At 39.5% G+C, this 144,179-nt stretch overlaps 1 protein-coding gene across 1 annotated transcript; it reads left to right on the top strand.

Moving 5' to 3' along the window:
• Positions 1 to 37,545: 37,545 nt before the first annotated feature.
• On the top strand, positions 37,546 to 122,403 carry IFT57 (intraflagellar transport 57). The gene is made up of 11 exons (XM_066347396.1): positions 37,546 to 37,841; positions 40,326 to 40,488; positions 41,743 to 41,861; positions 46,790 to 46,877; positions 57,568 to 57,636; positions 85,250 to 85,372; positions 116,465 to 116,536; positions 117,349 to 117,480; positions 119,426 to 119,488; positions 121,192 to 121,258; positions 122,208 to 122,403. Exons 1-11 carry the CDS (start codon positions 37,630 to 37,632, stop codon positions 122,384 to 122,386), a joined length of 1,287 nt encoding a protein of 428 aa, XP_066203493.1. The 5' UTR covers positions 37,546 to 37,629; the 3' UTR covers positions 122,387 to 122,403.
• Positions 122,404 to 144,179: the final 21,776 nt, after the last annotated feature.

Below are 144,179 nucleotides of genomic sequence, written 5' to 3'. Positions count from 1 at the left end.
CTAAATATTAGATCTGAAACAATAAATTACATAGAAGAAAACATAAGTACTAAACTTATGGACCTTCACCATAGAGAGCATTTCATGAATTTGATCCCAAAGTCAAGGGAAATAAAGGCAAAAATAAATGAATGGGACTATAGCAAACTAAAAAGCCTCTGCATTGCAAAAGAAACAAACAACAAAACAAAAGTGCAGCCAAGCAAATGGGAGATGATATTTGCAAACAACAGCTCCAATAAGGAGTTAATATCCAAAATATATAAATAACTCACAAAGTTCAGCAACAACCAACCAAACAATCCAATAAAAGAATGGGAAGAGGACCTGAACAGACACTTCTCTCAAGATGACATAGAAATCACCAATAGATATTTAAAAAAATACTTATCTTTACTAGCTGTTAGAAAAATGCAAATCAAAACTTCAATGAGATACCAGTTTACACCTGTTAGATTGGCTAGTATCAACAAGACAGGTAATAACAAGTGTTGGAGAGGCTGTGGAGAAAAAGAAACCCTCATTCACTGTTGGTGGGAATGTAAACTAGTACAACCATTATAAAAGAAAGTATGGTGGTCCCTCAAAAAATTAAGAATAGAACTACCATATGACCCAGCGATCCCTCTACTGGGTATATACCCACAAAACTCAAAAACATTGGTACATAAAGACACATGCAGCCCCAGGTTCATTAAAGTATTGTTCATGGTGGCCAAGACATGGAAACAACCAAAAAGCCCTTCAATAGATGATTGGATAAAGAAAATGTGGTACATATATGCTATGGAATACTACTCAGGCATAAGAAATGATGACATCAGATCATTTACAACAACATGGATGGATCTTGATAACATTATACTGAGTGAAATAAGTAAATCAGAAAAAACTAAGAACTGTATGATTCCATACATAGTTGGGACACAAAATTGAGACTCATTGACATGGACAAGAGTGTGGTGGTTATGGGGGGGAGGGGAGGGGCAAAAAGAAAACCAGATAGAAGGTGACAGAAGACAATTTGACTTCGGGTGATTTGTATACAACATAATCAAATGTCAGAATAACCTGGAGATGTTTTCTCTGAATCTATGTACTCAAATTGATCAATGTCACCCCATTAAAATTAATTTTATAGCCCTGGCCGGTTGGCACAGTGGTAGATCATCGGCCTGGTGTGCAGGAGTCCCAGGTTAGATTCCCAGCCAGGGTACACAGGAGAAGCGCCCATCTGCTTCTCCACCCCTCCCCCTCTCCTTCGTCTCTGTCTCTCTCTTCCCCTCCCACAGCCAGGGCTCCATTGGATGGCCCGGGCGCTGAGGATGGCTCTGTGGCCTCTGCCTCAGGCGCTAGAGTGGCTTTGGTTGCAACAGAGCGACGCCCCAGATGGGCAGAGCATCGCCCCCTGGTGGGCATGCTGGGTGGATCCCAGTCAGGTGCATGTGGGAGTCTGTCTGCTTCCCAGTTTCCACCTTCAGAAAAATACAAAAAATAAATAAATTTAATTTTCAAAATAAAATTTTTTAAAAAGTGAAGGGGTTATCAGGGGGAGGGGATTGTGGGAGAGTGGGGTGGGGGAGGGGCATAAAGAGGGACGAGTACGCAGTAACAAAGAGTTATTTGACTTTGGGTGATGGGTACAAAACACAACCAGCAGCTCAAATGCTATAGAGATGTTTACCTGAAAGCTATATACTCATCTTGGTCAATATCACCCCTATAAATTTAATTTTTTATATAAAAAGAGAAAAAAGAAAGAAAGATACCCTGAGACATTCAAGATCCTTTGAGCACCAATAAGTGTCAGTGACCACAGTGGTACCATTTTACAGTCTTTAAACAGCTCTATGCTAATGAATGTTTAAAAGATTGTTCTAGAATAGGGGAGTAGGGGCTCAACTTGTAAGGTTTGCTGATTTCTATGATGCAGATGTTCCCATCACAGTTGATTTTAAGCTATCACTGATTTAACAAACACATAGCTAAACTCCTGAAAATTTAATAATTGGCCTTAGTGAGCTGGTAGGAGCAGGCTCCAATACACTCAGTGCTGGGATTACACAGGTTTGCACCGGTTTGGCAGAACCAATACCTAATTTTTTGTAGAGTTCGGTGAACTGGTTGTTAAAATGGCACTTGTAATCAGGGTTCTCTCTAAGGTGGGCACCTGGGCAGCCACCCAGTATGGAAATCACAAATTTACATTCCTTACTCTTTTTAAACGTTCTTCTGTACAATAGCGTATTCTAAGCGCTCATAATAATGTTCATTCCATCCATAGGTGAAAAAAATTGCAAGTGAAGATGCCAATCAAGAAGCAATATGGAAATATCTTAAATAACAGTTTTATTGTTTCTTGTCAGGTATTATTTAATATTTTTTCATTAATATTTTAAAACTCTTATAATCTAGTTTTGTCTACCTCTTTTATTGTTCTTATTTAAGTATTAAATGCATGAAATGATAAACTACTTTTCAGTATATTGGCTTTTTATACTTAAAATGGTCATTAGGGCAGAGAACTGGTTGTTAAATTATTTGAATCCCATCCCTGAGTAAGTACTCTGCCTTTGAACTCCAGAGTTAAAGCACAAGACCCACTAACTCAAATACATATCTTGCCAAAGCTGTTATATAAAGTAAACACTGAAAAGTTTTCTGTCCATAGCCTCTAAAAAATTAACTCATTTATTAAATCTTCAATCTGAGCAAAAAAGAATTACTATCATTTTTCAATTTGAAATCTTCACACAAAACAGATCCCACTATTTAATGGGGGTCCTGCTAAAGATAGACCTGATTCAAAAGGCTAAATCTTTGGTAGTCTATTGTGTTCCTAGTTAGGAGATAGTCTTATGACTTGGACAGAAGACCTTAGATCAGATTAGAAGACACAGTGTTCTTCGACCCACCGTTTCACAAAAGCTTTCTATTTCCTGCAAAACATTGACATCTTTCACCTAATGTACATGCTTGCCTATTCAACTTCATGAATATTTCAATCGGTTCTATTTCCAACCTCTAACATTCTCCTTGTTCCTCTTTTTAGCAGATAACTGCTTTTCAACAAAGGTTTTATAAAAATCAGACTTAAAAATATCAATAGTGCTCTTGGCACATGGTATATGCTTACGTATTAGTTTCCTTTTCTTCTTCGTTCCCATGTCCTAACTCAGTTTTGTGGACTAATAAACAACAACAAACCAGGAGCAAAATTAGGTTCTGACCTAGCTTTCTTCTTTCCTAATAGTCAGTTTACTCCTGAAGGACATTTTTTTTGTATCCATCTTTGCAGTATCTAACATTAATCATTTCAATTCAGCTTTAAAACTCCCACTTCATGAAACACATGATGTTCTCTCCAGCCATCAAGAAATCATTACTGAATCAATTTGTCCAGACTTCACTCTATAGGCTCTAATAGCTACAACTTACAAAACTCCTCATGAGAGGGCAGATACCATAGATTTGGTTGAGGTTCTCAAGGCAGGATCTGTAGCCTCGGGTACATCCCGGAAACACAGGAGCATTTTTGCTTGTCTGATGATTGACGACAGAGACTGGCATCTTAGGCATTTAGTGGTTAGGATCCAGAGATGTTAAATATTCTAAAACACACAGGACAATCTCACAAAGGAAGTGTCTTCCTGAACAATTTTTCAATATCCCAAGGTGCCAGACTCTCTACAAGTATGAATTAATAATACTTTAGGAGATGAGATACTGAAAAGATTTATATATGTTTCTCCAAAAAGTCAACGTAATTTAAGAGAGGCGTGCTATAGAGAGAAAAACTCAAATGGGATAAAGACTGTTTTAGAACTACCGCACTAAATAATTTACTTTATCTCGACTTTCTCTGCACTCAGTGCTGTACGGCACGTTCAAGAGCATCTTAGTTAAAGAGGGTTTCAGCGCAGAAGTGCAATGACAGTGCTGCAAATATACGAGGCAGACTGCAGCTATATAATAGTTTGGGGACTCTTTTTAAGATACTTGATGCCAAATATTACTAAATTAGAAGAACATATGGGGACCTCACTACATTTCATTATAAAAATGTTTTTTTTAATTTCATATTCTTATCATCTTACATTATTTTTATAGTACAAGGATTAAAAGTTATGTTGCGAACATAGCCTTATAATTATTTGGGGGTTGCTTGTTCTCAGTTCTTACTATAATATCATCTCTAATGGTTCATTACATAATTTCTCTATAGCTTATTGTTTTATGTTTTTTATTCAATCCTTCCTATAGTTACTATTGTTTATTGAAGAATATAGCCTCCCGGGCCTTTTTAGCCTAGACAGAACATATGCCCCAACATGTAATGGAATTTCAAAATAGGAGGAGATGTGACACTTTGTCACTATTATATCCTATGTCATAATATAGAAAGTGTTAACACCATACTTATAATGTTGAGTTCCTTTGCAGGAATCACCTATCCCCCATTGTTTTTACTTCAATAATCTATCATTTATTTTGGCATATTATCCCTACTTCAACTGAGGTTGTTCCCTCTCATTATATACAGATAAGCTCTCTGTCTCTAATACACAAGAATAATACTAGATTTTATTCTAGTGTTCATATCACTGTTTTAATTTCAGCATATGTCTTTATGGAATGACTCTGATCTTCTCACTTACTTATTCAAGACACTTCTAATACTTAACTATTTCTTTGTCTTTTAATGCTGTATAACTGAACATTTTACATGCCCGAATGTGTCGTTTATTTTAAATTTTTAAATGTTCTTTATATAACAGGGAATTATATTGATTTTTAAAAACAATAACCAGAGGGAAATGGTGTGGGAGTACGTGGAGGTGGGCACAGGGGGTGCAGTGAGGACAGAAAGAGACTTTGCTTGGGGCCGTGGGTGCATGATACAGAACGAAGATGATGTTTTGATGAGTTGTACACTTGAAACCTGTACAGTTTTATGAACCAATGTCACCCCAATAAATTCAATTAAAAAAAATTAGTTCAGTTATATTACTGATTAATTTCATTTTTAGCATAGAAAAGAAGACATTGCAAACATTTGTTGTAAGAGTAGATTGGATCTGATAATGCTAAGAATCGTGAATTTAAGGGAATGTTTACATAAACACGGGCTCTCCTGGATCTTGCAGCAAAGTCCTTAGCAGTGAGGCCACTCTTCATTCTATGAGGAAGAGGCAAAGTCAGTGGTTGTTAGACTCTTTGAACAGTATCATTCCTTTAATTAATTTCCCTGAATTGCAAAATAACCTGTCTTCTAGTATATTTTTAAAATATAAAAATATTTTTAAAATATTTTTTGGCCCTGGCCAGTTGGCTCAATGGTAGAGCGTCGGCCTGGCATGCGGAAGTCCCAGGTTCGATTCCCGGCCAGGGCACACAGGAGAGGCACCCGTCTGCTTCTCCTCCCCTTCCTCTCTTCCTCTCTGTCTCTCTCTTCCCCTCCCACAGCCGAGGCTCCATTGGAGCAAAAGATGGCCCGGACGCTGGGGATGGCTCCTTGGCCTCTGCCCCAGGTGCTAGAGTGGCTCTGGTCGCGACAGAGCGACGCCCTGGATGGGCAGAGCATCGCCCCCTGGTGGGCGTGCCGGGTGGATCCTGGTCAGGCACATGCGGGAGCCTGTCTGACTGCCTCCCCGTTTCCAGCTTCAGAACAATACACACACACACACAAATATATATATATATATATATATATATATATATATATATATTTTTTTTTAAATATAATAGATGCTATACATCTATTATAATGGTTAAAGTTTTAAAAACTGACAAAACTCCTGTGAAGACACAGAGCAACAAGAATTCTCAAATCATTGCTGATGAGAATGCAACAAGGTGCAGCCACTTTACAAGACAGTTTGGAAGTTTCTGAGCATAGAATCCAGCAAGCAAACACCTAGATATTTAGTCAACTATTTAAAAATGAATGTCCACACAAAATTGTACTCATAAATGTATATTGTACCTTTATTCATAGCTACAAAAAAAAAAAAAAAACAACCCTGAAAATCCCCAAGGTGTCCTTAAATAAGTGAATGGATAAACAAGCTGTGTACATTAACAATGAAATATTAGTTATAAAAAAAGAAATGAGCTATCAAACCAAAAAAAGACATGGATTAATCATGAATGCATATTGCAAAGTGAAAGAGGCCAGTCTGACAAGACTATATATTGTATGATTCCAATTATATGCTGCTGTTCTGAAAAAGACACAACTTGACACTCCATAAATGGATCAGTGGTTGCCAGAGTGGAGGGAGAAGAGGGAAGGTTGCATAGGTGAAGTACATACATCCTGTATACAATGTAATTGCAGAAACATGAAATTATGTATTTGTTAAAACCCATAGAACTCTAACGCACAAACAGTAAACCTTAATCTGTGTAAATTTTCTAAAAATCACTTGGAAGGTCCAGGGATTCCAGGGTGGAATGCAAACTGTGACAGAACAATCTAATTGTACTAAAAATGTGTGAAACTTCACTGAAGGGTGTAGAGGCAAAGGTGCTCATTTAAATAACTCTGGAAATGAGTCGAGAGGATCTCTAACACTAAGGTATAAGAAGCTGTACATAAGAATTGTACTCTAATTGATAAAGTTGTTTCTCACGGGGGTGCTGCCAAGACAAGCTCAACCCTAGGTGTGCGCGAAAAGAAGGTGCAGCAGGACTTAAGAAAAACACATACACAAGACACAACACACAGAAAAGATGGGTACAAGGGACTCCCAGCCTCTAGGACTGAGAGCCCAGATCACTGCAGCCTCATCATATTTATTGACCTCTTTGCTCATTAAGCAAATTAGCAGAGCCTGGGTTCAGGTGCAGAGAAGGGTAATTAACTAATATCTTTCAGGTATGTAGTCTAATTCCAAACCATTTTCCCACAGGGTACAGATGAACAATTCTGATACCACTATGCACATGTACTGGGACTGAACAATTAGGTAAATAGATGGCCAGTGATCGATGCCAGATTTCCCCCTGTTGGCAATTTACAGACGAGCAAAGGGAGGAAACTAAAATAACCCATATGTTAATGGTTACGGTTGGAGACATCACTATAAATCAGGGGTCCCAAACTACGGCCCGCGGGCCGCATGTGGCCCCCTGAGGCCATTTATCCGGCCCCCGCCACACTTCCAGAAGGGGCACCACTTTCATTGGTGGTCAGTGAGAGGAGCATATTTCCCATTGAAATACTGGCCAGTTTGTTGATTTAAATTTACTTGTTCTTTATTTTAAATATTGTATTTGTTCCCGTTTTGTGTTTTTACTTTAAAATAAGATATGTGCAGTATGCATAGGGATTTGTTCATAGTTTTTTTTATAGTCCGGCCCTCCAACAATCTGAGGGACAGTGAACTGGCCCCCTGTGTAAAAAGTTTGGGGACCCCTGCTATAAATCCAGGTTAACTTAATCTAGATATAGATGGTTATATATAAAAATATTTGTAGATATGTACATGAACAGTTTAGTACATGGTTTAGTGAAAATGTTTCCTTGCTCTACAGGCTGAGAGGACCTAAACTCAATGTCACCACAGTAACATGTATACCTAGATCCATGCAACTAACATATGACTCAGCAATTACATTCCTGAGCACGTGTCCCATAGAGTGAAAATTTATATGTTTGCACAAAAACCTGAAGAATAATGTTCATAGCTGCTTTATTTTTAATAGTTAAAAATATGTAGGAAGTCCAGATATTCTTAAAAGGGTGAAGAGTTAAACAAATTGTGATATATCTGTACCATAGAATACTACTCAGCAGTAAAAAAGAAATAACTACTGAACTACTCTCCAGAGAATTATGCTGAGTTTTAAGAAACAAATTCTATTTCTGTAACATTCTCGAAATGACAAGTTATATAAACAGAAAATAGTTTAGTACTTGTCAAGGGTTACATGGATGGGGGGAGGTAGATGGAGCTACAAAAGGTCAACATGAGAGGTCCTTATGCTAATGTATCTGACTGTATCTATGTCAATATCCTGATGATGATATTGTATCATACTTTTGCAAAATGTTACTATTGGAATATACTAGGTATAGTGTACAAAGTTTCTCTGTATCATTTCTCACAACTGCATGTGATCCATAATTACCTTCAAATATAAAGTTGAATTTTATAAATCTAATTAAAGGGCTGGGTAATGGAGTGTAGGAATGTGCTATGAAAACTTGCAGAGTTAGGGTAAACATAGACAGTGAAGTGCCCTAGGGCAAAAGCCCTGAGCAGATGAGAGTCCAGGGGCCTCTCTGACCCTGTACTGAATACAGTACAGCTGGAAACAGCAGGATAAGATTCAGCAACAGAAAATTGTTTAGGCTCTCAGGACAGGGATTAGGAGTCAGCATGTTCCTTGCCCTTTACTTCACCCCCTGAAAACTTCTTCTGTCTGCTTCCTTGAGTTATTTGTACTGGCTAATACATATCTGAGTAAGGCGGGGATGGGGCTTCAGTCCTTCGGTCTGCTGACCGGAGCTGTTGCCTGCTCTCGGCACCTTGGAGCATTTCATCTGGTCTCCAAGTAATTCATCGTCACCGCAACAATAAAGAAGTTTTATTGAATATATAAATAATACTGTTAGAAGCTGTTATATTATCCAAGTGGAAAAAACATGACAATGTTCACTTTATAATGGGAAGATTATGAGCTTTGGTCAAATATAGCTCACCTGCATATCAGTTGTGTGACTTAGGACAGTCTGAGCTTTCATGTCCTTATATACAAAATACCAGATTTCTTTCAAGGCTTAAGGAGGTAGTGTCTAAATTGGATGCATAAAACACTATGTACTTAATACCCTTGGCACTGTGCCTAGCATATAGTAAGTACTCAAATGTCAGCTAGCATGAAGGAGGAAGATCAGAACTTTATTTAGCATGCAACTGTTTGCTCTGTCCCTGTATTGCACTTGTTAAGTGATTATTAAACAGATTCTAAAACAACAGGTGAAAGTGATAGATTACCACAGCAAAGCAGTTATCCATTAACAGGAGTACATGTAAGATAAAAACAGTATAATAATTTTTCCTTGTTTTTAAAGTAGTATGTGATTATAGAGACTTTCAAAAATTAATAAACAGATAATGCCATCTTTACAAAATAACTTTTGTTAATACAATGATTAATCTTATTTTTATATGCATATATTTTTAGAATACTGATATGCTGTTTGTACGCAAATTTTCAAACCTATTTTTATTGCATATATTTTCCCATGTCAATATCTTAAAACATCTTTTTTTTAATGCTGCTTAAATTAGAGCCCAATATATAATTGACTAACTATATTAATAATGGACATGTTAGTTGACTCCATTTTTCTGTTGTAGAAATGAATAGAAATATTCTATTTACATAAAACTTTGAGTTGACTATTGGTGTAGAAATGCTTTCTACAGAGGGGATATTGAGAACAATATACTCTAAAATTTTTGCTTTGCCTGATAAATACTTCAGAAAGGTTGAAGCAGGATTTTTAAGAAGCTACTTTTCTGAAAGAAAATATTTGCTTCCCATGAATTAATTTAACTCTGACCAACAAAATAATGCTTTTTGAAGTAGAAGCAATAGAAACTTTGGGAAAAAGTGAAAACACCTCAGAATCTATTTCAACCAAAGAAAAGAGCATCAAGTACATTGTGAAAAGTATGACTGATATTAGGAAGGTTTATTGCAAAGCATTCAGAGCATTCAAATACCAGACAATCTATTATTGTGAAAGATAGCTCAGGCCTGACGGGAGGTTCAAACTGCACTCTGAGTCATTTGGAAGATAATAGAGGAAAGAAAAAGAAAAATATACATAAATTGAACAACTCAGATTATAGTTTCAGAGGACAAGCACATAACCAAAAACAGTAAAAGATTGCATCAGGAAGTCAAAATTAGATTTGCAAAAGAAAGTAATAAAGACAGGATAGAATCTACTGTTTGAAGAATATGATTTTTAAACAAATAATTCAGTTAAAGGAGGCAGAACTGCTTAATTCTGTTTTTTTTTTTCTTCACAAAGGAGAAAATCTTTATGGTAAAGTAGAAGAGTATTAATAGGAAGTTGAAGCCAAGATGGATATAGTGCAGTGAAAAACTGAGGGAGGAAAATTCACATTGCAAAATGTCACAGGGCAGTGTGGTTAATCTGAGAAGTCATATTTTGTGAAAAATAAAGGTAGTTCTGATTTTTTTATCCACAGAAACCTGATTAAAGATAGAAGCAGGATCTTTCCTGAGAGGATTATATAACTACTAGTTGCATTTCAGGTTCAACTGTAGAGATTTTATGTTCAGGCTTCATCAAACTGCAGGAAGTCAGAATGGCTTTGTTGGTGGTGGACGGGCATCTTCGTAACAGCAACATCACTGATGTTCAGTAAACTAGTTTTTTTGTTTGTTTGTTTGTTTGTTTTGTATTTTTCTGAAGCTGGAAACGGGGAGAGACAGTCAGACAGACTCCCGCATGCACCCAACCGGGATCCACCCGGCACGCCCACCAGGGGTGAAGCTCTGCCCACCAGGGGGCGATGCTCTGCCCCTCCGGGGCGTCCCTCTGCCTCGACCAGAGCCACTCCAGCACCTGGGGCAGAGGCCAAGGAGCCATCCCCAGCGCCCGGGCCATCTCTGCTCCAATGGAGCCTTGGCTGCAGGAGGGGAAGAGAGAGACAGAGAGGAAGGGGGGTGGGGGTGGAGAAGCAAATGGGCGCTTCTCCTATGTGCCCTGGCCGGGAATCGAACCCAGGTACCCCGCACGCCAGGCCGATGCTCTACCGCTGAGCCAACCGGCCAGGGAAGTAAACTAGTTTTTAATATTGGAGGATCATGTACACAGTGGTCCCCAACCCCCGGGCCTTGGACCAGTACCGGTCCATGGGCCATTTGGTACTAGTCCTCAGAGAAAGAATAAATAACTTACATTATTTCCGTTTTATTTAAATTTAAGTCTGAACAACATTTTATTTTTAAAAAATGACCAGATAGATTCCCTGTTAACATCCGTCTAAGACTCACTCTTTTTTTTTTTTTTTTTTTTTATATATAATTTTATTTTTTTAATGGGGTGACATCAATAAATCAGGATACATATATTCAAAGATAACAAGTCCAGGTTATCTTGTCGTTCAATTATGTTGCATACCCACCACCCAAAGTCAGATTGTCCTCTGTCACCTTCTATCTTGTTTTCTTTGTGCCCCTCCCCACCCCCTATCCCTCTCCCATTCCCCCCTCCCCCCCGTAACCACCACACTCTTATAAATGTCTCTTAGTTTCACTATTATGTCCCACCTACGTATGGAATAATACAGTTCCTCTTTTTTTCTGATTTACTTATTTCGCTTCGTATCATGTTATCAAGATCCCACCATTTTGCTGTAAATGTTCCAATGTCATCATTTCTTATGGCTGAGTAGTATTCCATAGTGTATATGTGCCACATCTTCTTTATCCAGTCATCTATTGATGGGCTTTTTGGTTGTTTCCATGTCCTGGCCACTGTAAACAATGCTGCAATAAACATGGGGCTGCATGTGTCTTTACGTATCAATGTTTCTGAGTTTTTGGGATATATACCCAGTAGAGGGATTGCTGGGTCATAAGGTAGTTCTATTTTCAGTTTTTTGAGGAACCACCATACTTTCTTCCATAATGGTTGTACTACTTTACATTCCCACCAACAGTGTATGAGGGTTCCTTTTTCTCCACAGCCTCTCCAACATTTGCTGTTATCTGACTTGCTAATAACAGCTAATCGAACAGGTGTGAGGTGGTATCTCATTGCCGTTTTGATTTGCATTTCTCTAATAGCTAAAGAAGATGAGCATCTTTTCATATATCTGTTGGCCATTTGTATTTCTTCCTGGGAGAAGTGTCTATTCATATCCTCTTCCCATTTTTTTATTGGATTGTTTGTTTGTTTGTTGTTGAGTTTTATGAGTTCTTTGTATATTTTGGATATTAGGCCCTTATCTGAGCTGTCGTTTGAAAAAATCATTTCCCATTTAGTTGGCTTTCTGTTTATTTTGTTATCAGTTTCTCTTGCTGAGCAAAAACTTCTTAGTCTGATGTAGTCCCATTCATTAATTTTTGCCTTCACTTCTCTTGCCATTGGAGTCAAATTCATAAAATGCTCTTTAAAACCCAGGTCCCTGAGTTGAGTACCTATGTCTTCTTCTATGTACTTAATTGTTTCAGGTCTTATATTTAGATCTTTGATCCATTTTGAGTTAATTTTTGTACAGGGGGAGAGACTGTAGTCCAGTTTCATTCTTTTGCATGTGGCTTTCCAGTTTTCCCAGCACCATTTATTGAAGAGGCTTTCTTTTCTCCATTGTGTGTTGTTGGCCCCTTTATCAAAAATTATTTGACTATATATATGTGGTTTTATTTCTGGACTTTCTATTCTGTTCCATTGGTCTGAGTGTCTATTTTTCTGCCAATACCATGCTGTTTTGATTGTCGTGGCCCTATAATAGAGTTTGAAGTCAGGTATTGAAATGCCCCCAGCTTCATTCTTTTTCTTTAGGATTGCTTTGGCTATTCAGGGTTTTTTATAGTTCCATATAAATCTGATGATTTTTTGCTCTATTTCTTTAAAAAATGTCATTGGAAGTTTGATGGGAATTGCATTAAATTTGTATATTGCTTTGGGTAATATAGCCATCTTGATTATATTTATTCTTCCTAGCCAAGAACAAGGTATATTCTTCCATCTCATTATATCTTTTTCGATTTCCCTTAACAATGGTTTATAGTTTTCATTATATAAGTCCTTTACATTCTTTGTTATGTTTATTCCTAAGTATTTTATTTTTTTTGTTGCAATCGTGAAGGGGATTATTCTTTTGAGTTCCTTCTCAGTTGTTTCATTGTTGGCATATAGAAAGGCTATTGACTTCTGTATGTTAATTTTGTATCCTGCGACCTTACTGTATTGGCTTATTGTTTCTAGTAGTCTTTTTGTGGATTCTTTGGGGTTTTCGATGTATAGTATCATATCATCTGCAAAAAGTGATACCTTTACTTCTTCTTTTCCGATATGGATGCCTTTTATTTCTTTGTCTTGTCTGATTGCTCTGGCTAGAACCTCTAGTACCACATTAAATAAGAGTGGAGAGAGTGGACAACCCTGTCTTGTTCCTGATTTAAGGGGGAAAGCCTTCAGTTTAGTGCCATTTAATATGATGTTAGCTGATGGTTTATCATATATGGCCTTTATCATGTTGAGATATTTTCCTTCTATACCCATTTTGTTGAGAGTCTTAAACATAAAATTGTGTTGTATTTTATCGAAAGCCTTTTCTGCGTCTTGATAAGATCATGTGGTTTTTGTTCTTTGTTTTGTTGATATGGTGTATTACATTAACCGTTTTACGTATGTTGAACCATCCTTGAGATTCTGGGATGAATCCCACTTGATCATGATGTATTATTTTTTTAATATGTTGTTTTATTCGATTGCTAGTATTTTGTTTAGTATTTTAGCATCTGTATTCATTAGAGATATTGGTCTGTAGTTTTCTTTTTTTGTGCCATCCTTGCCTGGTTTTGGTATGAGGGTTATGTTGGCTTCGTAAAATGTGTTTGGAAGTATTGCTTCTTCTTCAATTTTTTGGAAGACTTTGAGTAGAATAGGAACCAAGTCTTCTTTGAATGTTTGATAAAATTCACTGGTATAGCCGTCAGGGCCTGGACTTTTATTTTTGGGGAGGTTTTTAATGGTTTTTTCTATTTCTTCTCTACTGATAGGTCTGTTTAGGCTTTCTGCTTCTTCTTGACTCAGTCTAGGAAGGTTGTATTGTTCTAGGAATTTATCCATTTCTTCTAGGTTGTTGAATTTAGTGGCATAAAGTTTTTCATAGTATTCTACAATAATTCTTTGTATATCTACGGTGTCCGTGGTGATTTCTCCTCTTTCATTTTGGATTTTGTTTATATGAGTTCTTTCTCTTTTTTCCTTGGTAAGTCTTGCCAAGGGTTTGTCAATTTTGTTGATCTTTTCAAAGAACCAGCTCCTTGTTCTATTAATTTTTTCTATAGTTTTTCTGTTCTCTAATTCATTTATTTCTGCTCTGATTTTTATTATCTCCTTTCTTCGGCTGGTTTTGGGTTGTCTTTGTTCTTCTTTTTCTAGTTCCTTAAGGTGGGAAGTTAAGTGGTTCACTTGGGCTCTCTCTTGTTTGTTCATATATGCCTGAAGTGATATGAACTTCCCTCTTATCACTGCTTTTGCTGCATCCCATAGATTCTGATATGTCGTATTGTCATTTTCATTAGTCTGTATATATCTTTTGATCTCTGCACTTATTTCTTCTTTGACCCATTCATTTTTTAAAAGTATGTTGTTTAGTTTCCACATTTTTGTGGGATTTTTTCCCTCTTTTTTGCAGTTGAATTCTAGTTTCAAGGCTTTATGATCAGAAAATATGCTTGGTACAACTTCAATTTTTCTGAATTTGCTGATGTTGTTTTTGTGGCCCAACATATGGTCAATTCTTGAGAATGATCCTTGTACACTGGAGAAAAATGTATACTCAGTCACTTTGGGATGAAATGTCCTGTAAATGTCTATCATATCCAGGTGCTCTAGTGTTTTGTTTAAGGCCACTATGTCTTTGTTGATTCTCTGTTTGGATGACCGATCTAGAGCCGTCAGCGGTGTATTGAGGTCTCCAAGTATGATTGTATTTTTGTCAGTTTTTGTTTTAAGATCAATAAGTAGCTGTTTTATATATTTTGGTGCTCCTTGGTTTGGTGCATATATATTAAGAATTGTTATGTCTTCTTGATTCAGTGTCCCCTTAGCCATTATGAAATGGCCATTTTTGTCTCTGAGTACTTTTCCTGTCTTGTAGTCAGCATTATCCGATATGAGTATTGCTACACCTGCTTTTTTTTGGATGTTATTTGCTTGGAGTATTGTTTTCCAGCCTTTCACTTTGAATTTGTTTTTATCCTTGCTACTTAGATGAGTTTCCTGTAGGCAGCATACAGTTGGATTTTCTTTTTTAATCCATTCTGCTACTCTGTGCCTTTTTATTGGTGAGTTTAATCTGTTTACATTTAGTGTAATTATTGATACTTGTGAGTTCCCTATTGCCATTTTATATCTTGCTTTCTGTTAGTTTTGTGTCTTGTTTGATCCTTCTCTTTTGTTTTTCTATCTTTTGTTTTTATTTGGTTGTATTCCATACATCTTTCCACTGTTGCTATCTTTTTTATCTCATGTGCTTCTGTGGTGGTTTTTTCAATGGTAGTTACCTTTGAATAATGAAAAGGGTCCCTACCCTGTTCATTGTAGCGAACTATTTTGTGAGTACTTTTGCACTCCATCGTCCTTTGCTACTGTTAATCTCCATCTTCTCCCCCTCTTTCTTTTTGTTGTTGTCACAGTTTAAATTTGGTTTTATTGTGTTCTTCTTGGAGCTTTTACTTGTGGCTCTGTTTTTTTTGTTCTTTGTATCTGATTGGAGAACCCCCTTTAGTAATTCCTGGAGTGGGGGTTTTCTGATGATAAATTCCCTCATCTTTTCTGTATCTGTGAATGTTTTTATTTCTCCTTCATATTTGAAGGATAGCTTTGATGGGTATAGTATTCGTGGCTGAAAGTTCCTCTCTTTCAGGACTTTAAATATTGGGGCTAAGACTCACTCTTGACACTTGTCTGGGTCACGTGATACATTTATCCGTCCCACCCTAAAGGCCAGTCCATGAAAATATTTTCTGACATTAAACCGGTCCGGGGCCCAAAAAAGGTTGGGGACCACTGATGTACACCACACATTCAGGATAACCTCTCATCAAATGTTAGTTTTGGTATCTAAAAGGAGTAATTCTCAGTTAATTACTTTGACTTTATTGCCAGAAACTACCGACATAGAGGTATCACAAAAATACATATATTATTGGTACATATTAAATGATTATGTTCTCTTAAGGCTGCTGTGAGTTCACTTAGTTTCTCAAGCTAAAAGAATCTTCTCTTCAGTTTTGTAGCCTTAGTTGAGGCCAGACACAGGTGCTTCACTTCCCCTTTCTTCATAATTCTTAGAATTGGTCACTAATCAGGATATTGCTACCTAATCAAATCTTTCTGGATTCATGGTACTCTTCGCTATTATTTTCAGCTTTTAATTCAGTGGAGTGTATGTTAAGGCAAAGTTAAAGAGTTCTCTCCCAACCTTGGCCACTTGGCTTATTGCATAAAGCAACAGCCCTACGTATGGACATCCTGGGTTTGATTCCTGGTCAGGGCACACAGGAGAAGCAACCACTTGATTCTCTTCCCCTCCCTCTCCCACATTTATTCTCTTCTCCTCCGGCAGCCAGTGGCTTGATTTGTTTGAGTGTTGACCCCAGGTGCTGAGGTAGCTCATTGATTGGAGCATCAGACTAAAATGGGGGCGGGAAAAAAATCCCAGTCGAGGTGAGTGCAGGACTCTGTCTCATTATCCCCCCTCTTTTTACTTAAAAAAAATAGTTACCTCTCATTTGCACATACATAGTATTTTCTCTTTGGTCAGGCCTTCCTGAAGCAAGACAGGAAGACCAGGAAGAAAGCAGTCCACTTTGCATTACTAAAACCAAAGGAAATACAACAAAGATAAAGGTCTAATCCTACAAATCTTCAAAAGAGATAGGCCCAACTTCAACAACTAGATTCTATATAATTCAAAATAAACCTATTGCTTTATCAAATTAATGATGAAAAGCATGAATTGTCATGAAAGCAGTTTTTCTAGTTTTAATGGATCTTTGTTTTTTCTTTAAAAGTCTGTAAATTTCTTAAGTTATCAAGCTATGCAGATTGTCATAGGCAAAATAAAAGTTATAAGCAAATGGTATCTATGGAGGCACAATAATTAAATAAGAATTTTATATTTACTGATTTGTTCGAGTCGAGTTTCCAATAAGGATTTCATTTGTAATATAGCTTTGTACTGAGTGTTAGCTAGTCCCCGAGCCAATTTATTTTTAAATGTTGGATTTTCTTATCTTCCCAACTCATTTGAGTTTGGAAAAACTGCCTTCCTTCTAAAACCTCTAAATTCTCCAAACAATATCACGACTTAGCTAGCTCTTCATGTATAAATCACACAGAGATTAAACAAACTCAAGGGTAATTTGACACACAGCCATAGCTGTATTTCTTTTCGGTCCCTTTCATCTCCCTCTTGCTTCTTCTGTTATTTTATATTTAACCACTGCTCAGATAGAATTGAAATACTTTAATCTGTTTTATTATCTAATATTTTCATTCACTTTTTGGTAATATTTTCAGAGAGAGATAAGTAGGGAAAGATTAAAAATTTTTTTGAACGTCCTTCGGGACCAAGTGTTGTCATTCTTACTAATTCTTCTGTAGTTTTCTTTTACAGAGGTAAACATTCACTTGAAAAGACTGAGGACATCCTTAAGAAGTCATTAGTTACTTGTTAAGGCCATTTAATTGCTTTTGGATAAGACGTCAGATCCTTAATTCCCAATGTAGAAAGGCCATTTCAGGAGGCAAGTTGCAATTTTATTATTTTGGAATTAGGCATCAAAATGGAGTTGGAAGAATCCTGAAATAGCTCTCTCTAGTTTGTTATTTGGATAAGTCCTGGTTTTCATCAACCCGAATTTAACTGAGATGAGGGATAAAAGAAAACTTAACTCTTTTGTAATGATACAACATTAACCACATGAACTTTTAATTTTACGATCCTACATTGTGACTATTATATATATTTTAGTTTTGCTCCCAAAGTAGATTTCAGGAAGGAGGAGTTATTTGAATACCTACTAGGCACCTATGTGCCAGGTGTAGGGGGGCAAGGAAGACGGAAACTGAAGTAAACAGGCAATTACAGCACAAGTTGAAGAACGTTATGATGAGTATAAATCATCCAGGAAGCTATCAATGACAACAAATTAAGCTGCAGGGTTTCTACAGCCTTCTTTACAGAAACCAACTGACCAATTGTGGTGTTTAAAAAGAAAAAGCCAAATAATTGTTACTCCTCCCATCAAAAGGTGTGTGTGTAGGGAGAGGGGGTTGTTCTCTGCTCACAAGACTGGGTGAACTTATGACTGCTTTGACCTATAAAGATCCAGCAGAGGTTGGATCATAGAAGGTGTTCCCCGTTCTTTAGAACACTTGCACTTGGAGCCCCAGCCCTGTGAGAAGTCTGACTACCCTGAGAATAGTCGTGTGAGGAAGTCAGGCCACAGGGAGAGGTCAGGTGTAGGCATACCAGCCAGCCCTAACCTCACACCATCCCAGTTCAGGTGCCTGTTATGAGTAAATAACCCCTCAGAGAAATCAGCCGCAAACCATGTAGTCAACCCAGTTTTCAAGTCTTCCTATTTAGGCCCTGAACAATGAAGAGCAAAGACAAACCATGCTTGATACAATCTATTTGAGTTCCTGCCCCATAGTATCTACTGTCCATAGAAAATTCAGAGAGCTTAACTTGATAAGAATATTTTTTTTTATATTTTATTTATTGATTTTTAGAGAGAGGGGAGAGAGAGAGAGAAGGGGGAGGAGCAGGAAGCATCAATTCCTATATGTGCCTTGACCAGGCAAGCCCAAGGTTTCGAACCAGCAACCTCAGTGTTCCAGGTCGACGCTTTATCCTACTGCGCCACCACAGGTCAGGCTGATAAGAATATTTTATTGAGCACAAAGCCAACTGTTAGCAAACAAGGTGACTTAAACCAAAATTGGTATGAAGCTCAGGTCTCAGCAGTTACAGCTCAGTTTACTAATCGAGAATGAGAAAGTATAGCTTTCTATTGTGATTGGTTACTAGAAACTTACATTTCTTTTAGGGTAATTATGTTACTGGAAGCAACTTTGGCTGTCTGCTGCAAGGAAAAATCAACATTCATGAGACAAATGCTCGTGAAAAGGAAAGAGGTTTATTGGCAGCCTAAGAATATGAGGGAATTTGTATCTTCAAAAACTAATCTTTTTCTTTTTTTCATGATAGGAAGAGACAGAGAACAGGACAGATAGGGACAGATAGACTGGAAGGGAGAGAGATGAAAATCATCAAGTCTTTGTTGTGGTATCTTAGTTGTTCATTGATTGCTTTCTCATATATGCCTTGACCAAGGGTGGGGGTGGGGCTACAGCAGAGCAAGTGACCCCTTGCTCAAGCCAGCAACTTTGGGCTTCAAGCCAGCGACCTCTGGGCTCAAGCCAACAACCCCTCACTTGAGCTGGTGAGCCGGCGCTCAAGCCGGATGAGCCCACGTGCACTCAATCGGTGATCTCAGGGTTTCCAGCATGGGTCCTCCTAGTCCCAGTCTACTCTCTATTCATTGTGCCACCATCTGGTCAGGCTCAAAAGCCAATCGATATTTTGGTGCAAGCAGGGGTTTTTTATGAGGATGGAGGAGAACAAACAAACAAAAAAATAGAACAAAGAAATTAAAAGGGGGGAGTGAGAATTCTTTGTTGAGGACACTACATACAAGCCAGCACAGTCTGTTCAGATAACTAGCTGAAGGTCAGAAAATTTCCCAGAGCTGGCCTATCTGAAGGTCGGAATTTGCTTCTTTAGTTGTCACAGGAACTGAAGCTAGCAAGCAACTTATAAACTAGTTACTGTTCTCTGAACCAGGTGCTCACACATTCCTGCAGTTAGGTTGTCCTCTTAGCCTTGTCCAAGAATCAAAACTGCAAACCTCAGCATGGTGGGAATAAGGGGTAGGGTGGCCGAGGCAGAGACATGTATCTCCTGCTTATGTTCATTCTTCTTGCTCTGATGCTAACTGTTAATGTGCATCAGCCAGAGGGGAATAGCCTTTCGACTGTAATGAGAAGTTGGCTAGAAGTAAAAGCATAGGATTGATTATATATTTTTGATTTGTTACAGAATATGAAACTTTGGTCACAAAACTGGTAATATGGAATCATGGTTAGAAGAGTAATAAACTGGATTTAACATTTTACAGAAATTCTTGAATAAGCTTATTTGTTAGTACATTTTTATTTAGCTTGATTCTAAGGCTGGTCAGAGGAACATATGTAATACAGCATATCTATTCTTTGAAACAATAACACTGTATGAGCTTACTTATTTGTAGCTAATTGGCTAGGAAACTGTAAGGCCACACTGACATGAAGAAAGCCTAAGTTTTGCTTAATGTCAGAGTCAGAAATCAGGACAGTTTAAATTTTAGGGAAATCAGGACAGTTTAAATTTTGATTATATAACTCTAAGTGTTTAGTCTGGGGGTATATTCAAATATTGTTATCCAATTTGATGTTTCTTTAACAGTACAAACGTAGTAGAATGGTGTCAAGCTGTTAAGTTTGGTTGTATGTTGTTATGCATAAATAAGAAGTAGAATACCGATTAAGCTGTGGTGGCCTTGAGAATGAACGGCAGTGACCAGCGGCTACAACCGCTGCAGTCTGAGAGCCCACTGCCAGGTCTGTGCAGAGGCGACACTTCTGAAGGGCTGCTTCCAGGCAGTGGCTGAGTCCTGGCGGAGCTGCGGGACTCCTTGGACACCCAGTCGTGGTGTGCGGACTTCTCTGATGGCCTTGCTGAGCCTCCCTTCAGTTGTAACCACACTCGGATTTCCTTTAACCTCTTCCTCTCTCGGGTCAGACTTGCCCGTGTGACAGCTCTTCTAGCCTTTTCCACCTCCCTCATCATTCTTTCTCGTACAGGCATTTTATCTAATAAAATCCTTTCATATTTAACCCAGTTTTGGTTTCTTATTCTCAGACATCTCAATCAAACACCAGTGGTACCAAGAGTGGTCCAAAAAACAGGCAGCAAGATGGGGGTTTGGTCCTGCTCACCCACTATCAGGAGGACAGAGGACTCAAGGACTCGGACCTGCTTGATAGGTGGAGCACACACAGGTTCTGGCCAAAGGTAGTGACAAAATTGTTGGACTTCAGTGCCCTCTCACTTCTGTGTTTCTGATGGCTTAGGGGCTTGGTGTGGTCTCTGGAAAACATTTCAGTGAACCCGTGAATACGGTGACATATAGGATTGATCCTGGCATTTGTAAAATATGATGGGAACAATGCTTACAAAGATACGGGAGTTGGAGCCCTGGCTGATAGCTCAGTTGGTTGGCACATTGTCCTGAAATACAAAGGTCACTAGTTCGATCCCAGGTCAGGGCCCATACAGAATTGGATTGATGTTTCTGTCTCTCTGCCTCTTGCTCCCTGCCTCTCTCTAAAAAAATAAAAAAATATAGGTGAGTTGGCTGGTTAGTATTAAGTTGGCTAGCTGTATTGACACCCTACAGAGGGATAATAGGAGATGAGGGTTGAAAAGAAGCAGTTAGAAGCTAAGTATGAGAGCCAGAGAGTGTAGGTAGCAGCTCACAGAGAGGCTTATCTCCTGCTAGGAGGCCACACATAGTTGAGCAGTAGGCTAAAGACTTGATTGTTAAAATCCCAGAGCTCCAAAGACATTTAATTTCTCAGCCAAAGTAGGTCAGTTGTGTGAAGGTCAGGGCCTTGTTGGGAAAAACCTGGAACCTTGAAACAGGCTAGAAAAATATGACCTGGATGCTCTGAGGATGTTGCTTCTATAAACTTCCAGACCCTCCCAACTAAGAACTACATAGTATTTCTGAAGCATCTCCCAGCTCCGCCTGCAGAACTTGTACTCTGACAAGGCAATACATGATTCGCAGATAGGCTACCCCTACAACCTTTCCTGTCTATGCCAGGACGGCAAGTAGTGTTTAATACCAGTTTAATCCAGCTGGAGAAGTGCTGGGCTGTATAAGGAAGGAAAGTGACTATACACCTAAATATCATACAACTGAGCTGGCATATGCCAGCAGAAGTCAGGAAATTACTCCTGGAAGTGGGTGCTGGAAGGGCTTAATCAAGGGCTTAATCAAGAGAAAGACTGTACACCTGAATAATCCAGAATGCATTGACTCGGGGACACTTAATCAAGCCTCAAGACCTAACATCCTAGCGAAGTCCCTAGAGGATAGGTAAACTCACAGCTGGTGCAGCTCTTAGAAGCCCGGGAAACTCTCAATAAAGTAGAAATGTCCACGTTGCCCTAGCAGAAGGCACACAAAGGAATTAAGTAGCTAAGGGAAGTGAGCATGTTGTGTGAATATATAGCATAAGGCCAGAAGTGCCACCATAGGTTCCCAGAGAAGCCCAGCACTGACCAAGGCCATTGGGAGGCACTGGGGAGAGGCGCCCAGCACTCACCAAGGCCATTGGGAGGCACTGGGGAGAGGGGCCCAGCACTCACCAAGGCCATTGGGAGGCTCTGGGGAGAGGGTCCCAGCACTCACCAAGGCCATTGGGAGGCACTGGGGAGAGGAGCCCAGCGCTCACCAAGGCCATTGGGAGGCACTGGGGAGAGGGTCCCAGCGCTCACCAAGGCCATTGGGAGGCACTGGGGAGAGGAGCCCAGCGCTCACCAAGGCCATTGGGAGGCACTGGGGAGAGGGTCCCAGCGCTCACCAAGGCCATTGGGAGGCACTGGGGAGAGGGGCCCAGCACTCACCAAGGCCATTGGGAGGCTCTGGGGAGAGGGGCCCAGCACTCACCAAGGCCATTGGGAGGCACTGGGGAGAGGGGCCCAGCACTCACCAAGGCCATTGGGAGGCACTGGGGAGAGGGGCCCAGCGCTCACCAAGGCCATTGGGAGGCACTGGGGAGAGGGTCCCAGCGCTCACCAAGGCCATTGGGAGGCACTGGGGAGAGGGGCCCAGCACTCACCAAGGCCATTGGGAGGCTCTGGGGAGAGGGTCCCAGCACTCACCAAGGCCATTGGGAGGCACTGGGGAGAGGAGCCCAGCGCTCACCAAGGCCATTGGGAGGCACTGGGGAGAGGGTCCCAGCGCTCACCAAGGCCATTGGGAGGCACTGGGGAGAGGGGCACTGGCACCACTAAAAGGTTCTGTGACGGTCTTCTTCTAAAGGCTAAGGATGTTGATACTAGAAGCAGTCACATAGCTGGATTGGTTAATATCCTCGGAGATGATGGGACTTTGGAGTAATATAGGCCAAATGGCAGCACTTGTCTGGCAGGAGCAAGGAGGCTGTAATTAGCATAATGACTGGCAAGGCTGCTTGACCCACAGGGAGTTGTAAAGATGCTTAATACAGCATGGTGTCCGTAGGGGTGAAACAGACGGGCAGCTAACAAGGGTGGTGTTGCTTAACATCACAACCAAAGAAAGACAAGAATGAAGGAGCAGGATGCTGAGAGTAGCAGTCCAATCACCTGCTCAGGTCCCCAACCAGAACAGATTTTCACATCGGTAGCCCATTCACTAAAGCATGGGCTGGCCCCGGGGGAAGAACTCTGCCACACTATGGCAAGTATATACCATGACAGTGCTGTGTCTGTAGGCACGGTTCAAACCCAACACCTGGCATTGGAGCAACCCCCACTGTCTGTCCCTGGTCTCTATAGTGAGAGCCAATATAATGGCAACAATCAAATAAAAGCCTCTGAAACTATCTCCACCAAGACAGTAAATCAAAAACATTATCATATTCCATGAAGGGGTGTGGTCAGAGGCGGATCTAATGGCAGGCGCACCAGGTGCGAGCCATGGACCCCGATTCCTGAAGGGCTCCGCAAAACCCCAACTTTACACTCTTTCTAATGACACCATTTCGCTTCATATGTGCAATTTTAACATTTATTTATACATAATATTTTTTATTTATTTTAAAATATGGTTAACATGTATTTTTATTTTCTTTGTCTCTCTCTCTCTCTCTTTTTTTAAGGGGCTCAATATTTTCTCCTGCGCCCAGGACCTCAACCGACCTTAATCCACCTCTGGTATGGCAAAGACAAGTACCAGCATTGAGTATCTGAAGGATGCAGCAATGGGGGCTCCTATCATATTTCTATTTAATTTGATAATCTGGGCACTTCTAGAGCCAGGGGGATGCTGGAGAATTACTGTAGACTATCAGAATGTCAGCCAAGATATATCCTAATTGTAGCTACTATACAAGGCAGAGCATGATTGATTGAACAAATTAATATAGCATCAGGTAACACAATATACAGCATTAATCTAGCAAACATATTCTATTCAATCCCAATCAGGAAAGAAGGTCAGAAACAATTTGCAGTCACATGGATGGACAAAAATATTCATTTTAAATTTTCTCTCTGGGCTATGTTCACTCTTCTGTAGCCTAAGGAGATCTGTATCTTCAGGACATCCAACAGAACATCACAACTATCCATCACATCCATGATTTACTGGTGACTGAGCAGAAGCAAGAGGTGGTTAGTATGCCAGAGGCCTTGGTAAGATGCATGTACGCTGAGGGACCCAAGATTTAAATACCAGCCCCTTCAGTGAAGTTTTGAGAATCCAGTAATCAGGAGCATGCTGGGATATGATCCAAAGTCAAAGACATATTAGTATATTTGGCATTCCCTACACACAAAAAAGAAAGCAAAGCATTTGGGAGACCTTCTTGGCTTCTGGAAGCAACATATTCCAAACCTGGGCAAACTCCTCCCTCTCATACACAGGGTGATACAAAGGGTTTTGAGTAGGGCACTTAGACTGTATGGCAGTGTACAATGAGTTCTTGCATCCATTTATTCTTCACCTAGGGTCACTATTGCACCCCAGCCTTTGCAAGCTCCCTTCTTATTTTCCGTCCCAGGCATATAGCCTAATAAAATTCTTGTGTGTTTAATCCCATTTCGGCCTCTGATTCTTGGAAGATTTGGACTAACACAAGTACTTTAGAGAAAGGGCACCTAAAGAATAAGAAAATATTATCCTCTTTAAAAGGAGGCTCTAAAAGGAAGAACCAAATTAACAGACTGATGAGAAGATGGCTATATACGGTAAGAAAAATGAGAGAATGTATGTAGCAGCTCTTATCATTCTACCTGGTCCAGTCTCAACTGCGTGGAAACCAGAACCATTGTCTGGAGTGAGATGAGTTAATTATAGGTGTCATTAGCATGACTTTGGTGGTGATGACTACAAAGCCAGACCAATGTATAAGAGCTAGAAAATGCAATCAGCCATTATTAAAATATCACTAAGAATTATGGCTCAGTGAGACAGGAAGACTGTTAAGCAGATTATTTCAACCAGGTAGTTAAAGATTAATGAAGAAAATTACCACCAGGTAGAGTATTGTAATCTCAAATCACAGTGAAGTAATTTAACTAACTTTACTTAATTTACAGAGACGCTATTGTAAGAGTCAAACTGGAAGCTATTTAAAACCAACTGGCCTGACCTGTGGTGGCACAGCAAATAAAGCATCGACCTGGAATGCTGAGGTCGCTGGTTCAGAACCCTGGGCTTGCCTGGTCAAGGCATATATGGGAGTTGATGCTTCCTACTCCTCTCCCCCTTCTCTCTCTCTCTGCTCTTTAACATGAATAAATAAATTAAATAAATAAAACCAACTTAGTCTGCAAACTATGGACTTAATAGTCTCCTTATTGTGGTGACTATAAAAAGGACCCAACATGTCTGTCTCATGTTAGAGGGAACCATTCTGGTCATAGGTAGTAGCCACCTGGTCTTCCAGGTGATCTCTGATCAAAGATCTCCAGCTGAAAGGATCAGAATATGACATACCAAAATATGCCACTTTGGCATGAGAATTATTTTGAGCTGACGACAGCTGAGAAATAGCACACAGCAAAACAAACCAAAAACCAAACCCAAACAATAACAACAACAAAACAATCCTCTCTTACATTTGTTTAAAATCAGACTTAGACTTCTAATCCCCAGAAACTCTTACTGGCAGAGACAACACTGAAAGCAATCTACATACTATGCCTTACCTGACAGGCATCCCCAAACTACAGGCCGCGGCCCGCATGCGGCCCCCTGAGGCCATTTATCGACCCCGCCGCACTTCCAGAGGGGGCACCTTTTTCATTGGTGGTCAGTGTACTGGTGGCGGCCCTCCAATGGTCTGAGGGACAGTGAACTGGCCCCCTGTGTAAAAAGTTTGGGGACCCCTGCCGGGAAAACCTTACTTTTCATTAGCCTCTCCTATATATTTACCTTGGAAGCCTAAAACCTGTTTACTTTGTCTTGTCACTTCCATACAAATTTATTGTTCTTGATTAAGATGCTATGCTGTTTAAGCCTAAGTTCTAACCACCCCTTTGCCTTACTATGCATCACTGAGTATCCTCCACATTTAATTTCACTGTATCTGTTAATAAACTCTATTTTTCTATTAAGCTGTCTTTTCTCAGTTTAATTGCAGGACCCCAGCCAGAAAATGTAGAATAATAGAGAAAAAGGTTTTTTTCAATTTCAGTGGGTTAGATACTTTATCTTGGTCATTATTTACTGACCCAAGAACCTCATCTTATTTATGATAAAATAATTCCCTTAATAGATGCAGATATACCAGAAAATTAGTAAAATTTATGCGCCAGGGAGCCTCACTTGCATTGTTCTTTCAAAGACTTGCAGCTGATTTTGAATTCAAAATTTTATATTTCTTCTTATTAAAAGGGACTCTCACCCCCAACTGCATAAGCATCAGCTCCCCCGAATCCTGGAGCTGCCCCTGTAGGCTTGTACAGCAGGATAAAAGATCTGGATGTTTTCCCAAAAGGGAGATTCATGTACGAATGTCAAGTAGGCCAATGACGTGTCCATATTTGCATTTTAGAAAGATTACTCTGGGAACAATGTAGACAAAAGTATAAAAGAGGACTAGATCTGCAGGGAAAACTATAAGGAAGCTGTCATTGTATTCCAAGCAAGAATAAAGGCCGTTTTCTTTTTATTTCATAAAAAGACTTGGTGTTTTCTTTGAAAGAGCAAGATCCTCTGGGGCACTTCTAATTTTACTTATAAAATGCTCCCATCTCCCATTTCAGGAGTATTATTCTTTATCCAAGAAGCTGAAGAGATTCAAATCTTTGCAGTGTAACAATCTGTCCTTGCTTCAAAAAGTAAAATCTGGAGTTTTCGTACTCAAAAGGGTTAACTTACTAGCATAAAAAAAGCAAAACTTTCTGTTTTAAAATTGACTATCAGATTGAAAATTGAAACTAGCCTGCCCAGGCGGTGGCGCAGTGGATAGAGCATTGGACTGGGACACAGAGGACCCGGGTTCGAAACCCCAAAGTCAGCAACTTGAGTGCAGGCTCATCTGGTTTGAGCAAGGCTCATCTGGCTTGAGCAAGGCTCACCAGCTTGAGCCCAAGGTTGCTAGTTTAAACAAGAGGTCACTCGGTCTGCTGTAGCCCCCCTGGTCAAGGCACATATGAGAAAACAATCAATAAACAACTAAGGTGCCACAACAAAGAATTGATGCTTCTCATCTCTCTCCCTTCTTGCCTGTCTGTCCCTATCTGTCCCTCTTTCTGTCTCTGTCATAAAAAGAAAATTGAAACTAGAATAGGTTTTCAAAGATCTTTTTAACCAAATAAGAGATTCAAATAGAGTATATGTTATATCCCTGGAATACCTTCCAGGTGTTACAGGTATTATTTGTAATACTCAGTATTACAAATCTTATTCTAAGAGTACATATTTTAACACTAAATAAGTTTAGAGTTCACTGGAGGAACAAATATATGATAATTAAAAATACTGAGCGAATTAGAGAGGTGGGTTGTTCTACCAGAGAATAAATCTCATTTTAAAGCCACACAAACAAAACCAGTTTAATAGGCACAGCAGTAAGTAAACAGAAGTCTGTTAAAAGTCTGAAAATGAGTCAAATAAGTATGAACATTTCACATTAATAGGGAAAGAATGGGCTGGTGGATCGTTAGTCATTTTTCACAGTACTATGGGGTGAAAAGGAAATCATCAATTCCTAGACTGTGGGGGAATAGGAGGGGAGATCTTCCCTTCCTTCTGGGGGTTTAGATAACCACACAGTCTGTCTACCAAAAATTGTCTACTCTTCCCTGGAAAGTTACTCTGAAAAATCTACCCTCTGCCTTGGGGTACTGGGGAGAAGGAAGAAAAGTTTCTACAGAGTTTATGAGTATTCCTCTAAACTCTGAAGCTACAACTTAAAAAAAAAATGTATACTGGGTATGTAGATCAAGCACAAAGACTTTCTGAAAATAATCAATTGTTAGAAAGTAATTAAAAAAGGTTTTTTTAGTTTATGCTTTTGATTTAAGGCTATTTGGAATGAGTTCTTTCTAATTCTAATTTGAATTCTTAGCAGATAGGCCACAAGTATATCTTTTTCAGATTCTAGAAGCATTGAACCATATATATAATAATATCTATGCAGACCCCTTGCTAAAGTTCATAGGCAAAGAGAGTTAGCTTATGCCCCTGCACACTTAAGCAAAAAACTAAAGGGCACCGGGCCCCACATTAGATACAAAGGAGAGGAGCCATCATCTTTGCTCCGAAGCTTGGCTCTCCAGGCAAGAGATCTACCTTAACACTATTGGTTCCCCTACTAATTTCCCCCAAACTAATCCTTTCCACCCTTTCAGAGCCTAGAAGAAAAATGAGACTCAAGACAGAGAAAGTGGCGTAGGCTATGAGCATACAGAAGAGGCACAACCAACTCTGTCATGTGGAGGGGTAGGATAAAAGAAGGCTGGAGAGGCTTCTTCCAAAACACACTCTACTTCTCTAGATCTTAGGTTGAACTCGCCAGTTTACGTGTATTTCCTGCATTAGAACATATTTGAGCACAGACAACAGGCTCACAAGTCTTTGTATCACCAGGCCCGAGCATCATGTCTAACACATTATATGGGCTCAAGAATTTGCTATGCAGAAAAACTAGAAAATACTCTCTATGGTTGTCAAAAGCAAAACACTGATGTCTGGATCTATTACTTTGGGCTTTCACATTCACACTTTCAGAAAAAAAGTGCTCTCATTGTCCAAATCTCACTAAATGCCAACAAAAGCAGAATGGATTCCTTGTTCTATTCATGAAGCAGAATATACAGGTATGAAGTATGAAATCATCTATGTTAAATAGCTAGAAATAACAATAAGACATTTGGATTTAATCATTTTTTTTTAACCATGTAATGGTTTCGGCAACCAGTTTCAAAGCCTCAAGACAAGGTGCCAGTAGCCATTTGAGAAACAGGCCGTCAGAAAGCCTGGCGTACTGCACACTGCGATGCAGGTCTGTATCACGAGAGTCTAGCATCCAGCAGATTTTGCTTCTTTTAGCCTCTAGGAAGCCCCATTAGGAAGCCTTTTCCTTATAACATTTATTGTTTACTTTTGTCTTGAATTTAGTTTTTGCTTTGGGGATAAATGCTGTCCCAGATCGTAAAATAAATTGATTTTTTGTTATCTAGCCCTTTAAAGAGGAAACCTATTTCCATTTCATCTTCAACGTGCTGACAAATAAGATCAATTCTTCTCGTGGAAGAATGATGGAACAGAACTCTTATCAAGAAACTAGACTGAATATTTCAATATTTGCAGTTACTTATCTGCTATTTTCCCATCTGACACTTTGTACTATAACTGATCAATGGGCTAGACTTATACCAACCTTATTATTTTGTTTGAAAAGCTTAGTTTAAGACCATCTTCTTGACTTCAGTACACATTCCACATAAAGAAGTTGAGAAGTGTTGCAATTTAATGTCAACTATTGTAGTAAAAGCTGCTGGTGCCAACCCAGATCCCTTTTTACCAGGCTGATCCACCGATCCCCAGCTGTTATGAGTATTGACTGCTCAGTACTCACAGCTGCTTCCATCTCCAAAACATCACCCTGGGTCAACAGAAGCCACTGCCCCCAGAGATGATGAAGAGAGCCCATAGCCAAGACCGAGTGAGATGGAATATAAAGTCCAGCTTTCTTTGTGGTGACATCGGCGCCCCCTAGAGAACATCTCATGGTGCCCAACACCTAGTTCTGTTGAATTTCCTTCCTAATATGTATTATTTTGCTCACCACTCCAATTGCTAACACCCTAGTAAAAGACCTGACTATTCAAATTGCCTTCTGAATCCATTTTCACCTTACTAAGTCTTTTCTCTACAATACTGTCAGAACACGCTAAGGCGCAAATTCAGTAATCTTCTACCTCCCTCTCCAACACACCCTCCTACTTGAAACCTTTCAATAACCTTCTCCAATCACTTACTAGAGGCAGTAAACAGAACTCAGTTCACACATACACTTTTCTTTTATTCTCTTCCCCCCCCCCCCACCCAAATGAAGCCATGAAGCAAAGCAAAGCCTTGAAATAAGTACAATATAAATCGATGGTATCTTTCTGCCGTGAGAGCCAGACAGCTGAAGCAGTTAACTATATATAACCTTAGTGTAGTCAGAAGACTTCCATGAGTAGAGAATTAGAAAATAAAGTAAATCCAGAAGAATAAGTTATAAAACCACTTCTTTTTCAACTTAGGGGGTTTATTATAGCAAGATAGGATTTCTGTGGGATATGTCCCAATGGTATTTCTGGAAAGAATCTCTTCTACCTCTGGCCCAGGAAGCTCTTTGCACACTGGATGGGAAACTTCACAGGGTCAGGGTGGGAGATGATTGGTTCCCAGTAGGTGACCATAGTTTAATCCTGGAGAATCGCAACACTAAGTACAGTAATGATAAAGTCAAACCTGGTAGTAAGAATTATGTTAAAGAATAATGTGTGCATATTTGATACTTAAGTATCTAATGTTTGAAAATTTGGCTTGTCAGAGAAGCAGACTGTCTTGTGATTCCATTTTATAATATATAATTAACTAATTTAGACTGAGTTGGTTTTACATTGATATCTACATTTATAAACAGCATTTTGAATACATAGTAGGACTTATCCCTTTCTCCTTTCACCTTAAAAGAAAAACTTTTAGACTCAAGAGATTAAACAGTATCTGGAATGGTTTGTCAATTATATTAAAACAAATATGGTAAGTGTATGAACAGTTTAAAACCTCTGTAGGAATTTAACTTGTAAACTACCCCCTCCAAACCTAACAATAACAAACATTTACAAATTGAATAAGATTTTAATATAAAAAGAAAAGTTAAGAACAAGCCATCTCAATTTTGAACTGCAGTGCATTAATAAGTAACTTTAACAACTAAAGTAACTCCTGAAGTAATACTTTCTGTGTAGAAATGTTACCCTCAAGAACATTAGGATCTTACATTGATACACAAATCTAGGTTCAGATCCTTGCAAAAGAATAACACAAGGCAACATTGGACCAAATTCTTGCATAGCAAAAATGTTCCCTCCTTGAGATGGTGCACGAATTTTCTATTTCACTATAATCACTCCACACACACACACACACACACACACACACACACACACACACATCCCTTAGTCACTTCTTTACCTTTACCTTTACATACCTGGTCCTGATAAAGGTATTTGCATTTCAACTCACGCATCTGGAGCAGTGATTCGCAACCAGCAGTGATCATGTCCCCAAGGCACCAGCCGGCAATGTCTGGAGATATTTTGGGTTGTTACAACTATGGATGGGTGCTATGGGCATCGAGGTAGTAAAGGCCAGGAATGCTGTTAAACAGCCTACAATGAGCAGAACAGGCCCTAATCACAAAAAATAATCCAGCCTAAAATGTTAATAGTGCTAAGGCAGAGCAATGCTCAACTAGAAAAGCACATCTAAAATCCTCCAACATTACACAGAGGCCTTGCAATTGACTTACTACCTTTGTGTATCCTGGTGATTAATCCATTGACATTATATGGGTCACAATTAACTTCTGTCTTCATTGTTTATAGAGTCCTCTTTTTACCCAAGTTCTTAAATTTGATGTTTCTCTTTCCTTTAAAATTGTTCTTTATTTCTTTCAAGAAATTCTTTCCTAAACTGAGGTTTAAGATATTCTGTTTTGTTTCCACCTAAACTTACTACCAGTATTTCACATTTATGTTTTCAATTCATCTGGAATTTATGTGCTGGAATTCAGAGATGTAATTCAGTTGCCACATTAATAAACCATAGCTTTAATAGCATTTTTTTGAGTAGTTTATCTTTCTCTATTAATTGGTAACACCAACTTTGTTGTATACTAAATTTTCATAGGAACTTTCACCTGTTTCTATTAATTCCTGTGATGTCATTTTAAGTTATAACTTTATTAGGAAACTTACTATCCAATATCATAATTCCTTCCTCATGCTTCTTTAAATTTACTCTTCTGTATGAATTTCAGTATCAGCCCTCATGGAATTTTAGTTGAAATTGCACCAAATTTATAGGTTAGATAAGATAACTGATTTTTCTTATTCATGAACATTGTATCCCTATTTGGATTTTCCCATGACTTTATGAAAAGTTTAACAGTTTCTCCATAATGATAACAGACTTATTCCTGGGTGCTATATATGGTTTGTTTTTGAGGTTTTTGTTTTTCCAATAACATTAATTTAGATCTCATATAAGGCATACCTGTTGAGATATCTTAAGATCTCTGTCGATTCTCCGTTTTTAATCTTATCACTTACAATAATTTCTTCAGCAATACTTACTCCTAATCTATTGTTTCAGTGTACTGGCTGTGATCTCTAGTTCAGTTTCAAAGAGTGCATGCTTTACAAGGCATTGCCTCCACTTCACATTTAAATTTTTTTTTTTTCTTTCTAGATTTTTGGCAGATTCTTTTGATTGGATTAAGGAAATTTTATTCAATTAGTGGTATTCTAAATTTTTAACATGCCAAATGAATGGTACTAAGCCATTTATAACAAAAAGCAGCATTTATAACAAAAGCCTGCCCAGTATTCTTGGAGGATTTTTAAAAAATATTTTATTTATTGCTTTTTTAGAGAGAGGAGGGAGAGAGAGAGAGAAGGGGGAGAAGCAGGAAGCATCAACTCCCATATGTGCCTTCACCAGGCAAGCCCAAGGTTTCGAACCTGTGACTTCAGTGTTCCAGGTCGACGCTTTATCCCACTGCGCCACCACAGGTCAGGCTCTTGGAGGATTTGTTCTTACATTTGGAGATGTAGTTGGAAAGCCTTCCTCCATTGTTTAACCTGCATCCTTTTCATACCCAGCCTTGCTCAGCATTTTCAGGGAAATCCATTTAGCTTAAATCACCTTTGACTAGGATCCTGTTCACTCTTCAGAGATAAGCCCAATCATAGAAAAATTTTAATGACCTTAAAAATTACCTCCAATTGCCCTGGCTGGTTGGCTCAGTGGTAGAGTTACGGTCTGACTTGTGGAAGTCTCAGGTTTCGATTCCCAGTCAGGGCACACAGAAGAAGTGACCATCTGCTTCTTTACCCCTTCCCCTCTTTCTTCTCTTTCTCTATCTCTCTTCCCCTTCTGCAGCCATAGCTTGATTGGAGCAAATTGGCCCCCAGAGCTAAGCATGGCTCCATAGCCTCTGCCTCAGGCGCTAAGAAGAGCTCAGTTGCTAAGCAGTGGAGCAATGCCCCAGATGGGCAGAGCATGTGGGCATGCCAGGTGGATCCCTGTCAGGGTGCATGCGAGAGTCTGTCTCTCTGTATCCCCTCCTCTCACTGAATTTTAAAAAAAAAGAAAAGAAAAGGAGTATGAACATGTCTCAACATTCTATTCTCAAGCTCTTAACTAGTGCTTTAGTCAATGAATGAGCTAGTCTTGCAAAAATACTAACACAATATACCACCAAAGCTTCCAAATGGCTGAGACAAATAAAAGAGAATTTGAATGTGCATTTTCACACATGTGAAGAAAACTACTTCTATCAGGGAAAAGACCTCATACCCTCCACCTACACCCAGTAAGTGGTCTGCGAAGTAGGAAAAAACCTCTTTAAACTATTGTGGGTTTATAAACAAAAATTAGGGGGGGGGGCTTATAAAAATGAAATGACATTATTATTTTTTTTTCTGTGGGAAAAGCAGTGTTAACAGCTGTTTTTTCCTTTGTATCCTTCATTATTTCTGTGCCACAGCTACTGGGGGACACTTTATATTTTAATCTCTCTTTCCTTCTTCACAGCACTTAAGAGGGAAAGTAATTCTATATACTGCTTTCAAAACAGGCTGCATAATTCTTGTACCTAAAAAAGAAATGGCTAGGTTTTCTGGGGGATTTGATTTTCACCCCTCAGACAAAGTACAGATGTTATTGGAGTGTTTTTCCTTCAGTCAAAAAATGTATGACTATTTCACCCTGGGTGCTGTATGTAACTCTGAAAATGACACAAATCTTATGTAGGCAGCACACCTTGAGTGAATATCTATCTCCCTTTGTGTAATTAATTAACCAGCAAAATCTGACACCTTTTTAAGAATCATGTTAAAAGCCACAGGTTGCTTGTTGATTAATCAAGAACCGCAAAGCATGATTCTGAGCTTTATTATTTTTTTGTGATCCCAAAAAGCTATATATCTATCTTGTACTCTAGTGGGAAAACAGCTGCATTAGGCTTGCTCGCTGGTTTCCTGGCTCAAGCACTTTGCACGATTAGTGCATGAGCACGTGGCAGAAAGCCATGTGTGCATCCCCATGAAAAGCCATGGGTACTTTCCATTCCTTGTGGTGATTCTCCCAGATCGCTCTCCCACCACTGCAAGGTACGGTTCCCTGATTTCCTCAGCTGCCACCATGAGGGGAGGTTTTCCTGATCCTTTGCCCTCCACTGCGAAAAGTGGTTTTCCTTTGCTTATTTGCTCACTTGGCTCTGCAAGCCTCCAACAAACGAGAATGACCCAAAGTTTTCCACTCCGCAGTCCCCTGAATTCAGTGTGAACCAGCCTGGCCTTGGCCACTGGCATTACATATCTGAAAGTTATACAGGCATACCACAATATCCCTCACCCACACATGTGGCCAAGAAACACTGTTCTAAGGAGGCAAGAAAACCAATTCAGCAATGAAGTGGCGTCAAATCCTCACCTTTATTAAAGCAGCTGGTTTAATGACTTGTAGTAGGCAACCAATTTAAAAATAATTCTCAATGACCTTCCCCTTTGGGTTGTTTTCTATACAAACCAGTTATTTTATGTATTTCCTTTTTGATAAAAAGGTATCGCTGTGATACCTTTGTTAGTATCAAAAACAAGATCGGTCTAGACTGATGTTGAAATGAAAAGTGCTTATTTTCCCCCTTTTCTAACAAAAACAAAAAGATACTATAGATGAAGCAGCGACAGAAGAGATCCTATATCGCTTTCCTTTAAAGAATCCAGAGCCAAGATCCTTGAGGGGAGATTGCGGCAGGCAGTTAGATAAAAGCAGAGCAAGGAGAATGAGCCAGGTATAGAAGGCTACCAGGCCAGAAAGCCCCAGGTACCTAGCAATAGGCAAACTGTGAAAACAAGGTCCTTGCCCACAGGATAATCTTTCATTCCCTAGCTAGCCTATCGCTGGTCATACAGTTTGGAACCCCTGACCTTTCATATTGCTGGTAATTTGGTTTGGACCCTCCCCTGACCTTTCCTCCCCTGGCATGTTGCTAGTTATATGGTAGACCCCCTTAAGGGTGGAACAAGGGGCAGAACAGCCTCAAAGGAACCCCACACAAGCCCTTGTATGATCACTCCCTTAAGCAGTAACCCCTAGGGATAATTTCTAGTCCTCAGTTGTGTTTCAGCTCCAGGCCCCAAAAAGCAGCAAAACCAGACAGAGGATGCCAGTGCTGACCTCAGGACCAGCCATGATGACTAATGACCCCCTTCCCTGGTGCCGAATAACCAGTGAACACAAAACCCCCCAAAAAACACACCTGGAGAGCTGATGAATATTCTATTAAGATCCTCCCCTATTGGGGACCCCAAGCCAACAGGGTCTTTGCGGTTTGGATTTTTGGGGGACAGAGGTGTGGGGGACTGGCAGTAAGCTGACAGTCTGCCCAACCCCCACCTCACTTGCTCGGTTAAGTTGCTAAAGGCTAAGTTTTTCTCCACACCTCCATGTCAGCTGTGATGCTGAACTGTTTCTACTGTCCACCCTCCATGTCCCTTGGAGAGACTGCAGGCAGTTTTCTTTTTATTCTTTGTTTTGTGAAGTTAAGATGTCATGTATGGTGGGGGTTTTCTGCACTTGGGAGAATTCTTGGGTTGTCTTGGAAATGTGATCAGAGATATCACTGATTTGTTAATGACTCTCTCTGTCCTATAAATAAAGCTGGATTGGGGGTGGAGAGCTCTTTCTGTCTTGCCATCAGCTGGCAGAGGCATCTGATCCCATCCTATTTCTCTTTAATTTTATTTCTTCATTCTGCATCGTTCTCCCTCAGGACCTGGAATTACTAGCAGTGCTGGTTCGCGGCACTCCCCACCCTTTAAAGCACTTAGGCTCAAGGACCCAGTGTACTCTCTCTCCGGAGCACACCTCACCTCATACCTTCCCAGTCTCCCTTCCTCTTCCCCCAGGTACATTACCTTTACCCTTCTCTCTCCTAAGCATCAAGGGTCCTACTTTTTTTAACTTCTTTTCTGAGCCCATTTCTTCTACATTTGTGAGTTTCTAAATGAATTCTCTTATAGTTTGGGGGGGAAAAGGTGACTCTTCTCTATTCCCTAGTAGGGGCAATAAGAGATCAGAGATTGTTCAAAAATTATATTACAAACACAAACACATGCTCAATTTCTTGCTGTATGTGTTTGTCTTCCAAGAAACCTCCATGCAACTACCACTTCCCTCATTTTTTATGTAGCTGTTAGGAAAACTTCTTGATACACAAGACTTCTTTAAGAACTGTAAAGCTGTGGTTTTGCCCCCTTTCTTGTATTTTCTCGGTTAATAGCCACAGAGTACAGTAATAATACTGACTTTAGCCTGACAGCTAATTTCTTTCAAGAAATTTATTTTGATTTTTAACAAGGAATGCTAAAACTTTATATTATATGCAATGAGCCTGAAACAGATTAGGAGCAGCAGATGGATATGAGTTTAGAATTCTTGATTATGAGGTAGAACAAATCCTTCCCAATGCCTCCTTTTTGCTCATCCTCTGCCATTCTTCCCTCCCTCTCCCCCACCCAACAACCCTTTTCCTAGCGCTGGAGTAATAGCAGGGAATAGTAATTCTAGTCTTATAATACACTGTTAAATCAAACACAACATTCCCTAATGAAAGTCTAAGTTTAAGGGGACAAAAAAGAAAGATCCTTCCTTTGAAAAGTTGCTGAGAGGTAAAGGAAAACCTCATAATATCGACTATCTTAACAACTGTGAAAACTTTCAATTTTGAGAAGGAAAAAAGGAAACCAGTGAGCTAGCGTAGCCTTCAATGCAACGCTTGCTTGTTCCTTTTTCTTTAATCTTTTAAACTGCTACCAGATGACTCATGCCCACTGAGCTCTCCTTGGTAACCACCAGGTCTAATCCACCTCAAAACAGCCAAAGACAGGCGGAATGCACTGCAGACACTCCCCCGGACCCTCCCTTCGATTTAAAGCAGCAGCGGGAGGAGTTACGGTCCAGCCTGCAGAGCTGGAGCCCCGCCCCGTGGGCGTGGCTGCCTCCCAGGCACTTCCTCCCTAGAGGCAGAGGAAGGGGCGGGTCCTATGACGCAATACACAAAGCCAGCCCTGGTTGGAGGAAATTTAGAAAATCGGGGCGGGGAAGGAGGAGGAGTCTAGTTTCCCTGGTGACGGGTCGCCCGGCGGTCCCCTGGTAACCGGTTGCCGCAGTCCTGGCTGGAGTAGCGGACGTTAGGCTCTTTCTGGCCGTTGGGCGATGGCGGACACCGGGGCAGCGGTCTCGCCGGCGGGTTTGGAGGATGGGGTGTCTCGGTCCCGAGGCGAAGGGGCAGGAGAGGCGGTCGTAGAGCGGGGGCCCGGCGCGGCCTACCACATGTTCGTGGTGATGGAGGACCTGGTGGAGAAGCTGAAGTTGCTGTGCTATGAGGAGGAATTCCTCCGGAAGAACAACCTGAAGCCCCCGTCCAGGTGGGTGCCCTGGTCCCCGGAGCCTGGGTGCTGGCGAGGCCCAGGGAAGATGCCTTCCGCCGGCCTTTCGGGGAACGCCGAGTGCGGGTCAGCAAGCGCTTGCCTCCCTCTTCCTTTCCAGGAAAGGGCACTTGGCCCCAGACTTGGCGACGGAGGGCCGCCGCGGAGCTCCCGGGGATTTGTCCTCGGGGATTTGAATAGAGAGAGAAAAGTGTTGGAACAGGAGAAAGGATCGGAAGACAGCTTGCCTTGTCTTTAAAAGCACAAACGCACCTCCACAAATCAAACTTTTTTTTATGATTACAAAAGTAATAAAATACCTATTGTAGATAACTAAACACACACACACACACAAGAAAATATGTAGAAAAATACTAAATCACCCATAATTTCATCCCCACAGATGAATGCCGTTATCATTTTAGAACTGTCTCCAGTTTTTTTTTCCACTGCGAGAACCTGCCCCTCCAGCTGGTCACCGTGGCTACAGGTCCTTGTTGAGCACTTCCTGTGCAGTTAGTAAAATTGTTGCCTACTTGTCACGGTTTAAAGAACTTTGGCCTTTTCAGTAACAGTCCTCTCGGAAACTGAGAATTGGGAAAGATAAATGAAATGACAACTACCGGAATTGTCTTATCGTAGAACCTAAATACTGCCCTTCTGGTGGGGAAAAACGCATCATATTCTGAAGCCGGTGCCTTTGGTTGCTGAGAACAAAGCTAGCACTTTCTCCACCAATCAGTGTAGCTTAGTTGATAGATCAAGTAAGTTTTATAGCTTTTCCTTCACATTAATACATGCTTATATTTGTTTACTTTAGTGTATAAGAGATAATTTAGGTTAAGAATCTGTACTACTTTCTCTCTATGGCTCAGTTTCCCTCCACACTTTTGATCTCATTCCTGCTCTCTTTCAGTAACTTGAATTATAAGGTATGTAAGCTTTATGTTAACTGTGCATATTGCAAAGTCAGTCCATAATAGGAGAAAAGTTAGAAGAAAAGTAGTGTTGCTTGATCAACATTTTCTGTGTTAAAGAATGGGTTTTTCCCCAAGTATCTTTTTCAGACTAACAGAAAATAGCCTTGAGGTTCTATTGATATATCCTCTGTACTGTTTCTTCAGGAGTTCAGTAGGGTACTTTGAATCATGGATCTTGAGTTATGGATTTGCATGGATATATCTTAGTTTAATGGTTCTCAAAGTGGGGTCGTGAGGCCAGCAACATCAAAGTTGCCTGGGAACTTACTAGAAATGCAATCCCACAGGTCGCTTCCTGGGTCTACTGTATCAAAAGTTCTAGACGTGGGGCCTGGAAGTCTGTATTTTAACAAGTTTTCCAAGTGATTCTGATGCATGCTAATGTTTCAGAAACACGATCATAGGTCTGTCTACAGAATGTGTCAGAATCCATTCCTCTTTCCTGGAGTTATCAATCAATAAGGGAAAGTTGAGTTGTTACCAGTAGGTATTTCAAGAGGGTTGTAAACATATCTGCAGGAACTTCATAGCCTTTATTTCTTCCTTGCTTTCTGTTATCTTCCAAGCTATTTATACTTATCCTGCAGGGAAAAAAATTGGAAACATGAAGCAGACTGCTGATTTTAATGAAAAATAGCTGTAATAACTAAATACAATTATAAACATAATAGTAATAGCTACACATTAACGAAGCAAAATAAGATCTTTAATCAAACTGAATTGAATGTTGTTGGCTAGTAAATTTTATTCCTGGCATGTTTAGGTATATTAATCTTCATAGACTGTTTTTAGTAAGCTAGGTGAGTTAGCAAAAAAAATCAACAAATATTTGTGATTTGTTAGACTGGGGATGTGATTTTCAGTGTTTCTTAATCCTGGCCATACCTTAGATCTATCTAGAAAGGTTTTAAAATATACCATTACTGGGGCTTCACTTCCAGAAGTTTTGATTTAATTCTTGAGGAAAGAACTGTTTGGTCAGGTACCAATAGTTTGATGAGTTCTTCAGGTAATTCAAATATGCAGCCAAGACGAGAACAATAATTTAATGTAGCTGATAGACTAGAAACAGTAAATAAAGATACCAATAACATTGTAAAAAAATGTAAAAGTGCATAATGAATAATAATTAAGGTATTTGTTTTGAAATTTTGAGATTCTTTTGATTGTAAATTACCATTTCCAGGAAGTACTCTCCTATTAATTATTCCTGAAACATAAATTATTTTGGCAAAAGTTCTGTATGCTCAGCTTTTTAACATGTCCTGCGTTTTCCGAGTGTAAGGATCTAATATTTTTTATACAGTAGTTATTGTCCTAATCCTGTCTATTAAAAACTTGGAACGTGAGTGCTGAGGATTATTAAACATTTCAAAGAGTGAATTAACAATGTCTTTTGATTTTAAAACTATTTGAAAAAAAAGTTTTTTGGCAATTCTGGACTTACCTCTTTTAGTTACTATAGACTTTGCAATATTTCACTCTCCGCTCTTGTTTTGAACAGACACTATTTTGCACTGCCTACCAACCCTGGTGAACAGTTCTACATGTTTTGCACTCTTGCTGCTTGGTTGATTAACAAAGCAGGACGCCCTTTTGAGCAGCCTCAAGAATATGATGACCCTAGTGCAATAATATCTAACATACTATCTGAGCTTCGATCATTTGTAAGTGTAAACAACTCTCTTCTTTCTGCATGTGTTCAAGTTATGAATTTTAATATTATTAATTTAACAACATAAATGCTAGCCTTTTAGACGGATTCTCTGTGAATATCTATCTACCTAGCCATATAATATGTACATATACATACACAGATACATATATAAAATTACATCTGGATTTATTTTCAGTTAAAACCTCAAAATGATTGACATTGTAACATTAATGCCACTTCTAAAATTCCTCAGTGTAAAACCTTTATAGCCCAGAGGAATATTTTTCTTAATCTTGATATGTCTCAGAAGTAAATTTGTGGATACTTAGTTCTCCTTAAAAATGATTAAAAAGGCCCTGGCCGGTTGGCTCAGTGGTAGAGCATCGGCCTGGCGTGCAGAAGTCCCGGGTTTGATTCCTGGCCAGGGCACACAGGAGAGACGCCCATCTGCTTCTCCACTCTCCCCCTCTCCTTCCTCTCTGTCTCTCTCCTCCCCTCCCGCAGCCGAGGCTCCATTGGAGCAAAGATGGCCCGGGCGCTGGGGATGGCTCCTTGGCCTCCGCCCCAGGCGCTAGAGTGGCTCTGGTCGCGGCAGAGCGACGCCCGGGAGGGGCAGAGCATCGCCCCCTGGTGGGCAGAGCGTAGCCCCTGGTGGGCGTGCCGGGCGCATGCGGGAGTCTGTCTGACTGTCTCTCCCCGTTTCCAGCTTCAGAAAAATACAAAAAAAAAAAAATTATTAAAAAAAATCTAGGAAGCTGAAACAATGTTTTGAAAGAGAACTTTTATTTAATAGGCCATTACCAGTTTTACTTTTCATTTCCGATTTTTCCTGAATACTTTTTATTTCTGATTTTTTCTGGGGATAGGCAATAAGAATTTTCGACACACGTTATGTATTTTTGACAGATGAATTACTCTGTCCTTCTTATGGGATTTGATGATATGACACCAAGCTAGTAGTTTTGTTGAATTTTACCCTAACAATATCGATGATTTGTTCTGCTGTCACGAGGTGTTATTGCCTTTTAACTTGATACTTTTGACAGTAAAATGTCTTCATTTTCCTGTAGTTTTTTTATGCATCAGTGAATTTAAAAGAAAACTAAATAGATGGATTTTTAAGAAGCAATGTAATTACAGTTATTTTAAATCATATTTGAAAAATAGAGAAGTAATAAATTTATTCAGCAGTACTTGGCTTAAAATATTTTGACATTTTATATATAAGTAACAAATAATACCCTGTTTATCTTTTGCATTTCAGGGGAGAACTGCAGATTTTCCTCCTTCAAAATTAAAGTCGGGTTATGGAGAGCATGTATGCTATGTTCTTGACTGTTTAGCTGAAGAGGCATTAAAATATATTGGTTTCACCTGGAAAAGGTAAAAATTACCCAACCTGGCAGTAGTAGTTTTATATATATAGCTTTTTCTTTCAAGGGTACAGAGCTGTTTAATTAAACAGATAAAAAGTATTTTCTCTTGACTGTTTTTTAAACTGAAAATGCCACAGATGATTAGAAAAGTCAGTCAAGTATAGACCAGGCATGGCCAACATATGGCCCATAGGCCAGATGCGGCCTGCATAATGAGTTTATGTGGCCCGCGATTAAATTTTTAGGCCTGACCTGTGGTGGCGCAGTGGATAAAGCGTCGACCTGGAATGCTGAGGTCACTGGTTCAAAACCCTGGGCTTGCCTGGTCAAGGCACATATGGGAGTTGATGCTTCCTGCTCCTCCCCCTTTCTCTCTCTATCTCTCCCTCTCTCTCTCTCTCTCTCCCCCCCCCTCTCTCTCTAATAAAAGTAAATAAATAAAATCTAAAAAAGTAAATAAATAAAAAAATTTTAAAAAAAATCTCAGCTACTCAGAAGTGGAAGCGTCGTTGATTATTGGAAGTCAAGATATTTAAGAAGACAGTGATATGCGGAAAAGAATTCTGCGTGTGACTAATCTAGGGTTAACTTCCAATAATTGGTCGAATGGATTTGCGATACTTCTTTATTTTTTAAAACAATTTCATTATAAAGATTTACAACTTTTGTACTTGTCTGTATTTGATATGAACTGTTTGACGTTCAGCAGCGATGTGAAACCCACATTCTTTTAGGCGGAGTTTGCCAGTGCGCACCCAAGGTCAAACAACTCATTATTTTTGTGATCAAGTGTGCTGAATTAAGTAGCACTGTAGCACAGACAATAGCTGCACTTGATAACTGAAAACGTGTCCAGGCTGTTTGTAAAACAAAATAATTGTTTTATTTGTGATAATAACCCCTTCAAGCTCATTCTATTAATTAAATATTGTTTCAATTGATTACAATACAGTTTGGATATTTATACGGTATATAATTATATTTTTATTAAAATATATTTTCATTAAAATAATGTATATTAAAATTTTTTTCACTCACACTTATTCATAAACAAATTACATAATAAAATTTTGTTTACTTCAATGAATTATTTCTGTATTTAACATTTTTTAATTTTAATAGTTTGTCCGGCCCGTGAAAAAAGTTTTCTTTCTAATCTGGCCTGGGAGCAAAACCTGTTGGCCACGCCTGGTATAGACACAATGGAATGTCTGGTGTCTTCAAAGCCAGTTCTGATATTATTGCATCCTTTTGCAGTTCATATATATAATTTTTAAAGGTTTAACTATAACTGTTTATCCTTGTCCGTTTAGGAAAATTTTTAAAAGTCTCTGTGTATATTTCTACATGCAAACATGGTGTACACAAGCAGGTAATTGATAGCTGCAGGTCTAAGGGAAATTAGTATATTAGTTTAAATAGGTTTTTTTTTCCTTTGCTTAAAGCAACTGGGCAAAAATAATGCCAAAGAAGCCAATGGACACCCCTTCGACATTGTTCAGTGCTCTTTCTCTGACCCGACAGTGCTTTGTTTATATTTGTATTACTGTATTTATCACATGGCATTAAAGCCATTTGTTTATAGGTCTGGCATCCTTGCTAGAAATGATGAGAGCTGCATGTATTCTCTATGGCCGTTAGCATACACCTGGTATATTAAAGATGCTTAATTAATGGATGAAGGGATCAATTATTCAGAAGCTGTTAATTTAAGTAGGTTATAATTAGAAAATGTAAATTTGGTCCTTTGAAGATTTAGATTATTGATAGGCTAAGGGATTGTGGAATGCATTATTCAGGTAAGACATGAGTAAGCACTGATATTGATTAGAACTGATTTCTGTGGAAAGGTGTGTACATTGTTTCCTGTTAGTAGTGTAATTACATTCTCTCAGCTAGATTGTCTACTCCCCACTAATAGGTACTGTTCAGAACTTACTCAACTTCGGTTATCATCTGGTTGAATCACGTGAAATTATACTGTTATTCATTTATTTTTGAGCTAAAAAATGGCAATTTAAATGCTTCAACCCCAAATATTACCACTTAGTGCAATATAAAGAATGATTCACATTAGTTCTTCAATTAGATTCCAAGACGTGATAAGTTATGCTGCTTTGTTTCACATTTTTTAAAAATTATTAAATCTATTGTCTAGTGTATTTTAATTTAACAGAAACTATTGGTTTCTCAACCACAATTAAATTTTGTACTTCCTTTGCTTCTGGACATATGCTATTCTTGGACATGGCCATGTATTGTGATTTGGATAATTCATAATATATATATATATATGGTCTACCGGAAAGTTCTGTTTGTTTCTATCACAAGTTTCACACATAAGCACATGTTTATTTGGCGCATGTGTGCCTCTCTATTTTTATCACTTAATGTGTACATACTGACATAGCAAATTAACTAAAACAAAGTTGATTCACGTTAGTCTTATGTGTGAAGTGATAGTGTACCCATGGCTACTGATAAAGTTTATTTATGCCACTGTAATTTTTACGAATTTCAACAAGGAAGAAATGCTGTAGAAGCATGTCTGTTGCATCCACCGTATTCCCTGGACTTAGCACCCTCCGACTATCACTTGCTTATGTCCTTACAAAATTTTTTGAAGGGCAAAAAATTCAAAAATGAAGAAGATATCAAACCAGCACTAGTTCAATTTTTCGCATCAAAAGATAAAACATTTTTCAAAAATGGGATATACAAATTGCCCTCACGTTGGCAAGAAATCATTAATAATAATAGCAATTATATTATTTAATAAAGTTTATTGACGATAAGAAAAATTTGTATTTTGTTTTATTCCAAAAACGGACAGAACTTTCTGGTAGACCTTTTATATATATGAATATATGAAAGAAAAAGGGGGTAAATATTAAAATAGGCAGTAGAGAATATATCTGCTATGTGATTTGCAAAGTACATAGAAGTTACATATTTATAGATGATTATTATATATATCTAAATATGCCCAAATCCTAGAACAGTGCTTATACACTATATCTTATTCTAAGTAATTAAAAAATAGGAAATTTATTCTTTAAGAAGATTGATTTGGTTTGCAATAGTTGCCTTTCTTAATATTAAATGGTCATTTTTATATTTTATTAACATGTTCAGATATGATTTTTTTTTTTTTTGTATTTTTCTGAAGCTACAAACGGGGAGAGACAGTCAGACAGACTCCTACATGCGCCTGACCGGGATCCACCCGGCACGCCCACCAGGGGCGATGCTCTGCCCACCAGGGGGCGATGCTCTGCCCCTCCGGGCCGTCGCTCTGTCGCGACCAGAGCCACTCTAGCGCCTGGGGCAGAGGCCAAGGAGCCATCCCCAGCGCCCAGGCCATCTTTGCTCCAATGGAGCCTTGGCTGCGGGAGGGGAAGAGAGAGAAAGAGAGGAAGGAGAGGGGGAGGGGTGGAGAAGCAGATGGGTGCTTCTCCTGTGTGCCCTGGCCGGGAATCAAACCCGGGACTTCTGCACGCCAGGCCGACGCTCTACCACTGAGCCAACCGGCCAAGACCAGATATGAATTTTTAAAACAGTCTCCAGAAATGAACCCAAACGCTTCTGGATATTGTTAATATGGGAAATACATATTGTTAATCTTGATGGTGAAATGATTTTTTAATACTTAATGTTAGGACCACTAATTTGATTTTGGAAATCTAATTTGGATTAAAGCTGGAGCTCTTCTTATTACTTCTATAGAAATACATTTCTGGCCTGACCTCTTGGTGGCGCAGTGGATAAAGCACTGACCTGGAACACTGGGGTTGCTGGTTTGAAACCCTGGGCTTGCCTGGTCAAGGCACATATGGGAGTTGATGTTTCCTGCTCCACCTCTTCTCTCTCTCTATTTCTTACTTTCTCTGTCTTTCTCTCTCTCCTTTTTAAAATGAATAAATTAAAAAAATTTCAGATTCATCAAAGATGTAAATGTGAAAAAATGAAACTGTAATATTACTAAAAGGCCAGAGGGGTGTATGAGATGTGCTGTGTGGCGTTAAAGCTAGGATCTGTGCACGACAAGTTTGCAAAGTCAGTGTAATAAGAATTGTTAGTTCTGATTAACCAAGATTTTATTTGCAACAAACTAGAAAAATACTTTTAACACAGGTTAGGCCATGCATTCATTTTCTTAATATACAAAAGGTCAAAGGACATAAATAGGCATTTTCCTGATAAAGAAACACAGATAACCAATTAAAACATGAAACAGTATTAAACCACTTCTATGTGAAAGAAATACAGTTAAAGCAAGAATGAGATATTTTCACTTAAATGATTGGCAAGGATTTAAGTTTGTTTATCATATTGGTGAATACCTTGAAATAGAGCCACTGTTGTTTGAAGTATAACTTTATAGAAGTCAGTTTTGGCAATGTCTAGCAAAACAATAAAATGTACAAAGTTGTTGACCTAGCCATTCTATTTGCACAAATTTGTTCTAATAGTATGTACATAATGATAAATATACAGTGATGACCTTTGAAATATTGTCTAGTAAATAAATGAGAAATAACCGCAATGTTCAGCCATAGATTGCTAATTAAATTAATATTATGATACTGCTGTTAAATGGAATACATACAAGTGATAGAGGAAGAGATATGTATAGGTACTTAAATGTAGTATATTAGTAAGTGAGGAAAGTACGTTGAATAACAGTGTACATGGCATAGCCTATTTGTGTAAATTTTTTTCCTTATAAATTTGTAGATAAACAATAATTCTTTACACAGAAAGTTTCAGGAAGAAGACCTCAAACATTTAACAGTTATTATGGAAGAGGGGTGGAAAAGGACAAAAATCTATTGTAAAGAAGATCCTTAATAATCACAGTGTATATATATGCCTTTTTGTCCTGCTTAATTTTTATTTTCATCTCTCATCTCATATTAAGCTTTGTTATTTTAGACCAACATACCTAGTGGAAGAATTAGAAGAAGAAATTATTCCAGAAGATGATGCAGAATTAACGTTAAAAATGGATGAAGAATTTGTGGTATGAGTGTTATTGAACTTACTGTTCATTTTCACATTGCAATTCTTCTCCTTTTAATTCTCCTAGCCTTCCATTTTCTGGAATATATTTTATTTTTCTAGAGACAGAAAGCTGTTAGAGTACCATGTACAGTTTGGTTAAGTTAATGCTCATGTTCTCTAATGATTGAGGTCTAGATTTTAGCAGAGGTTCTGACAGGCAGTAGTAGATGTGGTGGTTCGTGAAAGAGTTAACCACCCTGATGTTGTATGAAGATTATAGACCCAATGATTATAGACTCTTTAATTTTAATTTCGCCTCAGGGTGGTTAACTCTTTTGCAGACCAGCAGTGGTCCACAGAGCAGTGGTTGAAAAACACTGCAGTAGACCACTAGTTATATAAACAAACATTTTATTAACAACTACTCATGATCTTAAATAGGTCATAAATAATAAACTATTTAGAACCAAATAATAGAATTTTAGAATTAATACATTGTGTTTCCTAAGAACACCATTTATTTCTCAGGAGCTCAATTATGCTTCTAAAATAAAGATAAATAGGAATTCTAGAATTCTACAATTTTCAATGCAAGAACTTTAAAAAATACTTGTAAATACCAGTATCATTTAAATTGTTTGGCAGCATCTTGGCTTTTCTGTTCTCTGTCCATAGTGTGAAGCTGTAAAACAGATTAGACTAGTAAAATGGTAGAAACAGAGCTCTTTCACAAACCCAGAGATGGATTAACCCTGGTGTGTTAGGAAATATAGATATGATCTGAAATGAAAATGGCAGTGTATTTTACTTTCATAACTCAGTAAAATTTTCCAGGTGATTTTTAAAATTAATATATAATAAGTATAGTCTATATTTCCATTTAAATAATTTATTCAGCTAACAGGTGATATAAAGATATCAATCACTGCATTGTTTTATTGCAAATGCTGAAAATAACCATTAAAGAACTTAGGCTATATCCAAATAGTGGAATATGATGTATCCATTAAAAGTTGCTTTTTAAGACTTGTTTGTAAGAAATACAAACTTAGAGTTATAAGATAAGTTGCAAGGATATAATGTACAGCATAGGGAATATAGTTAATGTGATGACAGGTGGTGATTTCTAGACTTATGGTGACTACTTCCTAAAGTATATATAATATATGTTGAATCACCAAGTTATACACCTGAAACTAATATAATATTGTATGTCAACTATAATTAAAAATTAATGTAAAAAAAATCTACCTTGCTTCCCCCAAAATATATACCAGTATGTACATGTAGTCAAATTACTGGATTTTAAAGTCACGTGAAATGAAATATTTTTTCTCTGTATGGCTATGCCGCAAATATATGTATATGTATTGTATTTTTCGCTCCATAAGACGCACCTGACCATAAGACACACCTAGGGTTTTAAGGAGAAAAATAAGAAAAAAAATATTCTGAACCAAATGGTATATTAAAATAGTTAATAAAATGCCATATTTTTCGCTCTATAAGATGCACAGGCATTTTTTCCTCCACTTTTGGGAGGAAAAAAAGTGCATCTTATGGAGTGAAAAATACGGTATATGTATATATACATATATATATATAAATATATACACACATACATGTATGTGTGATGTATAGATATATACATGTGTGTGTATATATATATTTTTAAATAAACTGCAGTTTAATTGAAAAATGTTTACAAAGAAATGCTAGTGGCATGGACATGATAATATACTGTATACATAAACTCAGCTATGTAAAATATGCAAAAAAATATTAATGTGTTAACATTAGTTATATATGAGTAGCAGAATTGTAATTATTTTCTATTCTGTGCTTTGTATTTTCAAAATACTTAATATGTTTTATAGAAGTAAAAAGACCGTTATAAAACTAATCAATTTAGAAGGATCTTTTTTAACATGATACATTTTAAAGGTAAAAATATATTCATTCATTCTACGTGTGTTTATTGAGCACCTGTTATGTAGTAGGCACTGAGTAAGACCCTAGTGGTAGAGCAGGGTGCTCCAACATTGGGTGCATAAATGTTTACAGTGGTTATATCCTCTTGTTGGATTGTTCCCTTTATCATTATATAGTGTCCTTCTTTGTCTCTTTGGTTTGTTTTAAAGTCTATTTTGTCAAATATAAGTATTGCTACCCCAGCTTTTATTTCCATTTGCTTGAAATATCGCTTTTATTCCTTTACTTTTAGTCTTTTGTTCTGAGGTGGGTCTCTTATAGACAGCATATATATGGGTTTGCTTTCTTATCCATTCAGCCACTCTATGTCTTTTGATTGGAGCATTTAAGCCGTTTAGATTTAAAGTGGTTATTGATAGGTACTCATTTATTGCCATTTTACTCTTTTAACTATGTACCTCTTTTCTTCCCTCCTTCTTAAAGCAGGCCCTTTAACATTTCTTGTAATACTATTCGTGGTAACAGACTCCTTTAGCTTTTTTTTTTTTTTGTCTGGGTATCTCTTTATTTCTCCTTCAATTTTAAATGATAGCCTGGCTGGGTAAAATAGTCTTGGTTGTAGGTCTTGACTATTCCTCACTTTGAATTATTTCCTGCCAATCACTTCTAGCCTGAAATGTTTCTCTTGAAAAATCAGCTGACAGTCTTATAGGAGCTTCCTTGAAGGTAACTTGCTGCTTTTAGGATTGTCTCTTTATCTTTAACCTTTACCAATTTAAATATGATGGATATTAGTGTGGACCTCTTTGGGTTTTTCTTGTTTGGAACTTTGTACACTTCCTAGACTTTTGTGTCTTTTTCCTTCACCAGGTTGGGAAAATTTTCAGTGTTATTTCTTCATCTAGGCTCTCAATCCCTTGCTCTCTCTCTTCTTCTGATACCCCTATGATACAGATGTTGTTACTCTCTGTGTTGCCCCAAATGTTCCTTAAATTGTTCCCTTTTTAATTCTTTTTGCTATTCTGATAGTATGTTTTTTTTTCTACCTTGTTTTCCAAATCACTGATTCTGTCCTCTGCTTCATCCAGCCTACTTTTTATTTCTCACAGTGTATTCTTGATGTCAGATATAGTATTCTTCATTTCTGAGTGGTCCTTTTCTTTATGGTTTCTATGTCCTTTTTCATGCTGCTTTCTTTACTAAGTTCCTTGAGCATTCTTATCACCATTACATTGAACTCTTTGTGTGATAAATTGTTTATCTCCATTTCATTTAGCTCTTTTTTTTGGATATTTATTCTGTTCTGTCATTTGGGACTTATTTCTTTGTCTCCCCATTATGGCTGCCTCTTTGTGTTTGTCTGTATGTTTGTATTAGATAGATCTACTATGACTCTCAGTCGTCATGGAGTGATCTTATGTAGTAGGTATATTTTTGGACCCTATGGCATTGTCTCCTTGATCACCTGAGCCAAGTGCTCCAGGAATGACCCATGTGGGTTATGTGGGCCCTCCTGTTATAATTGTGTCTTGATTGCTATTAGCCCATTTGTGCATGGGATCAGTCCTCAGGCTCTCTGTGTGGCTCAGCCACATGTTAGGACACAAAAAAAATATCAATAAATTAAGATTGAAATCATATCAAGCATCTTCTCTTGACCATAATGGCATGAAACTAGAAATCAATCACAAGAAAAAAATTTGAAAACACATGAAGACATGGAGGCTAAATAACATGTTACTAAACAATGAATGGGTTAACAATGAGATCAAGGAAAAAAATTCAAAAAATACCTTGAAACAAATCAAAATGAGAACACATCAACCGAATATCTATGGTATACAGTGAAAGCAGTCCTAAGATGGAAATTCATAGCATTACAGCTGTACTTCAAGAAACAAGAAAAATCTCAAATAAACAACCTTACTTTACACTTACAGGAACTAGAAAAAGAACAACAAACAAAGCCCGAAGTGAATAGAAGGAAGGAAATAATAAAGAGCAGAAAAAAACAAAATAGAACCTAAAAAAAGTACAAAAGGTCAATTAAACAAAGAGCTGGTTCTTTGAAAAGATAAACAAGATCAAACCTCTGACTAGACTCATTAAGAAAAAAGAGGACCAAAATAAATAATATTAGAAATGAAAGAGAAGATGTAACAATTGACATCACAGTAATACAAAGGAATGTAAGAAAATACTGTGAAGAAATATATGCCAAAAAATTAGTCTACAGCAGTGGTCCCCAACCTTTTTAGGGCCATAGACTGGTTTAATGTCAGAAAATATTTTCACAGACCAGCCTTTAGGGTGGGACAGATAAATGTATCACGTGACTGAGACAAGCGTCAAGAGTGAGTCTTAGACGGATGTAACAGAGGTAATCTGGTCATTTAAAAAAAATAAAACGTTGTTCAGACTGAAATATAAATAAAACGGAAATAATGTGAGTTATTTATTCTTTCTCTGCGGACTGGTACCAAATGGCCCACAGACCAGTACCAGTCCGTGGCCCGGGGGTTGGGAACCACTGGTCTACAGAAACTAGATAAGTCTCTAGAAATATACAATCTTCCAAAACTGAATCAGGAAGAATAAAAAAAAAACCTGAACACATAGATTACAACCAGTAAAATTGAAGCAGTAATCAAAACCTCTCAACAAACAAAAGTCCGGGATCAGATGGCTTAGTAGGTGAATTTTACCAAACATTCAAAGGAGAACTACCCTGTTTCCCCCAAAATAAGGTCTCCCCTGAAAAGAAGACCTAGTTTGTCTTTAGGAGCAAAAATTAATATAAGATACTGTCTTATTTTCGGGGAAACAGGGTAGATTGTTGTACATGGAAATAGAGTCACGAGAAATTCTTGATGGAATTCAGAGTTTGGCTGGTTATGCTGATATTTGTGATGATATGGCTACAGTATATTAATAAGTGTTGATATTGTTCAACAATAAATGTGAATTCTTGTTCATGGAAAAATAAGACATCCCCTGAAAATAAGACCTAGTGCGTCTTTAGGAGCAAAAATTAATATAAGACATGTCTTATTTTTGGAGAAAAATGGTATCACCAATTCTCAGACTTTTCCCAAAAATTCAAGAGGAGGGAAGAATTGCAAGCTCATTTTACAAGGCCAGGATTATCTTAATTGGAAAACTAGGTAAAGATGCTACAAAGAAAGAAGATTATAACCTGACCTGTGGTGGCACAGTGGATAAAGCATCAACCTGGAACGTTGGGGTCACTTTTGAAACCCTGGGCTTGCGTGGTCAAGGCACATGTGGGAGTTGATGCTTCCTGTTCCTCTCCCCACCCTTCTCTCTCTCCCTTGCCACTTCTCTAAAATGAATAAATAAAAAAATTTTAAAAAACACCCCAAAAGGTTATAGACCTATATCCCTGATGAACATAGATGCTAAAATCCTTAACAAACATTAGCAAACCAGGTATAACAATATATCAAAAAGATCATACACCATTATCAAGTAGGATTTATTTCAGAGATACAAGGCTGGTAGAATATCCACAAATCAGTTTACATGATACGCCACATAAAATGAGAGATAAAAATCATATGATCATATCAATAGATGCAGAAAAAGCATTTGATGAAATCTGGCATGTATTTGTGATAAAAACTCACCAGTGCAAGTAGAGGGAACATACTTCAATGTAATAAAGACCTTAGGTGACAAACCCACAGAGCCAACATCATATTTAATGGGCAAAACCTACAAGCATTTTTCTTAAGATAAGAAACAAGAGAGGGATGTCTGCTATCACCCCTCTTATTCAACATAGTACTAGAAGTTCTAGTCACAGCAGTCAGACAAGAAGAGAAAAGGCATCCAGATTGGAAAAGAAGAACTGAAGCTATCGTTCTTTGCAGATGACATGATGCTGTATATAGAGAACCCTATAGATTCCACCAAAAAAAAACCTACTAGAACTGGTAAATAAATTCAGTAAAGTGGCAGTATATAATATAAATAGCCAGAAGTCAGTTGAATTTTTGTTTTTAAACTTAGAGGTGCGGAGGCATGGAGGCAGAGAGACAGACTCCCGCATGTGCTCTGACTAGAATCCAGCCACCTAGCTCCCTAGAGGGTGTTGCTCTGCCCATCTGGGACCACTGCTCCATTGCTTGGCAACCAAGCTATTTCAGTGTCTGGGGCAAGGCCATGGAGCCATCCTCAGCGCCCAGGACCAACTTGCTCCAACCAATCGAGTCATGGCTGCAGAAGGGAGAGGTGTGAGAGGGTTAGAGAAGCACACAGTCACTTTTCCTGTGTGCCCTCACTGGAATTCAAACCTAGGATTTCCATATGTTGGACCGACTCTCTACTGCTAAGCCAACTAGCCAGGGCTATCAGTTGCATTTTTATACACCAATAATGAACTCTCAGGAAAACTAAGAAAACAACTCATTCACAGTTGCTTCAAAAAGAATAAAATACCGAGCAATAAATTTAACCAGGTATGTAAAAGTCTTGTATTCAACAAATTATAAGGCACTGGAGAAAGAAACTGAAGAAGATACAGATAAGTGGCAACATACCATGTACATGAATAGGAAGAATTAACATAAAATGTCCATACTACCCAAAGTAATGTTTACATTCAGCATGACTCCCCTCAAGATACAATTGCGTATTTCACAGAACTATAACAAATATTCCAGAATTTCTTATGGAACCAGAAAAGACCTTGAATAGTGACAGCAATCTTGAGAAAGAACAACAAAGTTGGAGGAATCACGCTACCTGATATCAAATTACTAAAGGTCCATAGTAATCAAAGCAGCACGAGATTCTCATAAAAACAAACGTGTAGGTAATGGGACAGGATAGAGACCCTGGAAATAAACCCACACCTTATAGTCAATTAATATTTGACAGAAGAGGCAAGAACATACAATGCAGTAAAGATAGTCTATTCAATGAATGGTGTTGGGAAAATTAGACAGATACATGCAAAAAAAAAAAAATGCAACTGGACCACCTTGTTACACCATATACAAGAATAAACTCAAAATGGATTAAAAACTCAAGTTTTAGACATGAAACCATAAAATTGTAGGAAAAAAAATAGGCAGTAAAACCTCAGACATTTTTCATAGCAATATTTTTTCTGATATATTATCTTGGGCAAGGGAAATGAAAAAATAAATTGTACTACATCAACCAAAAGATTTTTGCACAGTAAAGGAAACCAACAAAATGAAAAGACAACCCACTGAATGGGCGAACATATTCGCTGATACATCTGGTAAATGCTTAATATCCAAAATTTAAAGGAACTTATAAAACTTAACACCAAAAAAAACAAAATAATCCAATTAAGAAATGGGCAAAAGACCTGAATAGACATTCTTCAGAGAAGATATAGATATGGCCAGTACACATATGAAAAGGTGCTGGGTGTCACTGATCATCAGAGAAATGCAAATTAAAACCACAATGAGATATCAACTCACACCTGTCAGAATGGTTACCCTCAATAAATCAACATACAAGTGTTGGCAAGGATGTTGAAAAAAGAATTCTCATGCACTGCTGGTGGGAATGCAGACTGGTACAGCCACTGTGGAAAACAGTATGGAGTTACCTCAAAAACCTAGAAATGGAATTGCTTTATGATTCAGGAATTCCATTTCTCAGAATGTATCAAAAAGAAACCCAAAACACCAATTTGAAAAAGTATATGCACCCTCTATGTTCATTGCAGCAGTATTTTAAAAATAACCAGGATTTGCAAGTATCCATCAATAGATGATTGCAAGAAAAGCTGAGGTCCATTTACATAGTGGAATACTACTCAGCTGTAAAAAGAAGGAAATTTTGGCCCTGGCAAGTTGGCTCAGTGGTAGTGTTGGCCTGGCGTGCAGGAGTCCCGGGTTCGATTCCCGGCCAGGGCACACAGGAGAAGCGCCCATCTGCTTCTCCACCCCTCCCCCTCTCCTTCCTCTCTGTCTCTCTCTTCCCCTCCCACAGCCAAGGCTCCATTGGAGCAAAGTTGGCCCGGGCGCTGGGGATGGCTCTGTGGCCTCTGCCTCAGGCGCTAGAATGGCTCTGGTTGCAACAGAGCAATGCCCAGATGGGCAGAGCATCTCCCCCTGGTGGGCATGCCTGGTGGATCCTGGTCGGGCGCATGTGGGAGTCTGTCTGACTGCCTCCCCGTTTCCAACTTCAGAAAAATACAAAAAAAAAAAAAAAAGAAGAAGGAAATTTTACCTTTTGCAACAGCAAAGGTCTTTGGGGTCAGTGCTCTAATCAACTGAGCTTCCTGGCCAGGGCTTTCATAACTATTTACTAGTTACTAGTCTATTGACAAATGCCTGGACCTATCCATTTAGCTTTAAAGACATAACTTGAAACTGCTAATTTGGAAAAAGTATGTAAAAGCATACTTGTCAGAAAGATAACCCTATATGGCCCTATGAGGGCAGATACAATTTTGTGCTTTTTTTTTTTGTATCCTGTTTATTGTGCAGTGCCTGATGTATAGTAGGTATTCATTAATTATTTGACCACAAAATCATCTGTCACCACATTGCTGTGTAACTTTCAGAAATTATAGCTATTTTTCCCCCCTGAGAAACCTTTAAGGTTCCAAGCAGCATTGTTAGGTGGGTAAATTAGAGAAACAAACTAGAAAGCAGCCTCATCACACATTTCTTCCCAACTATGAGTTAATGACCTGTTGTCATAAGACCAAACTCAAGGCCTTCCTAAAGTGATTGCCTTTGAAGTTGTTAGTTCCCTTAGTAAAATCTGTTGAAGTGTTGTTTTTTTCATTCCCCTTCTTCTTTACTGTCATCAGCAGGCATCCCCAAACTATGGCCCGCGGGCCACATGCAGCCTCCTGAGGCCTTTTATCCGGCCCCCGCCGCACTTCCAGAAGGGGCACCTCTTTCATTGGTGGTCAGTGAGAGGAGCACTGTATGTGGCGGCCCTCCAATGGTCTGAGGGACAGTGAATTGGCCCCCTGTGTAAAAAGTTTGGGGACCCCTGTAAGGGGTCCTCTTATCTCTCCCATTCCTAAGGAGAAGTGGATTAGTGCTAAAAAGCCTTTGGATGGTTAGATATTACTTCATTTTCTTGCCAGAGTTTGTGGAGTGACTCAAGATGGATGATTAAGATCATTTCTGACAGAATGAAGTTCTATTACACAGGGGTCCCCAGACTTTTTACACAAGGGGCCAGTGCACTGTCCCTCAGACCGTTGGAGGGCCGCCACCTACAGTGCTCCAGTACACTGACCACCAATGAAAGAGGTGCCCCTTCCTGAAGTGCGATGGAGCCGGATAAATGGCCTCAGGGGGCCGCAATTTGGGGACGCCTGATAGGAACTAGAAAACTCAGGTTTAGACTGGCTAAATCATGATAGGACACATTGATAACTATTAAAGAAAATGTATTGGTCACGACAGAATCTTCTCACCTGCGGTATGTAATCATATCCTTAGTTATTGGCAGTAAGATACAATAATTAAGAGAGTGCATATTAGGCAAAGAAGTGATAGGAAATTGTTGAGTGCCCTCTAAATTACTAAGATTAGAATCCTCAATTTATTTTAAAGCTGTTTTCTCTGTTTATATTTGAATTCTTTTTGAATGCTCTCAGTAATGTTCAGTAACTTAGGTACTTTTTCTAGTACCTACCTACTATTAAAGCTTTTTACCTGTTAGTGTTCAATCCGGTACAATTCAGCAAGTATTGATTGATTATCTATGTAAATAGCATTGATTAGGTTATTGCAAAAGCATTATAAACTTGCCTCTTCTCCCATGGGCATTGAGTCATTGGCATTTCAATAATTTACTCTCCTTGTTAAGTGCCGCAAACACAGAAGAGACTGAGCTACTTTTAAAGGTGCGCTTCAGTGTGTACGCTTAGGATTTAAGATGTAAAGAGATCAGTTTTTATCTACACCTCTATGCCCTTCCTAAAAAAGTAAACATCATGAGTGTATAGAAACTGCATTTCTATTATTTTATATTTTATTAAAATCTTTCTAGTTCACCAAAAATTAACAGTTTCACATCTTAGTTTAGTGGCCCGACCCCCAGAGACTCTCAGTAGATCTAGGATGGAGCTTTAGAATATGCATTCTTACAAGCTCCCAGGTCATGCTGATGCTGCTGGTCTCAGAACCACCTTTTGAGAATCTACTGTCTTACATAACTTTTAAATTCTTGAAGGTGAGGATTGTCTTTGAAATCTACCACTGCTACTCTTGTACACCTCTACATGTGGAATGTCCACCAAACAACACCCACTTTTTTTCTTTACAAGACTTGGGGATATTCTTGTTTAATTTGTTTCACCCACTATATCACTTGTCACTATAAAGACATTTGAAGAGAGAGGGAAGCTAATGTTTTGTCCTACGAGGTCATAGAACCTGATCACACTCCATATTTCCTATATATTAGGGAAGGGATTACCATATTTCCCAATGTATAATACACTTTCGTGTATAAGACACACCTTAATTTTGGGGCCCAAAATTTGAAACAAAATGTATTACATAAAGCACTAGTTGTTCCACTCGGTCGTGCTTTTTTGTTGTTGTTGTTTCCCATGTGGGCCCTGACTGGGAATCGAACCTGCAACCTTGTTGTTTTAGGACGACGCTCTTAACTGACTGAGCTAACCCAGCAGGGCCTGTATTAGTCTATGTAGAATATGTATGTGAGAGATGGAAATACATTTTTAAATGATAAAGTTTTATAGTTAGTAACTTTTAAAATTCTTTTGTTTTCCTAAGGAGGAAGAGACAGACAATGAAGAAAACTTTGCTGATCTCAATGCTCTAAAAGCCCAGACTTATCACTTGGTAAGTAGCATGGTATTTACACAGGGCTTACAAGCAGTTAGTACACTTTTCCTGCTGGAAATTGAAAGAAGTAGAAACCATTGTTGGTCATTGTTTAGTGCATCATTTGAAAAGTTGTCCTCAAAATTGTTTCCTTTATATAAAATGCAATAACAAATATAAAAATTTGGAGGTGCAAGGCCCTGGCCGGTTGGCTCAGTGGTAGAGTGTCGGCCTGGCGTGCAGGAGTCCCGGGTTCGATTCCCGGCCAGGGCACACAGGAGAAGCGCCCATCTGCTTCTCCACCCCTCCCCCTCTCCTTCCTCTCTATCTCTCTCTTCCCCTCCTGCATCGAGGCTCCATTGGAGCCAAGTTGGCCCAGGCGCTGGGGATGGCTCTGTGGCCTCTGCCTCAGGTGCTAGAATGGCTCTGGTTGCAACGGAGCGGCACCCCAGATGGGCAGAGCATCGCCCCCTGGCGGGCATGCCGGGTAGATCCCGGTCGGGCATATGCAGGAGTCTGACTGCCTCCCCTTCTTAAGTTTCCAACTTAAGAAAAATACAAAAAAAAAAAATTTGGAGATGCAAGGAAGGCAGGCAGCTGCAATGCAGTGCTTCTCCGTAAACCGAACGTAATCATTTGCCTTATGTTATTTTTTTTTTATTATGGAAATACATATATTATGTGATTTCAAGGTTTTTTTCTTAATAATGGGCCAGTATTGAAGTGTTGAATGGTCTTAATCGTAGGAAAGTAGCAATTAAATGATAATTAAATTCAGTGTTAAGTCTCTGAGATAAAATGGATTATATTAAGATTGGTATATAGATAGTCAGACAATCCTATAAGTCAGAGTTTGCTTTGTTCAATTAGGAAAGAAGTCCAGTCCATAACAGAGAACCTGCTGCATGAGCTGTTTCACAAGTTACGGGGTTTTTGTATTTTCCTCTATGTATGTTATATTTCAATAAGGTGACACCTACTGCATGCTCAAAAAAGTACATATGGAAAGTAATATTCTCATTTGTCCTTTATATCTTTTTTTTTTTTTTTTTTTGTCTAAACTTTACAAACAAGTTTGGGTCTAGTTTTCGGTTAGTTTCATAAGGACTTCCTTGGCCACCCCACCCGAAGATGATTTCTCATTTCTCATTTACTGCCTTGGAATTATTAGTCAGCATTAGTTATTATTCATGATATGTGTGTGTTTTCTGCCCAACTTGAGATGTAATTTAACCTAATGATGTAATTAACTTGACTGAGCCTGTGAGTTGACTCTAATACTTTTAATGTTTACTAGGTGTCTGATCTTACACAGATTTCCAAACTTCATGTGCCTATCATTCTCATCTGTAAAATAAGGATAAAAATATTACCTCTTTCATAGATTTTTTAAAGATTAATGGAGCTACTATGTGTAAAGTATTTATTACCATGTCTGGCCCATAGAAAGTGCTTGATAAATGTTGGCATAAGCCAAAACCTCATCTTTCCCCCAATTCCCTCTCTCTGATAATAGGGATAACTATCATTTTTTAATGTTCTCCATGGTGTATGTAACACAGAAGATACTGAATGAATAATTTTTAAGTGAATGAATGTAGTTTTTATTGCTCAATTAAAAATTATATCAGAATAATATGTTAACATTTAAATCTAAACAAACTCCAGTTGTAACAATACATTTGCAGATCACTTTAGAGTATTCAAAGTACTTTAAAACACATTTTAATGACCTTGTGAAGTAATTGAATAGATGTTGTTATCTCCACTTTACAGATACAAAATCTGAAATTTATAACCTTAGGTTCTTTTAAAAATTTATAACCTTAGTTAATCTTTTAAAAAGCTAATAAATTACAGAAGCTAAATTTGAACTCAGTTTCTTCAACCTCTCGAATCTGTTATTTTTTTCTTTTTTTTTTTTTTTTTTTTTTTTTTTTTTTTTTTTTTCTTTTCCATTTTTCTGAAGCTGGAAACAGGGAGACAGTCAGACAGACTCCCGCATGCGCCCGACCGGGATCCACCCGGCACGCCCACCAGGGGCGACGCTCTGCCCACCAGGGGGCGATGCTCTGCCCATCCTGGGCGTCGCCATATTGCGACCAGAGCCACTCTAGCGCCTGAGGCAGAGGCCACAGAGCCATCCCCAGCGCCCGGGCTATCTTTGCTCCAATGGAGCCTCGGCTGCGGGAGGGGAAGAGAGAGACAGAGAGGAAAGCGCGGCGGAGGGGTGGAGAAGCAAATGGGCGCTTCTCCTATGTGCCCTGGCCGGAAATCGAACCCGGGTCCTCCGCACACTAGGCCGACGCTCTACCACTGAGCCAACCGGCCAGGGCCTGTTATTTTTTTCTTTACCTCATAACTAGAGTTCAACAGGGTAGGTATGGTTTGATTCCTGGCTTAAGCAAGTACTTAGTGGTGCTTGGTTTTCCTGGGCATGGGTTGAAAATGATGACAGTAAAGTTCTCCTAGAGTGGAGATGCATACGCAGTTATTCTCAGAAAGAAACTGTCATTTGTGTTATTCTTGTACTGATGTTGTGATTAGAGGCTTGTAAAAGCTACCTGGGATTCCCTGTGGACCAAGTAGTTTGGATTATTGGGAGCAAGGTAATTTAATTTGCCTCTACCACTACTCTTAAGTCCCTATTGGTCCTGATTTCAATTTTTCACCTCAATTAAGCTATAACCCCCTACTTGTGCCATTGTAAATTATCTAAGTATTAGATCCTTCGGATAAATATTATATGGTATTATACCCTTTCAAACTAAGACTATGTATGGTTACATTTTCACAAGAGGAAGAAGTCTGAACAGCTGGTGTTTGTGAATGGTCAACCATAAAGTACTAATGAAACAGAAAACTCCTTCGTATTTTAAAAATCTGGCAAGTTTATGATGTTGTATGATGGTGCCCATAGAGCCATCTGCCTGAGACAGCTGTATCTGACCGTAGCTTGTGATGGTTCAGGCTCCTCTTTCTCCAAGACAGAATTACTGTATAGGTTAATTACACAGATCTAAGACTTTATGTTTCATGCAGCAGGTGGACTCGCAATGCAGAAGAAATACTATTTTAGAAAAAGTTGAATGTGATGAATTCTTCACTAGGACAGGAATGAAGTGTACTGTGTAGGAAATTAGTAGGACATATTAAATGTGTATGTGACTGCCAGCTCAGCTGTGTAGATCACAACAATCCCTCTCCACATGTGGTTTGGAAACAATAGATGCTTCTCCGGTTATCCTTTATTTTTTATCTCCTCACCTTGCTTCGTAGACCCTGACGTTATATTAATTTCTGATTTGTTTCTTGTCTACATGAACCACTGGAATGCAAGCGCCTGCAGAGCGGCAGCTTTTCTCACCTGGGCCTGGTGTGTAGAAGGGACTCAACACTGAACAATATTGAATGAGTTCATATATGCATGAACACTGTTCCATATTTAGAATTTTACAGGCACGGTGCAGTTTAATCTTCATGGAGAAAAGAGTCTCTCAACAATACTGTAATTGCATCTGTGTACCATGTAGGATAATGCAGGAAAAGTCTACACCTCTTCTTTTGTTAAAGTGAAGTCTGTACCCTGAAAAGTATACTCTTAGTATCCTGATAATTTCAGAGAATGGGTATATACAAGCATTTTCCTGAGATTTGTGTTAACTGGAGCAAGGAGAATGTAAATGAAAAAGATGTATGTTGCAGATTGTGTTCTCTGGACGTGGACACCGAATCAGAGTTTGGGGCGCAATATGTTTACTGTGAAGGAACGCGGGACTGGGCTGAGGGAGAAGTCGAGCTGCAGCTCAGGCCTGACACAGCCTTGGCCGACCTTGTGAGGACTCTGGAGGGAGTGGTGCCTGCTTGGCCCATTGGCTGGAGGCAGGCTGCTGGGGGGGGGGGGGGGAGGCCAGAGCCCCAGGTGACTGCAGCTGAGGCGGAGCCTGAGGGAGCTGACAGCAAGCAGGGAGCTCTTTGCTGGCTGCCTTCCCCACAGCTGAGCAAGTCTTTCCTTGAAAGACGACCTGGTGGTCCATTGTCCTGACTGCCTCAACATATTTGAAGCTGGAAGGTGCTTATGTGAGGAATTTGTAAGGAGACAGTGTGTGGCCGTTGACTAAACTTTGCAATGTCTGCCTAGTTGGATCTCGACACAGCAGTAATATTTCACGAACGTTGAAAACTGTTCTGAGAAAATATTGTAGTTCTTCTTATCGAAGATAAATACTTATAGTGGTGAAATTGGTTTGCTTGGGAAGCAAGTGTTTTCAGAACACTTGTTTACTTTAAAGTTTGAAAATTACAGGGTGGGGCAAAAGTAGGTTTACAGTTGTTTGAATGGAAAATAATACAATAAGAATAAATTAGAATACAAGAATAAACTGTTTTGCATACCCACAATTGTAAACCTACTTTTGCACCACCCTGTATATTTAAAGCCGTTCTTATTGTGTGGTCTTCCTGTCTAATTCTCTTATCTCAGTTACGGTTTTGCCAAATAAAATTTTCAAGAAGATAACTCCTACAATTAGTGAGAGATTGCTTTACCTTCCAAAATTTTATTTGCAGGTTAGTTATTTGAGTTTTGATAGAGCGTTTCTTAGAAGGAAAAATAAATGGATGAATATTAGGCTTTAAAGCTAGCCCACAAAGTTTTACATTTTCTCTGTTTCTCTGATTTTTGAGTATTTTTGAAACTGAAATTCCGCTGGCGCCTCCCTCAGAGTGACCATGGGGCAGGACCCCCGTGCTGTATTAAAGCTCCTACCTGTGGGCAGGGCCTGTGATGCTCAGGGTCAGTAGAGTGTTCAGAGATGGAAGGCGTAGGAGCAGAGAGGGGAGGCTCTGGGGGCGAGGTGTTAGGGGGTGGTCTGGTCCTTGCTCTCTCTAACTTGAGCATCTCTAGTGAAATTGCCTGCATGTTCGTGGTAGCGACGCTGTGAGTGTGAGTGGTCTTGGTCGCTGCCCTCCGTTCTGCAGCTCAGTGGAAGCGCAGCAGCAATGTTCTGGCAGCATAGCAGTCATTCTCCTCCCCCCGTGGAAGATGGCAGGGGAGCTGCGCTCTCTGAATTCTATTTTTAAATGCCCATCACTTCGTTTCAAAACATTTTTTTAAACATGCCATAGATACCATTCTTCCTTGAGATGCTAAATTTGAGGTTTTAGAAACCAACTCCTGAGTTAGACAGTATAAAACCAACTATCTCAAAGGGTTTAAACACAATTGGTTTTTAATTACTTAGCAAAAAATTCATTGTACCAAGAATGAGAGAATTTTTAGCTTAAAAAGCAAAAGCTGTAGGGAAGTAAAAGTCTAGGCTTAGAATAAAAAGTGTCATGACAAGTCTGCAGTATTATCATCATAAAGGGGAAGGAGATGGATCTACTTCAGTTACTATCTTAATACTTTACATTTCCTTCATTTCACATATTAGTTATAATTCTCAACAAAAACTGTCCTTTCTGAATAATACAGGGGAAAAATACCATTTTACAATATAACTTGTCCCATAAGTTACTACAGGTTTATATTCCTGCTTGAGGAAAATGACTTTTCTTCTCATTTCCTAAAACATTGGAATGTTAGTCCTACTATTTGTGCTGTGACTGTGAGAAGTCTATTACTTCACAGGAGAAACAGTAAAAACGCTACATTTAAGTGTAATGGAGCACAATGTGACTGAGTAAATGCTTTCATTTTTCTGGTAACTAATCAGCACCGCACCATCAGGTGAATAGGAAATATAGGTTAGAGAAAAAAGCTGTACTCCTCCCTGCTCAGGGGAGGCTCAAATGACACTTCTTGCTGGGTGTAAAAGAGCGTTTTTTCTTGATCTTTAGTGTAGTTTTTGAACCTATACTGAAAATGAGAAAGATCAGTATTTTCATCCTGGTTTTATTATGAGCCTATCAAGAAGGAGGGCAAGGACTTTGCAAGGTCCCTTCCAAATCGAGTCCATAACTTCAAGGTAGATGCCATGGTTAAAATAGAAGCTGTTGGTAAAATCCTGGCTGCACCACTCCAGCCACATGACTATAGCAAATTAATCTCTCCGTGACTCTGCACTCTTATCTGTAAAATGGGGACACAATTCTTCCTATTCATTTTGAGATTACCTTAGCAACTTGTGGGCATCACCTAGCATGATGCATAAATACCTTGATGCATTTCTTATGTTATATAACTTTTCACCTTTCCTTGGGATCATTTTACTGACATTCTTATGTGCTATAGGAGAATAAAAAAGCCCTGATCTTTCAATACTAATTAGCTTCTAGATCGCCATTAAGTATTTTTTTTTTATTTTTTTTTACAGAGACAGAGAGAGAGAGGGATAGACAGGGACAGACAGATACGGAGAAATGAGAAGCATCAATCATTAGTTTTTCGTTGCGACACCTTAGTTATTCATTGATTGCTTTCTCATATGTGCCTTGACCGCAGGCCTTCAGCAGACCGAGTAACCCCTTGCTCGAGCCAGTGACTTTGGGTCCAAGCTGATGAGCTTTTGCTCAAACCAGATGAGCCCGTGCTCAAGCTGGTGACCTTGGGGTCTCGAACCTGGGTCCTCGGCATCCCAGTTCGACTCTATCCACTGCGCCACCGCCTGGTCAGGCTAGATTGCCATTAAGTATTTTTGAGTAAGAAGCTCGCATAGCATGTAAATTATCAAGAAGCTTGCATTTAGATGTAAATTAGGAAGCCCTGGTGATACCCTGATTTTATTTTCATATTTGTGACATGGATTGTTATTGAAGGCCCACTAGACTAAATCTGCTGTCATATAAGGTCTCCACTACAGAAATAACGAAGGGGTATTTGAAGAAAATTGATATAATGATTTTTTCTGTAGCAATTATTTGAGAATTGTCATTTTATAAATAAATAGGTTATGTTCCTTTTTTTATTTAGAAAATTAAACTTAATGGGTAACATTGATCAATAATAGTATTTACGTTTCAGGTAAACATTTCTATAACTTTTTTTTTTTTTTGTATTTTTCTGAAGTTGGAAACGGGGAGGCAGTCAGACAGACTCCCACATGCGCCCGACCGGGATCCATCCGGCATGCCCACTAGGGGGCGATGCTCTGCCCATCTGGGGCATCGCTCTGCCGCAATCAGAGCCATTCTAGCGCCTGAGGCAGAGGCCACAGAGCAATCCTCAGTGCCCGGGCCAACTTTGCTCCAATGGAGCCTTGGCTGTGGGAGGGGAAGAGAGAGACAGAGAGGAAGGAGAGGGGGAGGGGTGGAGAAGCAGATTTGCGCTTCTCCTGTGTGCCCTGGCTGGGAATCAAACCCGGGACTCCCGCATGCCAGGCCGACGCTCTAACACTGAGCTAACCGGCCAGGGCTATAACTTTTTTTTTTAAGTGAGAGGAGGGAATATATGATAGTAAGATAGACTCCCACATGTGCCCCAACAGTGATTTACCCAGCCACCCTGTCTGGGGACAATGCTTGGACCAACTGAGCTATTCTCAGCACCTGGGGCTGACACTGGAACGAATTGTCAAGTCATTAGCTGTGGGTAGGGAAGAGGGAGAGAAAGGGGAGAGGGAAAGGGAAAGAAGCAGATGGTTGCTTCTCTTATGTGCCCTGATTGGGAATTGAACCTGGACCATCCATACACTGGGCCTATGCTCTATGCACTGAGCCAATTGGCCAGGGTTACATTTCTATAACATTTGAACTGTTGATTGTGTTGGGTGTCCATCATCTAAAGTCAGATTATTTTCTGTCACCAAATGTTTTTTCCTCTTTACTCTCCCTAACCCTCTCCTACCGGGAAACCACTTTTATCTATGTTCATGAGTGCCATTTTTATATCCCATTTATGTATGAAATCATATTGTTTTTACCTTTTTCTGTTTACTTATTTCACTTGGTATAATATTCTCAAGGTCCATCTATGTTGTTGTAAATGGCAATATGTCAATCATTTCTTATAGCTGAGTAGTATTTCAGTGTATATATCATATATACCACATCACCTTTATCCAATCCTCTATCAAGGGACACTTTGGTTTCCATTTCTTGGTCACTGTGGATAATGCTGCAGTGAACATGGGGTGCATACCAATGTTTTCAAGCTTTGGGGGTAGGTACCCAGTAGAGGGATTGCTGGGTCATGTGGTAGTTCTAGTCTTAATTTTTTGAAGAACCACCACCATACTTTCTTCCATAATGGTTGTACTAATTTGCATTCCCACCAGCAGTGAATGAGGGTTCCTTTTTCTCCACAGCCTCTCTAACACTTGTGATTACCTGTCTTGTTGATAATAGCCAATCTAACAGGTGTGAGGTGGTATCTCATTGTAGTTTTGATTTGCATTTCTCTATTAGCTAGCGAAGATGAACAGCTTTCCATATATCTGCTGGCCATTTGTATGTCTTCTTTGGGGAAGTGTCTGTTCAGGTCTTCTTACCATTTTTTTAATTGGATTGTTCAGCTGTTTGTTGCTGAATTTTGTGAGTTCTTTATATATTTTGGATGGTAACCCCTTATTGGAGCAGTTGTTTGCAAATATCATTTCCAATTTGTTTGGCTACCTTTTTGTTTTGTTGTCAGTTTCTTTTGCTGTGCAGAAGATTTTAGTTTGATACAGTTCTATTTGTTTATTTTTACCTTTACATCCCTTGCCTTTGGGGTCAAATACATAAAGTGTTCTCTACGGTGAAGGTTCATAAGTTTAGTACTTATATTTTCTTCTATGTAATTTATTATTTTAGATCTTATATTTAGGCCTTTGATCCATTTTGAATTGATTTTTGTGCAGGGGGCAAGGTGTAGTCAAGTTTCATTCCTTTGAATGTAACTTTCCAGTTTTCCTAGCACCATTTATTAAAGAGGCTTTTTTTTTTTCTCCATTGTGTTTTTTGCTCCTTTCTTGAAGATTGTGTGTGTGTGTATGTGTGTGTGTGTGTGTGTGTGTGTGTGTGTATTTCTGGGCTCTCAATTTTGTTCCTATGATCTGTGTGTCTGTTTTTCTGCCAATGCCATGCTGTTTTGATTATCGTAGCTCTATTATGTAATTTGAAGTCAGCTAGTGTGATACCTCTAACTTCATTCTTTTTTCAGAATTGCTTTGGCCATTCCGGGTTTTTTATGGTTTCATACAAACCTGGTGATTTTTTGTTCTATCCTTTAAAAAATGGCATTGAGATTTTAATGGGGATTGCATTAAATTTGTATATTGCTTTGGGTGATAATGGCCATTTTAACTATGTTGATTCTTCTTATCCATGAACAGGGAATATTTTCCTATTTCATTGTGTCTTTTTCAATTTATTTCAACAATGTTTTATAGTTTTCAGTATATAGGTTCTTCACATCCTTTGTTAAGTTTATTCCTAGGTTTTTTTTATTTTTGCAATTTTAAAAGAAATTTATTTTTTAGTTCATTTTCAGAAGTTTCATTGTTGGCATATAGGAAATCTGTAGACTTTTGTATATTGTGTTTGTATCCTGTGACTTTACTGTATTGGTTTATTGTTTCTAATAATTTTTAGGTGGAGTCTTTAGGGTTTACTATATACAGGATTATGTCATCTACAAAAAGTGATACTTTAGCCTGACCAGGTGGTGGCGCAGTGGATAGAGCATCGGACTGGGACACAGAGGACCCAGGTTCAAAACTCTGAGGTTGCTGGCTTGAGCACGGGCCCATCTGGTTTGAACAAGGCTCACCAGTTGGAGCCCAAGGTCGCTGGCTTGAGCAAGGGGTCAAACTGGTCTGCTGTAGCCCCCTGGTCAAGGCACATATGAGAAAGCAATCAATGAACAACTCTCCCTTCCTGTCTGTCCCTATTTGTCCCTCTCTCTCTCTCTCTGTCTCTCTCTCTCTCTCTCTCTCTCTCTCTCTCTCACACACACACACACACACACACACACACACACACACACACACACACTCACACACACACAAATGGTGATACTTCTTCAATTGCCTGATTGCTCTGGCTATGATTTCCAGTACTATGTTGAATAAGAGTGTAGAGAGTGGGCAGCATTGTCTTGTTACTGATTTTATAAAGCCTTCATTTTTTCACCATTTAGTATGATATTAGCTGATGGTTTGTATACCCATTTTATTGAGTGTTTTAAACATAAATGGATGCTATATCTTATCAAATACCTTTTCTGCCTCTATTGCTAGAATCATGATTTTTGTCCTTGTTTTGTTGATGTGGGGTATTACATTGATTGATTTACATATGTTGAACCAACCTTGTGCTCCTGGAATGATTCCAACTTGATTGTGATGTATTATTGTTTTAATGCATTCTTGTATTTGGTTTTTCTAGTAGTTTGTTTAGGATTTTTTCATCTGTATTCATTACCTATTTGTCTGTAGTTGTCTTTGTGTTGTCCTCTCCAGGTTTTGGTGGTGTTATGTTGGCCTCATAAAATGTGTTGGTGCGTTTTGCTTCTTGTTCTATTTTCTGGAAGACTTTGAGGATAGGTACAAAATCTCTTTGAATGTTTGGTAGAATTCACTAGTGTCACCATCTGGTCTTGGACTTTTATTTAGGGAAGGATTTTCATAGTTGTTTCTATTTCCTGCCTGCTTATAGTTCTATTTGTTTTTCACTTCTTCGTGACTCAGTCTAGGAAGATTATATACTTGAAGGAACTTATCCATTTCTTCTAGATTGTTAAATTTGGTGGCATGTAATCTTTCATAGTATTCTACTATGATCCTTTGTATATCTATGATATCTGTGGTAATTTCTCCTCTTTCATTTCATATTTTATTTATATGAGTCATCTCTCACTTTTCCTTAGTGAGTCTAACCAGAGATTTGTCAATTCTATTGCTCTTTTCAAAGAGCCAGCTCTTTGTTGTATTGATTTTTTTCTATAGTTTTTTTGTTCTTTGTTTCATTTAGTTCTGCTCTAATTTTTACTATTTTCTTTTTTCTGCTGACTTTGGATTTTCTTTGGTCTTTTTCTAGTTCTTTCAGATGTGATGTTAGATTGTTTACCCAGGATCTCTCTTGTTTCTTGTTACAAGACTGTAATGATATAAACTTCCCTCTTATTATTGCTTTCTCTCAATCCCAGAGGTTTTGATATGTCGTGTTGTCAATCTCATTTGTATATATATTTTGATCTCTTCCTCTTTGACCCAGTTTTTAGAAGTATGTTGTTTAATTTCCACATTTTTGTGAGTTTCTTTACTTCTTTTTTGCAGTTAAATTCTAATTTTAATGCTTGTGGTCAGAGAATATGTTTGGTATAATTTCAATCTAACTGAATTTATTGATGTTAATTTGATATTGTTAGGGTAATCATTGATATTAGCTTTGTGGCCCAACATATGGTCTATCCTGGAGAATGTTCCATACACACTAGAAAAGAATGTATAATCTGATGTTCAGGGATGAAATGTCCTGTAAATGTATATTATGTCAATTTGGTCTAGTGTGTCATTTAAGGCAGATATTTCTTTATTGATTTTCTGTTTGGCTGATCTATCTAGAGCCATCCATGGTGTGTTGAAAATGCCAACTATAATTGTGTTTTTGTCTGTTTCTATTTTTAGGCCAGTTAGATGTCATATATTTTGGTGCTCTCTAATTTGGTGCCTATATATTGGGAAGTGTTATATCTTCCTGATACAATGTCCCTTTTATCATTATGTCCATCTTTGTCTCTTCTTGTATTGAATCAGCATTGTCAGATAGTAGTATGGCTACATCTGCTTTTCTCTGGGATTATTTGCTTGCGGAATCATTTTCCAACCTTTCACTTTGAGTCTACTTTTATCTTTGCAGCTTAGGTGTGTCTCTTGAAGGCAGCATATGGTTGTGTTTTGCTTTTTGATTCAGTATGCTACTCTGTGCCTCTTTATTGGTGAGTTCAGTCCATTTACAGTGAAGGTAATTATTAACACTTGAGGGTTTCCTTTAGCCCTTTTATGTTTTGTTTTCTGGTAGCTCTGTGTCTTGTTTGGTTCTTCTGTTGTGTTTTTGTCTGTTATTTTTGTTTGGTGGTATTCCATACTTTCCCCCCATTTCTTCTTTTTATAAACTAAGTGTTTTAGTATTGGTATTTTTGTGGGTGGTTATCATTATGTTATTAAGAGAAAAATTTTCACATGTGCAAGAGTCCTTTGTCTTATGAGTGCTCCATCCTCTTTTTTACTGCAGATCTTTATTTTCTTCCCTTTTATGTTATTGTTCTCACAGATTATCATTGTTTTTATTGTAACCTTGTTGGAACTTTTACTTATAGTTTTTTTGTTTTGTTCTGTCCTTTGTATCTGGTAAAATAACCCCCTCAAGTATTCCTGCAGTGAGTTTTCCTGGTGATAGATTCCCTCAGCCTCTGAATGTCTGCTTAAGTTTTATTTATTTATTTATTTATCATTTGAAGGATAACTAATGGCTATATAGTATTGTTGGTTGGTAATTCCTCTTTTGATAATTTGAATGTTTAGGTCCACTTTCTTCTGGCTTGTAGAGTTTCTACTGAGAAGTCTGATGATAATCTAATGGGCTTTCCATTATGTGTTATGTTTTTCTTTATTCTAGCTTCCTTGTGGATTCTTTCTTTGTCATTGATTTTTGACAATTTTATTATGATGTGTTTGGAAAAGGTCTATTTGGATTGAAGTAACTTGGCATTCTGTTTGCCTCTTGGTTGTAAGGATTTAACTTCTTCCTTACGCTTGGGAAGTTCTCATCAATTATTTGTTTTAATATGCTCTTCATTCCTTTCTCCCTCACTTCTTCTTCTAATATACCCATTATTCTTATATTCCTCTTTTTAATGGAGTCAGACAATTCTTGTAGAACCCTATCATTTTTTAAAATTTGTTTAAGTCTTTCTTCTTCTCTCTGTACCTTCTCTAGTTGCCTGTCTTTGATGTCCCTGATTCTCTCCTCTATCTGGCCTGTTCTATAAGCTAAACTTGCTACCTCATTTTTCAGTTCACATATTGAGTTCTTTATCTCTGTTTGTTTCTTTTTTAAAGTTTCAGTCTTCTTGGTGAAGTACTCATTTTGTTCAGTACTTGTTTTTTGAGCTTGTTAACTTGCCTTTTTTTTTTGCATCTCATTGAGTATTTTTCAGAACTTCAGTTTTGAATTCTCTATCATTTAACTCCAGGGTTTCCATGTAATTGAGATTACTTTCTGAAGATTTTTCACTTTCTTTCTGAACCGTGTCTTTTTCTTGTGTAGCCATGTTTTTCGTTTTCTTCTTCCCTGATGGCATTTGAAAGTGGTATTTTTAAGAAATCTAACAAAGAACAACTTGAGTCAATACCATGCATTGATCATTCAGGCAAGCCTGTGAGCCTGGCTGGGGTTTTTTCGCTGTGTTATAGCTGTTCAATTTGTTGAATTTCAAGGAAAGAAATCAAGGGTATCTTTCATGCCACCATTACTGCAATCTTTTTTTTTTAAGATTATGTTTCTTGAATCAATACTTATAGCAGATATTTATTATGTAATTCAATATATTGTTAGATGGGCACCCAGAATGTGCACTTTTTTCAGTATTATAAGCCTATCATTTAAACCCATGCACACCCAACTGCCACCCACCAAAGTTAGTGCTTTGGATATTCTACCTATTTGCATTCCATACATCTTTGTGAGGTTAAACTGAAATCTCACATTGCCATTACAGCGCACTTCTGTCTCTTATTCAAACACCTATAACATTTACCACCTGTACCACCCTCTAGTTTTTGTAACTTAGTCTGACTTATAATTATACCTGCTTTTATAATAAAAAGGATAAATAAATATGTGAAAATTTCCCCAAATCTCAACATCCAGATATGAATATTATATTCATTTATGTATAATTGCTCTGATACTATGTAAAATACTAAACATTTGGTGGATCTAACAAAGGATATATGGGAATTTTTGTGCTGTTTGTGTACCTTTTTGTCTAAGTCTGAAAAAATTATACAAATAATTCAAGTATGTAGTGATATTAATATGTGAGGCATTGCAAATCAGTTGGGAAAACTGAACTATTCAATTAAATGGGGACAGCATAACAAGCTATTAATTTGGAGGAAAAAAGTAGATTCCTCCCTCATATCTTCCCACAAATAACTCCCATGGGTCAACAAATTAAAAAATGATGGAAGTGCAAAGACAAAAACATGAGTGACAAATGTTTATATTCATTGATTGAAATAGGCATGATAAAGCATGGCAAGAAAATGAAAAACCAAAAAAGAAAAATACTTATAAATCAGAGTAACATGAAAATTTAATTTTATATATAAAAGGATGGGTTGGGATGGGGAACACCATAAAGTTAAAAGACAAGTGATAAACCAGGGGAATCTAATTGTAACTTATATGACAAAGGATTTGATAAGCATATAATAAGATGTTTCAGAGTTTGTGCTTTAGAGTAACATTGCCTAGGTTCAGACACTTATTATTGATATAACATTTACAAAATTCCCTAACTGCTCTTTACGTCACTTTATTCATTTTCAAAAATGGGAATAAGACTCTCTTGATTCATGGTGTTATTATTGGGCATCTAACCCATATGTGAAAACATCTGGTATCTTGTTTGGCAATAATAATGATAAGAATAACTGCTGTAATATATTGGGGGCTTGCTATGTATTAGGCATAGTATAAGCCTTTTAAATGTATCATCTAACTTAATCTTCACAGCAACTCTCCCAATGAGGAGGGTACTACTATTATTATCCCCATTTTGTATATAGAAACACTGAGATTAGACTGGTGAAATAACTTGACCAATAGTAGTAAGTGATGAAAGTGGAATGTGAGCAGAGATGGCACCCATCCTCTTACCATTTACACCATACTATGGTGATTCCCAACCTAACATAGTTCCCTTTTCCTTGATTCCTGGGGCTACATATTTAATTTTGATATTTAATTGGACTTTCATGTCCCTTTTAGGAGGTGTATGAACTGAGCTTTTCAAAGGTATTTGCACTGGTATATCCATGAAGCTGCCATCTCAAAGAAAAGTTTTATAGAAATTCAGGCTATAAAGAATTAAACTTATTTTGCATAATCTATACCACCAAGATAATCTCTATAGTAGTTTCTCCATACAGACGTTTTAAAGCACTTTCTTTTTTTTGTTTGTTTTTGAGGAAAGTAAAAATTCAGAGATGATTTTTACCTTAACACTGAGTGTACATTAAAGTAGTTTATGTAGTAGCAAAGGTAGGTGTTTCACATATTAAACAAATAATATTGAATTCTCATTCAAACACAATTTTCAGATTTCTTATCAGAAAATTAAATTGATTTTATATGAATTTGGAGAGCTTTTTTTTCTTGTTTTCATTTGTAGGAGCATAATTTATTAAAATCTGAGTTCACATTATAAGTCAGGATAAATTTTTTTTATAATCTTAAAATTGAACTTCAACTTCTATGAACTTCATATATTCCTAAATTAAATTGTAATCCACTTTGGTTCTGGGAGGTGGGAGTTGTAACGTCTGCCTACTCCGTAGCCATTTTTTTCCAGTCTATATTTGTGTTTCTGTGCTGAAAATTGTGAACGTCATATATTTATAGACAGAAGCTACCGTCTATATCTTTTGATAGATTATAGCCAGGTTTTAATTTAATCAGAACAAATGTGAAAATATTCTTTGTATAGTATTAAACATTTTTCTTCAAACTAATAGTGTTAAATCATGTAAAACCTAATTTGGAAAGGAGATAATAGTGAATCACACTCTTGAATTACACTGCTTTAATCATGAAGAAGAATTGATTTGTGGGGCCATGAAAGGATTTAACTGTGCATTAACTATGATTTGTTGAAATCATTGGATTTTTAAGGGAACACTTTCCTTGATTGAAACAACTTGTTATTTATCTTTTATTGATAGATGGTAAAAAAGAGGGATACTAGATACCCTTAGGGAAAACCCTGTTTAATTCATGACAATACCATATATATTCTATTTTCTACTTAGCTTCTTAGCCACCCTTAAACAAAACATCAAGTGATGAAGAATGCAAAGAAAAAAAATGATCTCTGAGCAACCAAAATAAGTGTAACCCCTTCAATTTTTAAGTTTCTCTTGAAGAGTCCCAATTTTACCCTCCCTCCAGAGATTTCACTTCTGTCACTGCTCCATGTTCTTCCCTTACCTAAAGTCTAACAAGTCTAGATTTTAGGTCTCTAAACCCATAGCAGTTTAGGAGGCCAACAAGAAAACATCTAGAGATGATCCCTTGACATCTTGATAAAAAGAGAAGCTACTAGAACACTTTAAAAACAGAGAAGTGTGCAAAAAGTTATAGCTATCTAGTATCAGTTCATGTGGATCAGTCATATCCAGATTCTTCAACCCTGAGTGTGACATTGTGTTATAGAATAGTATAATAAGAGACATCAAAAAAAATTATATTATGGTCAGTCAATGTCAGCCTTTACCAGTATCTAGTATCCAGTATCCAGTCTGCCAGTGGGGCCTTCTATTAGGCTGTAAACTCTTTGCAAGCGTGGGTTAAATCCTTTTATCTTTCCACACTGAACAACGTGCCTGGATTCTTATCTTGCATACTTTGAGAGCTTAACAAATGGTTTATTGGTAAATTAATTAATTATAAATGAGACTTTTGGATAGCCTGTGTATTATTGAGCTGTAATTGTTTCTTTAGCAACAGTAACTGGAAAACGCAATTTCCTGAGAGCTATGCTTTATCTTAGTTAATGTTGTTTCAGAGAGGGACTTTGTCTCGATGATATAAAATTTTGATTAAATGGAAACAGCAGTTTATTTCTCTTTTACTAATAGTGCCACATAAAATACCATTTGTTAAATGGAGAAACAATTGGAAGGGAAAGGTTTTCTCAAAGTATTATAACCTAGCATGGCATATAGTTTTAAAATGATTTATACTTTGTATGTGGGGCTTGCTCAGTTAATGTATCCACTTCCCAGGCATTAGGATATTTTGACTGAGGAATGAGGTTATGAAATAGATGTGTAAACTTGAAAGTGGAAAGAGACTATTAGCTTGAATAAGTTAATGCTTCTCTATCAAGCCTAGTATTCTCTTTTTGCATTTTCTTCATTTAGTAACTGGGCCATTTCCCCCAGGATGTTAATTATGGCCTAGGAGAGAATGAAAACTTTGGCACTGCTACATTAAAACATTGTAGAATATTGGGAATAGGAGTTAGCAAATCATTCCTGAAAGGGACCTGGTCATAAGCTGAGGGTAAATGCAGTTTATTAAAGAGCCGTGTAACAAATAGCTTATGCACCCGGGTATCTAAATGGAGTGCTTGGTCTCCATGTAACCTACTCTTAGATTATGAATCTGATTCAAAAAGGGCCACTGCTAACCCATTTGCATTTGTGAAAATTGACGAGTTTTACCCTTCCTTGAGTAAAATCTTTGACTGTGTTATGCACAGTTTGAACAATTTTTAGGCCTAAAGAAAGTGAGAATGTGGATTGCATGTTAAGGATGTCAGTGTGGAGTTACCCTCTCTGGCCTAGTTTGGGGATTCTAGACTCCACCTTCCTGTAAGGCAGCGGTTCTCAACCTGTGGGTCGCGACCCCGGTGGGGGTTGAACGACCAAAACACAGGGGTCTGCGAAAGCCATCAGGGTCGCGACCCACAGGTTGAGAACCGCTGCTGTAAGGAAGGAAAGGAGGGGTGAGAATGAGGGGATGGGGTTGGGAGCATTGGCTCAGGGATTTAACAATAGCATCCAGCTTCAATTAACTCAAACAGTGGTCTCATAAATCATACTTACTTTTAAATCAGTGACTGAAATATCTATAGTCTATTAAGAATCATACAAAACTGAAGCTCAGAGGATATTCCTCTTTGGCTCAGCCTGGCTTATGCGGGATTGGGATACAGGGGCCCATAACCTTGGCAGGAACAAATGTGTGTCGGTGCCACAAACATGCTGCAAATGTCAGAACTCACAGACCACCGGCAAAGCATACATCCTCCCACCTCCACCTCCCTAAGTCTACCCTGTTTGCTATGGAAAGTGAGCCAGTCAGAATTGGGTTTCCTAGAGCTGGGAACAAGTGATAGTTTGTGCCAGTCAGTTGCAGTTACCTGGCTCCTCCAAGTATATGCATGTTAAGGATGTCAGTGTGGAGTTAGTTACATGATAAAGAACTTTTGCCATGTAACCATGTAATAGCTCTAGGTTTCAACTGGGAGACCCAATCTCTCCTCCTACTGTCACATATATTCTTTTTTTTTTTTTTAGGAACTTTTTTTGTGTGTGTGATTAATTTTAATGGGGTGACATTGATAAATCAGGGTACATATGTTCAGAGAAAACAGCTCTAGGTTATTTTCCCATTTACTTATGCTGCATTCCCATCACCCAAAGTCCAATTGTCTTTCGTCACCTTCTAACTGGTTTTCTTTGTGCCCGTCCCCTCCCCCATCCCCCTCTTTCTCCTCCCCCCCCACCCCGTAACCCCCACACTCTACTCCAATGTCCTGAGTATCATTTTTATGTCCCACCTATGTATGGAATCATATAGTTCTTAGTTTCTTCTGATTTACTTATTTCACTCAGTATAATGTTATCAAGGTTCATCCATGTTGTTGTAAAAGATCCTATGTCATCATTTCTTATGGCTGAGTAGTATTCCATAGCATATATGTGCCAAAGCTTTTTAATCCACTCGTCCTCTGATGGACACTTGAGCTGTTTCCAGATCTTCGCTATTGTGAACAATGCTGCCATAAAAATGGGGGTGCATTTCTTCTTTTCATACAGTGCTATGGTGTTCTTGGGGTATATTCCTAACAGTGGGATAGTTGGGTCAAAAGGCAGTTCGATTTTTAATTTTTTGAGGAATCTCCATACTGTTTTCCACAGTGGCTGCACCAGTCTACATTCCCACCAGCAGTGCAGGAGGGTTCCCTTTTCTCCACATCCTCGCCAGCACTTATTCTGTGTTGTTTTGTTGATGAGCGCCATTCTGACTGGTGTGAGGTGATATCTCATTGTGGTTTTAATTTGCATTTCTCAAATGATTAGTGATGTTGAGTATTTTTTCATATGCCTATTGGCCATCTGTATGTCCTCTTTGGAGAAGTGTCTATTCATTTCTTTTGCCCATTATTGGATTGGATTGTTTGTCTTCCTGGTGTTGAGTTTTACAAGTTCTTTATAAATTTTGGTTATTAACCCCTCACAGATGCATTGTCAAATATATTCTCCCATTCTGTAGTGTGTCTTTTTATTCTGTTCTTATTGTCTTTAGCTGTGCAGAAGCTTTTTAGTTTGATATAGTCCCATTTGTTTATCCTATTATTTCACTTGCCTGTGGAGACAAATCGGCAAATACATTGCTGTGAGAAGTGTCAGAGAGCTCACTGCCTATTTTTCTTCTAAGATGCTTATGGTTTCACGGCTTACATTTAAGTCTTTTATCCATTTTGAGTATTTTTGTGAATTATGTAAGTTGGTGGTCTAGTTTCTTTTGTTGCAGGTAGCTGTCCAATTTTCCCAACACCATTTGTTGACGAGGCTGTCTTTACTCCAATGTACACTCTTACCTCCTTTGTCAAATATCAGTTGTCCATAAAGGTGTGGGTTTATTTCTGGGTTCTCAGTTCTGTTCCACTGATCTATATGCCTGTTCTTATGCCAGTACCAGGCTGTTTTGAGTACAATGGCCTTATAGTATAACTTGATATCCGGAAGTGTGATACCTCCCACTTTTTTTTTTTTTTTTTTCACTTTTCTGAAGCTGGAAACAGGGAGAGACAGTCAGACAGACTCCCACATGCGCCCAACCGGGATCCACCCGGCACGCCCACCAGGGGCAATGCTCTGCCCACCAGGGGGCGATGCTCTGCCCATCCTGGGCATCGCCATGTTGCGACCAGAGCCACTCTAGCGCCTGAGGCAGAGGCCACAGAGCCATCCCCAGCGCCCAGGCCATCTTTGCTCCAATGGAGCCTTGGCTGCGGGAGGGGAAGAGAGAGACAGAGAGGAAGGCGCGGCGGAGGGGTGGAGAAGCAAATGGGCGCTTCTCCTGTGTGCCCTGGCCGGGAATCGAACCCGGGTCCTCCGCACGCTAGGCCGACGCTCTACCGCTGAGCCAACCGGCCAGGGCGATACCTCCCACTTTTATTCTTCCTTTTCAAGATTGCTGAGGCTATTCATCTTCAGTTTTGGTTCCATATAAATTTTTGGAATATGTGTTCTATATCTTTGAAGTAAGTCATTAGTATTTTAATCAGTATTGCATTGAATTTATAAATTGCTTTGGGTAATATAGACATTTTAATGATGTTTATTCTTCCTAACCATGAGCACGGTATATGCTTCCACTTGTTTGTATCTTCCCTGATGTCTTTTAACAATGTTTTATAATTTTCCAAGTACAAGTCTTTAATCTCTCTGGTTAAATTTATTCCTAGGTACTTTATTTTTTTGATTGCAGTGGTAAAGGGGACTGATTCCTTAATTTCTCTTTCTGACAGTTCATTGTTAGTGTATAAAAATGCCTCTAATTTCTGAGTATTAATTTTATATCCTGCCACCTTGCTGAATTCATTTATCAGGTCTAGTCGTTTTTTGACTGAGACTTTAGGGTTTTCTATATACAATATCATATCATCTGCAAATAATGATAGTTTTACTTCTTCTTTTCCAATTTGGATACCTTTTATTTCTTTTTCTTGTCTGATTGCTGTGGCTAGGACTTCCAGGACTATGTTGAACAAGAATGGTGAAAGGGGCCACCCCTGCCTTGTTCCTGATCTTAAGGGGATTGCTTTTAATTTTTGCCCATTGAGTATGATGTTAGCTGTGGGTTTGTCATAGATGGTCTTTATCATGTTGAGGTATGTTCCCTGTATTCCCACTTTGCTGAGAGTTTTGATCATGAATGGGTGCTGGATTTTATCAAATGCTTTTTCTGCATCTATTGAAATTATCATGTGGTTTTTCTCCTTCCTTTTGTTTATATGGTGAATCACATTGATTGATTTGCGAATATTGTACCAGCCTTGCCTCCCAAGAATAAATCCCACTTGATCGTGGTGTATGATTTTTTTTCATATATTGCTGGATCCGGTTTGCTAATATTTTGTTGAGGATTTTAGCATCTAAATTCATCAGGGATGTTAGCCTATAATTTTCTTTCTTTGTGTTGTCTTTGCCTGGTTTTGGAATCAGAATTATGCTCGCCTCATAAAAGGAGCTTGGAAGTCTTCCTTCCTCTTGAATTTTCTGAAAGAGCTTGAGAAGGATAGGAATTAGTTCTTCTTTAAATATTCAGTAGAATTCATTTGTGAAGCCATCAGGCCCAGGACTTTTCTTTTTTGGGAGGTTTTTGATAACTGTTTCAATCTCATTTGTTGTAATTGGTCTGTTTAGGTTTTCTGATTCTTCGAGATTAATTTTTGGAAGATTATATGTTTCAAGGAATTTGTCCATTTCATCTAGGTTGTCTAGTTTTTTGGTGTACAACAGTTCTTCATAGTATATTCTTACAATATTTTTTATTTCTGTGTGTCAGTTGTTATTTCTCCACTCTCGTTTCTAATTTTATTTATTTGAGTCCTCTCTCTTTTTTTCTTAGTGAGTCTGGTTAAAGGTTCATTGATCTTGTTTACCTTTTCAAAGAACTAAGCTCCTGGTTTCATTGATCCTCTGTATTGTTTCTTTAGCCTCTATGTCATTTATTTCTGCTCTGATCTTTATTATTTCCTTCATTCTACTAGCTCTGGGCTTTACTTGCTGTTATTTTTCTAGTTCTTTTAGATGTAGAGTCAAGTTGTTTATTTGACCTTTTTCTAGCTTCTTGAGGTATGCCTGTAATGCTATGAACTTCCCTCTCAAGACTGCTTTTGCTGTGTCCCATAAGTTTTGAGTTGATGTATGCTCATTATCGTTCGTTTCTAGAAATTTTTTAATTTCTTCTTTGATCTCATTGTTTACCCATTCATTATTTAATAACGTGCTATTTAGTTTTCAAGTGTTTGAGTATTTTTCAGTTTTTCTGTTGTGGTTGATTTCTAGTTATATGCCATTGTGATCAGAGAAATTGCTTGATATGACTTCAATCTTCTTAAATTTGTTGAGACCACTTTTGTGCCCTAACATGTGGTCTATCCTTGATAAGGTACCATGAGCACTTGAAAAGAATGTATATTCTGCTGCTTTAGGGTGAAAGGTTCTGAAGATATCTATTAAATTGAGATGATCTAGTATGTCCTTTAAGTCTGCTGTTTCTTTGTTAATTTTCTTTCTTGAGGATCTATCTAGTGATGTTAGTGGTGTATTGAAGTCCCCTACTATTATAGTACTGCTGTTGATCTCGCCCTTTAAATCCATCAAAGTCTGCTTTATATATTTAGGTGCTTCTATATTAGGTGCATAGATATTTATAATGGTTATATCTTCCTGTTGGATTGCTCCCTTTATCATTATGTAGTGACCTTCTTTATCTCTTACTATATCCTTTGTTTTAAAGTCCATTTTGTCTGATATAAGTATTGCTACCCCAGCTTTTTTTCATTTCCATTTGCGTGAAATATTTTTTTCCATCCATTTATCTTCAGTCTATGTGCATCTTCTTTTTAAGGTTTATCTCTTGTAGACAGCATGTGTAAGGGTCCTGTTTTCTTATCCACGCAGCTACCCTATGTCTTCTGATCGGATCATTTAATCAATTTATATTTAAGGTTATTATTGATATGTAATTGTTTATTGCCATTTTATTCTTTAAAATTGTATTCCTCTTTTGCTATATTCTTTTTCTCCTTTGATCTGTTTACAATAGGCCCCTTAGCATTTCTTGCAGCCTTGGTTTGGTTGTAGTGAATTCCTTGAGGTTTTTTTTTTCTAGAAAGCTTTTTATTTCTCCTTCAATTTTAAATGATAGCCTTGCTGGATAAAGTAGTCTTGGTTGTAGGCTCTTGTTCTGCATTACTTTGAATATTTCCTGCCATTCCCTTCTGGCCTCAAGTGTTTCTGTTGAGAAGTCGGAAGTCATCCTTATGGGGGCTCTTTTGTAGGTGATAATCTTTTTTTCTCTAGCAGCTTTTAATATTTTCTCTTTATCACCTAGCTTTGATATTTTAATTAGGATGTGTCTTGGTGTTGATTTCTTTGGATTTCTCCTTAATGGAGTTCTCTTGTGCTTCCTGAACATGTGAGATGTTTTCCTGCTTTAATTGAGGGAAGTTTTCAGCTATGATATGCTTGAACAAAGTCTCTATCCCTTGTTCTTTCTCTTCTTCTTCAGGAACCCCTATGATGCAGATGTTATTTCTCTTCATGTTGTCACAGAGCTCTCTTAGAGTTCCATCAGACTTTTTGAGTCTCTTTTCTTTTTTCTGCTCTGCTTCTGTGCCTTTATTTATTGTGTCTTCTAACTTGCTGATTTGATTCTCAGCTTCATCCATCCTGCTTTTAAGTCCTTCCATTGTGTTCTTCATTTCTGATATTGTATTTGTCATTTCTGACTGATTCTTTTTTATTATTTCAATGCCCTTTTTTATATCTGCTATCTCTTTATTTAGGTGTTCATAATGACCATCTATTGTTGTTCTAATATCTTTGAGCATCCTTACAATCATTATTTTAAACTCTGCATCTGGTAATTTGGTTATTTCTCATTCATTCAGGTTCTTTTCTGGGGATTTCTCTTGACTTATTTGTGTTGCATTTCTCTGCCTTCTCATCTTCTCTGTGTAAAAGAAGGTCTTGGCCACTGGAGTCCACTGGGTGTGGCCTCTGTTTCCTAGGTATGGTCTGTCTGCATGCCCACCACCCCCTCTTCTGTTGCTGCCTAGGGCTTTTGGGTTTGGGCATTGCCGGTGCCTGCCCACTGGGGCTGTTGCTGTGGTTTCCACCTCTCCTTCATGGGAGTGGCTGTGATCACGTGCTCGGGTGCACAAGCCTTGGTGGCCTTGGCCTTCGCCCCGCCCCCGTGGGTGGCGTTATGCTCAGCCCTGAGGGCAGTGGTGAGCGCCTTTGCTCAGTTGCGGGCCTCTGCCTGATTCCGGGCTTTCGCCCCGCCCTTGCAGGAGGAGCCCACTCATGGGATGGCTGCAAGCCTTGGCTCCACAGGCCAGGTGGGACTGCGTGCCCACGCTCAGTAGTGGGACTCTGCCTTTCTGGGCTTTTGGCTCCACCCCCGCGGGAGGAGCCGGCTCCCAAGTCAGGCCACAAGCCTCGGTTCTGTGGGCAGGGCAAGGCTGTGCTCCTGCGCCCTTGCTCAAGGGCAGGTCTCCACCTCTTCCGGGGTTCCCGCCCTTCTTCCGCAGGCTGGATTACAGGCGACCCGCTGCTGGGCTTGACCACTTTTGCATGCCCCCTTCTCCCCAACTGGCAAGACTGAGCTCACACCTGGGCCCAGTGGTGGCCACCCGGCTTCCGCCCTTACCGACAGAACCGCACTTCCGCATCCGGGCCACCAGCCCTCGGGCGAGCCCTCAGCCATGTGCCTCCTAGATTACACTCTCTTCCTGCTACTCTGGTTCTCTCCTCTCTCCCCATCCCCCGGAGCCCCAGGTGAGTGATTGTGAGAGCGATGTTCTGCGCAGTCCCTTTAAGAAGAATCCTGGGTCTGAGAAATCAGTCTCTTTCTCACAAACAGTATCCTGTCTTGTTTCCAGCTAAATACTGTCCATACACCTCTTCTAGGCTCTGGGGCTGCAGGCTGGGGCTTTATTCCTGGGATTCAGGACCCTCCCCTCTCTACTAAACTCACTTCCCGCCATGCGAGTCTCTTCCGCCCGACTGCCGTGCGCTCCAGGGGAGCTGGGCAGCCCTCTCCGCGTTTCCGCTTTTTCTACCAGTCTGGGTGTGGCTTCTTCAGTGTTCCTTGGTTGAAGAGTCCTCTTAGTTTTGTCCAAAGTTGGTTTTTCCAGATGATAGTTCTTAAAATTAGTTTGTAATCCACTTTGGTTCTGGGAGGTGGGAGTTGGTACATCCACCTACTCCATCACTATCTTGTCTCTCTCTCTCTTCGTTCTTGTCTGTCTGCTCTTGTCTATCCTTCTGTCACATATATTCTTATATAACATCACACGTGTCTGTTTTGTGAATACAGACAGTCCCGGGATTACAAATGAGATAGGTTCTGTAGGTTTGTTCTTAAATTGAATTTGTATGTAAGTTGAAACAGATACATTTATCTATTAAATGCAACTTAGACAGATGTTTGTCTTACCATAGTATTTATTTTTGCCTGTTGTGCATATAAATACTTAAACATTTTCCAATCCAACTTTAAACAATCTTGGATGATGCAGAAGATGATGGACTTGTTGGCGAGAATGGGACTGGTGTTAGAGAGTCAGAGTTTGATTCTGCTGCTGGAGTCAGTTTCTTGAAGTAGGCCTCATGGGAAATTTGTACAGAACTTTTCTTTTTCTCATCATAAAAGACCCTGTAACACCTCAGGCCTTCAATAACTGTACTGTAAACTTTGATGAACCTCTCTGTGTCAGGATCTTGCTACACTAACTTTGTCATTTCTGCTTCAGTGAGACAAAAAGCATTAGCTAACTTTTGTACAAAATATTTTCAGTCCTGGAGTTTCTAGGTGCCTGTTTTCTTCCCTAAATGCTATCATCTGCTACTCTGATTCCACAAGGTCTTCATTGGTTAGTTCTTTGCCATGGGAGTCAAGTAGCTCTATGATATCATTTTTACTGATTGCAGTTCATTACCCATAGCCCTGTAAGTAAGTAAGGGCTATTCGTAAGTAAGTACAAGTTGTATGTAAGGTGAACGTTTGTAACTCAGGGACTTACTATACTGCTATCCCTTCCCAGGTTTGGTGCTCTTATGCTACCCTGGATTCAGTTTATCTAGATGCACATAGCATTCTAATAAGAACTCAAAATAATGCAATATTTATATATCTAAAGGAACGCTGAAATGTTTAAAATAGAATCTTCAACATCTTTTACTTAAGAGTTTCTACATTTTACTTTCTCTAAATTAATGTTTATATTTTTATATTTCTGCTTATTTAAATAGAATGTAACAGTAAATTCAGACCACATATTTTAAAATGTAAAAGCATATATTAGTTATCCATCCTCTAATTATGTAGTTAGGACAAATAGCCCCCTAAATTTCTGAACAAAAAGCAATATATGTTTTTTTTTAAGGCTTAGAGCCTATACAGGACTTGCTAATATGAGCTAGCAGGTAGGAGCTGGAGGCTTTCTTATGTCACCAGTGTCCTGAAGACTCAACTGGGAGTGAGTTCAAAGTTGTTAAAGACCTCAGGCTCCCACTAAAATACAAGTTCCAGTATAAGGTTATCCTTGTACTTAGTGTTAGGCTAGATTGGAAAGATTAATCTAATGAGCTTTCATTTAAGAAAAGTCTTAGTGACATAAATTAACATTGAGAATATAACTTTACTATGAAGTTTATATGGTGGGTAGTCTTATTTTTAAATCTTGTATTATGGAATATTTTTTAGCATACTTTAAATTAGAGAATAGGATAATAAACCGTTATGTAACATTATATGGTTTCAGTGGCTAACATTTTATCATCTGTGTTTTCTCTAAAGCGCCTCCTCCTTTATTTACTCAATAATGTTAAAGTAAATTTCAGACACCATGTCAGTTTACTTGGAAATGTTTCAGCATTTATCTCTGATTTAAGAAGCCTTTTAAAAACATAACCGTCATGACATTACCATATGTATAAAATTAATAGTTCCCTAATATCATCTAATACTCTTCCAGATTCAGATTTTCCTGATTATCTGAACGTCTTATTATGGATTGTTCAAATTAGATTCTGTATAAGGTTCATACATTGTATTTGGCTGCTTATGTCTCCTGGGTTTCTTTTTTTCTGTATTAATAAATTTTTATATTTTTCCTTACATTTTCTTGTAATTTATCAAGGTAGCTTAAGTGGAAAAAATTGCTACCCGAATTGATGCATTGGACTTTAAATTATTAACATACATTTTTTTACATTTTCAGATTTACACATACTCAGTGCTAAAATGTCAAGGGCTGAGAAAATGGGAAAGAAAAGAAAGGTTTCCTTTTTTATTCAAAAACAGGCATGAATTGGTTTTCTTACTCAACAGCAGAAATCAAATGCAGAAATTTGGCCCCCACCCTATTTGAATTCAAATAGTCTATATTAAGTCACATTTTAAAGCTATACTATAGTTCGACCTAACCAGAATATCACTTTGATTATGAATCCAAAATCTGTAAATGATAAACCCTGTGCTTCTGGATCTTATCTTTTTTGCCTTTCAGATTTCTATTGTCAGTAATACAATATTTTCTTACCAAACGTGTGTTTCTATCTCCTCTACTGTTAACAATTAACACACCTAAATGGTGTATCCTTTTGATAGTATGTCCCATTGAGTTCATTCCGATATCTCAAAAACATTGTTCTTTGTAAAAATAGTTGAATCATATATTTGCTTCTTTTTTTTAAATACTTATTTTGCTATGCTACCAAGTTGGTGTATTATTTTCTTTCAACATAGATTAGGACAGAAAAGAATTTCTTCTGCCACTATAATTTTAACACTACCATGCTTGATATAAATTGTGTAGTCCTGCTAAAATGCCTCACAATTTTACCACTTCTTTTTATAACTCAATCTTGTGATATCTTTCCTTTCTTAGGATATGAAGGAGTCTGCCAAACAAGAAGATATTTTAGAATCCACAACAGATGCTGCAGAATGGAGTCTAGAAGTGGAACGTGTACTACCACAACTGAAAGTCACGATTGGCACTGACAATAAGGTATGAAAAAGTCTATTTTGTTCAAATAGACTTTTATAAGGCAATTTCAGGCTCAAGGGTACTCCTAGTACACCAGTGATTTAAGAAGGGTGTCAGGGTTCAGTGTTCAGTGTTTTCTCTTATTAGAGATTTAATAAATTGTTGAATGAATAAATAATGTAATATGGTAAAAAACAACAACAACCCAAAATAACAACAAGGAATAGATCTTTAAAATGATTTAGAACACATCATATTTCCCTGGGATAGGAAAGTATTTTCTCAGTATCTTTTGATATATCTTTTGCGATCAGATTTTGTTTAGGTGAATAGTGAATGAAATGGACATTTCATGACTATATACTAACTGAGTAGGGCAGAAGGTGATTAAGAACTCTGCTAAATGGCAAAATAGAAGATGTCCTGGAAGCTGCCTTACATTATCTGTTAACTACATATGATTAAAAGTTAAATATTAAGAAAATACTTGAGAAATCATATGTAGTAAGATTTGGGAATTAAGCCAGACTAACTGGCCCATTTAATCAAGTTTCTGCTTTTTTTTTTACCTACAACTTGTAAGTAAGAACTTCAGAACAAGCTAATAGGTAACTAGATAATATTATTCACATTAGTATTATAATACAGTAATTTTTACAAAAGGGGCTAGAGAGACATCTAGGTAAAGAAATGAAAGGATTTTCATTCTTGAAGCCTGGAGATGAGCCCAGCATCATGCAACAAAATTCTAAGGAAGAGTGTCACTCTGAAAATGAGGTCTTACGCCCTGGCTGGTTGGCTCAGTGGATAGAGAGTGGCCAGACATATGGATGTCCAGGGTTCAATTCCTGGTCAGGGCACACAGAAGAAGTGACCATCTACTTCTCTCCCCCTCCCATCCCCTTATCTCTCCCTCACCACCCCCTTCTCTCCTTCTTCCCCTCCCGCAGCCAGTGAATTGGTTCCAGAATTACCCTGGGCACTGACGATAGCTAGGTTGGTCTGATTGTCAGCCTCAGATGCTAAGAATAGCTCAGTTGATTCAAGCATCGACCCCAGACAGAGGTGGCTGGGTGGATCCTGGTTGAGGAGCATGTGGGAATCTGTCTCACCATCTCTCAGCCTTTCGCTAAAGAGAGAGAGAGAGAGAGAAAGAAAACTAAAGAATTAGAAATAGAATCCTTATAAAAAATTTTGAAAATTTTGACTTTCATTTAGAAAAAAACTGAGGTACTGTTAGAAGCCCTACAAAGATTGCTGTTTTCAGAGTGCCTTGGAAGCTAATTTATTCTTAGAATGTCTATAGATTTGGGCTTATAGAACTGTATACTAGAGAAAGTCAGAAGTAAGTAGCCTAGGCTCCTAGGGCAGTCTGGAGCAAGATACAGATGGATACAGAGGGGTTACTAGACTGAACAATTGTGGAGCAAGCTTTATCTAAGGTAAGTGGGCAAATCCTACAGCCTGTCTATATTTATTTAGTCATTATGGAGGATAGCTATTATTTGACTACATTGCGGGTAAATTCATTGTTTTCATATCTCTTATGTATAAATTCATATTATTAAGACTTCCTTCACTGCTTGACCTGTGGTGGCACAGTGGATGAGGTGTTGACCTGAAATGCTGAGGTTGCTGATTCAAATCTCTGGGTTTGCCCCGTCAAGGCACATATGAGAAGCAACTATGGCTGGTGCTTCCTGCTCCTCCTTTCCCCCACATTTCTTTCTCTGCTGTCTCTAAAATCAATAAATTAAATCTTAAAAAAAAAAAAAAGGAATTTATTTACTGATTAGATCTCTGCTGAAAGTCAAAATTTGAAAAAAAATATTTTTTTAATAATTCTATTTCTGATTTGTTAGGTTTTTAAATTTTTTTTTTTAAGTGAGGGGAGGAGAGATTATGGGGCTGGTGCTCAAATCAACTGAGCTATTTTTAGTGCCTGAGTCTGACATCCTTGGGCAAACCAGTGCCCAGGCGACGCTGGAACCAATCGAGCCACTGGCTGTGGGAGGAGAAGAGGGAGAGAAGGGGAGAGAGAGGGGAAAGAAGCAGATGGTCGCTTCTATTGTGTGCCTTGACTAGGAATCGAACCTGAGACTTCCACATGCTGGGCTGACGCTCTGTCCACTGAGACAACAGGCCAGGGCCAACTGATTCTTTACTTTTGTCAGAACAGAGTCTCTTCATAAAATTAAAAATCACTAGTATTGTAGGCCCTGGTCAGTTGGCTCAGTGGTAGAGTGTCCGCCTGGTGTGTGGAAGTCCCAGGTTTGATTCCCGGTCAGGACACATGAGAGAAATGACCATCTGCTTTTCCACTCCTCCCCCCTCATCTCCTCCCACAGCCATGACTTGAATGGTTTGAGCAAATTGGCTCGGGGCAGTGAGGATGGCTTTATGGCCTTGCCTCAGGTGCTAAAACAGTTGGTTGCCCGAGCAATGGAGCAGTGGCCCCAGGTGGACAGAGCAGATTATCTCCTAGTAGGGGGCTTGCTGGGTAGATCCCGTTGGGGTGCATATGGGAGTCTGTCTGCTTCCCTGCCTCTCACTTAATAAAAAAAATATTATGAAAATATAAAACAATCACTTGAATACAAAAAAAAATCACTAGTATTGTGAATCTATTGTAGTTAGAATGACATGTTAAAATAATTGTATGGTTGGGAACTCTCAAGTACATATTAATCCCACAAGGAAGCAAGTTTAATTTGTTTACTTTAAAGCTATGTAAACTCTTGAAATCAAACATCTCATTTAGAACCTAATAGGATCACAAGAGAGTTTTTTTTGGGTTTTTTTAAGTAAACACTGTCATTGATTTCCACATACTAGAATTAACTAGATAAAGAAAGAATATAAATGTAACTGCCAACATGTACATTTTTACAAAACTAAGTGCAGGACAAATTCTATTACAAGCCAGTATAACAGTAATTAAAACTGAGGGTTCGTAGAGAATCAGTGTTCTGCTTTGGGAAAGAACTGACCAGTTGAAAGGTAGACTCTCAGTCTCATGCCATACATTACCAACCTTGATCTTATGAGAGTTACTGTGCCAAATTAATTACACAGTCAACCTGTATAGGCAACATTCCAAAATGTCAGATAAAGTTTTTGGTATTTTTTTTAGCATTTTTTTAGAATATGTGAATATCACTTTGAATTTAGATTTTTGTGAGAAAATATACTGATCTAAAGTCATATATGGCCCTAGCCAGTTGGCTTAGTCATAGAACTTCAGCCTGGTTATGGATGTCCCAAGTTCGATTTCCGGCCAGGGCACACAGGAGAAGTGACCATTTGCTTCTGCACCCCTTCTGCTCCCCCCTCTCTTTCTTCGTCTCTTCTTCTCCCACAGCCATCGCTTGATTGGTTCAAACACATTGGCCTCAGGCTCTGAGAATGGCTTTGTGGAGCCTCTGCCTCAGGTGCTAAAAATAGCTCATTTGTGAGCATGGCCCCAAGTGGGCAGAGCATTGGTTGCAGATGGGGGTTACCAGCTGGGGTGCATGTGAGAGTCTGGCTATCTCCCCTCCTCTCACTTGGAAAAGAAGAATAAATGAATAAATAAAGTCATATTTAATTGCTTTTTCAGAAATTCTCTAGATCATTTGATCTTTGTGTCCAGTATTTTACAAACTTTTCCTTTATCTAAGTATTTCAGATGTAGCAAATGGGAAATACAACTGTAGGGTCAACTCTTTATTTGGCTTCCATAAGAAAAAGAAAATTATATATTAGTTTGAGAAAATAAGGTACTACTGAGTAGAGAAATGTTTTCTATGTCTCAGAAATAAAAAAGAATCTGGTTATATATGAGTTTTCTTATGGATTCATTATCCTCCATCAGAGGTTGACCCTAGTACCATTCTTCCCTTTGTTCCTCAAATCCTGACTCTACTAAAACCAAGCCCTCTCCTTTCTTATGGCCCAAACAGTAACTTTTCACATGAAACATTTAGGCATTTAGAGATTTCAACTTTGTGTTTGAGAGGGGGAAAGGAATAATTTCAGATCAGTATGTTTTACTAATCACTGTTAGCTAGATTTTTAAGAAGCACACTGTAGATATGTCAAAGGAAAGTGATAAAAGGCCTCCATTATTTATATCCATTATAAATTTATTTTAAATGGCCTTGTGTTATTAGTAAATAAGCCTCATATTTATTTGGCACTAAATTAGATGTTTGCTTTTTTTCTCACAAGTTCAGTTTATTTCTTTATGCTTCCTAGCAGAGAATTACAAAAAAGTAAACCTACTTTTCAATTCTTTTTGTATGTATATTGTATAACATGTATGCTTTGATGAGACCCTGTCATATACCAATATGTTATTTTGTATATTCTCCATAGGTTGCAGTCAGGTTTTTACTTATTGCACCCTAGCTTGCCCCTCTTTCTGGCACCACTCCTTACTATTGCCAGTTCTCAAGGAATGTAAACAAATTTTAGTATTAGCCTAAACAAAATACAATTAGGAAAATGAATATGTTGCCAAAAATACAAAGAATATATTCCACAATGGAGATAAAAGATGTTTGTCATACATTAGTTCAAATGGATTATATTAGTAGTTCCCTTTTTAGAACTGGTTATAGAGAATGCTTCTGTGATTACTGGTACTTGGAGAGAAGTTATATACCCAGAGACTAACTCAGAGATGCCCCAACTAGGAATTATGTGGCTAATTATACAGTAAGAAATTTTGCCATGAGAGTCAATAAATTAGCCAAATCCTAGGTCATTCCACTGTAGTTAATGCCTCAGTTATGACCGAGTGAGCAAGGCTCAGGAATTAATTTCTTAGAAGGGCAGTCCTAAACCAGAGTGTGGACGTTGGCACCACCTAGTGAAATCATCTACAAGATCGCTGGGTCAAAAGGCAGATCCATTTCCTTTTGAGAAAACTCTATACTGTTTTCCACAGTGGCTGCACCAGTCTGCATTCCCACCAGCAGTGCAGGGGGGTTCCCTTTTCGCCACACCCGCCCCCAACACTTATTTTGTGTTGATTTGTTAATGAAAGCCATTCTGGCAGGTGTGGGATGGTATCTCATTGTGGCTTTTAATATGAATCTCTGATGATTGGTGACATTGACCATCTTTTCATATGCCTGTTGGCCATCTGTCTGTTCTCTTTAGAAAAATGTCTATTCAGGTCCTTTGTCCATTTTTTAACTGGATTGTTTGTCTTCTTGGTGTTGAGTTTATAAGCTTTCTATAAATTTTGGATATTAACATCTTATCAAATCTATCAAAGAATATGTTGTCCCATTCATTGAGTGTCTTTTCATTTTGTTGATGGCTTCTTTGCTGTGAAGAAGCTTTTTAGTTTGATGTAGTTCCATTTCTTTATTTTTCTCTTTGTTTTGCTTGCCTGAGAAGATATATTTGAAATAATATTGCTATGAGAGATGTCTGAGATTCCAAAATTCTGCTGCCTATGTTTTTTTAATAGGCTTTATATGGTTTTGCAATTTACATTTAAGTCTTTTATCCATTTTGAGTTTATTCTTGTGTATGGTGTAAGAAGGTGGTCTAGTTTCATTTTTTTTAATTCATTTTTTAAATTTTTATTATTTATTTATTTATTTTTACAGGGACAGAGAGAGAGAGTCAGAGAGAGGGATAGAAAGGGACAGACAGGAACGGAGAGAGATGAGAAGCATCAATCATCAGTTTTTCATTTTGCAATACCCTAGTTGTTCATTGATTGTTTTCTCATATGTGCCTTGACCACGGGCCTTCAACAGACTGAGTAACCCCTTGCTCGAGCCAGCGACCTTGGGTCCAAGCTGGTGAGCTTTTTTTTTGTTGTTGTTGTTGTTCAAGGCAGATGAGCCCACACTCAAGCTGGCGACCTCGGGGTCTCGAACCTGGGTCTTTCCACATCCCAGTCCGACACTCTATCCACTGCACCACTGCCTGGTCAGGCTAGTTTCATTTTTGTGTGTATCTCTTCAATTTTTTCAACACTCTTTAATAGACTGTCTCTACTCCATTGTATATTGTACTAGCCTTGCACCCCTGGAATAAATTCCACTTGATCATGATGTATGACCTTTTTCATGTAATACTGGATTCAGTTTGCTCATATTTTGTTGAAAATTTTAGCATCTATATTCATTAGGGATATTGGCCTCTTTTTTTTCTTTGTAGTATTTTTATCAAGTTTTGGAATTAGTATAATGTTTGCACTGTAAAATGAACTTGGAAGTCTTCCCTATTGAATTTTTTGGAATAGTTTGAGAAGGATAGGTATTAGTTTTTCTTTGAATGTTTGGTAAAATTTGCCTGTGAAGCCATCCAGTCCAGGACTTCTGTTTGCTGGGAGTTTATTATTTTTTTTTATTCTTATTTTTTTATGACAGAGACAGAGACAGAGAGAGGGACAGACAGGGACAGACAGATAGGAAGGGAGAGAGATGAAAAGCATCAGTTCTTCATTGTGGCACCTTCATTGTACATTGATTGTTTTCTTATATGTGCCTTGACCAGCGGGCTCCAGCAGAGTGAGTGACCCCTTGCTCAAGCCAGCAACCTTGGGCTTCAAGCCAGAGGCCATGAGGTCATGTCTATGATTCCACATTCAAGCCAGTGACCCCACGCTCAAGCTGGTGAGCCTGCGCTCAAGCTGGATGATCTCTCACTCAAGCTGTGATGTCCTCGTAGTTTTGAACCTGGGTCCTCTGCATCCCACACCAATGCTCTATCTACTGTGCTACTGTCTGATCAGAAATCTCTTGATTTCTGTTTTCCTTTCTTCTTATAGCAGGCCCTTCAACATTTCCTGCAATGCTGGTTTAGTAGTAATGAAGTAATGAACTCCTTAAGCTTTTTTTTTTTTTTTTTTTTTTTGTTCTGGGCAGCATTTTATTTCTCCTTCAATTTTAAATGATAACCTTCTTGAATAGAGTCGTCTTGGTTGTAGGTCTTTGCTTTTCATCACTTTGAATATTTCCTGTCAGTCCCTTCTGCCTGAAGTATTTCTTTTGAGAAGACAGTTGTCAACATTATGGGGACTTGTTTTTAGGTAGTTAATTGCTTTTTTCTTGCAGCTTTTAAGATTCTTTCTTTGTCTTTAGTCTTTGACATTTTAATTATGAAGTGTCTTGGTGTGGGCCTTTTTGGGTTCATCTTGATTGGGACTATCTGTACTTCCTGAACTTGTGTGATGTTTTCCTTCACCAGGTTATGGATTTTTCAGCTATTATTTCTTCAAACAGGTTCTCTATCTCTTGTTTACTCTCTTCTCCTTCACGTACCCCTCTAATGCGGATATTGTTTTGCTTTATGTTGTCCCAGAGTTCTCTTAGACTTTCATCAGCTTTCTTAATTCTCTTTTCTTTTTGCTGCTCTGCTTGGGTGCTTACTGTTACCTTGTTCTCTAAGTCGCTGATTCGACCCTCTGCTTCATCTATCCTGTTATTGATTTCTTCTAGTGTAGTGGTCGGCAAACTCATTAGTCAACAGAGCCAAATATCAACAGTACAATGATTGAAATTTCTTTTGAGAGCCAAATTTTTTAAACTTAAACTATATAGGTAGGTACATTCCTTATCGAGGTAGTGTCCACACGTGGTATTTTCTGGAAGAGCCACACTCAAGGGGCCAAGGAGCTGCACATAGCTCATAAGCTGCAGTTTGTCAACCAGGGTTTTAGTGTGTTCTTCATTTCAGATATTGTATTCATCATTTCTGACTGGTTCTTTTTCATGGTTTCTATGTCCTTTTTAATGCTTACTCTTTCTTTGTTTAAGTTATCACTGAGATCATTCATTCTTGAGCACCCTAATAACCATATTTTTAAACTCTGCATATGGTAGTTTTGTTGCTTACATTTCATTTAATTCTTTTTCTGATGATTTCTCTTGTTGATTCATTTGAGGCATATTTTTTTGTCTTCCCATTTTGTCTGTGTATTAGGAAGCTCTGCTATGACTTTCAAATTTGTTATGTCTTTATGATGAAGGTGTCTGTAGGGCCAGTGGCCACCACCGTCATTCTCATTGGATTCGGGCAGATGGTAAAGAAACATTGGAGCCAAAGAATGGTGGGCCATTCCTTTATTAAAGTGCCAATGAGCAAACACACAGGGAAAACACTTCTCTCCAGTTCAACAACCAGGAAAATTTTCTCCAGTTTCTCCTAGAATGAAAGTCCCCACCAGTCTCAGCAGAGCTCGCAAAGCCCCTCACCTCTGGTTCCCCATCTGCACACCTTCTCCTTTCCTGCCAACATGGCTTCTTCTTCAGCACTCTGCATTCTGTCTGCTGTCATTCGGCAAACATGGCTTCTTTCTGTCTCTTCTCCTTCTCTCTCTTTTCAAAACTTTCTGGTGAGAAAACCTCTCCTCCAGCAAAAATGAGCAAAACAATGGCCTTTCCCAAGCAGGAAGGTAATTTGCAATTTCACAGACCATGTATTCCTGGCGCTGCCCAGCCCCCAATGCAAACTATAAGTGAGCAAACATAAAAATTGTATTTTACAAACTTACTTGACCAACAGTGTCTTGTTGGGCTCAGTGGTACATACCTCAGGATCACTTGAGCTCCTTGCTCTAGGAATGTTTCTTTAGGCTTATATTTATGCTTCTGTTGTGTATGAGTCTTGAATACTATTGACCCTTTCATGGGTGGAGTTAACTCTTCAGGCTGGCTGGCTCTCAGGGTCAACGTTGATCACTGTGTATGAGATGCTGTACACTGGTTGCCCCCTGAGGTGGAATTATTCCCAGCAGGGTCTTGTAGCGGCTAGACTCCTCCTTTACATGTGCCCCTTTCGTGGCTAGTTGGATCTAGCTGTGGTCTGAAACCCACCACTAGTTGTGTTGGTTCTGGGTCCACTTTGGCAGGGTTCAAGAATGGGTCACGTCATACATTTTTTGTAACCAACCATGGACAACTTGTGTGGAGTTACCACTCTGTTCACTGTTTGTGGCAGCATCTACTGTGCCTGGGTATGTGTGGGAGGAGTGGCCAATCTGTGTACTAGAGTCAACTTTCTCCCACTTAGAGCTGAGGACGGCTCTGTGGAAGGGCTCAAGCTCCTTGAGGTCTGCCTTCACCTGCCAGCTGCTTCACCTTCCCTTGGGGTAGCCTTGTCTTCCCACAGAGCCATCTGCAGAAAGCCTCTAAGTGGGCCCAGACCAGCCTCGCCCCACAATCTCTTCTACAAGTTGCAGGCTTAGTAGGGCAGGGCATCCAGGGTCGGGAGGACAGGGATAGTTGGTCCCCTACTTGGGGTTCACTTGGTCAGGCACTCAGTGAAGGGGAAGTGGCTCTTACTGCAGAGGCAAATCCGTCAGTCACTGCCAGAGACTCCGACTCTTTCCCCAGGAGGGGTAAGCGGCAGGTTCAGTTAGGTGGGGCTGCAGTTCCCGCTGTAGCAGTACTTTCAGCTGAAGAGCCACTGGTCTCGGGGGCAGGTTGAGAGAGTCTCCCTCTGGGCTGGCGGTGGCCTAGCCTACAGGAGGGGCTAAGCCCGTTGTCTGCATCCTTGACAATCCTCTTCAAGGAACTCACACTTTGCATGTCTGCGCTGTAAGCCTCTCTCTCTTGCCCCTGTGGAACTGAGCCAAACAGGGTGGAGAATCCAAAACTTGGCAGGGCTGATCCAAACAGCTTCCCTTAGGAGGTGGTGCCTGCAAGCCTGTAGAAGGGGGTCGGGCACTTTCCCCCCTTCCTTCCTGGGGTATCTCGGGCTGAGCTTGCAGGGGAGGCAGGAGTTGCCCCCCCCACCCCCCGCCACTCACGAGAAATATGCATGCACCCCACACCTGCCTGTGCTGCTCCCCACGAGAAATATGCATGCACCCCACACCTGCCTGTGCGGCTCCCCACAAGAAATATGCATGCACCCCACACCTGCCTGTGCGGCTCCCAGACCAGAGCTTCCCTGGGCAGCTGTGGCTCTGCGCAGCACTCTGCTCTCCCAGTGCTTGGTGCTTGAGGTCGGGTCCTAAAGTCCTTGCTCTCTTGCAGCGTTCTGCTCTCCCCGCACGCCGTGCTGTCTTTCCAAGGCCCTGCCAACACTCAGTTCCCCGTTGGGGATGGTGCCCGCAGCCTGTAGAAGGCGGCTTGGATCTCTTCCCCTTCCCGGGGTAGCGGCTGTGCTCACTCATGAGGTGGGAGTCAGGTCCCCGTGGTGCCTCCCCACACCGTAGCTCCGGCCTGTCTGGTTCCCAGACAGAAACTTCTCTGTAGACAGCTCTGTGCTGGAGGGGGAAGCTGGCCCTCTTTCCCAGGCCACACAATTTAGTCGCTGTCTGGGTCTCTACCAAAAAACTCCCCGGAAAAAGGACTGAGCACAGCCGAGCGGCCCTCGAGCTGGGATCAGCTCTGCACTCCCCCCGCTGGGTCCGAGGCAGGGCTGGATCCCCGGCAGGGAGAGTGCCAGTAACTGGGGAAGTGGCATCTGCGCTGGAAAGTGGCATCTGCGCTCGGATTTTCACCACCAGGCACTGTGTGGGCTCCTCTCCCGTCTCTGTTGTTCTGGGTTGGGGATGCCTGTGTGGGTTGACACCCTACTCTCCTGGGCAGAGGGAGCTCCGTGGCCATGATATCCTTTTAGCTTTCAGCCAGTGCATGTTGGGGCAGCCCTTTCCATACCTCTGCCCTCCTTCCCTGTCTTTCTGTGGCTTCTTCTGTACATTCTTGATTATAATATTTCAATTCAGCTCACCTTCAGTTGGCAAGTCAGGTTGATTGCTCTGTATTTTAGCTGTAAATTTGGTTTGGGGGCAGAAGCCGGGGAGTGTAGCATTCACCTACTCTGCAGTCATTTTTGAATCTATTGTATATATATTAATTCATTTAATCCTCCCACTACCCTGTGAGATGCAGGTACCTTTTACTACAGATGAAGAAAATGAAACACAAGAAAAGTTAAGTAACTTGCCTTTGCCTAGTAAGTGACAGATATGATACTTGAACCTAGAACCTGGTTCTTACTACCTATTCGATTAGCAACAAGATAGCATACTAATTAAAAGCAGAAATTCTGAATCCAGTTTTCTTGACTACAAATCCTGGCTCTGACTCTTATGAGCTGTTGGACTCAACCACTCTGTGCCTCAGTTCCCTCATCTATAAAATGGAGTTCATTATAAAACATACCTCTAAAAAGTTATCAAATTGATTAAATGAATTAACATAGCTAAAGGACTTAGAATGGTGTCTTGAGAATTACTTAAAATATTTTGACCACTATTTCTGTGTGCTTTTATCTATCATATATTTAGTTGAGATTATACACCTTTTTATTAACATGATATAACATCATGGGCATTTCTACACATTCTTAAAAATTATAAACTGTAACTTTTTAGATGGTTGTCTGTAGTGCTGACAGGTTACCATCAATCTTCAGCTGCGTGCCAGGTAGCAGAGATGGCTTGGCCAAGTTCAGCGGGTTGGGGTCAAAAGAGAAGGTCCAGCGTCTGGGTGGAGGAACGACAGGACTGAGTCATGCAAGATCTGAGGCTTAGAATATAGGCAAGCATAAGAACCATAAGATCTGAGAACACAGACCAGTGGCAAGTAACAGAGTCTCCCAATGAGTCATTTTAGAGAAATAAGTGGTTGTTGAAGGTAGAAATCCAGTTGAAAGGCAAAAAAAACATGGAAAGCAGGAGGCAGAAATGAAGATTAAAAGAAAATTATTTTTAGAAATCTTGTGTGATTATTCATCACTGCAAGAGTGTATAGTCAGATCTGACTATAGGTTGTAGCTGCTGTTACCTTTTTCACCTGTGTGAGGGGCTCTTCTCTGGGATATTTTATGACAGTTATTGAAGGATAATATTTTCCTACTTGATTGAAGTATTCTTAACTCTAAAATAGTATTTGTTAACTTTTAAGTGAATTAATATGGTAGTTGCTAAGTCAGTAGTAGCATGATAGTTTAAAATAAAAATAGTTGAGACCGAGCTGCCAAAGAATTCCACAACATATTATTCTGGGGCAATAGAAAATGTGGATGTATATTTATGTATATTTTGCTTTTTGGATTTTTGATTAGTTTTGAATCAATAAATACTTAATGCTGTTTCTTGAGGAAAATTATTCTCTCTTTGAGTTTTCTTTTAACTATTGAAAAAGAAGTCTTTATTTGACTTTGTGGAAATAAATAGAGACTACCTAAATGAGAACAAGTCAGGGTATTTATTCAGAGCTTGCTGTATAGCAAGGGAGCCAGCCACTGCCACTTAGATTTAGCAGACTCAAAGGCAGGCAAGAGGATTTATAGTGGGAGAAAGAGGGAGGCTTCAGAGAGGTTAAGATAACGGAAATTTGGAGGCAGGCCATATAGAAGCAGGGCCTCCTATGTAAGTGGTTAAGGGAGATTGGTGGCTTTGGTGGGTTTTACATCGGGAGTGGTGGTGGTGGTTGGGGGAACTGGCAATCTTTAAGTCTTGACTGGTCTGGGCCGATTGCTACAGAGTTTGGCTTTCTGGACTAGTTGCTGCAGATTGTGAGTCAGAATTCTATTTTGTATAATGGTCAGACTGTTGTCTGTTGTCCATTTGTATATAGTCATGTGCTGCATAACAGTGTTTTGGTCAGTGATGAACTACATATATGATTGTGGTCCTGAAAGATTAAAATGGAGCTGAAAAATGCCTAGTGATATTGTAGCTGATATTAACAGAGAGAAATGGTTATGCTGCATTATTTGCTTACAAGCAAATATATGATGAAAAAAAAAGAAAGCAAACCACCATTGACATATTTCTGAAAAGAATGACACGTCCTTAAGAAGAGCCTCAGTCATGTCCTTCAGAAAGTGTTCTAGAAAAAGCACTGTTGTCCTAGGCGATGACAGCTCCATATGTGTTATTGCCCCTGAAGACCTTCCGGTGGGAATAGAGTGGAAGTGAAAGACACTGATATTGATGATCCTGACCCCGTGTGGGCCTAAGTATGTTTGTGTCTTAGCTTTAAAAAAAAAATTTTAAGTAAATAAATAAATAAATTTAAAAAGCTTATAAAGTCAGGATTTTTATTTAAAAAATACATTTTTGAAGATTCTATAACTTTTTTTTTTAATTTTTTTATTTTTATGGAATTTATTGGGGTGACACTGGTTAACAGAATTGCACAGGTTTCGGGTGCCCAGTTCGGCAGCACATCTCTGTGCACTGCATTGTGTGTCCACCACCACGAAGCAAGTCTCCCTCCCTCACCATTGACCCGCCTTGACCCTCCTCCATCCTCCCCCCACCCCTCTCCCCCACAATTTTGTAATAGCTGTACTATGTGTTTGTATTTTAAGCTGTGTAATTTCAAGAGTCAAAAAGTTAAAAACATTAAGAAGTTTATAAAGTAAAACAGTGATAGTAAGCTAAGGTTAATTTATTATAAAGAAAGAAAAATATTCTTTATACATGTAGAGTAGCCTAATTGTACAGCATTTAGAAGTTTGTGGTAGAACAGTCTGTTGTGTTACATCAGCAGGCTCTCATACATCTTGTTCTTTACTCAACCTCATGCTGTTTTGTGAATGTGGTGCATCTTCAGTGCAGTGTTTATAGTCTACTGTAGTGTGTGGTAATGTCCTAGGCCTTCACATGCACTCACTACTCATTCAGTCACCTAGAGCAACGTCCCGTCCTACAAGCTCCATTATGGTAAGTGCCCTGGATAGGTATATAGTTTCTTTTATATCATATTTTTACTTTACTTCTTCTATGATTAGATATGTTTCAATACACAAATACTCACCATTATGTTACAGTTGCCTTCAGTATTCGGTACAGCGACGTGCCACACAGGCTTGTAGCCTAGGAGCAGTAAGCTATCCGTATAGCCTATAGTAGGCTGTACCATCTAGGTTTGTTTAGGTACACTCTGTGATGTTCATATAGCGATGAAACCCCCTAATGACACATTTCTTAGGACATATCCCTGTTGTTAAGCAACGCATGGCTTTATTTAGTCTCTCAACTTCATTCATTGAACTGAGGGAAAGTGGCTTCCTAAAATAATCAATCTTATTAGTCTTTATCAGGAAAATTATTTTTTTTCAAGTCAAGGGTTTTTACCATAATATAAACCAAGTAAACATTAATAAATATTTTTCCCCCAAAAATAAAAGCAGAAAGTGTGAAATCAGTTTTCAGCTAAACCTTACATAGGTCTTTTTCTTCAATTATACAGTACTTAGTTGTAAAAGATTGTATAATGATTCAATATTTGGTATTTAATGCAATGAACAAATGTTCTATCATGCTTTAATGCCCTGTGAATATTGTAATTAAATTTTTGATTAATGACTTAGATTTTTTAAAAATTATAATTGAATGTTTCCTGCTTTGTTGTTTTAAAAGATAGTTGGCAAGGTACCTCCTTCATTTCACCAAAAAGTCTTTAGTCATTATGTAAATCTTAAGCTTCATTACAAGGTATTTAAGTAGAGGTTTTTTAAGGCTTGGAACTATAGGCTGTGTTTTAACTATTTCAAGTCTTTGATTCAGTGAACTGCTTTTTTTACATCCTTACCTGTTCTTCGGTGTTTGACTTTTTCAGGATGCAATTGTAGAAAGAACCTTAAACTTTAAATTTCAACTCCAAGCAATTGGATTTTGTTTCAACATAAATAAACCTTATAGGTGGTGCTTTGAGTCATTCGCAGCAAGAAACCTTTTGGAAAGAGCCATTGTGCTAAGGAAGGAATCGTGGCAGTAGTCTTGAGCCTTTGGGCTCTCTGGTCACCTTGAGAGCTACAACCTAGGAGGGAGGAGCTTGGCCTTCATTAATCAGCAGATGGAATTCCTTTTAAATGAACCTGGAGGGATGACAAAATTGCTGTATTACATCTAAGTCTCTTCAGATCGGAAGCCAAGTGCTGCAGAAATGTACAGTGGTAGGCTTTGTAGACAAATCTGTATCTGGAAGCAGAAGAGGGGAGTTTCTCAGTCCAAAGCAGCAGAGACTAACTGCTTTTACCTTCTGCCATCACTGTGTTTGGATGCAGTGTAAGAAGAGTGCTAATGAAATTTAGCTTTCTTAATATTTCTGACCTGTAGTGATTTATAAATTGTTAACAGTTTGGGAATAAAGAACATTTCTTAAGATTTGTACTCTGATTATTGAATAGGTTTTATTGATAGGATTTTTATATCAATGAGAAAAAGGTATATTCTGTGAGCTAGGATACAGGAATATATTTTATGTATATGTTATTAAAATTAAATTCTGTTATATGAATAATGAGGAAACTACATTTCTAATTCTTACAGGTTTTTTGGTAGACAGACCTTTCATTGAAAAACTGCAACATAATATTTTTTAAAATAAGGCACCAAATTTTTAAAAATCAGCTTTACAATTACCAGTAACAAATGTAAATACAGGTGGCAATAAGTTGGTCTCCATGAGGCTCCATGCAGGAGTAATAGCTCCAATTACTGTCATAAATGTCTGTAATTGTATCTATTGCTGCCAGGCAGTAAACGCTTTTTAATATAGTAAGACCATAAATGTACCTGCTGTTGTTGTTTAAACAAAATGCAATTTTCAGCAAATTTATCCTTGAAACACCTGCTATAATCAAAAAGAGGTGAATGCTATCAAAATAAACTGCCTAAATTAACTAGACACACATACATTTTTAGAGCAGCCTGCATGAGTACTCAACTGCCACGTCGTCTCAGAGCGAGGGACATACTCACCGACGGACTTGTACAGGCAAGCTTTCTTTTTTTTTTTTTTTTTTTTTAATAACTTTATTTTTTTAATGGGGTGACATCAATAAATCAGGATACATATATTCAAAGATAACAAGTCCAGGTTATCTTGTCGTTCAATTATGTTGCATACCCACCACCCAAAGTCAGATTGTCCTCTGTCACCTTCTATCTTGTTTTCTTTGTGCCCCTCCCCACCCCCTCTCCCTCTCCCATTCCCCCCTCCCCCCCGTAACCACCACACTCTTATCAATGTCTCTTAGTTTCACTATTATGTCCCACCTACGTATGGAATAATACGGTTCCTGTTTTTTTCTGATTTACTTATTTCGCTTCGTATCATGTTATCAAGATCCCACCATTTTGCTGTAAATGTTCCGATGTCATCATTTCTTATGGCTGAGTAGTATTCCATAGTGTATATGTGCCACATCTTCTTTATCCAGTCATCTATTGATGGGCTTTTTGGTTGTTTCCATGTCCTGGCCACTGTGAACAATGCTGCAATAAACATGGAGCTGCATGTGTCTTTACGTATCAATGTTTCTGAGTTTTGGGGATATATACCCAGTAGAGGGATTGCTGGGTCATAAGGTAGTTCTATTTTCAGTTTTTTGAGGAACCACCATACTTTCTTCCATAATGGTTGTACTACTTTACATTCCCACCAACAGTGTATGAGGGTTCCTTTTTCTCCACAGCCTCTCCAACATTTGCTATTACCTGACTTGCTAATAACAGCTAATCGAACAGGTGTGAGGTGGTATCTCATTGCCATTTTGATTCAGGCAAGCTTTCTTTAAAGGAGAGTCTACAAAACAAATGCTGTTTTGGATTTTTGTAGTATTTTAAAAACTTGGTTTCACCAGGTCAATTGTTTGTTTGTTTTTCCTTTGTAGCATGTGGGTCAAGGACAGATATCAGGGCTGTGGGAAAAATACTACACTTAAAATTATATATATATAAATACTGCAGAGGGGTTGAGGAAAACCCCAGCTATCTTTAAGTAATTGAAAAGAGTTTTAGCTGCTTCTATCACAGTCTTGTTCAACATTCAGGAGATTCTGTACTTAAAGATGGTTGATGATGCCTTCCTTCTTATTTATCCTGAGCATGAGAAATGTTTCAGCTGGATCAGGAAGAGGTTTCATTTATCACAGTGGAAATAAAACCGGTGCTTGTGCTTCAGAGGTTATTATCAGTTCTAACTAAAGAACGTCAACAGTGGTAGCAGAGTTTAAGGAAATAACCAATAAAGACTGCATTCAGTATAAACTCTGCAGAGGTTAGTTACTAATGCCTCACAGTAGATATACCTCAAATAGACATTTGTGATTGAGAGCAGTGAATTAATACATATTGATCATAATTAAAATTTCTAGACTGCCTAAATACTTCATTATTGCAAACTATGATTTAACGTTTTTTTTTAAATTACTTAATATAAAATATGAATTGAAATAAAAGCCATTTGTCATTGGATCTCCCTATAAAATGTACTTTTTAATTGGCTTGACTCATTTTTCTAACCAACGATATTAGGTAGTTCTCAGTGTCACTACTATAATTTCTTATTACAAATTTATTTTCTTTTTAATTTTTTTATTTAGTGAGAAAGAGAGGCAGATAGGGCACTTTTTTAAGTTGTTCATTGATTACTTTCTTGTATGTGCCTTGACCACAGGGCTTCAACTGAACCAGTGAGCCCTTACTCAAGCCAGCGACCTTTGACCTCAATCCAATGACCATGGGGTCATCTTATGATCAACCCTGTGCTCCAGCTGGTGAGCCTACTCTCAAGCCGGTGATCTCAGAGTTTCGAACCTAGATCCTCAGCATTCCAGGTTGATGCTCTATCCACTGCGCCACCGTCTGGTCAAGCACAAATTTCTTAATATTTGGACAAATTTTACTCCCATGGTCTTTATCCCATTATATTTGTTAACTTATGCCAAGCTAAAATTTAGGTTTCTTGGTTCTTCAAGTATGCAGATGACTTTTATACTTTCAGTTTTTTGTTTGTTTTTTGAGTATCAGTATGAGATCAAAGTTTTGATTAGTAGATTCTTGAAGTTGAGAGGACTTGTCAGTCATTCCTTCCACTGTCTACCTTGGCTACTCAGAATTCTGTGAAATAATTGCATTCTGACTTGTGCCTTCATTCTCAGAAGGAAAGACCCATGTACTCCCTATCTGCCTTGGCAAATCTCTTCTCTGGGCATGTGACTCCTTCCAGAGTGTTCAGACCTTCACTTGAGAGCTTTATAAGTCATTTAAAAAGGGTAAGGATGGAATAAGCATGAATAATAAGTTGTCTACATGTGAAGACACTTTAGAAACAGACGGTAGGGCCTGACCTGTGGTGAAACAGTGGATAAAGTGTCACCCTGGAACTCTGAGTCACTGGTTCAAAACCCTGGGCTTTCCTGGTGAAGGTCCATATGGAGTTGATGCTTCCTTCACACGCTCCCCCCCCCTAAAATGAATACACTTTAAATTTTTAAAAAATGTAAAAATAATAAAGAAACAGATGGTAGTCCGTAAAGATGATCTCTGCACACACATTAGAAATGTAGTTTCAGTTCAGTTATAGGCAGGTGTCCAGTGGTTGTTAACAATAGCTTTTACTTATAATTCTATGCAGACTATCTTATTTTCCTCTACAAGAAGAGGAATACCTAGAAAGCAGGAAGTTTCCTGAAGAAATATTTCTAGCCATCATGAATCCTACACCCCCTGCAATAAACACATAAAACATACACCACACATACACACTCAACTCTCCTTAAGTCATATGTTTAGTTCCTTGAACATTTATAAAGAAAAACCATGCTTTCCCACCACAAGGGTACACCACAGAAGTCTTTAAGCTGCTGGCAATGAAAGAAAAATGTCTCATTTAAAAATTCAGGAAAGCCACAATCTGTAATTATCCCACAACCTGATAGGCATTTTTCATTAAGAAAGTAATTCAATCTCATGAAAAAGTTATTTAATTTAATGAACAACCTCACTCTTTTTCTCTTTCTCTCTCAAACACATACATACAAATGCACAAATGCAAGCAGTGATGAAGCTGAAAATTAATAGAACAAGAAGAGATTACAAAATTATGCCAAGTGGCGAAAAGAGAATACAGATAATATTCTGTTACTAGGAAAAGGAAGTGTTCCCCATGGAGGATGGAAATATATACCTTACTTATGTCCTTGCAGAAAGCAGGATAAGTTATTGACCTATCCCAGAAATATTTGCTACAGTGAACCGAGACACAAACTACTTACTCTGTCAAACTGTCTTCTCTGCCTCTTTCACTTAACATATTTTTCTGCAATTAGATTTCTGAAGAATTTTATCATTGACCATGGATGGGGTATTAAACATGTCACAGGAACAACAGCATCCCACATTGAAATCTTGAGAGTGATCACTTTTGGATGCAGCTTACAGATGGCCCTACCTCTCTTTCCATTGCAGCTACAGTTATAATTTTAATCACTGGTTGAAACACATGAACTGTGCAGCTCCCCTTGTAAGCAAGGACTTGCTGTCCACCCATCGAGAGTACAGTCAGTAGACAACCTCCAGCTGTCTGTTCCTACAGTGGCAGAGAGCTGCCTAAGCAGAGGGCATGCCCTTCCAGAACGGTCTGCATCTGGACTTAGATGAGTTCAAGTTTGGGACTATTGTAATCAATGCTGCTTTGAAAATTCTTGGATGTGACTCTCGGTAAACATGTACACTACACATTTCTGCTGAAATTTCTACTAGGAATTGAATTGCTAGGCCACAGTGTATGTGTATGTTCAGCTTTAGCAGACCCTGCCAAATAGTTGCTGAAAGTGGTTATATAAATTTATTCTCCTGCATGCCAGTGTATAAAAGTTCCATTTGCTCCACATCTTTATCAGGATTTGGTATTGTTTTAGTCTTTCTTTATTTTAGTCATCACAGTAGATATATTGTGATGTCTCGTCATTTTAGTTTGCATTTCTCTGATGATCAATGAGATTGAGCCCCTTTCCATATGTGTGGACAAGTCCTGCCAGGGGTGAGGACTACAGAAACGCAAAGACCCGACTCTGGGGACCAGGTTCAGTGACGCAGATCCTCTTTATTCAGGAAGTAAGCTAGATTATATACACAGGTTCAGCCAATAGGATGTTACAGCATGTCCTTCATAGCCAGTGGCTGAAAAGATCAGGGAACTGTGTGGTTGGTGCTGATTCACTTCCTTATAGCAGATGAGCTTCCTTCCTGGGTACGCCCAGGAGGGTTCTGGGAGCTGGAGTATTCTCACAGCATTGCATCAGCCACAGCTGCTAGGAATGCGCTCTGCGCTCCACCCACAATATGTTTATTTGGCATTTGGATATCTGCTTTGGTGTTTTGCTATTAGGTTATTTGCTTTTACTTTTGATTTATAGAATTTCATTATATATTCTGGGTGTAGGTCCTTTGCTATATTTATTGCAAGTATCTACTGTTTAGCTTCTCTCTTCATTCTTATTGGTGTATTAGAATAAAGAGTGGCTTAATTTCAGTATACTCAAAATGATCTTTTGGGGGGAGGTGATTATAGCTAATATTTGTTTTATTTAAGAATCTTTGTTTACCCCAATGTTATGAAAATGTCCTCCTCTGTTTTCTTCTTGAATCTTTATTGTTCCATTTTTTACATTGAGATCTGCATTTCATCTAGCACTGATTTTGTGTATGGTATGTAGTAGAACTTAAGACTTATTTGGTTTTCATATGTATATGCAATTAACCCAGTTTACAGAAAAGGTTATTCTTCACTATTGTACTGCTTTGTCATAATAAGCAAGCGTGTATGTATGGGTATGTATCTGGGAACTCTTTTTTTTATTCCATTGGTCTATTTGTTGTTATTTGATGCTATTAAATGTGGCATCTTTTAGATTTTATTGTTTATTTGTGGCTTGTATGTAGAAATACAATTCTCTGTGCATATGTGTATATATTATAGTTTACTTACACATATCTTCAGCAAACTTGATAAATTCATTTATTCTAACAATAGGCTTATAGATTCTTTGACATTTTTTATGTCCAGTTATTATCATCTGCAAATAAGTAATATCAGTCTTCCTTCTTTACAAGCCTTATCCCTTTTATTTTACTGATAGACTGGTTAAGAGCTCCATGTTGGAAATAAGTGGTATTAGCAGGAGGAAAGCTTTCAGTATTTCAATTTTGCCGTTATAATGATATTAGCTTTATGACTTTTATGAATATCCTTTACTAGATTAAGGAACTTCTATTTTGTTTCTAGTTTGCCAAGAGTTATTATGAATGGGTGTTAAGTTTTCCAAATGACATTTTTTCTTAACCTGTTGAGTTGACCATGTGATTTATCTCCATTTTCTTTCTCTCTTGTTATGGTAGATTATTTTGATTGATTTTTGAATAACTGACCATGCATTTTGGAATAAATGCAATATAATCATGATATATTATCCTTTTTATATATTACTTGATTCAATTTGCTGGTATTTTGTTGAGGATTTTTATATCTATGTTTATAAAAGATATTGATCTGCCATTTTTCTTTTAAGTATCTGTCAGATTTCAGTGTAATGCTGTGTGGGCCTCATAAAACAAGTGGCAACTGCTTTCCATTTTCTGATAGAGTTCATATATGTTGTTATTTCTTTTTTTTTTTTTTTTTTTTTTTTTTTTTTGTATTTTTCCGAAGCTGGAAACAGGGAGAGACAGTCAGACAGACTCCCGCATGCGCCCGACCGGGATCCACCCGGCACACCCACCAGGGGCGACGCTCTGCCCACCAGGGGGCGATGCTCTGCCCCTCCGGGGCGTCGCTCTGTTGCTACCAGAGCCACTCCAGCGCCTGGGGCAGAGGCCAAGGAGCCATCCCCAGTGCCCGGGCCATCTTTGCTCCAATGGAGCCTCACTGCGGGAGGGGAAGAGAGAGACAGAGAGGAAGGAGAGGGGGAGGGGTGGAGAAGCAGATGGGCGCTTCTCCTGTGTGCCCTGGCTGGGAATCGAACCCGGGACCCCTTGCACACCAGGCCGATGCTCTACCACTGAGCCAACTGGCCAGGGCTATGTTGTTATTTCTTAAATATTTGGGAAAATGCATGATGAAGCCATGTGAGTCTGCATATTTCTTTGTGAGAAAGTTTTAATTGCATATTTAACCTAAAAATGTTTTAAATTCATTTGTTCATTATATAGTTGATATATCAGTTACAGATAAAACTAAAGTCTCCAACCCTATCAAATTTTTAGTTACACTTTACCACATTCCATCAGGGAAATGATATGTTATGATACAGGAGATTTGAGCTCAACCACACATTTGCCTATGTGAGCCGGCGCAGTCTGGAGTACTTAAAAGTAGTAACATGTCACCTGACTTACCGTGGCACAGTGCATAAAATGTCGAGCTGGAATGCTGAGGTCGCCGGTTTGAGGCCCCAGGCTTGCTCATCAAGGCACATACGAGAAGCAACTATGAGTCGATGCTTCCCACTCTACCCCTTCTCCCTCTCTCTCTCAAATCAATAAATAAAATCTTAAAGAAAAAAAAAGTAGCAATGCCTTAATTTCCTCATCTTAAGAGCATTTTTAAGAGAATTATAGGTGTTAATGTATGGATAGTGCTTCTTAGCATAGTGCCTTATACACGCTAAGTATTCCTTGAATATTAACATTGAAGTTGTTATTATTTTACTTAAAAAGATCTCAGAATGGATGGGACTATTGAGGCACTACTCTATATCCAAGCTAGGGACTAAAAAAAGGTTTATGGTAGCTAAAATAGTTATCACAATAACTATGTACTAAAGCTCATACATTTTTTAATATTTTAATTTCATAAATTTATTGTATTGACATGGTTTCAAATGTCCCACTCAGTATGACATCCTCTACGTACTGCATCGTGTCCCCACTATGTCCCATGTAAGGTTTCTTTCCTCCTGTAAATCCTCTTTGGAGCTTATGTATTCTTGTTGTAGAGCTTATTCTGCCAAGGTTGGCTATCCCGATTGTTCGTCCACAGAAGGTTAGGAGCCGCAGATCTCTGTAGCACCTATGCTTTTGCAAAACGACAAAGCTAAGAAACATTTACTTAATGTGCAAACTTGAGTTGGGAGTAGTCGGTTTCTTGTGCTTCTTACTGAAATTGGGTGAGAAAGTAAGGAAATGAAAGCAGCAGTTGTGTAATGAAAATCTGTGACAGACAAGACATTGTTTCCTATTTATTTTGTGATTGACAGTGTAAAAATGACACAACCTCCCTCAATTTATTACCCAATCTGTGAAATGGAGGAACGGGATTTTCTCCCTAGAGTGATCTTGAAACTCCCTAGAGAAAGTGAACTCGGAGTTGAAAGAAAGACCTTTGAGAAAAATGAAAATAAGCACCTTAAATGAAGGGAGCCCATAAAAGTCCTTATAAATATTTGTATATTTATTAAATAAGACTATAAAAACATAATATTGAATTAAGATTTTATTAATAATTATTCATAACATAATGGCAAAAGGAGCATTAAGAATAAAAGAGAAAGGTAGAGTAAATGGGAGAAGTAACATTTTTGTGGTATAAGCAATTCAAGACACATCAGGGCCATGGGGCCCCTGCTCTTGGGAACTGGAGCAGAAGGAGCCAGTAGACCCAGGAATTGCTATAGTCAGTTCTGTTCTGGCATGAACTTCTTCTGAGCCCAGGAAGAAACATCCTAGTACACACTAAGGTGCCTTTTTCCACCAAGCATCCTCTGGCACTCTGCCTCTCCACACATAAGGAGACTCAATCTTTGGTAAAAAAAAACAAACAAAAAACAACAATGACAACTTGATATTTTACAAGTTGTAAATTAGTGAAAACTTTACATAAATATAAGTTCCGTTTGCTATCCCTAGCTCATGTTTCAATCTCTTTTCCTGCAGATTCAGAGAGGAGCTTTGTCTTTAGTTGGTGATTTAGACAAAGAAACAAAATATCTCTGCATATTCAAAGGACATCATTTAGATGTTATTCTGTTAAAGTAAAACCCAGAGAGCCATATAGTCTTGCCAGTCTCCTTAACAGCTACAATTAGATTTCATACATTTTGATTTTATGGTATGCCGTGAATCACCATCTGCAGATATTCATCACAATTCTCCAGTTTCTGAAAAAGGGCGATATATAATTTAGTGCTAAAGAATTCAGGGTGAGGAGGGGGTTATGGTTACATTACCTTTGCTTTCTACCTCACAAGGGACAGAGAATTATAATGAGATTTTTATGAAAGGATTTTGAAAAATAGAAAATCTGAAGAAAAGATGTTCTGGGTTGTTATTCGTCCTCTTAATCCATAGAGAGGTGAAAAACTCAACTTCAATAGAGAGGAGAAATGATGCTTAATAAGTACACTAAGAGCAGTTTGGAATAGGTGACCCTTAAGCTCCAGTGACCAGTGGGGTCTCCCTGGTTAACATATAACAAGGAGAATTCTTTGTTTACCTTAGATCTTTGTCACAAAGAACAGCACCATATCCTCTGTGGGAAAGGCACTGGTTTGGGAGTGCTTTCCATGCTCTAGACATGAAGCTTTGGGAAGGTCATTTAACCTACCTATTCTTTTTTTTTTTAAGGTTTTATTTGTTGATTTTAGGGAAAGGAGTGAGAGAGAAAGGGTAGGGTGGGGTAGGCAAATGCAGGAAGCATCAACTTCTATAGTAGTTGCTTCTCTTATGTGCCTTGACCCGGCAAGCCTGGGTTTTTGAACGGGTGACCTCAGCATTCCAGGTCGATGCTTTATCCACTGTGCTACCACAGGTCAGGCTGATTCTTTGTTTTTCTCCGATAAAATTTGTAGATATCTTCAGTTTTGCTGTATCACAAAACAACCCCCAAATTATAGTGGTTTACAATAATAATAACACATTTTATTATTTTCACTTAAAATTCATGTCTGCTGATGTGTGACTCAGCTGCAGCTCTGCTTGAGCTGCATTCCATGGTCCTTATTCCCAGACCCAGACTGAAAAGATAACCCTTATGTGAGGCATGCCTGTTGTCATGGCTGAAAGAAAGGGCAGGAGAGCTGTTGGTTGCCTCCTACAGCTTCTGCATAGCCCTGACATAGATGATTCCACTGGCCAAAGAGAATTACATGGCCAAGGTCAGCATTAGTGAAGCCAGGAAGTCTAGTCCTCCTACAACCACCCAGCAAATCTTATAATCCTCTTAGAGAAAAGGGTAGGGGTATAAAAGAAGTATGAGCTCTGGCTGGTTGGCTCAGCAGTAGAGCGTTGGCCCAGTGTGTGGAAGTCATGGGTTCAATTCCTGGGCCAGGGCACACATGAGAAACACCCATCTGTTTCTCCACCCTTCTCCCTCTCCTTTCTCTGTATCTCTCTCTTTCCCTCCCGCAGCCAAGGCTCCATTGGAGCAAAGTTGGCCCTGGCGCAGAGGATGGCTCCTTGGCCTCTGCCTCAGGTGCTAGAATGGCTCCGATTGCAGCAGAGTGATGCCCCAGAGGGGCCAAGCATCACCCCATGGTGGGCATGATGGGTGGATCCCTGTCAGATGCATGCGGGAGTCTGTCTGTCTGCCTCTCCCCTGCTTCTCACTTTGGAAGGGGGAAAAAAAAGAAGCACGGTATTGACAGGATAGACACACAGACCAAGAGCCTAGAAACAAACCTGTTTATGTATGGGAGGATATTCAACAAAAGAACCAAAAACATACAGTATAGAAAAGAAAGCCTTTTCAATAAATAGTGCTGGCAAAATTGGAAAACCACATGCAAAAGAATGAAACGAGACTGCTGTTTGTCCCCATGCACAAAAATGAACTCGTAATGGATCAAAGACCTGAATAATAAGACCTGAAACAATAAAATGCATAGAAAAAAGTATAGATACCAAACTTGGACCTTGGGCTTAGAATTTTATGAATTTGACTTCAAAGACAAGGGAAGTAAAGGCAATAATAAATTAATAGGACTATATCAAACTAAAAACCTTCTGAACAGCAAAAGAAACCATCAACAAAGCAAGGCAATCAACAGAATGGGAGAAGATATTTGCAAACAACACCTTTGATAAGGGGTAAATATCCAAAATATATAAAGAACTCATATAACTCAACAACAACAAAAATAAACATCCAGTTAAAATGGGCAGAGGACCTGAATAGACACTTCTCCCAAGAAAACATAAAAATGGCCAGCAGATACATGGAAACGTGCTCAACTTTACTAGCTATTTGGGAAATGCAAATCAAAACCACAATGAGATGCCATCTCACACCTGTTAGAATGGTTTATATCAATAAGACAAGTATTGGAGAGTCCACCAGACTCATACAGTGCTGATGGGAATGTAGACTGGTACAGCCACTATGCAAAACTGTGGAGGTTACTCAAAAAATTAAGAATAAAGTTACTATATGACCCAGCAACCCCCTTCTGAGTACCCAAAAGAATTTGAAAACATTTATTTGTAAAGATATATGTACCACTTTGTTCAGTGCAGCATTATTCATTGTGGCCAAGACATGGAAAGACCCAAAGTGTCATTCAGTAGATAATTGGACAAAGGAGATGTGGTACATAAACACAATAAAACACTGCTCAGCCATAAGAAAAGATGAAATACTGCTGTTTGCAACAACATGGATGGAACTTGAGAATATCACGCTAAGTGAAATAAGTCAGAAAAGGTCAAGAACCATATGATTTTACTCATGCGAAATATAAAACTAAAAGCAACAAACAAACAAAAACTCATAGACACAGACAACAGTATGGTGGTTACCAGTGGGAAAGGGGGGTTAGGGGAGGTAGGAAAGGCTAAAAGGGGTTAAATATATGTTGATAGAAGGAGACTTGACTTTGGGGAGTGAACACAATGCAACATACAGGTGATGTATTAAAGAATTGTACACTTGAAAGCCATATAATTAAGTAATGTAACCTCAATAAATTTAATAAAAGTTAAGATAAATTTTAAAAAGCAAAAAAAAGAAAAAGGATGCTAATACCTACTTAGTGTTCCAAACCTTTGTGAGTATCAAGTAAGGAAAGGTATATAAAAATTGTATTGTTACCTCATGGATTCTGTACGAATGTAAGATTATCATTGCTGAACAGTTTCTTGTACTATTACTATTTGGGGGGGATCAATTTCTAACATCATTAAAACCGATCACTTTTTTATTCTTATCACAAGTCTTTATAAAGTTTTTAACCATTTCAGTTGTAATTTTTTTTTAATTTTTTATTTATTTACTTTTTTAGATTTTATTTATTTATTCATTTTTATTAGAGAGAGAGGGGAGAGAGAGAGAGGAAGAGATAGAGAGAGAACAGGGGGAGGAGCAGGAAGCATCAACTCCCATATGTGCCTTGACCAGGCAAGCCCGGGGCTTTGAACCAGCAACCTCAGCATTCCAGGTCGACGTTTTATCCACTGCACCACCACAGGTCAGGCCCAGTTGTAATTTTTTTAAAGCTATGTATTTTGCCTTTTTATAGTTATGTTGTTAAATGTTACAAGTACAATCATTTCTGTTTTCCACTATAACTATATTAAACTCCTTTCAAGAACCTAACTGATCATCCAGAAGTTGACTGACTTTTTTCCCATTTGATTAAAGTGATAAAATTCTCCTGTGGAAAATTTGGAAAAATAAATTTAAAAGACCAATATTCAAATATCTGTCTTAATACACATATACGTATAGTCAGACAAATTTACACAGATACTACTTTTTACCAAATTGGCCACCTAATGAATATACTCTTTGGGAAATGTTATTCTACTTTACTCTATGCTAGTAGCATGCATTTTTGAAGATTATTAACTATTTTTGGAAAACACGAATTTTACATTTTAATATGCAATATTTATTTACTATGCAATAGATAGATAACTATGAAGCGCAATAATAAAGCAAGCACTCACAAACCCACTACACTACGCAACTTGAGAGGGAGGCAATTGCAGCATCCTTGTGCTTACCTGTTTGGTTCTGTGCTGCCGCCCCTTGGGTAACCACTGTCCTCAAGTTTGTGTATTGTCAGTAGTGGTTTTGTTGCTTTTTTAGTGTGTCTATGTATATATCTCCAAACAGTGTATGCTACATTAATTTTACTGGTGAAGTGAATATTACAAAATTAATTTAAATTGTCCTGTATTGTTAGATATTTAGAGATATTTCTGTTATTTTACCTTTGTAAAGAAGTTGTTCATTAATCTCGGTGTGTATACCCCATTGTTTTTTGGGGGGAATGATTTCTAGAGATGAAATTGATTGGTTAAAGGGTAAGAACACTTTCAAGGCTTTTTCAAAATAACGGTACATCAGAAAATGTGTCCATCTTGAAGATTTTAATAAAACAAACCTTCAGATTTTCCTGGAAGATAATTATAAATCATTATTAGCTTTCCATTTTAAAAGGCAATAAGAAACACAAATGTCCCAGTGGCTTACCAAATTAAAAAATCCAAAACAAAACTCCTCAGTGTGTCTTGGCTCATTGAAATCGATTCTATTCTGTCACAGTGTGATATTACTCTCCTCTTAGTTCCTAAAGCTGGACATCTTAAAAACACCTTCTCTCTACCTCCCCACCTCCACTTTGGCCACCCATACTTCAGTTAGTCATACCTCAAGTCCTGCTACTTCTGTCTCTGCACTGTCCCCTGAGCCTGTTCCTTCCCATCCATTCTTCCGAGCACTGCTCTGATGTAAACCCTGCTATCTATCATGTGGACCATTGCGTAGCCTTTTACCTTATCTCCTACTTGTCTTTTGTCTCATGCTTCTCTAGTCAGTCCTTCGTGCTATTACTTTCTCAAAACACAGACTTGTCTTTAAAACTGATGCCAGAAATCTTTGATGGCTGTCCATTATCCATATGATAAAATCTGTACTTTTTAAAGCCCTTGACCTAATTTAACCTCCCTCCCCAGCTTTGTTTGCTCTTGATTTATCCTCCCCATCCCACCCCACCCAACCCCACTTCACCATGCCACCACCACATTCTACCACCACACCACACCACACCACACCACACACACCACTTATCCCAAGAACTTTGTGTTTTATGTCCAGCCTGGGCCACTTGCACCCTATATATTTTCCTCTATTTCCTTGTACTTGTTACTCCCTCAGCCTACAATGCCCCTTCCCTTCCACCCTCCGTGTGTGTGTGTGTGTGTGTGTGTGTGTGTGTGTGTGTGTGTGTGTATGACATAGAGAGGGACAGATAAGGACAGACAGACAGGAAGGGAGAGATGAGAAGCATCAATTCTTCATTGGGGCTCTTTAGTCTCCTTAATTTAATTGTTCATTTATTGTGTTCTCATATGTGTCTTTGGGGGGGGGAGGCTGCAGCAGAGTGAGTGACCCCTTGCTCGAGCCAACGACCTTTGGGCTCAAGCTAGCAACCATGGGGTCATGTCTGTGGTCCCACGCCCAAGCCAGGGACCCTGTGCTCAAGCTGTTGAGCCCATGCTTAATCCAGATGAGCCCATGCTCAAGCTGGTGGCCACGGGGCTTCAAACTTGGGTCCTCCACGTCCCAGTCCCGTGCTCTATCCACTGAACCACTGCCTGGTCAGGCTCCACCCTCCCTTTTGAACTGCTACTTACGCTTTAAGGACCTACTGAAATGCCAGCTCCTCCATAGAGTTGAACATCAATGTAAGTTGTCATAGTTCTATACAGATGAGTCAGGCGTGTTTGAATCTCTCAGAGTATTTTGAATGTCAAAATGTGAAAAAATAATTGTATTTCCTGGGTAGAAAATGTTGGGAAGAAAAAGCAAAACAGACTATTTTAAACATGTCAATTATATTTATAATAAGTAAAAAACTATGTAAAAATATATATGTGTATGTATGTGAGCATTTATACATATATATGGACACAGACTGATAGGAATGCTTGAGCTTCTGAAATTCTTTTTGGAATCAGGCAAGTTAAGTACTTTCTAAAAAATTAATTATAAAATGAAACGTGTTTTTTTTTCTTTCTTTCATGAAGATGCTTGAGCTTAAACAGGTGTCTATTTTGAGGCTTAAACCATGTTTGGTCCAGCTGCAGGAGACCAGCCAGTTAGTCGCTGCTTTCCCTGTTCCAGTGTCACTGGCTGTGTTGGAGGGACCTGTTTCCTTGCCAAATCGGTCTCGTCAAACTCGAGACCGACAGGTGGTGAACAGTCTCCTCAATTGTAAAATGAAAGCATTGTACTAAATGACTGCTCAGTGGATGAGTAGACAGTTTTTGAGGCCCTTTCCAACTCTCATATTCTGACATACCTTTTATTCATGAGACAGAAATGCTCAAGGACAAAGGAAAGTGCTGATTTGCTCTCTGTTCTAGCATCTTCACTGGTGTCAACTAGCCAATTGTTTTTATTAACTCTGAACTGCCAGAATGTATTGTGTGATGATTTAGTATATTTGGCTTCTGATCCAAGTGTACCACTACCTGCGTGGCCTGGGTGTGCTCTTTCTGTCACCGGGCCTCTGCTCATCTGAGAAAGGATAAAGGTGAGACTGAGTGCTCTCTGGGAGGTGCTTTGCAGCTTTCCTATAGTGTTATCATTGGCATGTGTGAAGTGCCTACAGAGTTTTTACCCTAGAGTCACTATCCCATGTTTCAAAGCTAAGTAGAATGGGACTGTTCACAGAACCTTTTTCTCTTCACAGAGTACTATAGGTAGCGAAGTGGAGCATCAGGGTGTGCAAATAGCAATGTAATGGAGGAAATCTTGGTTCCATCACTTACTTCAGCTTACCATAATATTTGTTCCTTACAGTGGGTATTTCTCAAGTCTTAAGATTATTATCTTTGGTAATATAAACCAAAAATTTTTGAAGATATTTTGTAGGAAATTAAGATGATAGGTTTTAAATATGCACACTAACAGTCAAGTAGTAGTATATATCTCAAAATATATGAGCTTTTAAAAATCATTATAGACTTCTTAAGTCTTACTGAAAAAGAGAGCCCCATTTTCGTTTCCAAAGGACAAACTAATATTTGATATATGAGACCTGATTCCACAGTTCCTTCTGGCAAACATAATTTTTACTACTTAAACAAGTATTTCTTTTCTAGTAATTAGATTTTTTCATTTTGCTGGATAGTCATAAATATTAACGACCAGCAATGCAGAAATGATTTATAATCAAATTGTCAGACATCACTCTGTGAACACATAAAATAATTTACATTTATTTAGAACCTTTTATCCTAAAGTGCTCTACACGTATTTCTTTTTAATTTGATTGCAAGCTACTTATAGGATTCCAACCTGAAATAGGGCAGCCACCAAAGTAATTAAAATAAAGTGTACTACCAAAAAAGGAGAGGGAAGAAGGAAATGTAGTTTTTTACTTGGCCCTATGTGCTTTTTATGCCTATAGGATTGGAGAATCCATGTTGAACAAATGCACCAGCACAAAAATGGCATTGAATCTGCTCTAAAGGAGACCGAGGTATGTGAATTCCTTCAGATAAATCAATGTATATTCATTCATCTCTGGAACACCTATTAAAGGAGAACATGAAAGAAAAAAGACAGCCCTTGCCTTTAAGGAGCTTACTGATTTGAATGTACAGTATTATATTTTAACAACCCTAAAACTTAAACCAACTAGAGAGGTAACTTTATATAAAAGCAGTAAAATATATATTACATTGCATATATTAGATATGTATGTGAATATATACATACACACACATATTATATCAGAGAGAAACATCATTCTTTCAGAATCCCAAGGAATACCAGAGCACCAAGCCAGCCATGCCTAGAATCCACAGTTTCCCCAGACTAAATGCCCAGACAGATAGATATAAGGACTTTTGGAGGATACCACAAAGAAGCAAAGTTGGAATAAGAATTTGTGGGTCTCAGGCTAGAGCTATAAGTTTAATGATGTACTTCCAACTGGAATAGAATATTCCGGCCATGTTTGAATTAGAAGAAAGTCACGTTATTCCCTTACCTACTTTGATTGTGAACATCACATGAAGCAGATTTCACTCAGATCTATTCTAGATCTGCATTAAAATGAGGGAATTGACTAACACTGCCAGGTGCTATTTTATTTTAACATTTTGTGAAATGAATGAACTGTTTCTCATTGCAGACTTCTTTTGCTATTTAAAATTTTAAGCTGTCTTCTTTTTCTCAAGTGATTGAGAATTTGTGGGATGGATTTGGGGAGATTTAACTTATTTTAAACTGTTTTTAAAAAACATTTTTGTGAAGCTTTTATTTACTAAAATCCCATGGAATTTCTAGGGATTTTTGGACAAACTGCATAATGAAACCAGTAGGAGTCTGGAAAAGATCAGCAGCCGAGAAAAGTACATCAACAATCAGCTTGAGCACTTGGTTCAAGAGTATCGTGCCGCCCAAGCCCAGCTGAGTGAGGTAACTGAAGTGATAGCCAGGGATTTGTGCCTATCAGTGACCCTAATCCCTAAACTGGACATAGCACTTTTCGTAGGAGAATTGTGACATATGTTTCACAAATAGCAACATAGTATGTCTATACTTAACATTGTTGACAGCTTCTTGGAAACTGCAGTTTTAAGCAAAGGGACGTATACACAAAACCAAGTTTTTACTGAAGGCTAATTGATATACAGAAATATGCCACAGAAATTTAACTATTGTTTCTATCAGTTAGCTTATGGTAAAATTAGTTAAAGTCAGTTACCAAGAACCTGTTGATGGACATTAAGTGAGGACTACTATATATTGATTCTCTGCTCACTTTAGAAAGTTAAATCAGACAATAAAACTTGACATTACCATTTGACATGTGTTAGAAATCATCTCCTAGAAATCTTTAAATGCATTTCTTCATTCACTTTAAATAAATGAAGGAATATGTTGTTTGGGAACAAGCTTAGAACAGGAACAGGGTGTCAGGACACCTAGTTTTGTTTCTATCTGCTATGAATTTACCATATGAGTAAGAGGGAGAAGAATAGTATGCATTCACATGTGTCAGAGGTAAATGACATCTTTGCCATGTTTACAACCGTGTAATAAGGAATATGAAAGCACGACTCACTCAAAGACAAGCAGTGGAGTTAATTAGATGAGAATTTTTTAATCCTTTCAAAGTTTTAGAATTTCCGCCAAAAGATAAAACCTTCAGTCTTTGAAAGCAGCAATTCTTGCCTCAGCAGCAGGGATCTGATCTAAAGGCTCTTCTTGAGATTATGCCCCTCTTTAATGATGTCAAAGAAGACCAGGAAGAACAAGCAAATGTCAATTGAAGGCATATTTTTTTTCTTTCAGCAGACAAGGTTAGAAGGAGAAAATAATGAAAATAAACTTTAGATATTTCTGTACTTTCAGAAGTTCTTAAAGACTAAACAGAAAGTAATTTTTGGCCCTGGCCAGTTTGCTCAGTGGTAGTATTGGCCCAGTGTGTGGATGTTGCAAGTTCGATTCCCGGCCAGGGCATACAGGAGAAACACCCATCTGCTTCTCCTCCCTTGCCCCCCTCTCCTTTCTCTCTGTCTCTCTCTTCCCCTCCCGCAGCCAAGGCTCCACTGTAGCAAAGTTGGCCTGGGCCCTGAGTATGGCTCCAACGCCTCCTCCTCAGGCACTAGAATGGCACCAGTTGCAACAAAGCAATGACCCAGATGGGCAGGCAGAGCATCGCCCTCTGGTGGGCATGCCAGGTGGATCCCAGCTGGGCTCATGCTGGAGGCTCTCTGCCTCTCAGCTTCTCATTTCAGAAAAATACAAAAAAAAAAAAGAAAAGAAAAAGTAATTTTTACTTTGTTATTGTTATTTATTTTCTCATATATATATATATATATATTCATGTATATTTTTACTTTTAAAATGCTGTAAAAGTCTGATAAAAGCCACCATGTAGCTCTCAAACTTTGCTATTAAATAATTGATTATTAGATTAGTTTCCAAGAACAGATTCCATACTGTCATACTGTTTGTTAATCCTTATTAATTGCTGATCCTGATGCTTTATTATGATTAATTTTTTTAAACTGGTTTTCTCTGCATAGCATACAAAGATCGACCACGAGCCAGTCTCCTAAACTGTATAATAATGGCTGAGGACAGTTTTTATTGTGAACCATGCCCATGCGAGTTACACAGTCAGTATATGAAGGTGAAAGCAGTTCATCATCTTATAGTGCTTTAGTTAAATACATGGGGCCTGTTAGGGACATGAAATAGCTAGAGTTAAATGTCACTTTCACAAATGTGTTCACAAATAAGGGCAGAGATTGTCATAAGATGATATGCAGAAATTGCAGACACAAAGAGGTCCTATTTAAGTACTCTTCTTCTGTGGTGAATTTGTTATTAAATAAAATGTTTTCTCCCTCAGGCAAGGGAGCAGTACCAACAAGGAAAGAGCAGAGTGGCGGAGAAGACCAGGGTGCTGTCTGAGGTGCGCTGTGCTCCTGCGGGCCTCTCCCGGCTCTCAGCTGAGGCACGCTGGCTGTGCAGAGCCCCCTGCTTCCTTACTGCCACTCTGGGCTCGCCTCAGGGGCTGTTTCCTGTGGCTGAGTCCTTTTCTGTAGGAGAAAATCCCTAATTTTCTTATCATTAAATCAACTATGTATGTGTAATTATACCTGTTTCCATCAAATGCCCGAAGTTCTGTTAAATTGAACATAAAACCTGCTGATAATATTAGCAAATTCATAACCTTCCTTAATTTTCTTAAACATAATAATTTTAATGGATATATAGAAGAGCAGGTAAAGCACTGGCTTAAATAGCTAACAAATTTTAATGTTAGTCTGCTAGATAAAAGATCTGCTTTTAGTGATTATTGATAACTTGTGTGTGATGCTGAGTATTCCTCTGTCCATATTTTGGGGTGTGTTGGAACCCTTTCCTTCTGAGAACCTTTGGAGTATTTACATATATCAGTGTATTTACTTTTATTGTCTTGAAAGAAAAATAAGACCTAATATATATTCATATTTTTCACTAAAGATCTGAGAGAAAAATAAAACAAAACAAAACAGAAAACCTTTAATAAGATCAGTAGTCAATGTGGGACCAAAATCCAAGATTATCTTTGATTACTATCTAGTATAATTGTCACAAACTTTTCTATACAATACAATTAAGCTTCTGTAATATAAATTATCTGAGGAGCAAATAGTTATTTTAACATGAAAAATACAACTTTAAAAATACTTAGACCTTAATGCTGTGGTGCTTCTAGGCAAATAGAACATTATATAGAAATAAAGCGCTCATGTATGTAGGTGAGTGAATTAACACTTGAAGGGAGTCCAGGGAACCATTAGTTGTTTTGGAGTAGGTATTATCCTCAGTTGTAACATTTCGGGTGCTAGAAAAAATTAATTTGCTTTACTTAGATAAGTACTTTATTCCCCAGGAAATTTTTACTCACCAGTATGATAAAAAATAAAGCTAAGTTATAATGATTATGGCTTAGTTCTAGATCATATCAATTTTTAATTTTTTAAAGATGGCATTTTCTACCTATATTAATGGCAGCCTGGAATTTTGTTAGCAGTAGTTATATAACTTTGAGTATTATTTGGAGTACTTAGAACCAATATGGCAGCACAGTGTGCCTCTTGGAGTTCATGGTTTGGATAGAGCAGTTAGAATATTTTTATATACATAGCCATATGGTCTAAACATTATTTTTAGTGTGCTATAGAGATAAAGGTAGCATATTCTCTATAACATTAAGAAAGGTATCTAGTAAACCTTTAGAAATACAAAATCTTTTAAAGATGTTTATATTATTTTAATGAATAACATTATTAGAGACTGGCGTGGTAGATGCTATGAAATCACTGCCGGGTTGGAGTGCCCGTTACCTAACACACCTTAGTTCTCACTCTGTCCTCTCGCCCCTGAGAGAATTAGTGCGGAAGGGATCTGGGGGAGTTGAACCTCAGGAGCGCTCCTCAGAAGATAAAAGCGTTGTACGGTCGCATACTTTATCTGATTATCAAATTATGTCCAGAATACTCCTAATATTTCTGTATTTCTTTATGTATGCATTATTTCTAAATTAATTTTCTTAATGCCTCATTCAAAAAACTTTTTAAGTTTATTGAAATTTAGTGCTCATGAAAACTTTTCTTTTTCCAATGAAAGCTTACCGAAGAACTAGAAAAGGTAAAGCAAGAAATAGAAGAAAGAGGTAGCAGTATGACTGATGGTGGTAAGTACACATTCATTTTAAGGGGAAAATGAGCAAGACAAGAAGATCTCTGCAAGAAGTCTATTTAACAAAATGGTGTTAATAAATAAAGAGTCTGCTTTTTCAAGTGAATTTGTTGAGGAGAGGTACATGGTGCCGAAATCGTGTCTGATAGTATACTGTTTTCCTTATAAGTCAGCTGAGAAGAGCCATTTTCAGGGTGTTTTTAAATTCAAATATAGAGGGAAATATTTATGTACTTTGTTGTGTCAATTTAAAAAATACTTTTTTCTGTTTTTATCAAATGAGCTTCATTATCTCATTTTATGTACAGAAGAGCACTAAGTGGATGCCCAAGTGACACAAAAGCAGTGATCTGCTCACCTCTGTTGTTTTTCCTCTTCCCCAGCAGCGCAAACAGAGGTCAAACAGCAGCAGAGGTCAAATAGAGAATTAATCATTCTTCAGTAATCACCCTCGATCATGAGCTAGTTATTCCGACATGGCCCAGTGGTGATTGCCTGACGCCCCCTGTGCTCTAGAAGGGTTTTCTAATGGCATATGCTGAGCCATCTTTCAAAAGGGGATGCACAGGGATTTGCAGAATGATTGAATGAGCCCATTATCTATACTTAAAAGATAATTTTTCTTTTCTTTTTCTCCCACTGTATTCCCTTTCCCTTCAGACAAGTGTACCAGCCCATAAAAAAATATTGCAGACCTCCCGAAAGCACCTCTTCAGCGCTCTTTCCCTAGAATAGGCAGGAAGTGCAGCCTCAGTACCTCCAATGCTGGGCCATTTCCCACCCGAGGAATGCCACAGCAGAATGATGTGAATGTCAGTACGTTGTTAACTGCGTTTTTAAACCTATTTTTGGCTTAAGACAAAGCGAAGAAAATGTTAGACAACTCGGTAATACGATGCTACTCCAAATGAACATTTTTATTCCATGTTTTTTGCACTCTGCAGCTCCTCTGGTGAAGATTAAACAGAGCTTAACAAAGCTGAAGCAGGAAACCGTTCAGATGGACATTAGAACCGGTGTTATAGAGCACACGTTACTGCAAGCAAAACTGAAGGAGAAGTCTAACATGACTAGGGACATGCATGCAACTATCATCCCAGAATCTGCAGTGGGTTCTAATTAAAACACTGGTGTTTTCTTTGTTCGTTCGTTCTTTGTCCCTCTGAATAGTTGCTTTTTTATATCAAATATTTCATGTTGCATTTTTCAAAGCACAATTATACCTCTCAAGCATGTTCAATGGGTATTTTTATATACACACACATATTATTCATGGTGATTATGGATGGTTGAAGCCCTTAAGATGTCTGATCTGTGGTGGCACAGTGGGTAAAGCATTGACCTGGAATGCTGAGGTCGCAGGTTCGAAACCCTGGGCTTGCCTGGTCAGTGCACGTACGAGAAGCAACTATCAATATTATGTTAATGCATCCCACTCCCCCGGCCCCATCTCTCTCTCTCTCTCCCTCTCTCTTTCCCTCCCTTCCTCTCTCCCTCTCTCTAAACTTGATAAATAAAGTCCTTTTTAAAAAGCCTTTAAAATGAATATAATACTTAATAAAGTAATTAAAAATTCTCACTTTCAAGGAAGATTTCACTAATCATTACATATTTTAAATGAGTCACCCAGCCGGTGACTCATTTTCTTCTGTTTCATGTGGAAGCCGTTGTATGTACCCTGCTTGTACGACAGGACCCCTGGCCCTCCAGCCTGGCTGCCTCAGCTTGGTCTACCTCTGCAGCGATAACAAGAGCTTCTGCACTCAGGGGCCGCTAACAATGGCTGGAGAGTTCCCGAGAACACAGACTGCCGTTGCATCAGCTGTATGGTTCTCTGAAATTATATATTTTTTAAAATGTGTAAGAAAAAACTTACACGTCCTTATTAATATTTGAGGTTTATTATTTATCATGAGTATTTCATGACTAAAGTGATTTTATGTTGCCCTGGCCAGGTAGCTCGGTATAGAGTGCCACCTCATATGCCAAGGTTACAGATTCAGTCCCCGTTCAGGGCGCATATAGGAATGAATCGATGAATACATAAATAAGTGAAACAGCAGATTGATGTTTCTCCCCCCCCACCTTCCTCTCTCTAAAAATCAATAAATTTTAAAAAATGATTTTATATCTTCTATGATTTAAGGCCACTTAATAAATATTTCAAGTCATGCTAACTCTGCTCCTATAGTGACAGAAAAGTATATACGTGTCTCAGTTCTACTTTTTTTCTGTTATTGGTAATACTAAGGAATTATCTTGTAGGTAAAGGAGAGAAAGCAGGTCACGTGCAGATCAACTTCGTAACTCTGGTGATGGTTACTTATACATATTACTGACCAACTTTGTAGCCTGGTATTTCTGAATCATAAAATAAGCAAATTAGAATGAGCAGATTTACAACTAGGGAAACTGGTAGAGGGGCACAAACCATAAACTAGCCCACATTTCTTTTTCTAAAAAAGCGTTGCTGGTGAATTTTGATAAGAATACTATGTATTGAACAAAATTAATAAAATCCCTTTTATTTTTTACCCTGTTTTCTAACTCAGTTTTTTTTCTTAGCCTTTACTTTTTAGACATATACTCTTAACAACACAAAATATCTTTTTCTTTTCTTCAAACTCTGAGTTTAGCTGAAAGAAAAATCTCAGTAAGCCACTGTAATTCAAGAGGGTTGCTGTCAATACAATGGCAATAGCTGGCTTATTTAATTTATAAAGAAGAGGGGGAATCCCACCATCTGGTTATGCGCAGTTTGAAAAAGTCCAGACCTTTTCCCTTTATGACTACTAGGAGAGACCTAGCCGATGAAAGCTAACTTTGTTCCCACAGCTAACATTGATTCCCCGGGAGTGTATTTGCATAGGTGTTATGGCTGAGCAGTTTTTTGATGAATCCAATCAATGTAGAGAACCCTTCTGAGTAAATCAGAGCTTTCCATAACGTGTTTTTGCTCAGAAGCAAAGTGCCCTCCTCATTCCATGCAAACACGCAGTAGTCTAAACACTCCTCCGGTGAGTCGTGTGAGCAGCCCGTTTTTACTTCCCTCTCTGAAATAACCCAGTTTCCTCAGCTTGGTCTGGGTGACCCCCTCTCTGTTCCCATAGAACACTGACTATCTCTGATGGAGAACTTACTGTACTGCATTCGGATTATCTTTTCTCCCCTCTACTGATTTGATCTACTGAGGATAGGGAAAAATCCCTATTTGTAGCCATAGAGTGAGGTAGCAAATGAATGGGTGGATGACTGGCATGCAGTTTCAGAAAATCTCACTGCCCCTATTCTACACCATGGCAAACTTAAGGACGATAAGTTTGCCACAGTTTCAAGGTGGTAATTATAAAAGACGTCTTTTTCCTGTGCTATTGAATTAGAATTGGAAACATCAGTATGAACTCATGGTTTTTTCATACATATAGCTTAATAGAAATAAGTAGAAATACATGTACACATATACACATATATTTACTGGTTCTGTCCGCTAAAGGCCTAGAAGCTGGCAGCCCACTAACTGAGAGTACCTAGTATTCAGATCTTGGTTTCTACATTTTCTAATATATATATAAAGGCTTCTTGGAAAAAAGTACGGATTCCTGAGCAGAGAAAGGACAACATGAGCCTGAAATATCTTGCTCTGAAAGAAAGAAAGAAAGTGCTCAAAGAATGATGGGAAAATGGCTAAAGAACACAGATTGACCGGCCCTGGCCGGTTGGCTCAGCGGTAGAGCATCGGCCTGGCATGCGGGGGACCCGGGTTCGATTCCTGGCCAGGGCACATAGGAGAAGCGCCCATTTGCTTCTCCACCCCCTCCCCCCCCCTTCTTCTCTGTCTCTCTTCCCCTCCCGCAGCCAAGGCTCCATTGGAGCAAAGATGGCCCGGGCGCTGGGGATGTCTCCTTGGCCTCTGCCCCAGGTGCTAGAGTGGCTCTGGTCTCGGCAGAGCAGCCCCCCCGGAGGGGCAGAGCGTCGCCCCTGGTGGGCGTGCCGGGTGGATCCCAGTCGGGCGCATGCGGGAGTCTGTCTGACTGTCTCTCCCCGTTTCCAGCTTCAGAAGAATACAAAAAAAAAAAAAAAAAAAAAGACCTGGCACACACCACTTTAACTTAGTGATCAAAAGTTAACATCACTAGCGGTGGAACAGAGTATCTCCTGAACAGTGGACACATGTGGTTCCTGCTGAAAAAGCATAACCAGAATCACAGGGAAGCATCAGCTGAATCGAGTGGAGGGATCTTATAGGAATGGCCTGTATTCTTCAAAAATGATGTCATGAGAAAAAAAAAAGAGAAACTCACCTGACCAGGTGGTGGTGCAGTGGATAGAGCATCGGACTGGGTGCGGAGGACCCAGGTTTGAGACCCCGAGGTCGCCAGCTTGAGCGCGGGCTCATCTGGTTTGAACAAATCTCACCAGCTTGAGCCCAAGGTCGCTAGCTTGAGCCCAAGGTTGCTAGCTTGAGCTGAAGGTTGCTAGCTTGGGCCCAAGGCCGCTGGCTTGAGTAAGGGGTCACTCGGTGTGCTGTAGCCCCCCAGTCAAGGCACATATGAGAAAGCAATCAATGAGCAACTAAGGTCGCAACGAAGAATTGATGCTTCTCATCTCTCTCCCTTCCTGGCTGTCTGTCCCTCTTTCTGTCTCTTTTTCTGTCTCTGTCACACACACACACACACACACACACACACACACACACACACGAAGACAGAAACTCAAGAGACTAAAGAGATTATTAGATGTCCTGAGCTAGGAAAGGACATTTTGGAACAACAGGTCAAATTTCAATAATGTTTGTAGATAATACAAACATTAAATTAATAAATTTGTAAATTAATAAATTTAACAGTATTGTCTGTTAATTATTTGGTTCCTGTACTGTGGTTATGTAAGAAAATATCCTTTTATCAATACACGAAAGTATTTGGAGATAAAGTAGAATCGTGTCAATTCTCAAATGATTCTGGAAGTGTGTGTGTGTGTGTGTGTGTGTGTATATTTATACTTGTATATAGAGAAAAGGAGAATGATAAAGGACATGTGAATTGTTAACATTTTGGGAATCTGGAGGAAGGATATATAAAAATTCACTGTACATTTTTAAATAATTTTCTATAAGTCTGAAATTTCAAAATGTAAAGCTTAAAAATTATGGTTCTTAAAAATTATATACTCTATATAGATGTTCGCCTCCTGAAAATCAAATAATCAACTTGTTGAAATAATTACCTTCAAAATAAAGTTAAATAGCCATTTAATACATCTTAAACTTACGATTTTATAATCATTGATTCATTGCTTATAAAACCAAGTAGGAACAATATTTTGACTCTAAGGAAGTTTTTTTCTATAGCCCTCTAGTTTATCTATGTCAGCTTTTTTTCATGACTTTTACACAAAAGCAAATGTTTCTGTAGCCAGCAGATTTGAGAAATGTTTAAAAAGTTTCATTTTCTTCATGTCTTCCCATCTACACTGTGACTCTGAAAGCAGCAAATGTAGTTCCATCATCATCATCATCATCATCATCATTATTACAAATATGTAATCACAGACCCTTTTAAGAACAGGACTCACTGAGAATGCCGATTGAGGTAGATGAGCATGTGAAAATCAGTATACAAATCTGAGATTATTTTCCAGTTTGTATTAGAACCATCAGACCTACGTAGGAAGATAAGAGACATGTGCCACACTGAATCATAACGCTCCTGCCTGGATGGCTAACAGGTCTGCCATGCCGTTTGAATGTCAGTAGACTTTGAAGTGGTGAGAAACTTTGTAGAGAACCTAGGATTACATGGCCAAATACTTTTCTTCTTAAAACTCCCCTATGCCAGCTCAAAAAAAATTTTTTTTCTTTGAAACAGTCTTTATTATAACAATGCAATTAAATATAGTTAGAATGTACTGCCCATTTTGTGGTCAGGTAGCATTGTCATAGCTGTACGTTTTTAAAAAGTTAATGTGACTAAGAAGTCATAGATCCTAAAATTTTCTATTTAAAAAGGACTAATAACATTTTAAAGGGGAAAAACCAACTTGAATTTATTAGATTTGTGGCACTTTTTTTTTGACAAGCCTTTAAAAAGAAATACAGGAGAGAGGAGAGCAAGAACCATGCTCATTTTAATTTGTCCTAAATTACACATCTCAAGCATTAGATTTCCATAATTGTGTGCTTTTAATACAGACTCACAAAGTTCAAATCTATGATTCGCTGACTTACCATCAGCGCCTTATTTCAGTGCCTCCTTAGGCCCCTCTCTATGTTGTTCTTTCACCGCTGAGAGCTACAAGGACACTCCTAGTTGACATCAGATTGTACCCTACAGCCCCCCACCTGCTCCGTTCCCAGTCCCTGCTTGAGAAGCTATTGGATAGATAGGCTGAAAGCTCCATAGCCCCTTCTCTAAGGGTTGGGAGTTTACAGCTAGTTTCCCCTTTCCTGCCCTGCAAAGCATTCTCTAGGCTAGCAAGCTCTGAAGTTCCTAACTTGGAGTGGGCATCAAAATCAAACAGGAAACTGAAAAAAATACCCAATTTCCCAGCCATCTTCCCCCTCAGTTCTTACTAAACAGGTTCTGGGTAGAACTGGGGAAGTGGGGGTCAGAAATTTTCAAAAGCTCCTCTAGTAATTGGTCCAGCTCATCTAAGAACTACTTTAGGGACTTACCCACTAGAAAGTTTCCCCAGCTACAAGTAAACAGATGTAGCATCTTAGATCTACAAAGTTCTTCAAAGAGAATCTAAACCAGTGTTACTTAGTGTGGCCTACAGGCTGCCTTAACAGCCCCACCTGGGGCAATTTCTAGTAAGTACCCTAGGTCAGTGGTCCCCAACCCCCGGGCCGCGAACCGGTATCGGTCCGTGGGCCATTTGGTACCTGTCCGCAGAGAAAGAATAAATAACTTACATTATTTCCGTTTTATTTATATTTAAGTCTGAAAGATATTTTATTTTTAAAAATGACCAGATTCCCTCTGTTACATCCGTCTAAGACTCACTCTTGACGCTTGTCTCGGTCACGTGATACATTTATCCGTCCCACCCTAAAGGCCGGTCTGTGAAAATATTTTCTGACATTAAACTGGTCTGTGGCCCAAAAAAGGTTGGGGACCACTGCCTAGGTTATTTAATCCACACTAGAGTTTGAGATATACTAATAATAGAAGCTGACACCAAAAATAAGAAATTGTTAAAAAAGTTTCCCGAAAGGTTAAGTGACCGGCTTGCTTACAAACCAAGACTACGAACTGCAATTTCTTTATGCTTCTCAAAGCAATTTGTAGCAGTTCTTCAGGAACTTGGTGTTCACAGCACCTGTCACCATTCTGTCCAATTCACACCCCAAAGCAATATTATACAGCCATATTTCCATTCATGTCCAATGTCTATTTTTTCTCTACTCCCTGTAGAAAGGCTTTTGCATAAAACAGTGTCCCTAGGGAGTCCAGACACCGTGATTCCTCCCAAATCTGCTAGTAACTTTCTGCATGACTTTTGGACATCACTTATCCTCAGTGTCAAGTTTTTTTCTTCTGCAAAGGTAGGGGAAGAGTTAGAAAGTCTGAATGCTTCTAGTCCCCAAATCCCATGATTTTAAATCTTTAGCAGGCTCTCCTCGCTGTTCGGAATAAATTGCAACGGTGTACCAGCTCCTAACTGCTGATTGTCAGATATTCAGGAACTTTGAGAACAGTTCTTAAAATGTTGGCTGTTTCAAACCAGACTGTAATGAGAATATATACACCACAAAAATAGGAGAACACTAAAAATAAGGGTTTTAAAAAGCAAAAACAGGCCCTGGCTGGTTGGCTCAGCGGTAGAGCGTCGGCCTAGCGTGCAGAGGACCCGGGTTCGATTCCCGGCCAGGGCACACAGGAGAAGCGCCCATTTGCTTCTCCACCCCTCCACCGCGCTTTCCTCTCTGTCTCTCTCTTCCCCTCCTGCAGCCAAGGCTCCATTGGAGCAAACATGGCCCTGGCGCTGGGGATGGCTCTGTGGCCTCTGCCTCAGGGGCTAGAGTGGCTCTGGTCGCAACATGGCGACGCCCAGGATGGGCAGAGCATCGCCCCCTGGTGGGCAGAGCTTCACCCCATGGTGGGCGTGCCGGGTGGATCCCGGTCGGGTGCATGCGGGAGTCTGTCTGACTGTCTCTCCCTGTTTCCAGCTTCAGAAAAATGAAAAAAAAAAAAAAAAAGCAAAAACAAAACAAAACAGTGGTTTATCAGCACACCACTGATAACAAGTATGATGTTCCATAGACCAGAATGAAATGCAGTGAATACATAACAGAGTGTTTCTCCATATTTTAAGGTAGATTATTATAGTTCTAATTGAATTACATCAGATTTGCAAATTATTCTAAAAAATCATTAAGTCTCCATAAAGCTATTCGGTGTGTCAAATGTGCGTCCCCTGCACAATTTTATTGATGTCGCTTTACTGCCTTCCTAACTAAACCCGGTTCCTTTTAGTGCTGCTCAAATCAATAGGCTAGAGCCGCCCAAGTGTCTTCCTACACGATAGAGTCAAAGATCATGCTTGTATGACTGAAAAAATGTAGAATGCACAACTAGTTCAATTACTTGACTATAAAAAAAACAACTAATTCAGTTCACTGCATCATTGATCCATTTAATTGTATGGCAGCTTCCTGTTGATAACAGGAAATGTCCCTGAGCCAACCATGCTAAAACTGGCCAGTTTTCCACAACCATAAATTTCAATAAGGATTTTACATAATACACAGGGACTAAAACTCACAGCCAGGGTTTATTAAAAAGATTTTTTTTTTTATTTCACTGCCTTATTTCCCCAGCATGTGACCCCATTTCTCTCATGCTTTCTGGACTTTGTTAGTCATTAAATGTTAGCTTATACTTATGTTTATATCTGGATATTTTATTTCACATTTAAATGGTGATAATTTTTTTTTCTTAAGTGAGAAGTGGGGAGGCAGAGAGACAGACTCCCACATGTGTCCTGACAGGGATCTACCTGACAAGTCTCCTACCAGGCGATGCTCTGCCCATCTGGGGCCATTGCTCCGCTGCTCGACAACTGAGCTATTTGAGTGCCTGAGGCAAGGCCATGGAGCCATCCTCAGTGCCTGGGGCCAACTTGCTCTAACCTAGCCATGGCTGCAGGAGTAGAAGAAAGAGGTGGAGACTCAGTTAATGCTCATGGAGAAGGAATGAGATTCAGGGTCTAGAGAGAGCCCCTGCTTGATTTAGACATGGTTGAGTTTGAGCATGTTCAAAACATACACATGAATACACTCAAGTAGCCACAAATACTGGCAGTCAGGATTTGGTCTGGGACATCTTGTAATGGAGATGGTGGGGGAACCTGACTAAAAACTAAAATAGAATAGAGTAAAATGGGCCAAGCTTCCATTTCTTTGGATGGGTCCAATATGGTAAAGACCAAGTCTGCAGGGGGCTTCAGTCCAGGGGCAGCCAGCCAGGAATCAGAGGGGAGCTGATACAGAGTAGGTAAAGATGCCGGGTCGTGCAGAAGGAGGGGTACATCTGGTCGTCCCAGGGCCTGCGGCCAGTAAGGAAATAGGCTAGGAATAGGGATATTGAATGGGATCTCCCCTGCAGTGACCGCACTTAGTTGGGATCCGAAATTCCAGGACACCAGAGAAGTGCATGGCCCTTAGAAGCTATTCAGCGGCCCCTATTCTTTTAAGGAAGGGATCCCCAAACTTTTGACACAGGGGGCCAGTTCACTGTCCCTCAGATCATTGGAGGGCCAGACTATAAAAAAAAAAACTATGAACAAATCCCTATGCACACTGCACATATCTTATTTTAAAGTAAAAAAACAAAATGGGAACAAATACAATATTTAAAATAAAGAACAAGTAAATTTAAATCAACAAACACTGACCAGTATTTCAATGGGAACTATGCTCCTCTCACTAACCACCAGTGAAAGAGGTGCCCCTTCCGGAAGTGTGGCGGGGGCCGGATAAATGGCCTCAGGGGGCCACATGCGGCCCCTGGTCCGTAGTTTGGGGACCTCTGTTTTAAGGACATGTTGCTGATCCCAAAGTGCCCCTTTTGGTCAGGTTTCTGATCTCGTGGTTTAGGCAGATGTTATTTAGTTCCTAATCTCACTGGAATTCTGAAAGGGACTGAAGTGACTCCGGCCTAACACATCCCCACTGATGATGCGCAGTTGAGCTGCACTGGTTCACGTGCTCAGGTGGTAGGCTGGGCGCCAGCCAGGCCAACCCCGTCCTGGAATACAGGACAGAACCGGAGTGAGAGATGGGAGTCATCTGCCAGGAAGCTGTACCTGAAAGCCTGCAGTGGGCAAGCTCATTCAGAAACAGACACTGGGAAAGGGACCAAGGGTGGGAAATGATTACCCTTCGGGACCAGGCAGAGGAAGGAAACTGAGAGGAATTAGTCAGGTAAATTAAAGGAAAGTGAAAAGAATGTAGCTTCTAATTTCCCCCTCTTTTCTTTCTTCCCTCATTTCCTGTGTAACCTTGTTATTCTCTAGTTAAATTGGTAACTGGAACAAACCTTCAAAAAAAACACACAAAAAACTCTATCATAACAGGGTGGTGCGGGTTCCTCCCTCTGGTGTTTCCCTCTGGTGTGGTATTAAAGGGATAACGCACACGAGGACCCTACAAGTGTCGCCTCGCACCACCTGGCTGCTGCACCCGCCCCCCTCCCTGGGGACATAGTCCTGTGCCCCTGAGTCCTTTGATTCCACCATCAATATAGAAACAGCTGGGCTCAAATTAGGTGCGGTCGCTTTTCCACACGGGCTTCACAGCGAGAGGAAAGGGACGCGTCAAACTCCCAGTTTCCACCGTGTACTGAAAGGTGTCCTTTAGGCCTCCCCGTTCGTGGGTGAGAAATGTGGAACGACTGCTGAGCAGGAGTGCCTTCTCCAGTTTCATAGTTGTCGTCTGTGCTGAGCATCTGGGACGTTTCAGGGATCGGAGGGCGCAAGGTGACGCCTTTGGTAGTGCTTATCCTTCCGATTCCGGAGCAGACCAGTTCCCCGGCTCGCCGCATTGCTGGTCTACTGCTTAGCTGTTATATTTCAGCACTGCCATTTTAAAGTGCAGTGGTGATGACTGGCAGCCTGTTATCTTTCCCCTTACCAGAAAGAAGTAGTTGGTGTTTACGATTATACGTGGTATCATTAGTTCCACTTCCTGGGCCCACATTTCCTGTATTATGACATAGAGTTTATCTTAGAAACTCACACAGCTTTCAAAAACCGTTCCACTGCCAACATGTAAGCTCCCTCATGGCCCGGGACCTGTGTGCTCTTTGACAAACTAAGTGAGGAATCTAAAACAAATGTAGTCTTCCTGAGCCGCCTGTCCCTAGGTAATTTATAGGTGTTTGTGCCACGGCCCGGAAGCCTCTGTACCCCGCTTTGGAGATCAGGCTGAGCTCCAGAAGGAGAGAACACGAGAGCGCAGCCACGGTGCTGGGTTACACCCCTCTCCTCTCCCTGCCTGGCGCCACCCTCTCCTGTCCACAACCTGAGGGTCCAAGCATCCCCAGGGAGAATTTGTCTCCCACAGTGATCTGTGCATGTTTGTGTGAATATGTATATAGACACACCAACGTTCAAAAGTGAGGGGAGTTTCACACAAAACGTAAAATCAGAGAATGCCACAGCACAAAGTCTGCACCCCAATCTGTGACAGTCAGGTCAAGTGAAGGGATGCTCCTCACAGTACCTCAGTCCCCGCCACTCCGGGCTGCGTTCCCGAAATAAGGCCATCACTTGCTGTTCTAAACGCTACACATGATGACACGGGATTATAAGAGTACTTATCTAGGCTGCTTCACTCTTTTGCATTATCTGCTGGGCCTAGCCCAGTCTGATCACCTGCTGGACCGATCACCACCACAGGCACCAGAGACTCCTGCTCCTGGGTTGTAACTGTCAGGGATAAAGTTAACAGGTTCTTTTTCCCCTCTCACTGAGTCTCTCGAACTCTTGGAATAGAATCTGTTCCAGATTGCTAAGGCCATCCAGAGGCCATGGGACAGTTCCCAGGGCTGGAAGGCATGCTGGCCGGACTGAGGATGGCATTGGGCCCCTTGGCTGCACCCTGGCTCTTCCAAGTCCCCTGCTAGGACAGGTCAATGTGAGCTGACTGAAAGGAAGATTTTTGTTGTTGTTGTTATTGAAATACTGGCATCTCTATCATTTATACCTACATATGCAGAGGTGGGCACACCGGGCGGGCGCCCTGGGCACTGATTTCTAAAGGGCCCTGCAAAACCCCAACTTTACACTTTTTTACTAATGTAAAGAGCCCAATATTTCCTTCTGTGCCCAGGGCCTCAACCGACCTTAATCCGCCTCTACACATATGCATATTTCACACATACATAGGCCAAGATGATTTTGATACATCACAGTAGAAAAGTTAGATATTTTATTGGTCTATAGACCAATTAAAGAGAAAAAGTCCTGACCCCGAGTATATGGACCTTGTTTCCCAATATCTCCATTTTCTTTCCAACTTGAGAAAGTACCCCATATAGACATAAATGATCATCTTAATCTTTAATCAGCCTTATTCTGATGAACAAGCTTGGACCTCCATTTCCCCTCACGGCACTTCCGCATTCATCCACAGAGATGCAGGGCGTAGATAGAGGCTGCGGCCGTGCTAACGGGAAGGAAACCGAGGCTCGGGTGGAGTGCACAGCAGGCGGCCATCGAGTGGGTGGGGCGCAGTAGAACAGCCAACCGCCAGCCAGCAGCCCAGGGCTCCTTCAGAGACTGAGGCCTCCATCAGAATCCAGTACACATGTGAAACATATCTGTGATGGTATAAACTGCCCACAGTCCTAGGCATTTGGTACACAGATAACATGGAATATGTTAAAAAGACACGTGCACAGTACTGGAAGTTCCTAGACATTGTATAGGAGTAAGACGCTTAGTGTAGCTCTCAGGGTACTTTCTAATGAGAAATGGTCATGGGTGGAGTGTGGTCCTTTATCTCACTAATTCTATACTTCATTTTTTATCAAGGACCTCAGGCCTGAAGAGCTCAAACTGCATTTTTAAAGCTGATCTCATTAGCATTCACCACCACACCCTCCAAGGGTGTGGGGCTCGTATCATTATCTTCATGTTTCAGGTGGAAACACAGTGCTGGAAAAGAGCACAGCCGTGTCCATTGGGGGGAGGGATGCAGGGACTGCTTCCTTTAGCATCATCATCCATGTCGGATTCTGTTCTGCCCTCGCCTATGAGAAACAAAACTGAGAGAAACCAAACGGGATGCAATCATTTCAGCTGATGTCCCCAGTGTCACAGTCTGACCAAAATAATAAGATCAAAGCCCTCAGGCTATGACGAAAATGAAAGGCTATGATGGAGGCGAGATGGGCAAAGAAGCCATTATGCGTCGGCCTGGTCACTCAAATGTCCTCAGAAAAATATGAAACACACAGATGTGAATTATTAAACAGTGACAATTAAAACCTGAATTTTGCAGGGGAAACAGCCAGCTTAGAGGTCCAAGCACTGGCCACACAAGAGCTGGGAGTTTAGATTTTATTCCAGCATGATTTTTTTGGCATGATCTTTGGCATCCATGTGTCAATTTTATGGCTTCCAGCACTTCTCACTGTGCCTCATTCAGCAAATCTCTTTGAGGTTTTAAAAAATCAGGCTAAAGACACCTGTCATTAGTAATACCAGTGACCACTGGAAAAAAAAAACGACATAAGAAATGTCATGGTGGAAAGATTAGTGGTCTATCTGATCAAGAATTCTGTGACCATTATCTGAGACATTTAGGGGAAGTCATGACTTCTTAAAAACCTGGTATTAAACTTCTGAGAACTAACTTTACAAATATAAAAATTACACAAAAGTTATTCATTGTAGTGATGTGGCTTTTGGGTTTTGTTTTTTTTTGTTTGTTTGTTTGTTTGTTTACAGGGACAGAGAGAGAGAGAGAGAGAGAGAGAGGGAATAGACAGGGACAGACAGACAGAAACAGAGAGAGATGAGAAGCATCAATCAATAGTTTTTTGTTGCGACACTGTAGTTGTTCATTGATTGCTTTCTCATATGTGCCTTGACCGTGGGCCTTTAGCAGACTGAGTAATCCCTTGCTCAAGCCAGCGACCTTGGGTCCAAGCTGGTGAGCTTTGCTCAAACCAGATGAGCCCGCGCTCAAGCTGGCGACCTCGGGGTCTCGAATCTGGGTCTTCCGCATCCTAGTCTGATGCTCTATCCACTGCGCCACCACCTGGTCAGGCTGTAGTGATGTTTATAATGGCAAAAGCTTAAGAACAAACTAAGTGGCCATTACTAAGAGATTGGTTGAATAAATTATGAGACATCCATACAGTGGAATACAACTCTGCTTGAAAAAACAACAACAAAAGCTGGTGAAGGGCTTTAGGTATCATAAGGAAAGATCTTAAGGACTTATGGTCAAATGCCTAAAGCAAGATGCATTTAAGTGAGTGTGTATAAAATGTTACTCTTTGTTTAACAATTGTGGGGGTGAATATACTCAATCACCTAATATATATTTATCAAACACCTTCTAGGTCCCAGGAACTTTCCTAGGTGCTGAGGATATGGTAGCTAACAAAACTTCCTGCCTTCAAGGAATTTATTCCGATTTTCTTGTAGAGGGACTTTAAAGAATATTAGGAAAAGACATACAGAAACCCATAACAATGATTACATGTTGGGAGAAGCAAGCACTGGCAGATGTGGGACAGATGCAGAAAAGAAAGCTCTCACTGTATGGCCCATCAAATTTTTTAAGTATTTAAATCAAATAAAATATAAATTTTTTAAAAAAGGATATCTTAAATTCTTTTCCTTATTAATCTGATGGGTTTTCACTCACTAATTTATTCCACCTCTTTACCTACTTAGCCAAAGTATTATGCTCTGTGCCATCACTTCTTTCATATACATACTTGTGAAATTGAAATAAAATGCCATTCTCTTTGTTTATCCTATAGGCATTTTGCTCATGCTTGTGAAACTCCCTTTCCATCTAATATTCTGATAGTAAATGAATACATTTATGTTTACTGTCCTCAAACCATTCAGGAATCTATAAGGGTTAATGAAATCTCCCCCTTATCTCTGCCTTCTATGACTGGAGCTCTCATTTCTGTTAATAAACGTGTTACTTCGATTCTGTTCGTGATAGGAACCAGCTTCTTTGCTTGTGATTAAGGTGATTAGGACTCCATTTCTTTTCCTACTAGAAACACCAGCCTCTCACTCCCACAACTAGCTTCCACCTTCATTTTTATTCATGAGCTCCTTTCCCTCAGGAAACAGCCCAAAATGATCATTTTGGAACACTTTCTTTTTTAAAAAAATTCCAACAAACAGTAAATTCATCTCTTCCTGTCTGCCCCCTTCCCCTAACTCTCAGTTTGCCAACTGTCTCTCGTTCCCTCATACCCTCAGCCACCGATGACGCTGTGCCAGGCGCCCCCTGTGGAGTCCCATGTTCCAGCCCAGCCCCTAGTCCTACCAATGTGCCTTCTGCCCTCTTACCTCACCTACCTCTAATCCCAGACGAAAAGATGCTTCACCGCTTTGTTTTCTTTTTTTTTTTTTTTTTTGTATTTTTCTGAAGCCGGAAACAGGGAGAGACAGTCAGACAGACTCCCGCATGCGCCTGACCGGGATCCACCCGGCACGCCCACCAGGGGGCGACGCTCTGCCCACCAGGGGGCAATGCTCTGCCCCTCTGGGGCGTCGCTCTGTTGCAACCAGAGCCACTCTAGCGCCTGGGGCAGAGGCCCAGGAGCCATCCCCAGCGCCCGGGCCATCTTTGCTCCAATGGAGCTTCGCTGCAGGAGGGGAAGAGAGAGACAGAGAGGAAGGAGAGGGGGAGGGGTGGAGAAGCAGATGGGCACTTCTCCTGTGTGCCCTGGCCGGGAATCAAACCCGGGACTTCTGCACGCCAGGCCGACGCTCTACCACTGAGCCAACCGGCCAGGGCCTTGCTTCTCCGCTTTGATCATCCTCAGACATCCTGCAGTGTCTGAAATAGTTTGAAGACATTTATACCAATCATAGGACACGGGCTCTTACACTAAAAGAACCGTTGGCTGCCTGGTGACCTCCAGCATCGCTGGCCTCTTACAGAGACACCTGGGGAGGGTTCTATGGACCCCACACTCCAGCTTGGGGTAGTCCTGCATCCACTGCAGCAGATGCTGTCATGCTCTGCTCAAGTTCCCCGGGATCCCTTCCTACAGTGACCAGCCCCTCAGTTTGTCCAAGACTGAAGGGCTTCCCAAGACGTGGGACTTCCCATTTTAAATAGAAACAACCTCTGGCATATGGGGACCACTGGTCCCCCTGTCTTTACTATTGCACCCATGCTGCTTCTCTGTGTATCCTCACTCCCAAATTTCAGCGCTATGTCTGCGATTGGAGGGCTACCCTCAGGCTGCTCATATCCCTTACACTTCTGCCCAACAGAGCCAGAAGTGACTGGGAGTTTACGTGTCCCTGCGGAAGCCCTTACCCAGTGACTGAAGGGTGAGGGAGTCTAGGTCCCACAGCCTGTTTGACCCTGATGGATCAATGCCGAGTTATGACTTACACAGTATCCAGAGCGCCCTGTGGAAATAGGTCACACCTGCCTCGTGTGGGGCTTTGCTTGGCACTACACCCTTGCTTGCTTGTCTTCCCTTTGCCATCCCAATTCCCATGCCACGTTTTGATTTTCCTGGGAGCACATCCTCAGAAATCACTTTTGCCTGACTTGCGGTGGCGCAATGGATGGAGCGTCCACCTGAATTGCTGAGGTCGCCAGTTCAAAAATCCGGGCTTGCCAGGTCAGAGCACATACGAGAAGCAACTACTGTAAGTTGATGCTTCTTGCTCCTCCCCACCCTCACCCCTTCTCTCTCTCTTCTCTCTAAAATCAATAAATAAAATCTTGAAAATTAAATTAGATTTTAAAAATAAATAAATCACTTTCTAATCTCAGAGTCTGCTAATGGAGAACCTAAATGTTCTAGTTACCTCTTGCTGTATAGAAAATCACAGCCCAAACGTAATCGTTAAAACAACCATTTTACTAACTCTCACAATTGAGTGGGTTGACTGGGCTCAGCTGGGTAGGTGGTTCTTCTGTTCCACGTGATGACAACGAGGGCTGCAGTCACCTGGGGGCTTTACTGGACTGGAGTGTCCTCGATGTCCAATGCCACGGACATCACGTGCCTAAGGCCCAGGACAGTTCTTGTCTCCCTGGGGCTCTCTTTGGTGGTGATGGTGGTCAGACAGCATCTGAGGCAAGTCATCTGAAGGATCAGCCAGAATGCTGGGTAGCTAACTAGTCTTCATTCTTTTTTTTTTTAAATTTATTTATTTTTTAGAGAGTGAGTCAGAGAGAGGGATAGACAGGGACAGACAGACAGGAACGGAGAGAGATGAGAAGCATCAATCATTAGTTTTTCATTGCGCATTGCAACACCTTAATTGTTCATTGATTGCTTTCTCATACGTGCCTTGACCGCGGGCCTTCAGCAGACCGAGTAACCCCTTGCTGGAGCCAGCGACCTTGGGCTCAAGCTGGTGGAATTTTGCTCAAACCAGATGAGCCCGCGCTCAAGCTGGCGACCTCAGGGTCTCGAACCTGGGTCCTCCACATCCCAGTCCAATGCTCCATCCACTGCACCACCGCCTGGTCAGGCTAGTCTTCATTCTTTCTCCACATAGCTTCAAGGCCTCTCTCCTCTTGTATGAGTTTCCTAGAGTTGCCATAACAAAGTAACACAAACTGGCGGTTTAAAACAACAAATATGTATTTTCACAGTTCCAGAAGCTACAAGTCCAAAATCAAGGTATCAACAGGACTGTGCTCCTTCTGAAGTCTCTAGGGAAGAGTCCTTCTCTGTCTCCTTCCATCTTCCAGAAGTTGTTGTGAATCTTCGCCGTTCCTTAGCTTGTAGCTGCATCGCTAAAATCTCTGCCTCTGTCAGTACAGGGACTTTGTCCTGTGTATTTATGTTTTTATATGGTCTTCTATAAGGTCATTAGTCATTGGGTTTAGGTTCCATTTAATCCAGCATGACCTCAGTTTAATTTGACTTTGGCAGATGGTGGTGATGGGGACGGTTGTTCAGGGAAAAGAGAGCATTTCAGACATGAAACAGCTTCTGCAAAGACCCTACTTCCAAAGAGGTTTCATTCACAGGTTCTTGTTGGGCACACGATCCCTCCATCAGGATAGCCGGACTTCTTACAGGCAGCCCAAAGTTCCCAGAAACACAAAAATAGAAGCTTCCAGGCCTTCTTAAGACTTACCAAGTACTCGCAACATGCCTAGTGCTGTTTTATGTGTTCAGGTTACAGTGGAGAACAAGGCAGACAAGGTGCCTGCGTTTTACAACTTCCGTTATAGTAGAGAGAATACCATTGACATTCCCCCTGCCTAGAACTCTGAGTTAACATTTTATGATAGTGTGGGAAGAATATTGAACTCCATCGGACACCTGGACTCTAGCTGTGTTTTGGGTTCCAGACAGAATAGAAGATAATGGAGCCTATCTCCCGGCTTAGTCACATAATGTCCCTTCGCTGCCATTTCCTCATCTGCATAATAGAGGTTTTGAATCAGATGATCTCAGGGCCTTCCAACTTAGGTCTCCACCATTTACACAACTGCTTCCCTTTGTTTGAACAACTTTCTAACTTTCACCTCCTTTAATACAGTCTCCAAAAGTAGCTAATACTTTGGGGATGAGTAAGGAGGGCGTGAGAACTTACAGAGGAGAGAAATGAAAACGAGGTTCTTGGACAGTTGAAAACTGCCTCTTTTGCCCCACAAGATATATTGCCATATTCTTGTACTTTTTCTTTTAAATTGTGACACTTCCCTAAATTATTAATACACATCTGCTCAAATTGTGGCTTCCCTCTGAACTGGCTTATTTGGCCAGAGTGACAGGCTGCAGATGGTGATCTGGGCCAATGTCATGTGATTTTCTACCATTGCTATCTTGAGCATGCACCTGTTATAGAGAACTCCACGTGTTAGGCAACAGGTGTTCCTGGGATTCACAAAGGAAAACAGGTAACTGTTCTTCTAGGCTTCTTAGCATAAAAACACAATGATACCCATTAATATACTTTAATGGAAGGTACTGGAAGGTCAGCCTACATGGTAGCATGTGTGTATCTTGTTCCAAGCAAGTCAGCAGAAGTGAGAATACAGGTGTGTGTGTGTGTGTATGTGTGTGTGTGTGTGTGTGTGTGTTGCTCTGAATAAAAGGTATCTCTACGCCAGTGTGTTTCCAAAGTGCAGCACAGGAACTACATGCTTCAAAATGACTTGGCTGCATATGAAAATGCAGGTTTCTGGGCCAGTTTTGGAGTTTTAGAATTAGTAGGCCTGGCACTTAATCATTTCTCCCAAATCCACTAAAAATAACGAATCCTACTGGCATCTCATCACAGGACTCCCACCACTCCCCGTTCTTTCCTCTAGGCAGTTCCGATTCCAGATCAGCCATTCCCAAATTTCCCTCCTGGCAGTGACCGTAAATTAGACTGACCATCAGCATCACCACCATTACCCCCTTGCCTCCACACACTACCACCCCCATTAGCTATTCCTGTCAAAGCTGTAGGAACACAAAATTCAAGGGTGAAACAGAAGAACAGTCTAAAGCAGGGGTCTCAAACTTAACTCAGCATGTGGGCCGCAGAGCAAGATCATAGCCATTCGGCGGGCCACACTAGGTCTACAAAAGGCAACTGTTACGCAACACTTTTCTCACTGCAGTTGAAAACAAAAAAAATCAGTACAACAAGCACAATCGTACATGCAGTTTACTCAGTGTCACAAAACGACCAGAAACTGTAGTTCGCATCACAACTGCTGTTAACTAAGCTAATATCTAGCTAGGATGCTAGAGAAATGAAAAATACAAGTAGGCCCCTAGGCTTACTTAATTTTATCCAAAATATTTTGAACTTCGTGGATTAGTCTGCGGGCCCCACAAAATTGTTCGGCGGGCCGCGAGTTTGAGACCCCTGGTCTAAAGAATCACCCCCACCAAGGGCCGGAGGTAGGCTCTGCCGTGAAGACTGAAGATGAGGGAGCGGGCGAGCCCAGCGCCCGGGGTTGCACAGAAGTGTGTGAGTGGTGGGGGGGCAGCCAGCCAGAGCCCCAGGGCAGCACGCTCCGGCTGCCGCACACCACACAGAGGCCAAGGCTCAAGAACCAGGGATGGGTTTCAGGACCAGATCTCACCCTTCAGTTATATGCCACTGAGAAACTTGAAACAATTATACATTCAGATAGTCAGAGTGTGTTAAGCAGCTTATAATAGAAGAGGAAAGTTTTGAGTAAAAAAAACAACATAGCTATCTTAAAATTTAATATTTGACCTATCACTCAACAGACACTTAGTTCCTACCATGTAATCTGTTACATATAAAATTCATTCTGTTGTGTTTTGTAGAGTCATTTATCTTAATCATTCAGTGAATATTTATCAAGGCCTGAAGGAGATACAATGTTCTGCAAAAACTGACTCAGTCCCTGCTCTTGTGGAATATATTTTATTCCACTGGGGAAGAGAGTCACTGAAACAATAATCATGTAAACAAAATGATAATTACAAACTGAGCTGGGTATTAGGACAGTGACGTTCATGGTGTTACACAGTCATGTTACAGGAGAACCTGCCACAGTCTTGGGATGAGGGGTAGGAAAGTGTCTTTGAAAAATTGACATGTGATCTAAGAACCAAAGAGTGAGTAAAAGTTATTCAGACTTTGGGGGGGGGGGCGGTGTGCAGGGAAGAGAGAGCATTTCAGTCAGAGACTAGCATGTGCAAAGGCTCTGCAGTGGGCTGAAGTTGCCCAAATGAAAGAAGGCAAGTGTCCTGAATACAGAGAGCAAGGAGACGGGATCTATCTTAGCGTGGAGCTCTGGACAGAGGCCAGCCCTTGTAGGCCCCACCGGGTCGTGCTAAGTAGATAGTTCTTTATCTGATAGCAATGAGAACCATGAAACAGCTTATGCGGGAGGTGATATGGTCAGATTTGCATTTTGAAAAGACCACTTAGACCACAGTGTCAAGAGCAGATAAAAAGGGCCAACGCTAGAAGGGAGGAGACCAGTCAGGGGCCTAGGGCACTAGATCAGATGGGTGAGAACAGGGGCTTGGGGAAAGGTGGTAGCTGTGGAGATGGAAGTTAGAAGGTGGCTGTGAACCCTACTTCAGAGGTGTCAGAGGCAGTGCTTTACAATGGATTGGGTAAAGGATTGATGAAGAAGAGAGAGATGAGTCAAGGGTGATGCCCAAGTGTTTGGGTTATATTGCCAAATAGAGGGTCACAGGGAACTTCTGGGGGGACACTTAAGAGGACTGAGTTTGGAGGGTGGGAATAATTGGATTACCTGTTGGAGGTGTTTAGATTGAAGTGCTTTGAAGACATTCAGATGAAGATCTTGACTAGGCAACTGAAATTTGGCAGTCATCCATGTTCCAATGGCAGTTGAACTCATAAGTGTGCATGCCATCACCTAGAGCTTCCATATAAACCAATGGTAAAGGCCCTGGCCGGTTGGCTCAGTGGTAGAGCGTCGGCCTGGCGTGCAGAAAAGTCCCGGGTTCGATTCCCGGCCAGGGCACACAGGAGAAGCGCCCATCTGCTTCTCCACCCCTCCCCCTCTCCTTCTTCTCTGTCTCTCTCTTCCCCTCCCGCAGCCAAGGCTCCATTGGAGCAAAGATGGCCTGGGTGCTGGGGATGGCTCTGTGGCCTCTGCCTCAGGCGCTAGAGTGGCTCTGGTTGTAACATAGCGATGCCCTGGAGGGGCAGAGCATCACCCCCTGGTGGGCAGAGCCTCGCCCCTGGTGGGTGTGCCGGGTTGATCCCGGTCGGGCGCACGTGGGAGTCTGTCTGACTGTCTCTCCCCGTTTCCAGCTTCAGAAAAAATACAAAAATAAATAAATAAATAAATAAATAAATAAATAAATAAATAAATAAAAAATAAACCAATGGTAATAATACACAGACGTGGTTGGAAATGGGGTCTTGGAGTAAAGCTACCCTGGGGAAGAGATTTTCAGCCCAACTTTGTAACTTCCTAGCTGTGCGATCATGAGGAAATCACTGAAATACACGAAATAAAATTTTCCGATCTACAAAACAGAGACAACAATATTCCCTACCCTATGATGCTGCCAGGACTTTAAAACTATACTAATGATCAGTCAAAAAGTGTGGACTTTCTCTCTTCCAGAGAGCACACAGAGTCAGTTAGTAGGACCCAGGGCTAAGCCCTGAGGAAATCCAACACTTAATGGCTAGATAAAGAAGGATGAGGGAACAACCAAGTTATGGTCTGAAACTGCTCTGTCCAAATCCACCCACCAGAGAAACTAGGTCAGTATCTGTGTTTGGAGCCTGCTAAGGTAGGTTGTCCCTTTTAAAGCAGCTAGACACAGAGCCAAGAGTCCTTGAAGGGAGCCCAAAGTGAAAGGCCTGGTGCAAGGAATAAAGGAAGACAGAGAGTCAGGAACAAGCTGGAAATGGGCTAGAAGCAGGTGAGAAACCAGGGGGCTGGGGTCTGAGAAATAACTGTTAACCACAGGGTGCCCAGAGCATTTTAATAAAGGTAGGCAGATAGGATGGAAGAAGCCACAGAATTTCATAACATTCTTGAATGGTGCCTGCTGCTCAGAATCACCTACCTAGAAATATTTTAAATTGTTCTATACATAAACAATGAAACACGGACTTTGGTAGTCAGTCCTTCAGTTTAAGAGGCCTTCGCCAGATGGCTCAGTTGCTTAGAACATCATCCTGAAGTGCAGAGGTTGCTGGTTCGATCCTTGGTCAGGGCACATACAGGAACAAATGATTTTCCCGTCTCTCTCTTT

The sequence above is a fragment of the Saccopteryx leptura genome, chromosome 8 (genome assembly GCF_036850995.1).
Source record: "Saccopteryx leptura isolate mSacLep1 chromosome 8, mSacLep1_pri_phased_curated, whole genome shotgun sequence".
In the NCBI taxonomy this organism is placed as follows: domain Eukaryota; kingdom Metazoa; phylum Chordata; class Mammalia; order Chiroptera; family Emballonuridae; genus Saccopteryx; species Saccopteryx leptura.
Note: the sequence above shows the minus strand (reverse complement) of the source record. Positions and strands in the feature narration are given on the sequence as shown.

Bases quoted from the DNA above. Each gene is read 5' to 3' on its own strand.
- IFT57 (XM_066347396.1), top strand. From the start codon at position 37,630: ATGGCGGACACCGGGGCAGCGGTCTCGCCGGCGGGTTTGGAGGATGGG. The intron at 37,842-40,325 runs GTGGGTGCCCTG...TGTTTTGAACAG, and splicing joins AACCTGAAGCCCCCGTCCAG to ACACTATTTTGCACTGCCTA. The intron at 116,537-117,348 runs GTATGTGAATTC...TGGAATTTCTAG, and splicing joins CTGCTCTAAAGGAGACCGAG to GGATTTTTGGACAAACTGCA.